Genomic DNA, 116,503 nt, shown 5'->3' with positions numbered 1-116,503 from the left:
CATCGACACAAGGAGGCTGTGTGATAGAAATTCTGTTTAGCTTCATGGAGCCGGTGGTCTTTTCCTCTGTTTAATCGGGTCATTCAGATGGTGGTTTTCACCCAGGAGCTGGGCCTGGGATGGCCTCCAGCAGGGGCCAGGGGACTTCCTATGATTCAGGCTAGGAACAATATTCTGTTTAAGATTAAAAAGCTGATTTGAAAGCGGTGGCCAGCAGAAGGGGGGAAAAAAGAGTTTGAATTTCACTCTGCAGGGCAATGTTTCTCACACTTTTTTGCCTGCAGTCCAGTTGATGATGAATTCTGGTAATTTCTGCTCTATTTTGTTCTGCTGGGGAAAGGCTGCGCTATTGTTGGCAAACGTTCATTGGACAAAAGGGGTTTCGATGGAAAGTAAACTACCCAGGTGATCTGACCATAACTTTCTAATTGGGTGGGTCGTCATGGCCCAGGCCTATAACTCTTCAGTAAAAGGCTTATCTTTTCCTTAAGAAGCCCTGCCCATTGTTTCTGTGCATCTAGGTTAACAAGCCTTTGAAATGCCCCTTTTCAGACCCTCCTTCTAAATCATGACCGACCACCCTCAAGAGAGCACTTAGTCTTGTTAAATATCCTATAATCGAATCTCCCACCTTCATGTGATCTTATGTTCTCTCCTTAATTCCAAATGCATAAAAGAAACTGTAAAACTATCATTTTCTGAAGCATTTGAGATATTGATTCTGGGCCAGTGTTGCCAATTTTGGCTCAAATAAACTAAAATATTCCTCTACAACTTTGGACTTCCGTTACATTGACAAATCTCTCCTCAACCAAACTATTTGGGCTTCCCTGGGCATTTTTTCAAGTACAACTGACTTTTGGGCTTCAATCTCTGCATTATCCAATTTTTGCAAGAATCCTAAGTCAGTTTAACAAGAAGACCCCCTCCCCCATATCTCTGATCAACCTGGATATCTGATCAGATTCCCCAGCCCGCACCCTCCCTCAGGTGATGTCTCCAGCAAGAATCCCCTTAGGTAAGGTAGATTTAACCAGAATCCTCCTTGCCTCTCATGTTTCATTTCAGTAATTTTCTATCCACTAATCCCCACCCTGCTCCTTGGTCATAAATTCCCACTATTCCTTGTAATCAGAGTTGAGGCTGACATCTCTCCCCCACTGCAAGCCCTCATTGCAGTGGTCCCTATACCATCCCAAATAGTACCCAGAATAAAGTCTGTCTTAGCATGCTCATCAAGTGTCATGGATAATTATTTTTCTTTTCTGTTGTGGGGGTTCAGAACCAGTCACCCCAAGATGTGCCTCTGTGCTATGCAGATTATTTTGAGCTAGAGGCCACTAACTCTGTGGGCTCAAGAGAACCTTCTGCCTTACTCAACTACCTAGAAAAACCTGAATTACGGGCCTTGCCCATAATAAAAGTGTCAGAGATGTTTTCTTTTGACCCATCTATAGGGCAGGGCAAACTTCTAGTTATTGAGTGTCTGCTCTTTTTATCATTCTTCAATGACCCTCTAAAGCCCCCCAGGCACCTTACATCATCCCTATCTCAGAGTATCTTACGTACCTCAATCGCCCTTTCTGTCTCTGACCCTCTCCTGCATGTGGAGTCTCTGACTCCTATGTACATGGGGTCCCCATACATATGTGTGTGTCGTGCGGGAGACCTTGCTCGCTGCGCCATTTGTCGTGCGCGGAGGCCTGCTCGCCACGCCATTTTTCAGGTGGGGCGGCCTGTGGGGTCTCTGCTCCCGCTCCCCACACTAGAACGCAGGATATGGTGAGGCCAAAAAGGAACACCCACGGAGCCATAGGTAGGGGAGTCATACCACTATGGTCTCACTGGAGGCTGGGTTCACCGGACGCGCGACCTGCCGTCGGCCTTTCCGCCAACCGACCAACCGATGACTTTCCTCCACTCTCTCGACTCTGTTCCTCTCCTCTCTTCCGCTCTCCTTGGCTCTGCTTGGCTCTTCGGCAATCCTCGGCAGTCCTCGGCTCTCCTCCGTAGCTGCAGCAGTTATACCAGCAGCCAATCGGCTAACCGGCCACAGCCGACAGCCAATCAGCCACAGCCGAGCCAGCACCTTTCCACGTGAGGCTGAGAGCCTGTAAACTACCCTCTGGGGCTCTGTCCCCACAGTGTGCATTAAATTTGGTTATTTCTCTTGCTGATCTGTCTCATGTCTATGTGATTATTAATCCGGCTGACAGAACCTTGGGGGAGAAGAGTTTCTTTCTCCCACACACTGTAATGGGTCTTTTAATATAGTGGAGTATTGATAAAGGGTTCTGTTATGCAGATGTCATGTGGGATTTCTGGTCCCGCTCCCCGCATAAGAACACAAAACATGGTAAGACCAAAAAGGAACACTCACGGAGCCACAGTATTGTGCGAGGCGGCCTGCGGGGTCTCTGGTCCTGCTCCCCACATACTAATGCAAGATATGGCAAGGCCAAAAAGGAACACCCATGGAGCCATAGGTAGGGAAGTCATACCACTGTGGTCTCACTGGAGGCCGGACCTGCTGTCCGCTTCTCTGCCTGCCAACCGATTGATTCCCCAACCAACGCAGCCACAGCAGTTATATCAGTGGCTAATGGCTAACCGGCTACAGCTGACACCCAACCAGCCACAGCTGATGGCCATCTACTACCTGAGCTAGCACCCCTCCACGTGAGGCCGAGAGCCTGGAAACTGCTCTCTGGGACTCTGTCCTCATACTCCACCTCTATAGGATCTTGCCTCACAATTTACATGACAAGCATCTTCCGCAAGGGTCCCTGTGTCATATTAGCCTATAGGCACCTACGGACAGAAAGAAACAGTAGTCTTGGGAACCAATAATGGCAAATCCCTTCCATCTGGGAGGATACATGCTAGCTTTTTGTCCTGGGAAAGGAGGGTTGCTGCCACTGGCACCTCTCCCGGTTTGTGGTACCAGACCTTTATGGCAGTGCTTGGGGTCCCTTGTGTAGTTTCAACATGTAACAGAATAGGGGACTCCATAATAGGTCATAGTGAGAGCACATAGGTTCCCCGCAAAATCATCCCGGTATCGGGACCTCCGTATACTACAGTTACTTGCTGTGGCCAGTCAGCCACCAACCCTGGCGTCACTTGCAAATCATGAGTCAAACCAGCCCCCCATGGGGCTATCAGGCCCAACCACCGACAGTGGGGGCTTTTGACCTGCCAGGGCCAAGTCCATTGCTGCCATTCCCCTACTTTCAAGCATGGGGTGCTGGCAGCAAAATGTTTCCATTTCTGCCATAGCCTGGCTTTAACAGAGTCTCACTAGTGGTAACCTGTAACTGAATCGGAGCAGCTGTTCGATGTAGCAGAGCTTCTACTGGTGCGGGCCCTCCCTTCCGTGGTCTCTCATTCAGGACTCTCAGGACGTCCCATAGACACGAGGCCCAGTCACGCTTCATGGGAGGGAATTTTGACACCCGGAGGCCTTGCTTCAAAAGGCTGTTGTAGCATTCAATCATGCTAGCTGCTTGTGGGTTATATGAGGTATGAAACAACCATTGTACGTCCATCCTGGCAGCCCAGCGCTGCACTTCTTGCCTGGTAAAATGGGTACCCCTGTCACTTTCAAAGACTTGGGGGCGCCCATAGAGGGCGCACAGCCGTGTAAGAGCGACCACTGCATGCCGCAACTGGACATGGCCAAGCAAACATCAACCCCGTAGCAGTATTCACTGCTGTGAACGCATACATAGCATTGCGGGCCTTAGGCAGAGGTCCAATGTAATCCACTTGCCAGTGAGTGAGGGGCACCCTCCCTTGCGTAATCTGCTGTGTTTCCCAGGGGAGCCTCCACCATTGGGAGCTGTCCTGGGCACAGACGGCACAGTCATAGCAGGCATCTGCTATCTCCTGCCATTTCAAAGGCAGACCCCAGAGTCTGCTCACCTACCACATGGTTCGGCTTCCAGCATGCTGCAATTTCCTATGCAACCAATGGGCCACATCAGTGGCAGGAGCCCGTTCTAACCATCGGACCCATGCTAGGGCATTTGCTTCATAATTACCTGGGGACACTAAGGGGGAGTGACCTGTGACATGCATTAGGGTCACCTCCTTTCTCTGCCCTAGGTCCCAGAGGTCCTGCCACATGGCTTGACCCCACAGTGGACGGTGTCCTACCAACCAGTTTTGGTGTTTCCACGTAGGGAGCCACAACGTTACGCCCCGGAACACCGCCCAGCTGTCAGTACAAATAACTAGGGGCCCAGGCTCGTGGCTGATTACCATCCACACAGCCCATAGCTCAGCCCACTGGCTACTCTGGCCCATCCCCATATCAAACCAAATGGTGTCTGTTTGGGGCTGCACACCAATAACCGTCCAAACGGCTGCAGCCCCTCGGCTAGAACCATCAGTAAACCAGGCATCCTCAGGTATTGAGGGTTGTCCTTCTTTGTAGGGCGAGGGCTCCAAGTCCTCCCCTCTAGGCATAGTGCTTGGCTCAGCCTGGGCCACAAGCTCCACAGGCCCCAGGAACTGTTGTAGCTCTGCGCTCAAAGGGCTTGAACTAAGGGTGCTATGTTGCTCCAAGTAGGCACCCCATTTGGCGAGGGTGGTGGTCTGTGCCACCCCCGTTTTGGGTCCCTGGGTCCACATACAGACCCACCCCTGGACGGGATAGGTTGTGCGAATCAACACCCGTGCCATTCCTGTGGTGGCTTCTGTGGTCACTAGGGCTGCATACACAGCAGCCAGCTGTTTCTCTATTAGAGAGTAGTGGACTTCCGCTCCTTTCCATAATTGGGACCAAAATCCCATTGGCGACTGGAGATGCTCCTGCCATTGCCAGAGGCCCCAACTGTACCCCTCTTGGGTTACACGAACATCAAGTTCAAATGGGTGGCCGGGGTCCACTACTTGCAGAGCCTGTGCCTGCTTCACTGCCTGTTTCGTGGCAACAAAGATTTGCTCTATAGCCTCTGTGCAATCCCATGAGGTCCCCTTTTCTATCGTGTTATACAAGGGCCTTGCCATTTGTGCTAAATGGGGTACAAACGCCCACCAATATCCTAGCAGACCCAAATACGTCTGCAGTTGGGAGACCTTGGTCAGCCGGGGAAAGGCTTGTGTTTTGTCAATAATCGCCTCATGTATGACCTTTGTCTTACCGGACCACACAACACCCAAAAACTTGACGGATAAGCCAGGGCCTTGGACCTTTTCCTCATTCATCACCCACCCACGTGACTTCAGATGGCGGAGAAGAGAGGGAATTGCCTGCTCTAAATCTGAAAGAGAATCAGATGTTAATAAAATATCATCGACATAATGAAACAAGGCCACAGAGGACGGGTGATCCCACTGTGCCAAATCCTGGGCCACGAGCCCATGGCAGAGAGTGGGACTGTGCAAGTATCCTTGCGGAAGGACTTGAAAAGTCCACTGCCACCCATCCCAAGTAAAAGCAGACTGCTGTTGACACTCGGATGCAATGTCAATGGAGAAAAAAGCATTGGCCAAGTCCACTACATAGTGATATGTTCCCAGGCGGAGAGTCAGACGATCCATCAAACCGTGTATTGAAGGTACTGCCATGTGCCAAGGTGGCGTCACCTTATTTAACTCCCTATAGTCCACAGTAATTTGCCAGGTCCCATCTGGCTTCTTGACAGGCCATACAGGGGAGTTAAAGGGACTGTGGGTTGTCCTCACAATCTGTGCCTTCTCCAATTCCAATATTGTATGACCAATCTCCTCCTGCCCTCCTGGCACATGGTACCGTCGCACTGTAACCACGTGCCAGGGCTGTGGCAACACTTGAGGAGGGTGGTGAGCATGCCTGTGTGTCACTGCTTTCACCACCCGGATCTGGAGACGGAACTCTCCTACCGACGTCTGTAAGCTGAGGCCATGTAGCACATCCACCCCTAGAATATACTCCGGAACGCGGGAGACATACACCTTGTAAGTACGAGGGGGAAGCCTTCCTATACCCAGTGGTAAGGAAACAGCTTTCACAGTCACAGTCTGTCCCCCGTAGCCATCAATGCAGACTGCTGGTCCGGGGAACAGTTCTGGATTCCCATAAACAAGACTGCAGTTGGCACCAGTGTCACCTAGGGCCAAAACCCTCTGCACATTGGAAGGGGAACAATGTATGGACAGTTCCACATAGGGCCTCCAGTCCCTGCTGTCCCCTCTGACCGGGTACCTTGGCCCCACCCCTAATTAAGCTGAAAGGAGTCGGCCTCAAGCGGCCGCATGGTCTTGAAGGGACACGGGTTGTGCTTTCCCAGACTTCTCCTTTAGGCTTCTCCGGAATTGCTGTTTCGGACGTAACTGTTTCCAAAGTTCCAACAAGAGTATTGGGTTATCGGTCTATTTTTTTCCCCGATCGACCCCTGCTGCCACGAGATCATGCCACATCTGTGTGCGTGTTTCTCTCTGAGGCCCGGGATCTCGCCCCTTTACTTTTGATTTGGGCTTCCAGGTCTCAATTGCTTGGACCTCCTGTCTTAACTTCCTTTGTTTCTGGCTTTCAACATCCCCTAGGGTGGCCATGGCAATTGTAACTTCATGGATCCGCCACCCCACATAGGGTGTAAGAATGGCAACCAAGGATCCAAAATCACTCACAGGTGCACTATCCAAAACCAGATCTTTCATGCTGGCTGTAAAAAGCTCGTCATCTGACTCCTGCATATTAGAGTTGAAAATATCACGTCTCATACCCATTTCATGGATGATTTGAGTAAGTTCCGTATATGACTGCCATTTACTCACAGTGTCTGGCAGCTCGCCAGCCTGTCCCCATACTGTGCGTACCACAGCAGTGAGCCACTCCATTAGAGAGTGGTTGCCCTGGTCATAGGCCAACCTATGGCAGTTCTGTAACCTTTGTCGCAGGGACGGATGCACTGTCACAAAAGCTAGCTTTTCCATCTCACCTGGGGAGCAGAGAATGTTGTCTGCTCCCTCATCCCATAAATGCAGTAGCCAAGTGGAGACTGGCTCTCCAGGGCACTGTCTGTACCGCCTCCCCAGCTCCTGCAACTCAGTGGGAGTGTAAGGGGTGTAGGTCGTGAACTCAGTCATAGCTGGGTTGCCAGCAGCAATGCCCCTGGGGCCCAAAGGTTGCTCACGTTTTACCCTTTGCTTCAAGGCTGGCCGGGCTTGGGGGTTGGGAGCTACATTGTCTCCACTCGCTTCCTCTGCCTCTGCCTCAGAGTCTCCACTGTGGGGCCCCTGTTCTAACAGGCGGACCCGGGCTTCCAGCGCTTCCAACCAGGACACCTGGTCCGGCACCTGTGCCATTTCATTAAGCGCATTTTCCGTGTTGAGACTCAAGGCCGTGAGGAACATCCAGCCCACATGGCTGGCCGTAGCCTTCGCCTCCTCTGGCAACCACTCAGCCAGAGCCTGCAGGGCCCTCTCCACGCTGGCCGGAGAGCCGTCCATGTCCTCCCACCCCTCCTTGGGGGTCCAACTCCTGAGAACAGTGGCCACTTGGCACCACACACTGTGTGGGGGCCACCTGTCCTCCTGCCCAGAGTCAGACGCCATTCCTACCTGGTCAGAATCCTGCTCACCGTGCCAGGTGTTTGAGTGGGTGGAGGCCTCGGTATAAGATGTCCACAACCCTCGGAGCCTAAGGCCGCAGCAGATCAACAAAAGGAAGGCAACGCCATCCATGGCCTAGAAGGTGGTGTGCCAGCTGGAGGCTTGAGTCTCCCAGGCAGACCGTGCCTCCCGTTCCCGGTGTCACTCCTCAAGGGCCTCCCGAAGCTGGGCTCTCACACGCACAAACCGCTCCACCATTGTGGGGACAGAGCCCTAGAAAGTAGTTTACAGGCTCTCGGCCTCAAGTGGAAAGGTGCTGGCTCGGTAGTGGATGGCCGTCAGTTGTGGCTGATTGGCCGTCGGCTGTGGCCAGTTGGCCAATTGGCCGCTAGTATAACTGCTGCGGCTACGGAGGAGAGCCGAGGAGAGCTGAGGAACAGAGTCGAGGAGAGTGGAGGAGAGTCGTCGGTCGGTTGGCGGAAAGGCTGACGGCAGGTCGTGCGTCCAGAGGGCCCAGCCTCCAGTGAGACCATAGTGGTGTGACTCCCCTACCTATGGCTCCGTGGGTGTTCCTTTTTGGCCTCACCATATCCTGCGTTCTTATGTGGGGAGTGGGACCAGAGACCCTGCAAGCTGCCCCGCACGACAAATGGCGCAGCGAGCAGGGTCTCCCGCACGACAACTATCCTTCGGTAAGTTTTGGCCAGCACCACACCCTACTCACTGCGCCATTTGTCGTGTGGGGCGGCCTGCGATGTCTCTGGTACTGCTCCCGACATAAGCACAGAGGATATGGCTAGGCCAAAAAGGAACACTCACGGAGCCATAGGTAGGGGAGTCACACCACTATAGTTTCACTGGAGGCTGGAGCCACACAACATGCGACCTGCTGTCCGCTTTTCTGCCTGCCAACCGACCAACTCCCCAACCAGCGCAGCTGCGGCAGCTGTATCAGTGGCCAACTGGCCAACCGGCTATAGCTGACAGCCAACTAGCCCCCGCTGACGGCCATCTACTACCTGCGCTAGCACCCCTCCAAGTGAGGCCGAGAGCCTGGAAACTGCTATCTGGTACTCTGTCCCTACACACAGATAGGGGAGTCATACCACTATATTCTCACTGGTGGCTGATTGGAGACACAGAAAGCAGGAGCCACACGATCTGCAACCTGCTGTCTACTTCTCTGCCACCCAATCTCATGTGCTTACTGCAATCCGCTCTTGCTAGTTCGGCCTCCATCTTCTTGCTAGCCCCCATTTTGCTGCTAGCAAAGCTATGGCAGTTATATTAGTGGCCAATGGCTCACTAGTTACAGCTGATGACCAACTAGCCACAGCTGATGGCCATCCAATCACAGTTCATGGCCATTTACTACCTGAGTGAGCACCTTTCCACAGGAGGGCGAAAGCCTGGAAACTGCACTCCTGGCTCTGTCCCCATAGGTTCTCATCAGGCTAAGGGGTGCCAGAGTTCAGTCAGCATTTTGGGAAGCCCAGGAGCAGTGTGAGCCACTGGCTCACTGACATGACAAGAAAATAGATAATTGTTTGTATGGATAAAAAAGGGGCCAAATACTAAGCATAACAAGTTCAGGGAAGGCCTGTATGGCAGGCCCTACAAACTCAGAGACCAAAAGTTACCACATAGGATGGTCTAAACATAAAATTCCTAACTAAAAGCTGGTCATGGCAGATAGTCACGTCCTAGGCATGTAGCTTCCTTGGCAAAGGTCCATCTTTATCTTAAGTGAGTTTGTCTATTGTCTTTTTGCATCTAAGATAACATACCCTTGGAATGTCAGAGTAATGTTCTTTTCCAGACCCCTCAGAGCTCATCCACTCACCAGAACAGGAGACCACAGAACCCCTCTGTTGTTATCTCGTTCCCCCTTTCGTCATACCATCTCAATGTGCTGTAAATGTTCATTGTTGACTATCCTGTGCCCTCCAATATGAAAGAAGCATGTGCCCCTCTGTGTCATTTTTTTAAAAAAATTAGTTTCAGGTGTACAAAAGAATGTAATAGACACTTACACCCCTCACAAAGTGATAAACTCCCTCCCCCAATCTACTAACCCTCTGACATCATATATAGCTGTTACAATTTCATTGAGTCTATTTCCTATGCTGTACTCCATATCCCGTGACTATATTGTGGGGACAGAGCCAGGAGTGCAGTTTCCAGGCTCTTGCCCTCACGTGGAAAGGTGCTCACTCGGGTAGTAAATGGCCATCAACCGTGATTGGATGGCCATCAGCTGTGGCTAGTTGGCCGTCAGCTGTAACCAGTGAGCCATTGGCCACTAATATAACTGCCATGGCTATGCTAGCAGAAAATGGGCTACTAAGAAGATGGTGGCTGAGCTAGCAAGAGCAGATTGCAGCCAGCACGGCGGATTGCAGATAGCAAGTGAGGTTGGTTGGCAGAGAGAAGTGGACGGCAGGTTGTGGATAGTGTGGCTCCTGCTTCCTGTGTCTCCAACCCAGCTGCCAGCGAGAATATAGTGGTATGACTCCCCTACCTATGGCTCCTTGGGTGTTCCTTTTTGGCCTCACCATATCCTGCGTTCTTGTGTGGGGAGCGGGAGCTGACACCCTGCATGACAATATATATATTAAATTATAGTTGACATTCAATATTACTCAGCGTCAGCTTCAGGTGTACAGTGCAAAGGTCACACATCTCCACTGTCCATGAAGTGGTCTTCCCAATAAGACAACTGCCCATCTGACACCCTACAAAATCTTTATGACATTATTGATTATATTTCCCAAACTATCTTTCATATCCCCATGGTAATATTGTGCTTTTTAATCCCCTCAACTTCTCCCTCATCCCTGCCCCCCTTCCATCTAGCAACCCTCAGTTTTTCCTCTGTATCTCTGAGACTTCTTCTGTTTAGTTTGCTTTTTTATTCTATTCTTTAGATTCCACATATAAGTGAGATCATATGGTGTTTGTCTTTGTCTGTCTGACTTATTTCACTCAGCATAATTTTCTCTAGGTCCATCCATATCGTTGCAAATGGTAAGATTTCATTCTTCTTTATGGCTGCATAATACTCCATTGTATAAATGTACCACAGTTTCTTAATCCAGTCGTCTACCGATGGGAATTTCTGTACTTTTTATCCAATCCCAGAGATTTTTCCCATTTTGCTTTCTCCTGCCCCTTTATCTACCAGCAATGGATTTCATGAAACCCTCCTTATATCTCCTCCTTTGATTCTAATATATGAAATAAGCTGCAAAACTGCCATTCTCTGGAGCATTTTCTTAATCTGTTGTGATCTTACTCTCTGGCAATTGTTGTTCGTTTTGGCTCAAATAAATTCATTAAACTTCTCTATAAGTTTGGACGTTTCTTATGTCGACAGTAGCACAGGAGTTGAAGGTGGAAAAATGCTGCCTCCTGACTTACTGACTCCAGCAGCCACAGAAGTGGCACTTGTGTGCCTCAGCCACCATTGGTGTGGAAAGACACTGTCAGATAAAAGTTCTTCCCAAGCTCTCATCCTGTATTAATTTGCAGATGTGGATGAAAAGGGATACTGTAATAAATCACAAATTCCTCACTGGGCAGGTCTTGGTGGGTAGTAATGCCCGGGCCTGTGACTTCCTTAGTGAAAGGTTTAAGCCAGCCCTGCCCGTTGTTGTGCATTTTGGTTATCGTGCCTTTGAAATGCCAGAAATAATCCCCCTGGAAGGCTTAACCACCCTCAGGAGAGCACATAGTCTTAAGTATCCCGTAATGTAACCCCTGCTGTGCTCTCTCCCACATCCAGTGTAATCTTCTTTATGTTCCCTCCTTAATTTCAAATGCATAAAAGAAACTGCAAAACTGTTATTCTCCAGAACATTTGAGATCTTGCTTCCTGACAATTGTCATCAATTTGGCTCAAATAAACTCTTACACAAATTGTCTGCAGGTTTGGACCTTATTAGGTTAACACAAAGAACGTCCGAAAGCCTGGGTTGTGGGCTTTGGAAATAAGAATGATCTGTCTCCTAAACCTCACCCCAAATGGTAAAAGCTAGAATTCTGCACCTGTAAGGTGGGCCCTGGATGTGGCTCATGGGGGTGGTCTTCCTGGGGATTCACATCTGTGCCAGGAGAGAGGCTCCCAGGACTTAAAAATGGGACAGAAGCCTCCTGTCTAACTAACTTGATGTGAACACAGCTGTCTTCCTGTATGTCTTCACTGATCCAGGTGTCGTAAGGAATGTCCAAACCTGTAGAAAATTTTTATGACTATTTGAGCCAAACTGACAACATGCTAGGGAGCAAGATTTAAAATACTCCAGAAAATGACAGTTTTGCAGCTTCTTTCATGCATTTGGAATTAAGGAGGGGACATAAGGAAGATCATGAAGGTGAGAGAAAGATGGGTGAGGGTTGGATTACAGGGTAGTTAAGACTGTGCTTTCTTGAGGGTGGTTGAAGGAGGGTTGAAAGGGTACATTTCAAAGGCTTGTGAACCTAGATGCACAGAAACAAAGGTGGGGGGGGGGCTGCTTAAAGCAAAGATAAGCCTTTCACTACATAAGTTATAGACCTGGGGCCCACCCTGCCCTGCCCAGGTAGGAAATTATGATCAGATTTTGTGTCCACAGATTTCCCACCCTAGGAAGAGATGGTTTAAATGTTACATTGTATACCCATTTCTTACTTTACATTACTTATTTTTAAGTGGAAGGTTACAATTTACTTGTATGCTTAGAGTCACACACACACATACAAAAAGTCTCACAATTACTTGGTAAGATTTCTTTTAAACTTTTTTTTTTAATTTGCTGCTTCTAACAGAGTTAATATCCTGATCAATTCTCAAATTATCCAGTATCAAACTCCTTTATGAGTTGAAATCAAGGCCCAGATAAGTGCACTGGAGGGATTTCGGGGAACACAACACGTACATCTGACCCCGATTTCCAGGCGCTTTTACAGGGAACACCGCCAGGCCTCAACAATTCCTGAGCCCTCTCCTGGCTGTGCCAGACACTGCAGGCCCTCCAGCCTTCCGTCTTCCCCCCGCCCCCCCCAGCTCTGTCCACTGGAACCTCTGGCCTTGCCAGCGCCTCCTTCTGCCTCCAGCCGGCGCCGGCTTGGCCCCGCCCGCTGTCGGGGAGTTTCTGGGGACCGCCGCACAGATCTTCCCCGGCCCCAGTGGAGAACGGAGGGGTGCGCTGGCTGCAGGGGAGGGTCTAGGGCGACAGCCACCGGTGAACCCGGGCTGGAGAGGCGAGGGTGGGAGGTGGGCACATACCGTGAAGTCCATGGGCGGGAATTTGTGAGAGTGGGAGCCTGTTCGGGGGCCCCAGACCCCGGAACCGCTCACCGTGAGTCACCACAGGTCACCAACTTTGGAGCGGACAGAAGGTGGCAAGAAGGGCTCTGAAGGCCCACCCACACTGGGAGGAGTGGAGCACGGTCTCAGGTAGCTCCTCCCTTCCCCATAAATAAATAGGAGGGACCTCGAAAAGAACATTTATTTCCAAACTACCATGTAGATATTTGAAATCAGAATTCAGAATTCAGCCTTCCATTTCTAGGGCAGAAGGTTTAAAGAAATTTAAAAAGCAAATAGTTTTCTTAGGGAATCTCCATTAAAAAAAAAGAAAGCAATGGCAAGGTATATAAATATAAAACCTGTGGAAGAAAAAGGAGCGGACCTGGGCAGGGCAGGGTGGGCCCCAGGCCTATAACTTCTGTAGTGAAAGGCTTATCTTTGCCTTAAGCAGCTCCGCCCTTTGTTTCTGTGCATTTAAGTTAACAAGCCTTTGAAGTGTCCCCTTTCAGCCCTCCTTCAACCACCCGCAAGAGAGCACAGGTTTAACTACCCTGTAATCCAACCCTCACCCTGCTTTCTCCCACCTCCATGATCTTCTTTACGTTCTCCCCTTAATTCCAAATGCATGAAAGAAGCTGCAAAACTGTCATTCTCCGGAGTGTTTTAAATCTTGCTCCCCAGCATGTTGTCAGTTTGGCTCAAATAAAGTCATAAATATTCTCTAGAGGTTTAGACATCTTTTACATGGACAAATCAATATGTTGTATACCTGAAACTCATAGAACATTGTAGGTCAATATTGTGTGTAATTGAAAATCAAATTTGAAATGAAGGAAACTACAGGAAACTACATGAAACTACCAAGTCTAAACCTCTTGACCTATCTGAGGTGTTGTTTTAGAGAGTAATTAAGGGAATGAGGGAGGGCTCAAGGAGTGGAACAGCTTGCGGGATGTGCCCCGCTGAGACACATCATTGACCCTCTCATTGGCCAGTGACAATGGCATCTCCCAGTGGGGCGGCCCGTTGCCCAGGGCCATGGGCCTCTAGGTCTGACCTTCTGAGCTCCCGTCTCTTTTATTTTATTTCATTTATTTTTTTTAAAGATTTTATTGGGGAAGGGGAACAGGGCTTTATTGGGGAACAATGTGTACTTCTGGGACTTTTTCCAAGTCAAGTTGTGGTCCTTTCAATCTTAGTTGTGGAGGGATGTAGCTCGGCTCCAGGTCCAGTTGCCATTGTTAGTTCCAGGGGGCGCAGCCCACCATCTGTTGCAGGAATTGAACCAGCAAACTTGTGGTTGAGAGCCAGTGCTCCAACCAACTGAGTCATCTGGCCACCTGGGAGCTGAGCAGCAAGCAGCTCATTGACTTCATTCTAGTTGCAGAGGGCGCAGGTCGCTGGCTCATGTGGGAATCGAACTGCAGCCCTGCTGCCCAGAGCTGGTGCTCTAACCAACTGAGCCACCGATCCGCCCCCTCCCGTCTCTTTCAAACTGTATCTCCTCACCAGGGCCTTGGGAATTTGGGGGCAGTGTCGTCTTCCCTCCCCTTTCTCCTCTTCCAGGAACGTCGCCAACCCCCAGTGCCGTCCTAAGACACTTGGCGCTCCTCTTTCCTATTTGGGGCTTATGGCAGGCTCCGCGAGTCATTTCTCTGGGTTGTCCGCAGCCCAAATCCACAGTGAGAATAACCAGGAGTCTTTCTTTAAACCTGGAACCTGGCAACAAACCCCCTTTCGCTATAGGTCCCTGAGTTGTGTGGGGCCAATGAAGCAGTTGGCCCAGCGGTGTTAACTGCAGTTTAATGGAACAGGCGGGTGGAGATCGGAGGGCGGCGCCCTTGTCCTATTTTGGGAAACGAGCCCAGGGACTCCTGGGTTTCCGAAGTAGGGCTTTTTTTCCCCTCAAGATGTGCAAGAAGGAAGGATACCGGACAATCCAGCAGCAGAGCCACAAGTCCCGCCTCCACAGTGTGACTGGTTCTTTTTGAGAGAACAAAAGGAGACGTCCCTCTCTAGAAATAATTTTGGTTTGAGTATCAACCTGGAGCACAGAAAGTCCTCAGAAGAAGAATACAACCTACGTTTGAAAAGCGCTTCAAGCACACGTTTTGATCCACCCTAAACCGTCGGTTAGGTGGAATATGCATTTGAAAAGCGATCCGAATATACATTCAAAAGAGGAGACAGAGGAGTGCAGGCTTTATTCAGAACCCGGAGAAGCATGGCCTCCCTGGAGGAAAATGTGAGGAATTTTTTGTTTTGTTTGTTTTTGGGTTTTTTATCTTTTGGAGCGGAAGACGAAGCTCTGCTTATAGAGGACCCTCATCACACCATGCCAGGGTAAGTATTACTGAAATTTCGTAAATATGTATGTACTAGATATGATGGTAAATGTATTTCTTTCCTTGGTTTTCAATGTAAAACGTGTGAAAGACAGTAACCGTGGTAGACCGTTGGTTCTTAATGCGCGTCTGTGGTGTGTCTGTGTTGTACTAAGACTACTGACCGCGGCAGCCTCCGCAGACCTTCCCAAAGGAGAGAACTAGGCGAGAGCCTCCGCAATCCACATTTCAGCACCACCAGCGGTCAATGAGTCTCACAATACAGGGGGAGAACCCGCATCACAACCCTCTGGGTTTCCGTAGCGCAGGCTTCCTGGGTCCTCGAATTGCTCGGAGCCAGGCCTAAGAAATCTTCCTTTTTCCTAAGTTCCTCAAATGACTTTCTTAAACACAAAAGTTGGAGGACCACTGCTTTAAGTGATTTTGGTATATACTGAAGTTCAGTCCCTGTGGACGCCATAGTAATTTTTTGTATTGACTTGTAACACTGCAGTAGTTTCAGGTGTTCAACATGATTTGATATATACACAGCCCTCCCTCGGTATTTGCCAATGATTGCTTCCAAGTCCCCTGGGAACACCAAAATCTGCAGATGCCCTAGGCATATAACCTATACAATCCTCCCTGTACATTAAATCATCTCTAGAGTACTTAGTATATCTGATATATGTAAATGTTATATAAATAGTTGTTATACTGTATTTAGGGAATAATCACTAGAAAAAAAGGCTTTATGTGTTCTGTACATATGCAACACAGGCCTAACTACATCGTGCACGTCAACAACAATGTAACTTTTTTCCGAATATTTTCCATCAGTTGGTTGAATCCTGGGATGCAGAACACTGGGATACAGAGGGCCACCTGTATATGTTGGGAAATAAGTTAACACAATAAGTTTTGTTAACATCCATAATGACACATAGTTACATTTATTTTTCTTGCGATGAGAGTGTTTAAGATCTGTCTTAGCAACTTTCAGAAGCACAATACAATATTTATTGTTCACTACAGTCACCACCCTGTACATTACATCCCAGGACTATTAACTTATAACTAGAAGTTAGTACCTTTTGACTCCCTTCACCCATCTCGGCCTCCCCCCCATTGTATTTTAACGTGGACCCAAAGGAAAGTAACCCTGCAAGGAGGGGCGATAGAGCCTGAAGCATCACTATCTGCCCAAACTCCCACTGTGGACTTCATGGGTTCTGGGGGCTCCCCGAGAATTGGAAGGAAAGACGCACGCGGTACCCGGTAGTTTTCAGTTATGAGCTCCCTGCACAATGTCCATGCTTACTGCTTATTAGGAATCGTATACTCATCTAAAATTAATTGTCTGGCTGACTCAAAGGCTGAAACACATTTTTTAAAAGTAGTGTACTGCGCGCCGCCTCTCTGGACAGATCCTGGAGAGCCGCTCTCACCTTCCTGGCCTGAGGGCGAGGAGGAATTGCTGTGCAGTCCTGGCCTCGGGTTTTCTTGAGTCCGGGGGCGGTAGGCCTGGAGTCTGTCAGGAACGCGCACCCAGAGGTCCCAGAAGACGGGAGAGAATACGGGGTGGCAAAGGCGCGACCCACTGTGCTGCGAGGTTCCAGGCCGCAGAGGAACTCAAGCTGCGCAGGTGCTGCGGAGACGTAGCACCCACAATGGGATCAGCTGGACATGCACATTTGGCAAAATGGTGACCGTGGAGAGCCACAAGTTCTGGACGTTTTTAATACAAATTTCAATGTTATGCATTATCCACCCGAGGAGTCATAAATCCATCCCTTGCACCCCCGAGTTTGGCGGAGGCGCTTTCCCACCAGTTTTATTTTGCTGTAACCACCAGAGGGCGGCAAGATGCTTCGGGCGCTGCCAGAGCTCGCGTTCGAAGTCGTCGGTGAATCCAGCCCTCAGCCATAGAACGATTTGGGAAGTATCACACCACGAAGCCCGGGCTCCTTCGCAGAGTCGCTCGTCTCCTCAATCTGCTGCTGGGACCGCGGGAGCGACTCACCGGGACATGCACGCCCAGCTCGCGTGCTCCCGGGTCCCCGGGTCCCTGCGTCCTGGATCTGTCGCGCCGAGCCCCGCCACGCCCGCGCTGTCCATCCGCTGCCGCACGTGCACATGCCTGGGGCCATGCAAAGCAGGGCCTGCGCCGGGCTTTTTATTTCTTTTGTCTTTTTTTGACTTAAGAATTACGCGACTGAAAAAAAAAAAAAAAAAGAATTTTACGCGGTTGATTTCGGCTGAGAAAGTCTAAGGCATCTTTCGCGCTCCCTCTTGTGGACACACGTTCGCTCTTTCGCACACCCACGTGAAACGGAGTCACCCGTGACCCTCCTCGGTGTGCCTTTGCTTTGCAGCAGCAAAGGAATGAAAAGGACATTTTCCCCTCTTTTTTTCTCTTCCCCTTACTTCTCCTCCCCCCCCCCCCCCCTTTCCTGTCTTCTGTCTTCCTTCTTTGTCCTGAATTGGGGATTGAAAAGTCCCTGGAGAGGAGTTCCCAAGGGAGGGTAGGAGGGTGGGCCTCAATCTTGTTGACTTTGGCCAGTATCATTGTTTTTGTTTAGAGTTGGTTGTGACAACGTTGTTAGAAGGAAATAAACCACAAAACTTTAGTACATAACTGCCGTTTTATATGTAATACACGCAAATGCAAATATTCCCTTATACCATTAGTCTCCTCTATAATTGAGGATGTATCTTTCTAGATACTACATCTTTATCTATTTTCAGATATTGTGGGCCATACTTTTTATCCAGGATGGCTGTGTATAGTCTTGCCAGTTGAGCTGTGAACAAGGCATACGGATTTCTTGTACTTTTGCAGTTGATGTGTGTATATTTGTGTGTGTACTACTTGCACAAAATTTAAAATATATAAAAATGCATATATTTGGCACTGAGTTTTCTTCACGTAGCAACACAGTCTGTTCACTGTGGATATGCTATGAAGTAATGATCCCGTCTTGTGGACATTTGTGTGTTTTTATTCTCTTTCTACAGCAAACACTTCTTCCCTGATCACCCTTGAAAACAAACCATATGAACATAAGTCTACTTCTTTCGGAGAGATACCTAAGAAGTGGAGTTGCTGCTTCAGAGGTGACTGCTTGTCCTTTCAATGTACACTTACAGGACAAGGTATAACCACACCTATTTGCCTATGTTGTGGTCAATGACAGATGCTATCAAACTTAAACTTTTGGCTAATCTGACAAGTGAGAACTATTTTTTATTTCAATAATTTGCATTTCCTAATCACTGGGGAGACAAATATCTTTCTATATGACTAGCCATTTTTATGTCAATGGCAGCCAGCATCCCAGGTTCGACTCTCCTGCCACTCAACAGCCTATGTGGCATCTCCCATGTGTGTGACCAACAGCAGATGGCAGAAGGGGTGGTAGGTCCCCTCCAAGATCAGGTTATAAAGGGGTGTGGCTCTCATCTTGTAGCTCCCATTCCCAAATTGTTCCCTCTCCCTCTGTCCCATTACTGCTCTGGGATGGGGACAGTCTTGTGGGACTGAGCCCTTAACCTGTGAGATTTGACACTAAGTCCAGGCAGATAGTATCAGAGTTGAGTTGTAGGACACCCAGTTGGTGTTCAGAGAATCAGAAAATTGGTTGTTGGGTGGAGAACAAACCCATACATTTGGTGTCAGAAGTATGAGTAAAAATAATTCAGGGTTAAATACGATGATGCCAGCAAAGTATTTTGCATTATCCTGTCACATGGTTTTTCATGACGGTTACTGTGATGTCACGTCCAGCGCAACACGGGCAGTGAGGGAACAAGAAGGGGCGGCGTTAGGTTAAGTTTTAAGAAAGAAAGAGACAGAGAATGCAGTTAAATCTCAGAAGGCTAAGGGTCTCACAGTCTAGCAAGAGACTGGAGCACAGAATCAGGCCAACTGGTGGCTTTTGATAATCATACAAGGAAGTGGTATTGTTTTTTACACAGTCTGTGAGACTCGTCCATCATGTCACAAAAGTGAATCAAACCAATTATCTTTGTCCCCAAGCAGCCGGAGCAGAAAGGCTCCGTGATGATTTAGGTGAGATATGCGTAAGAGACTGTTAGCATAAGGACTGTCACTTTACGGTTAAGATAGGGTTAACAGCCCTGGCAGCCCTGGGCTCAAGTTAGCATGAGAACTGTTACTTTAAAGTCAGAGTAAGATTAACAGCCTTGAGCTTAAAACAACCTAATGGCCTAATTGTTAGTTCCAGGATGTGGGCATAGAGACCAGATGTTTTATCTCCTGATATGGAAGCTTTTGAAGCGTATCTATTGTAAACTCTTTGAAGCATAGCACAATCTGCACTCCCTAAGACTTTAGAAATTACAGAATGTCTTAGTTATGTGAGAATTAAAGTTCATATTGTACTCCCTAAGACTTTAGTAATTACTAAGTGCCTTAGAACTGCTATAAAAACCCTTAGCTTTGTAGGCTAGGGGTCCTTGTTAAAACCCGCTGCGTCGGGCAGAGACGGGGACCCCAGCTAGCTGGAAATAAACCTCGCTGTGTGACTTGCATTATCGTGTGTGTGTCTGTCTTTCTGAGGGGTGAAAGATTCCCGGACTTAACAGTATGCACCTCCCTGGGGGACAAATCTCATGTTGGAACAGTTCCGTTGAGCTAAGCGGAGAGAGCTGATCTTTATCACCCTCATGACTTCTCTCACAATCAGGTGAGAGAGGAAAGCCAGAGTCAGCAGTGGCTTTTCCCAGGCAGGGGGAAGGGGAGGCAAGGCCCCTTCCCAGATCTTCCAAGGCAGCTCATTGGGCGTCCCCACACGGTTCTGCCTGGCTTGAGTTGTCCCCCCTGTGGGGAATCTTACTCGTCATTGGCTGCAAACCGTCTTTTGGGGACCAGACAGAGAGACATGAGGTGTAAACATCATGATAAAACAAAGTCCCAAAAAGGCACATTCTCTCAGACTCTTCTTTCCTCAAGGAAAGACACGGGGGGTGGGGTGGGGGGGCTAGGCTGCTGTGTGACAACACTGAAATTACTAAGGAAAAGGAATTGAGTGCTTTTGAACTAATTGTATAACCCAGCAGACACTGTGCACTGATTCTTCAAAGCATGATGCTGACTCCTGCGAGAGGCGGGCAGGGAGGCAACTGTGTGTGAGGGGGACTGTGATTCTACTTTAATGGTTAGGAATAAATGGACATAGAGAAACCTGGAGAGAGAGACAGTCTCTGGGTCATCGGCTTCCCCCCCTTCTCCTCACTTCCAGAAGTGGGTATCCAAGGGCCAATATGAGGTATGCCACCAAAAGTGTGTTTGTCATAGGTGAAAACTGGGGAGTACTGGAGGGAGGGGGTTTAGGAGCCCTGGAGACACATGCTATGCATGCGAAGCCTTGCCTCAGACAGCTTGGGCTGCTGTAACAAAATATTGCAGACTGCTTGCCTTTGACAACAGTTCTGGAGGTGGCAAGTGTGAAAGCAGGGTGCTGACAAGGTGGGTTCATTCTGAGGCCTCTTCTCTTGGCTTGCAGGTGGCTGCCATCTCGGGGAATGCTCCCATGGCCTCTTCCTGCTATAGAGAGGCATCTTTCATGCCTCATCTTCCTATGACGGCATTAACTCCAACATGAGGGCTGCAATCTCAGGAACTTATCTAACTCTAATTACCTCCCAAAGGACCTACCTCCTCGTGACATCACATTAGGGGTTAGGGCTTCAACACATAAGTTTGGCGGGCTGGGAGGATGGGGGCAGAATACAATCATTCAGTCCAACTCATCTGAGTCTCGACACACCTTTTGTGACCCCACTGGAATGTGAAACCATGGGAGCCTGTGGAGAGCTGCTCTGAGGCTACGTCCCACTCAGGTCCCTGTCTCCCTGGGAGGTTGTCATCATCATTTTCTCAGGACTTTTGAGGTTCTAGGGAGTTGTGGGACCTTCTGGCCCGCCCTGCTGGAAGTACAGCTGTAGGATATAAAGCCACTGAGCTGCAGTCTGGGGTGGGCTCATCCACTGGGGCAACCCACAACTTGTGCCATTTGTTGGGGTGTTGTGTTTTTGGTGTGTGGGAGGAGGGCCACCGGGAGCAGGTACTTTTGACTACTCTTCCTTTTGCCATGTAAGTAATCCAGCATCTGGACCTACAAGTGGCTCCTTGTGTCTTTACCAGCGGAATCAGTCAGGCCTTGCCTTGTCTTGTGTGTGTTTCACACACATCCAAAAGAGGACCTCTGATGCATGTTGGGCAGTGTGAGTGGGTGTTTCCAATTGTCACAAGGACTGAGGAACATGACGAGCATTTAGTAGGCAGGGGCCAGGGTCTGCCTCAAATATTGTTCCTCTTAAAATGCGAGTACTACCTTCCATTAGGAGCACTGGGGTCGTGTAGGAAAAAGGTGTGGGGATGGCAGAGTGTTAGTTTGCTGGAGCTGCCACAACAAAATACCACAGATGGGTGGCTGAAGCAATAGAAGTTTGTTTTCTCACAATCCTGGAGGCTGGAAATCTGAAATCAGTGTGTCAGAGGGCTGGTTTCTCCACAGGCCATCTCCTCCCTGTGTCCGTCTCTCTGTGTGTCTGTGTCCTGATCTCCCTATAAGGACACCATAGCCCACCCTAATAAGCTCATTTTTACCTTAATCACCCCTTAAAGGCCCCATAATGCATAGTAGTGTCATAGCATGTCAAGGTAGCACGCGGAGATTTGGGAGCCGGGGATTCTAGACGTGTACCCACTGTTCACCAAACGTGGTCAGGGAATGCTCATGTAATCCTGGCAACCTTTCAGGGGATTTGCAAGGTTAAGACTATTTTTGAAGTAATATTGAGATGTTATCTTTTCCACTCTCACAAGGGGACTGTGGAACTCTTCACAGGCTACGTGACAAATGATATCACAACAAACTGGATGCAGAAAGTTGATGTGAGAGTCCAGCTGCTTTCCACTAGATCAGATGTTGACATGTGCAAAGTGTAAACATGTCCCCCCCCCCCCCCACTGGACTTCTTTGTTCTGGGGAACAGTCATTTTCATGATAAATGTGTTCCTTAGGTTCACATGTTTATTATTATTTTAAAATACATTGATAATTATTTAACAATTTTTCTCAATTTAAATTTCGATATAGTACATACCCACCGATGTGATCCGCACATGAAAACCCTGGGGTGCTCATTTTGGAGACCAGATTTGTTGCTGTAGCCCAGAGAGGGTTTCAAGCCTCAGGCAAGCTGGCCTTCCGGAGTTTCAGTGTATCAGTGTAGAAAGGAAGGAGGACCTCTAGTACTCCTTCATTTCTAGACAGTTGAAGGTGGCTTAGCTTGCATGCAGTTTCCAGAGCCTCTTTCTTTCCTTTTCTTCCTTCCTTCCTTCCTTCCTTCCTTCCTTCCTTCCTTCCTTCCTTCCTTCCTTCCTTCCTTTCTTTCTTTCTTTCTTATTGCGGAATATTGGGGAACAGTGTGTTTTTCCAGGACACATCAGCTCCATGTCAAGTTGTTTTCATTCTAGTTGTGGGGGGACGCAGCTCAGCTCCAAGTCAAGTCGTGTTTTTTTCCCCCCAATCTAGTTGTGGAGGGCACAGCTCACTGGCCCATGTGGGAATCAAACTGGTGACCTTGGTGTTATGAGCACTGTGCTCCAACCACTGAGCCAACCAGCCACCCCTCCAGAGCCTTTCTTGTGAGTGGGTTTTGGTGAGGGTGGAAGTCAGTGGTCCACAGGGTGGGGCTCTGGGTTCTGAAGAGAGGAGGTGGCTGCTTGCCTGTTTTGCCCAGGGTTTGACTGTTCAGATACAAGAACCAGAGCACAGGGCCAGATTAAAGCACTGCTTTTATAATCTTATTAGCCAATGTCACCCCAATAAATTCAATAAAGTTACTACTGGAGGTGGGCATCTGCCAGAGTATAGTGTTACAGGGTCCCTGTCCTCCCAGGACAGAACCCGACACAGGAGACTGGGAGATCACAGGTGCCCACATCCTTAGACCTTTGGGTCCTACTTCTCAACAAAGGGGGGCTGGCTACCACACCTGCAGCTTCCAGGACGGAGCAGTATCTGTCGCTGGGCCAACCAGCAGGAATGGGGACAGGTCGTATTCCTTCTCTTCTGGAAACATAAAGACCTCTAGAAAAGGGAATTGGGCCCCCAGACCTGGAGTCAGATTTCAGGATTGACTTCTTTTGTGACCAAATGATTTTTTTCCTCACAGAACTTCAAAATAATAACAGTATACAAGACTCACTCCCACCTCTTTCCTCCACCCCTTTCTCTTCCACCCCCTGCAAAGAACTATGTTAGTATTCATTCAGAAAAAAACGTCGTTGGTCCCCAGTGCCCGGTCCTGCCCCTGTCTCCTGGAATGCCAACGCCTGGTGACTCTCCCCTTGGTGACTGATGCCTTTCTCTCCCTGGTGGTCTGTTTACATCCTTTTTTGCTCCTTGCTTTTCTTTCCTATTCTCCTTCACCTGGGGGCCCACGCGCAGGGTTGATTGTTACTGACACCGACGACCAGCAGAGTGCAGCAGAGAGTAGCTGGAGCAAAGTGGCGCGTGCGTGTGTACGTGCGTGCGTGCGTGCATGCCTGTGTGTGTGTGTGTGTGTGTGTGTGTGTGTGTGTGTGTGTGTGTGTTTGGGGGAGGGGCTCTTCGCCCCTAGTTTAGCACGAGGTCAGCTTTGGGGACTGCAGCCCAGGCGAGGGAGGCCAGGCTACCTGGTATGCTTAGAGTTCTAAAGGGGCAGAGAAAGAGGCCAGGTGGAGGTGTTGAGACCACCACCTCAAGATGAGGCTGGAGCCAGGTTCTGGAAAGGAGAAGTGCCCAGAATGTGGGCAGAAAAAGTGTGTGACAACAATTCCTGGCCACTCATCTATTTCTTTCCTTTTTCTTTTGGCTTGAGCAACCTAGTGCATATTTAAGAAAATAAGAAATGATAAACAGGATTACGAAACTGGTGTGTTTTAAATGTTTAGCTTCAATAAACCTCCATTTACAGAAAACTCAAGGTCCAGTGCAATAAATTTATTTCTATGTCCACAAAGAAAGACAGTGATAGGAATATCTGACCGGATCTCAAAGTTTTTTTCTTTTTTTCTTTTTTTTTTAAAGATTTTATTGGGGAAGGGGAACAGGACTTTATTGGGGAACAGTGTGTACTTCCAAGCCTTTTTTCCAAGTCAACTTGTTGTCCTTTCAATCTTAGTTGCGGAGGGTGTCATTCAGCTTCAAATTGTTGTCCTTTCAGTCTTAGTTGTGGAGGGCGCAGCTCAGCTTCAGGTCCAGTTGCCTTTTTCTAGTTGCAGGGGGCACAGCCCACCATCCCTTGCAGGAGTTGAACTGGCAACCTTGTGGTTGAGAGGATGCGCTCCAACCAACTGAGCCATCCAGGAGCTCAGCGGCAGCTCAGCTCAAGGTGCTGTGTTCAATCTTAGTTGCAGGGGGCGCTGCCCACCATCCATCCCTTGCGGGACTCGAGGAATTGAACCAGCAACCTTGTGGTTGAGAGCCCACTGGCTCATGTGGGAAAGGAACCGTCAGCCTTCGGAGTTAGGAGCATGGAGCTCTAACCGCCTGAGCCACTGGGCTGGCCCCAGTGTTCTTTTTTTTGTGTATTTATTTATTTATGGACAATAATCTCACTCTGGGACTCGAGATGTACTAGGGTGTATTATACCATCAGAAGATGGAGCAACAGTTGTTAAAGAAAAAAAAAATACTGACACTTGTTAAAATGGTCAGGAAGACTTTACACAGGACTATTGTAACAGAGGTATTGCAATAAGGGAGGGAGACCTGCTCAAGTCCAAACACAGTAAAAACAGCAGGGGATTTATAGCCAGTGAGAAGAGTAGGGGGTCAATGCATGGAAAATTTCAAAGACGACACCTCCAGGTCAGACTGGCCGGGTGGAAGCTCTACCCTCTGAGTGAGCTGGTGCAAAGGCATTTGGTGCAAGTGCTCTTAGCTTGCTAGGCCAGGGCTGGAGCCAGAATTTGTCCTCTGCCACTTGGGGTTGGAAGGAGTAGGGCTATTAGCTTCCTGTCCTTTCTGGTGAGATACCGTACCTGTTAGTAGTTCAGAGATGAGGGTAGAGTGGAGCTGGCCTCATGCCCCCAGAGTGGAGCTGTCCTCCCACTGAGCAGGGTGGAGATGGCCAGGAGGGGAAGGACAGGAGGGGAAGGATGAACTGGTTGAGCTCCAGGGCCACAGATTCACACTGTTTCTGTGCAGATTTTGCAGATTTTCTTGAGTAAATGCTTCTTCATTTGCTGTCTATCTTTAGGGCAATTTCCAGAAACTTTAAAGGGTTGTTATTTTTCCAGTTTTCACCGGTTGTGTTTGTTTTGCTTGGGATGGGTTCATGGGCTCCTCCCACTGCCATTCCAGAAGTGAAACTCTTATGTAAGAGTTTTCTAGAAAGGGTACCTCAGTGACTTATGTGGGTGCCTCACTGGCCGGCTTGTGCCTCTGCCCCTGTCTGTGAGGGGCTAGCTTAACTAAACACACTGGCACCCCACACACGGACGGGGGAATTGGGGTTCAACTAGCACCAGTATTTCGATAAAAGTTAATTTTTAAAATGTGAAAACAATTTCAGTTCCCAACATTATTTTACAATATCTTCTCCTTTCATTACGAGATTGGATTAAGTTTCTACTCTAGTACTTTTTTCTTTTTTTCCAGAAAGTAGGCATGGGATCAATATTTTTATATTTATTTTTATTTATTTATTTATTAAAAGATTTTATTGGGGAAGGGGAACAGGACTTTAATGGGGAACAGTGTGTACTTCCAGGCCTTTTTTCCCAAGTCAAGTTGTTGTCCTTTCAATCTTAGTTGTGGAGGGTGCCATTCAGCTTCAATTTGTTGTCCTGTTTCAGTCTTAGTTGTGGAGGGCGCAGCTCAGCTCCAGGTCCAGTTGCCGTTTTCTAGTTGCAGGAAGTACAGTACAGCCCACCATCCCTTGCGGGAGTCGAACCGGCAACCTTGTGGTTGAGAGGATGCGCTCCAACCAACTGAGCCCTCTGGGAGCTCAGTGGCAGCTCAGCTCAAGGTGCTGTGTTCAATCTTAGTTGCCGGGGGCGGAGCCCACCATCCCTTGCGGGACTCGAGGGATTGAACTGGCAACCTTGTGGTTGAGAGCCCACTGGCCCATGTGGGAATCGAACCAGCAGCCTTCGGTGTTAGGAGCATGGAGCTCTAACCACCTGAGCCACTGTTCCGGCCCCATAACTGCTTTCTGGTTGTCTTTGGGACACAGTGTTGCTCTAGGTCCACCCTAAAGGTTATTTGTCCTCGTTTTCTTTCCAAAGGTTTGAGGCATAATATGTGACAGGCTGTTCTTCTAGTATGGCTGCTCCCCTCCATTTTACAGTGGCTCTGTTTATATCTTTGTTTATACTCAGACCCTTACACCCACTGTAGTTTTTGTGACACCTCAGCTTGGGGCTTGGGCTGTAGGTGTGGGGTGGAGCTCTGCGTCTTTACTCAGGGACTGTGTTACTTGGGGTTGTCCAGAGCAAAGGAGCCAATGAGACATACATATATGTATAGAAATGAATATTGATGTGGATTATAGACTGAATATTTCTGTACCCCCAAATTCATCTGTTGAAACATAATCTCCAGTGTGCTGGTATTGGAGGCAGTGCCTTTGGGAAGCAATCACTACTCTTAAAAAGATCCCAGAGATACCCCTCACTCCTTCTGCCATATGAGGACAGAGTGAAGTGATGGCCGTCTGTGAATGAGCAAGCGGGTGCTCATCAGACACTGAATCTGCCGGGACTTGATTTTGGACTTCCAGCCTCCAGAAATGTGAGAAATACATGTTTGTTGTTTCAGCCACCCATTTGATGGTGTGATATTTTTGTTATAGCAGCCTGAACAGACTAAGACAATATATATGTATACATTGCATATTATATATCTAACTCTATATCTATAATCTATATATAGAAAGGTGCTTTAAATAACTGGCTCATGCAATTGTGGGGCTGGCCAGTCTGAAATCACAGGAGGCTGGAGACACAGAGAAGAGGTGACGTTGCAGCCCTGAGTCTGAAGGCAGACTGCAGGCATAATCCCCTCTTCCTCAGCGACCTCAGTCTTCTCTCTTAAGATGTTCAACTGACGGGATGAAGCCCACCCACATTATGGAGGGCAACCTGCTTTACTCAAAATCGACTGATTTAAATGTCGACCTCATCTAAAACATACCTTTGCAGCAACATGCAGACTGGTGTTTGACTGCATGCCTGGGCACTGTGGCGGGGCCAAACTGATGCATAAAATTTCACCACAACAGCCACTCCCAGTATGCACTCTCCATTTCTCTGACTCAGTCTCCTGTTGAAACTTTTAGGTTCTTTAAAAGAACTTTCAGGTACTTACGTCACCTCACAGTCTTCCCTCTGCTATAGTTTATAAGATAAAATTTATTTTCTGAGTTCGTGAATGCTCACATTATTTGGAAAGCAATAAAGCCTCTGTCCTGCAGAGTCCACTTTATCATAAAAGTCCTTTGTTCAAGACCATTGTTCTAATTTGAAAATCAGAGCTGGTTAATATTATTTTGTGGCCATGTTTGGGCAAATGCTGAGGAATGGCAGTGGCTTACTGCAGGGGTCTTTATAGAAATACCAGTCTTCAGGGCACATATTCTTAGCCGTTAGTGGAGGTACCAGTCATCCACCCAGCTGTACCTGGAGTAGCATTGTTGGGACGGTTTTTCCCAACAGCTCAATCTCCCCCTTATTGGAGCTATCTCCGGCAAGCTTCCCCTAAGAGCTCTGTCCCCCCCTTCCTCCTCCCATACCTCATCAGAGATGACTCTTGCAGGCACCATAGTTAGAGGCCTCCCTGTCAAAACAAAGTTGAGGGATCACAGCTGCTAGGGACGGACCTCCCTGGCACCCTGCCTAGACTTCCACCCCCCAACCCGGAGGCCTAAACATATAAAATAAAACACCTGACCCCAGTCCGTGCTCAGTTCTTTGGGAAAAATCCCACTGGGCCCACTAGTGTAATAAAGCTGAGTTCTCCTTGCCCTCTGGGAGTGCGTCTTGTGTTTCTCGGTCCTTGCCGCTTTTTCCGCAACAGCATCAGCACAGTATCTACACAGAGAAATGCAAACTCCCAGAGAACAGTCAATCATACCTCAAAAGTAGGACCTACCTGCAGAAATGCCATTTTAAATTGCTTTAACAACAAGGCATTTCATTGTTGGGCTATGTTGTATGGGAGACCCTGCTCGCTCCACCATTTGTCGGGCGGGGAGGCCTGCGGGGTCTCTGGTCCCTCTCCCCACATAAGAACGCAGGATATGGTGAGGCTAAAAAGGAACACCCACGGAGCCATAGGTAGGGGAGTCATACCACTATGGGCTCACTGGAGGCTGGGCCCACTGGACACCGACCTGCCGTCTGCCTTTCCACCAACTGACCGACCGATGACTCTCCTCCCCTCTCCTCGACCCTCTTCCGCTCTCTCGGCTCTCCTCTTCCGCTCTCCTTGGCCCTCCTCTTCCGCTCTCTTCGGCTCTGCTCGGCTCTGCTCGGCTCCTCGGCAATCCTTCGTAGCCGCAGCAGTTATACCAGCGGCCAATCGGCTAACCGGCCACAGCCGACAGCCAATCAGCCACAGCCGACGGCCATCCACCACCCGAGCCAGCACCTTTCCACGTGAGGCCGAGAGCCTGTAAACTACTCTCTGGGGCTCTGTCCCCACAGCTGGTTACCTCAGTGGGCTGATCCTTCCATCTCTGGCTCTTCCATCCTCAGAGTGCCTAACACTTCCCCATAGTTACAAAATGGCCACAGCAGTCCTGGGCACTGATGTGACCACATCTATTGGCAGCAAAGGACCAGATGTTACCGGGAAAATGACATTAATAACCTTGGCTCTTGTCTTCTTGAAGGAACGACTTCAATCAAAAGACAGAGGTTTGTACAGCACGAACAACAGAAGTTTATTAGGAAAAGAAAGTATGCTCTGAGACATGGAGCCGGCTGACCCAAGGGAGGGAAGAAGCCACGCCTCACATTGTGTGAAGGCTTTTATTTCTAGGGGTAGAATTGCCTCCCCTTTTCCATTCTCTTATCTCTCTTTCTCCCCCCTGAGGTGCTTAGTCCTCTGTGTCGACAAAAAACAAACAACAACAACAAAACACTAAACAAAACAAACAAACAAACAAAATCCCATCCAGCCTAAGAGAAAGCTTATAGGAGTTTATTTGAGCCAAACTGACGACAATTGCCAGGAAGCAAAGTCTCAACGGATTGAGAAAATACTCCAGAAAATGGCCGTTTTACAAATTATTTTATACATTAGAATCCAAGGAGGAAGGTTACATGAAATTCACTGGTGGTAGATTAAGGGGGTGGGAGAAAGCAAAGCGGGGAAATCTCTGGGAATGGATAAAGGTAAATTCTTTCACATAGGTGGGTACACGATAATTAATAGTTCACTTTTTACAGCATATGGAGATGGTAATCAGGAGACAAGAATAATAAGGGATTCTGTAGTTTCCTGCTCTGGTCTGGAAAAAAGGGATTACTGAGTTTCCAAGGGCATGTTATTCTAGAAGCAAAAGAGCAAAAGACTCACTTACGGTAGAGATTGATCTTTGTCAAGGAAGCTACAGGCTAAAGATATGACTTCCCGCCATGGCCCACCTTAGCTAGGAATTTTTATGTTCATGCCATCCTATGTGGTTATTTTCAGTCTCCTGAGCTTGTCAGGTTTAACATGTGGCTCCTTTTCTGTCCTCATCGCATTTAGCAGTGCATTTCTTTGATTTAGGGGCATGAGTAAACACAACCCTTTGGGGTGTGTGAAAACCTGGAGTTCTGTTGGGCTAGTAAGATATTGATGGTCCTGACAAACAGGATGGGTATCCCCTTCTCTGACTTCTAACAACACATCTCTTTGATCGAGAGGTATGTGTGAACCTGGAGTCCTGCCGGGCAGCTGCCAGGGGTCTTGACCCAAGTAGGAGCTGCAGCAAGGGGCTTTCTAATGGGGCTAAATTTCCCCATCTCCTGCTCATTTCTATCTGTTTACTTACCCTATCACAAATGTTATAAAAATTCTTTCTTAGGAGCATGGACTTTTTTTCTGTGAAGTTCTGGGTTTGTAACCAGAATTTCCTCACCAGTCTACTTCTTATACAATCATCACTGGGAAAACAGGATCCTATGATTGGCTTGTAAAACCAGAATACTCCCCTGGAGTTGGAGGAAAGGGTTAACTTTCCTAGAGTCCTGTGGGAGAAGAGGTGGACACTTGCACAGCATTTGAGTCTTTTTTAGCAAGGAAGAAGGCAGCCAGTGGATGCTGATCTGACTGCCTATGACATCTGCTCCACTCCTGTGAAATTCTATGCTCATCATAGGACAGAGTAAATGCCTAGCATTTTGCAGTGTGTGACTTGACATGGATTAGAAGGCACGGAGAGGATTAGCACCTACTGAGGGAAGATATGAAAATAAGAAAAGGAGCATTGTTAACAGACTGATGGAGGCTGGAAAAAAAAGTGGGATGTCCAGCTGTCAGGAACATCCTGTTTCAAGGCCACCAAATCCCACCAACTTGATACATGTGCTAGGTAACGCTTCCTTTTTCCCCATTTTAATCACAGTTATATGTGCTTGTTGTTTTTCCAAGCAATAAAAAAGTATAGTGTAGAACATAAAAATCCTCTGTATATTCCCGCTTCATATTTCTAGTTTCAAATATCGTTCTTCCGGATTTGTCTACACAGTACCAATAAGTGGATATGCATATATTAAAAGTAAGTAATACTATATATACACCTTCAAAACTTGCCTAATGTCAGATAGAACAATATTCTGCAGGAATCTTTTTGAGATTTCTAAGCATGAGGAATTAAGGTCCAGAAAGCCCTGCCAGGGACAGGAGTCAGACCAGAGCTGATAAATAAAACTGCAGTGATGTAGTATCCTGTTTTGTGCCGCTGTCCCCACATGTGACCACCGAGTCCTTAAGATGCCACCAGTACAGCTAGCATTGAATTGCTGATTTTGATTGATTTGCATTTGAATTTCAGTAGCCACCTGTAGCTAGCGGCCACTGTGTTGATCAGGGTAGGGTTGACAAATGGAAAGTGGCAGCAATGGCAGCAGCCTGAGTGTCTCTGCCAGGGAAGCAATGTGCCTTCTCATGCACAGAGGAGAAGTGAAACCGCCTCCCCCAGCCCAGAGTGGTAATCACCACCCGGAGTTGGGGTTGAGGGACAGCGTAGCTGGGTAAGGATTTGGAGGCACTTGGACCCAGAGATACATGCAGGATTTGAGGTGTCCAGCTTGGATATCACTGTTTTCCTTTGGGCTTTCCAATAGAACCTTGTCTTTAAATGTTTTGAGTGTTTGGCCCCACACCTATATTTTCATGCCCAGTGTCTAGATTTTTGGATTTAGAAAACCCCTATGGCATTTCCTTATTCAGCTCCCACCCACAAAACCAGGGCTTGTCTCAGTCACATAGACTTGGAGGTGGGCGGGGAAGCATATCTGTCTGGCCCTATTTCTCTGTAGCTTGCATCAGTCATTGACTTCCCAATGTGGATTTTTTTTTCTTTTTTCTTTCGGTTTCTTGTAGTTTATCCAATTAGAAAGGATTTGTGGCAAATTTGGGTTTGGAATCCAGTGCCCTGAGTTCCAGTCCACTTTGCTTTACCGAAGTGAACTTCAGGTATTTAAGGGTGTAATTTTTTTTCTTCAGTGCACAATATTAAATCATTATTGTCTACTTTTTTTTTTTGAATGTGGCATGAATGACATATGAAGGGTAATCATTATGCTCTACTTTTGTGACCTTCTTTATTTATTATTTGTGTTGATTGTGATATTCCCATTATCTGGAACACAATTTTTTTCAGAATGCAGAGTAACACACAAAACATAGTGACTTTTTTTCTGGACTAGTTTTCATACATGATTAAAGTATCCTTTCAAAATTCTGGAATGATCCTTGAACAGTGCTTTCACTTTCCATTTCCCTCTTAGGCATGGTTTGATTTGAGCTCACAGCAAAGGGGACAGACTGTGAGAAGGCAGCGTGCAGCCATCCACCAAGGTGAAGTCTGGAAGACACGTCTGCTCTCCCTGAGCCTGCCAGTGACTAGTGTCCTTAAGGAAGTGCAACAAGTTCCACAGCATGCATTAAAAAAATTCCTTAGTTAAATGCCCTAGTTCATTACAAACTGTCAACTGAAGGTCATAGCCAATTCAACACCAATAGGGGTTTCTAGTTTGGGGTACAGTGAGTGGGGAGACTTTATTCAATGCAGACAGCTCAAGAGTGAAATAGCTAAGCTGTGATACAGCTTAAATGTGATGCAGCTCAATAATGATACAGCTCAAGCATGATATGCTCAAGTGTGATATAGCTCAAGTGTGATACAGCATGGCTGTGAAACAGCTTACTTGAGCTGACATGGGTGAGGTGGCCCTGGTGTTACAGCTCTGGTGAGACACCGCCAGGTTTGGTCCAGCAAAACAGCTTTGCTCTATTGAGACAGTTCCAGCTCTGGTGTTACAATTCCAGCAGGGATAAGACAACCTTCCAACAGAAACTGAAAAGTGCTGTCTGGTGAGGTACAGATGAAGCTCACTTATATAGAGAATAGTACCCACCCCACACCCTGATTGGTTCACTTTCATGCAAATGAGGACTCCAAATCCTCACAGTTTGATTGGTCCAGAAAAATACTGTCCTGATTGGTCAGAGTGGAGCTCATTTGATTGGTCAGTGAAGATATATGTGAGGATATAGCTGCACAGTTCTGATTGGATGGGGAAAGCCTCAGTCCTATTGGTCAAAATAGGATCCTAGGAGCTTCTTATAAAGGTATACTTGGAACAGGAAGACAGTTCAGGAGGTAAGCAGTTCAGTGCAACTTTTCCCTGAAGTGCAGAAAGTGTGAGAGGCCCATATGTAGCAATGATTGCTAGGTTCTGTCTATGAATTTGAGCCCAGTCAGCCACCAGGGGTCCTTCTTAACAGGCACATTCACTCTCGGGGTCAACAAAACCTATTAGAATGGCTTAAACAAGTAAAACACAACTAATTCTACCAAGTGCCGACAAGGAGGTGAAGGGTCTAGGGCCCTCATGTATTGCTGGTGGGGATGCAAAATGTCACGGCCACTTTGGAAGATAGTTTGGAAGTTCTTATGAAGTTAACATACTCTTCCCATACGATCCAGCTCTTCCACTACTAGGTATTTAGCCAGGAGAAATAAAAACTAATATTCACACAAAAATCTGTATGCAAGTGTTTGTAGTGGCTTTACTGACAATTGCCAAAAACTGGAAACAACAGAAATGTGCCTTGTGTGGGGAGTGGATAAACATGTGTGGTGCACATAGACCATGGAAGACATCCAGCAAAAAGCAGGAATGGAGCATGATAGACACAACAACAGGGTCAGTCACACATGTGTCACGATGAGTGAAGGGCCTCTTTAAAAGGCTGCACACTGTAGTATTCTGTTTTTGACACTCTGAAAAAGGCACAACTTTAGCTGCAGAAGCCAAGCCTGTGGATGCTAGGGTCTGTGGTGGGGACAGAGGTTGATTATGAAGTGGCACGAGATGAAATTTGAGGGTCATGGAAGTGTTCTGTAGCTCAATTGTGGTGGCAGTTATGTGACCATATGTGCTTGTGAGAGCTCATGGACTTGTGCATGAAAAAGGTGTGGATTTTTACTGCATGTCCAGTAAACTGACTTACTCAGTTTATCTAAATAAAAACAAAAATCCCTAGTCAACAGATGTAAAGGATAAACTACAATTCAATAGAGCTAACCATTTGCTATATTAGAATATATATATATATGTATATGTACATATATATATGTATATACATATACATATATATATATCAAAAATACATAATTATTCTAGGAGAGAAAAAACAATTCACAATTAGTTGTTTTGATCATTCAAAAATGAAAAATTAAATCTTGTCCTAGAAGCCAGAACCCTTAAGTTTAAGTATCAATTGCATCACTAACGACTTATTTATCTCCTTAAAAAGGCCTAAATCCAGGGCGGCTGTTTGACTCAGTGGTTAGAGCGCAGTGTTCATAACACCAAAGTCGCTGGTTCGATTCCTACATGGACAAGTGAGCTGCGACGCCCACAACTAGATTGAAAACAATGACTTGCCTTGGAGCTGATGGGTCCTGGAAAAAACACACTGTTTTCTCCCCAACTCCCACTCAAAAAAAAAAAAAAAAAAAAAAAAAAAAAAAAGCCTAAATCCACCCAATTCTTATTTCCTCATTTGGAAAACTACGTTTCACACTGCCTATGTCCTTCACAGGCAGGTTCTGGTTGTCATTTAAATGGGAGGATTTCTTTTAGGGGCTACTCCGAAGAAGTGATCTTAGTTAATGTCACTTATTGTTCAGCTATGAGTAATGCATGTTCATGGCCACAAAATAAAGACTCCAATAGTACAGAAAGGTATGAAGGAGAAAGGAAAGTGCCCTCATCCTTTAAAAAATCCCTGCTTCTCGGTTTGGCCAGTGAGCCGTTTTCCCTTTTGAACTTGAGGGACCTGCTGTCTCTGGAGCCTCAGCGTCTGAGGTCCCTGGTGCTCCCGCCCCCTGGCCCGCGACATGCAGAGCTTGGGACTAGGGCTTTCCTATAAGATGGGGCCTCTCTCATCTCCGAGCACGGACACACCATTCTATGATGACAACTGGACCAGGAGCTACCCATTGATGCCAGCTTGTGTGACTCAGGCTCTGCTCACAAGGCCTCATCCATTGGCTCAATCCTTATGACAGCTACTGCTGTGCCACTTTACAGATGAGGCAACCGAGGCACAGACAAAGTCACTGCCAATGCCCCTCTGCTGGACTTGGACACCTGTCTTTCTTGCTCCAGGGTTCCTGCACCCATCTGTGTGCTGAGTGCTTCTCATTCACCACGCTGTTGTCAGACAGTGGTCCTGCAGCTACTGCGAGAGCCGGACAGAAGGCCTGCCCATTTCTCTCCCTTCCAGCTCTTCTGGGGGTAAGGCACAGTGCTTCCCAGCTTTGTGTTCATGCCTGGCACACAGCAGGTGCTCCATAAATGGTAGTTAAACAAGTGAGTCAATGAGTCAGGCAGTAGAGTTTATGCCTATCCACAAAAATCGAAATCAGGATTTGGCGAGATATCTGCACACCCATGTTCACTGCAGCATTATTCACAACAGCCAAACTGTGGAAACAACCCAAGCATCCACTGGTGAAAGAATGGATAAAAAAGAAATGGTACACATATGAAATGGAATGTTATTGGTCCATGAGAAAGAAGGAAATCCTGCCATTTGTGACAACGTGGATAGACGAGAGGGTATTATGCTGAGTGAAATAAGTCAGACAGAGAAAAACAAATACTATATGATCTCACTTATATGTGGGATCTAAAATAGTCAAACTCACAGCATCAGAATAGAAGGGCAGTTGCCAGGGGCTGGGGGGTGGCCACGGTTTTAGTCACAGAGCACAGTTTCTGTTGTGCAAGATAAGTATGCCCTGGAGGTCTACCGCACAGCATACTGCCTGCCGCTGGTAACACTGTGTCTTTGGGCAGAGATAAATGCATTTATGGCTTTGATTGGATGGGTGCATTGGTGTGTACTTACCTCAATAAAATGGTTAAACAAGTAACGGGTGATGGGGTCAACCTGCCGGCTGGCCGCTGCCATGCGACATCTTGAGAGAGCACGTATCTGTGTGTCACGCTCTCGACCCCCTGCTCACCAGCTCTGGGGGGATCCCCACCCCACTCCCCTCCTGTCGTCACAATTGTGAGAGTGAGAGGACACATCCATTGAGCATCACTGGGTCCCCCCACTTCCCACTCAGGCGGCCTCCGAGAAAGGCTTGGCTCGGCTTTGAGACCACTGTTCGCTTTGGAAAACCCAGCGATGTGAGTAACCGTTAGTCTCTGCCTTTGCCTGTAGCGCAATCTTGTTCACGCCCCACTGAGACCACATCCTTCCTGCTGCTGCTGGGCTGTTACAACTATAAAGTCAGAACACTTCCTTTCAAGCTGTTCCTGAGGCTGGCATCTGGGTGAGTCCAGCTCCGGGGAGCACGGGGACCGAATAGGTCTGGGGAAGAATGGGGAGAATGTTTCCAGGGCGAGAACTCAGCTAGAGATTTCTTCTGCCAGCCTCCAAGTTTGTCCTTCAACAACATTTCTGGAATGTTCTTTCATATTTATCATTATTTGGGCTCTGTGTGTGCAAGTGCATGTGGGTGATGACAGGGACAGTGATCTCAGCTTACACCCTGGACTCCAGCAACTTTGCCTAGCACCCTCAGAGTGGGTGAGTGGGGTGCATCTGAGGAAATGAGCATCCTTAGAAACCAAGAAACAGGAGGCAAAAGTCAGGGCCGAGTGCTTAAGGTCAGGCCTGGGGAGCACAGAGGAGAGTTAGACTCCTGATGTGCATGGAAGGATGGGTGGGATGGGACCTTGGGGTCTCTCTGGGGGTGACCCCTCACCACATGCTTAAGAAGGTAGACATGGGTGAGCACATGTGGCCAAAAGTGGAGGCAGGAGGAGTGACCAACACCTCATGTCTGAGGGACTTGAATAGCAAACCGTGAATTATGAATCATAATTCAGAGACTTCCACTACTTCGCATGGCCTCCCCATCCTGTTAGCATCACTTATGGCTTTGGGCTGATGTAATGATTTTCCCAGTTCAATAATAAAAAGGGATTAATCCCCAATAGAGACAACCTGTTCATTCATCCACAACCTAGGCGGTGTGTAAGGCGAGAGATACAGCAGCTGACTTCTGGTCTTTGTGGAGCTTGAAGTCTAATTAGGAGAACTCAGTCGGTGAACATGATAATGAAAGGCTGTGTATGATAAATATCAGGACACTACCTTTGCCTTTTAACCATCTACTTTACTGTCGGATCATTTTTGTTCTTGTCTGACTGAGATATCTAGTTAAGTGAGGGAATAAGTGGTCTCACAGCTTTTCAGGCTTTGAAAAGTTCAGCGTAGGGCACGGGCTCAAAAATTGACGAACTTGGTCTAAATCTTGGCTTTGTCTCTTCTTGGCTTCGAAACTTTGGGCAAATCACTTAACCTCGCTAAGACTTGGTCTCTAGTTGCATCAAATGGCGGTGGGGGTGGGGGGCATGCATGCACCTCACAGGCCTTTGTGCCAACAAGCATCATTGCTGTGCCCAGCCTGTAATCTGCTCTCAATTAATGTGAGTTAGACTGGTTATTGTACTCGTAATCACAAATTTTACAGGAGTCATCGTTCCCCGATGCATCCCAAGTTCCCTCTCGCTGCAGTATTGAAGGGCAGTCGCGGACCATCTCCTCCTCCTACGCCCCTGACCTCTGTCCTGGCTCCAGCCATCTCCATAATTACTCATTTCCTGGTCTCCTTCTTTTGTCCCTTATCCATCTCTCCTTAGGTCAAACAGAAACAAGGAAACAGTGTCTTTCATGTGGAAGGAACTTAAAAACAAAATTTTCACTCTGTCAATTTATAGATGAGGACACTGAAGTTGCAGGGTAGTGATGCATTTGCCCAAGGTCATAGCCCAGTCATCAATGGGGCCCATGCTCCCTGGGGTGGCACGGAGGTGGCGCCGGGACCTGCTGTGGTTGTGGGCATCTGGTGCCTGCTGGTGCTCCTGTGCGAGTGGGTTGAATTACTGCGTCTCTCCACAGGGACGCCTTTCTTCCACAGTTCAGGACACTCTCCTGGGTGGAGCCAAGAGGAAAACTGTGTGGTAAGTAGTTGGCTCACTTTCAGAACTGTGGCTGGAACTCCTACAGTCGGATAATATTTTTTCCTTTCAGTCTTCTGACTTTTTGATCATTTAGCTCTCTCTGAGGCTGGACTTTTAACCCACCTGCTGTCCCACCACCCACCTTGCAGCGTGGCCTATGCCCCAGGACCCTGACCTGCCACCGTGAGCATGGCCAGCGTCCGCTGCAAGCTGGCCCACTACCTGGAGGACCTGGAGGATGTGGACATGAAGAAATTCAAGATGCACTTAGAAGACTACCCTCCTCAGAAGGGCTGCATGGCCCTCCCTCGAGGTCAGACGGAAAAAGCAGATCATGTGGACCTAGCCACCCTGATGATTGACTTCAATGGGGAGGAGAACGCATGGGCCATGGCAGTGTGGATTTTTGCTGCAATCAACAGGAGAGACCTTTACGAGAAAGCTAAGAGGGATGAGCCAGAGTGGGGTGAGTGGAAGGAAAACAATATTTTTTGAAAGTTGTGATAAGATACACATAACAGAATTTACCACTTTAACCACTTTTAAGTGTATATTTCAGCAGTGTTAAGCACATTCATGTTGTGCAATCCATCTCCAGAACTCTTTGTCATCTTGCAAAACTCAGTTCCATTAAATAACAATTCCTCATTTCCCTCCCCCAGCCCTGGAAACCACCACTTTCTGTCTCTATGAACTTGACCACTGTAGGTACCTCTTACAGGTGGAATCATACAGGATTTGCCTTTTAGTGGTGACTGACTCATTTCACTTAGTATAATGTCCTTCAGTTTCATCCATGTTGTCACATATGACTGGATTTCATTCCTTTTTAAGGCATAATAATGTTCCATGGTGTGTATAGACCACATTTTGTTTATCCATTCATTCATCAATTGACATTCAGATTGCTTCTAGCTTTGCATTATAGTGAATAATGATGCTATGAACATGGGTGTACAAATCTCTTCGAGATCCTGCTTTCAGTTCTTTTGGGGATATGTTCAGAAGTGGAACTGCTATGTTATATGGCAATTCTTTGCTTAATTTTTTGAGGAAATGTCACGCCGTTTTACATAGTGGCCGTACCATTTTACCCTCCCACCAACAGTGCACAAGTGTTCTACTTTCTCCACATTGCCAAGAGTTATTTTATTTTTTTAATAAGTGGTGAAAGAATAGTTTATTAGAAGAGAAAGTACACTCCAAAGGGATTGAAGTGGACCCGAGCAGTAGAGAGTGGCTCAAGGGCCACTATTAGAAGAGAAAGTGCACTCCAAAGAGTTTGGAACTGGCCAAACAAACAAATGGGCTCAAAAGGCTCAAAGCCTCAAGGGCTCATTATTAGAAGAAAACGTACACTTCAAAGCGTTTGGAGCAGGCCCCTGAGCAAAAGCAAGGCTCAAAAAGCAGACTGGCCTTGTTTTCTTTTTATAGAGCCATCCTAATAGATTTGAGATGGGATCTCATTGTGGTTTTTATTTGCATTTCCCTACTGACTGGAGATATTGAGTGTCTTTTCATGTGCTTGTTGGTTGTTTGTTTATCTTTGAAGAAATGTCTATTCAAGTCCTTTTCCCACGTTTTATTTGAGTTTTTTGTTTTTTGTTGTTGACTTGTAGAAGCTCTTTATATATCCTGGATATTAACCCTCTAGCAAATATATGATTTGCAAGCATTTTCTCCCATTCCATGAGTTGCCATTTTTCTCTGTTAATGGTATCCTTTGATGCTTCATAGTTGGTATGTTTGTTTTTTAATTATTTATTTCATTATCTTGGCCTCTTCCTCTTCTTCCTCTCATGATAGTGCTATAAGAAGATGGAAGAAAACAGTTTGCTTTTTTCTAACTCCTTTAGGAACCCAAGACAGGGCTTATGCAACCCTAGAAACCTTCCGTAATCAGTTCCACTTTATCCAAATCTCTCTTGTGCCTGAAGCTTTCTCTAGGTCTCCATCCTGCATGGTTAACAAGCTCGAGACTTGATAAGTCTCTTTGCTATGACTCATGGGGCAATCTCTGTCCTGGTAGAACTGTATGGTGTCTCCGGAAAGCATCTCCTATGGCCATTGCTTTGGGCATGGGGATGGTAAGAGACATTGTCTTCATTCCTGTGGACATGGTAGAGATGAGGTCCTTCCTTCTGGTTGGTGTTCTGAGCAAGGCAAGGGCACAGGAGGGGGTCAGAGGAATGTAGAAAACCATGGGTGATGATGATGAGCTGGAGGAAAGGAGGAATAGAAATGAACCAGCCGACTGGGAGAAGCACAGTGGGGTGGGGCAGCAATGAGGGTGTGACAAGGAAGAGAAAATGATGCAGGGCCACGAGGAGGGGAGCACAGCAGTACGTGTTCTATAAAAATTGCATGAAAGAATGCAGTTATAATTGTATCAGTACTTACACACTTAGTAACTAACTTAAAGTATCATAATCATAGTTGCAGAAGTAGTTTGCTAAGCACTTTTTGTGGATTTTGTTTATTCCTCACAAGAAGCCCACGAGGTTACCACTTTCAAACGTACTTTCAATTTCATTGTACTAAGAGTAATAAGCCAGTCACAGAAAGAAAAATGCTGTATGGTTCCATTTATAAGCGGTCCCTCAAGTAGTCAAATTTGCAGAGACAGAAAGTGATGGCTGCCAGGGGCTACAGAGAGAGAGAGAGAGAGAGAGAGAGAGAGAGAGAGAGAGAGAGAGAGAGAGAGAAATGGGTAATTGTAATTTAACGCATATAGTGTTTCAGTTTTACAAGATGAAAAAGAATTGTGGAGGTTGGTTGCCCAAAATTTTGAAGTGAGCCTGGAAGTCCTGCTTGCCTGTGGCTGCGTCCTCATTAGAGCCAAGGGCAGGACCCAGTGCCAGGAGTGCCTTTGGCCGAAGCCTGATTGTTAACCACAGGGACATCTTGGTTTCCACAGCTGGGTTTTGAGGTAAAAGGATTATAACCAGGGTTAGAAGCTTTTTTGTTTGTTTGTTTTTGTTTTTTGGGGTGGGGTGTGGCACTGGTCAAGGTTAGGCTTTAGGTAAAAATTAAGTTGTGGTTTTGATTTGAGTTAATGTTTGGATTTTGTTTTGTGATTGGGTTATCCATAGCATTTGCATTCAGATGAGGAAGATGCCTATTCGGAATCCTTCATCTCACTCTCGGGTCCCTGCTTAACCTAAGTTATCTGCACCATGTATTTCCCCTGATACCTCGCTCTTGTTCTACTGTGTCTAAATTTCTCGTAGGAAATGCCTCTTTGGGCATTTAGTGACTGTGTAGATCTGTGATTCTCAAGTGTGGATGCAGATTGGAGTTTTTAAAATATAATGGTGCCTGGGCCCCCCCTCAGATGGGTTGAAAAAGAATAACAAAGGAGGAATCCTGGAATCGGTGTTTTTAAAGCTTTGTAGGTGAATCTAACATCAGCCAGGATTCAGCATCACCGACTTAGACATAAACCAGATTGGTAATTCTCACTCTTGAAGACACAGAATATGGCTAAGGAGAATTCCAGGTGTTTGGGATTGGGGGAATGATCCTGATGGCCATGGCCATCATGGGGGTACTGGGGAGCACTGGCATGGCCTCAACGCCAGAGCATGGTGGAGACTGACAGACATACAGGAGAAGACAAACACACCCGTCACATGTTTGCTGGTTGATTTCTGGGTTTGGGAGAGAGATTCTGAGACTGCATTCGGTGGGGACACAATGCTCAGAGGGTGGATCAACGCCACTGCTTTGAAATTAGGACACAGGAACACCCCCGAAGGGACGTGCACCTTCCCACCTGGCATCCGCGTCTCTGAGCCGTGTTTTGGTTTGGGAGATGTCCAAGAAGATGCCTTTGACCTGTGCCAGGTGTTAGGTGTCAATTATACCCCCTTAGTTAAGAGTCCTGAATTCTGACACTTTGTATTATTTTCCTGTTATTTTCAGATAATGCACATCTTTCTGTGGAATGCCGGGAAGAAAGCCTCGAAGAGGAGTGGATGGGTTTATTGGGGTACCTTTCCAGAATCTCTATTTGTAAAAAAAAGGAAGGTAAGCATGGGGGTTGTGCTTTCAATTGGGTTTGGAGGCACTGGCAGGCTGGGGGGCTGGCCCTTCTACGTGCTCCTGCTCCTTGGATACAAAGGTCTGTCTCAGGAAATCCACCACCGCTGAAGCCACGGGCACATGAGCACCTGGCTCCTTGCAGTCCCCAGACTGAGGGTAGGCCATGGAATGTTTCAGGTTTTAAAAGGCGTGGACTGCAGACTACTTAGAGGAGTAAGAGTGAATAAGAAGGATTTTATGGTTGGGGCAGTGCATAGGCGCTGCTGTTCTTCTGCTCAACTATCTCTAGGAAGATTTTGACACCCCAAATTTTCTGGAGCCCTCTATACCCAAGTAGTGGAGAGGAGCTGTACCCATTTCCTAGTTCCAGTCACTACTCCCTATGGCCCCTACTGATAGCTCAACCAGGGGGGTGCGCTCGGGCTTCTCTCAAAGTCAAACTTTCTGTCTATGCTACAGATTACTGTAAGAAATACAGAAAACACGTGAGAAGCAGATTCCAGTGTATCAAAGACAGGAATGCCCGTCTGGGTGAGACTGTGAACCTCAACAAGCGCTACACCAGGCTGCGTCTCATCAAGGAACACCAGAGCCAGCAGGAGAGAGAGCACGAGCTCCTGGCCATCAGCAGGACTTCTGCCAAGACGCAGGACAGCCCTACGAGTTCCATGAACTTGGACTTGCTGTTTGAGCCCGAGGACCCACACTCTGAGCCCGCGCACACGGTGGTGCTCCAGGGGTCAGCGGGCATTGGGAAAACGATACTGGCCAGGAAGATCATGTTGGACTGGGCATCGGAGAAGCTTTACAAGGACAGGTTCGACTATTTGTTCTATATCCACTGTCGGGAGGTGAGCCTCGGGACGCGCAGGAGCCTGGGGGACCTGATGATCAGCTGCTGCCCTGACCCAAAGCCACCCATATGCAAGATTGTGAGAAAGCCTTCCAGGGTCCTCTTCCTCATGGACGGCTTTGATGAGCTGCAAGGCACCTTCGATGAGCACACGGAGGCACTCTGCACCAACTGGCGGAAGGTGGAGCGGGGAGATATTCTCCTGAGCAGCCTCATCAGAAAAAAGCTGCTTCCAGAGGCCTCCCTGCTCATCACCACAAGACCCGTGGCCCTGGAGAAGCTGCAGCACTTGCTGGACCGTCCGCGACATGTGGAAGTCCTGGGTTTCTCAGAGGCCAAGAAGAAGGAATATTTTTTTAAGTATTTCTCAGATGAGCAGCAAGCCAGGGAAGCCTTCAGGCTGACTCAGGAGAATGAGGTCCTCTTCACCATGTGCTTCATCCCCCTGGTCTGCTGGATCGTGTGTACTGGGCTCAAACAGCAGATGGACAGTGGCAAGAGTCTTGCTCAGACATCCAAGACCACCACTGAGGTGTACATCTTCTTCCTCTCCAGTTTGCTGCAATCCCAGGGAGGGAGCCAGAAGTACCATGTCTCTGCCAACCTCCGGGGTCTCTGCTCGTTGGCCGCAGATGGAATCTGGAACCAGAAAATCCTGTTTGAGGAAGGTGACCTCAGGAACCACGGCCTGCAGAAGGCGGATGTGTCTGCTTTCCTGAGGGTGAACCTATTTCAAAAGGAAGTGGACTGCGAGACATTCTACAGCTTCATCCACATGACTTTCCAGGAGTTCTTTGCTGCCATGTACTACTTGCTGGAAGAGGAGGAACAGCAGGGGGAGAAGACCATGCCAGGGAGTCGTTTGGAGCTTCCCAAACGAGATGTGACGGTCCTTCTTGAAAACTACGGCAAATTTGAAAAGGGGTATCTGATTTTTGTTGTTCGTTTCCTTTTTGGCCTTATAAACCAGGAGAGGACTTCCTACTTGGAGAAAAAACTGAGTTGTAAGATCTCTCAGCAAATCAGGCTGGAACTGTTGAAATGGATAGAAGCCAAGGCCAAAGCCAAGACACTGCAGACCCAGCCCAGCCAGCTGGAGCTGTTCTACTGCTTGTACGAGATGCAGGAGGAGGACTTTGTGCAAAGGGCAATGGGCCACTTCCCCAAAATCAAGATCAATCTCTCCACCAGAATGGACCATGTGGTCTCTTCTTTTTGTATCAAGAACTATCGCAGTGTGGAGTCACTTTCCCTGAGGCTGCTCCTGTACTCACCGAAGGAGGAGGAGGAGGAGGAGGAGGAGGAGGAGGAGGAGGAGGAGGAGGAGGAGGAGGAGGAGGAGGAGGACGTTGGACATTGTCTTGTGGACCAGTGTGACCTCCCAGGTCCTCACACTGCCCCTTTTCATCGGTAAGGAGGTCGGCCTCAGGTGGGTGGTAGCACATCTCTCCACCCCAACCCCCCCAGCCACCTTTCTCTTGGCACTTGCTCCCTCTCCCCTCTTCTCAACTGTCTTTCAAATGTAGTTGCCATGGTTATGCAGTAATGCCACACCCCCCATTTATAGCAGACCCCCTCACTGACAGATATTGACTAGTAGAAGATGGGTAGGTAAACAAGTGGGACAAGAAGAAAGCTAACAAAGCAATAAGCAAATGTCTGATAGATGCCAACTCAGCATAAGGTCTTCTGTGGGGTGGACAACTGAGTAAACACATTTGTAAACTCAAATTGCTTGTAATCTATTTGGGTCTCTAGTGAGTAATAGGCAGTTAATCCCTAAGGGGCAAAACGACTCCAGTGACTCTGTCCCAGGAACAGAGGATGGAGGGCCCTAGTGCTGAGCGCTGGGGGGAGGTTTGTTAGAGGAATGAAGTGGGAGCTGCCTCATGGGACTGGTGGGATGTGGTGAACGCAGAAGCGAAAGGACTTGGGCAGTGAGGTTGGGTAAAAACAAATCATGAATGTGGTCTGAGGAAGAGTGTATGTAGCAGATGGCAGGAGGGACAGGAGGAGCAACCGTAATGAGGGGAAACTGAGGAAAAGAAGGCTGGAAAGGAGAGCACATTCCTGGGCCCCATGTTGTGTTTGCAATCAGTCTGTCGCCAGGAGCACCCTGGTCGGTCGGGGTCTGTTCACACACTTGCTGGGGGCTGGGAGCCAGCTGCCACGTCAGGGCAGTGCAGCGATCAAGTTCCCTGACTTCTGAAGTCCCTTCATGGAAACTGCCACAGCTCCAGAAGCTGTGGGAAGGCGACTGCTCTGTGAATGCTTGGGTCTAACCTCTGTAGAAGACACTCGACATGGGACAGAAATTAGGAGAAAGGAGGCCGGCCCTTCCATGGACAGTGATGAGTTCTAACTCCATCTCTGCCTCGACACCAGCACCAGCACAACTTTCTGTTTATTGTTTGGTCATCAAGAGCCATCCGATGGGGCTTCAGTGCTGGCTGCCACCCAGGTCCTGCCCACAGTGACTTGGGGACAGCTGGGAAGCACAGGCACACGGGGAGGATGGGCTACACTAGCAGACTGAACCTGAGACACATGGATGGAAGTCACTGGTCAGCCAGGGCCTGCAGGTGGGGCTGGGAACAGCCAGACCAGAAGCAGCCAGTACAGAGGGCAGGGGTGGAAAAGCAGGACAAATATCCATGATGGCAGAACAGCTAGAAAGAAGATGGGAGAGAGGGCGTGAGAGAAGGAGGAAGAAATGCTTATTGGAGACCTAAAAGCGTGGCTGACAAATGAGAGGCCCCACTGAGACCCCACCACTGTGAGGGAGGCTCACAGAGACTGAGACAGACTATAGATGGCAGCTCCCTTTCTCTAAGGGAGGGCACTTGGTTGTGTGCTCTAGAAGCTTCTCAGGACCAGTGGTGTGGGTATCCACCCAATACCTATTAGAAGTGCAGAATCACCCCTAGACCTGCGAGGTCAGAATCTGTTTTCACAAGAGCTGCACACTGAAATCACCTGGAATTGTTAGAAATATCCATCTGCCTGGTCCCCCCTCAGAGTGACATTATTCCCAGGCTGTGGCCTGACCTAAGGATTTTTGAGAGCAATGTGAGAACTGGTCTCTGGACCACTTAGCAGAGTGTCCTGGCCATGGGAGGGACAGCTGACCAATGGCGGAGGGAGGGGCCAGTCACAGGCTCACACTACTTCCATCTGCGGTGTGCAGTGTCTTCCCAAGGCTCCCCAGCCCTTTTCATTCCTCTGTGGACAATCTTCAGTTCAGTGACTCTTGTTCATCCTTGGGAGGCCTTTGTCTCAACTGGTGCCAGCCATGCCTGGCCCCTGCCTTCAGTTCATTGTTCTGACAGACTGACTTTCTTCTCTCCTTCTTCCTTCTATCCACTTCTAGATTGGTGAACTGCGATCTCACTGCCAGCTTCTGCCGGGGTCTCCTCTCTGTCCTGAGCACTAACCAGAGTCTCACTGAATTGAACCTCAGTGACAATAATCTGGGGGATGCAGGGATGGAGGTATTATGTGAAATGCTCCAGAGTCCTGGCTGTAACATTCAGAGATTGTGGTAAGAACTGAGAGAAAGAGTGTGTGTGTGTGTGTGTGTGTGTGTGTGTGTGTGTGTGAGAGAGAGAGAGAGAGAGAGAGAGAGAGAGAGCTAGCACTGGAGGAAGATCTCAGGGACCAGATCAGTGGTTTATGAGTTTCCCAGGGTGGCCATAACAAACACCACAGACTGGGGGGCTTAGACAACAGACAGTTATTTTATCACAATCCTGGAGGCTGGAAGTCCAAAAAAATGAAGGTATCTGCGAAGCTGGTTTCTCCACAGGCCATCTTGTTCCTGTGTCCTCACGTAGTCATCTTTCTGTGTGTCTGTGTCCTGATCTCTTCTTCTAATAAGGACACCAGTCATATTGGACTAGGGCCCACCCTAATGACCTCATGTTATTTTACTCACCTCTTTAAAGGCCCCATCTCCAAATACAGCCACATTCTGAGGTCCTAGCAGTTAAGACCTCAACCTATGAATTTTTTGTGTGGAGAACACAGTTCTGCCCATAGCAAGTGGGAAGGCAGAATGGAACAGAGGCCAGTTGCTTGGGAATATCAGGTGGGAAGACTGAAGAGGGTCTGAAAATAAGTTATTTGTGGATGGTGTGACAAAAAGGGCATGACCTTCAATATCTTCCATTTCCTCATCGGCCATGTTCATAGAATCTGAGAGTTTCAGATATACAACAATGGCTACTTGGGCTGGAACATTTTGTATAGATTGAATTGTCACAGGGAAACTCCTGTAGCTTTATTATAGAAGTGCTTGCTCTGAGCCCACATGTGAATGAGTGTCACATGCCCTGAGTTGAGTACACGGTTGTCTGAGCCATCCCTCCAGCCCTCTTCCATCACATGTCTGCATTTTTGACAAGCTACATAGCCAGTGTTAAAGCCCACCGCTCTAGGAGGTTTTCCTACCTCTGTCTTGCTCATCATACCCACCCCTATCACTTTTACCTACTGCACAAGTCATTGTCCACTTTCCTCATCATTACTCCACCAGCCCAGGTCCGACAACCACAGTCACTTGCCTGGATATTGCGATGGCCTCCAAGACCATCAGCTTTCCAGAACAGGATTTGTGTTTGTCTTGCCATTCTCTCTACACTGCCTGGATAAGTGTCAAAAATATATACCATGTTTCCCTGAAAATAAGACCTAGCCAGACAATTAGCTCTAATGCATCTTTTGGAGCAAAAATTAATATAAGACCTGGTCTTATTTTACTATAAGACCTGGTCTTATTTTACTATAAGACCCGGTCTTTAATATAATATACTGTAATATAATATAATACCGGGTATAATATAATATAATATAATATAATATAATATAATATAATATAATATAATATAATATAATACTGGGTCTTATATTAATTTTTGCTCCAAAAGATGCATTAGAGCTGATTGTCCGGCTAGGTTTTATTTTCGGGGACACAGCGTATTGAAGGAATATTGGCTGTTTGGTCTCCCTGCACCCACCCACTTTTGCTGCTCACCAACCCATTCTCCATATGGAAGTCAGAGGGCTATTTAGAAAATTCTTTGATCGTTGCATTTCATGTGCATAAATGCTTTATCTTTGCTCTTTTGATAAATTACGAATCCTCTTCTTGCCTTCAAGGTTTTGGCTGGTTTTGGCACTTCAACTGCCTTCCACCTTTGTTCCATACCACTTTCCCCATCATCTCATGTGATTCCAGAGAGTAAGACACAAACAGGGAGACATGGATGATGATCCGTTGCTTGGCAGATAAACAGAGAGTTGTCCATTGCTTCTAGTTGGTGTGGCGGTGGGACAGAAAGGAAGGTGGTCCCAAAAGCTCTAGGACACATGAACTATTGGCCTGGAAAGGAGCTGGGATGTTGTTCTTGTTCCTATGGCAGTGACAAATTGTTGTTAATGGCGTGTGTGTGTGTGTGTGTGTGTGTAAAACAAATCAAGAATCAGATGATTATTATGCTGAGTGAAATAAGTTAGACAGAAAAAGTTGAGAACCATATGATTTCACTGATATGTGGGATATAAAACTGAAAACAACAGAGGAACAAGACAAACAAACAAAAACTCATAGACACAGACAACAGTTTAGTGGTTACCAGAGGGGAAGGGGAGAAGGGAGTAGTAGATGAGGGTAAAGGGGATCAAGTATATGGTGATGGAAGGAAAACTGACACTGGGTGGTGAACACACACAATGTGATTTATAGATGATGTAATATAGAATTGTACACTTGAAACCTATGTAACTTTACTAACAATTGTCACCCCAATAAACTTTAATTAAAAAAAAAATGGTGCTGATAATACCAAGGTTGCCAGTTCGATCCCCACATGGGCCACTGTTAGCTGTGCCCTCCTTAAAAAAAAAAAGAAAAAAAAAAAGGAAGAAAACCAGATGGAGGTCTGGGGTTGAATCATTAAGTGGAACAGCAGGGATGAGGTTGGCAAAGAGAAGGAGATGGGTCCAAGTGCAGAGAGCACAGCGTCCATCTGAGGGATTCTCAGCTGTTAGGGACGTGTGGCAAAGAGGTGGAAGTCATAGTTTCAATACCCTTTTCATTTGCAGAACAGGAGTGTGCTGTTTACACATTTGTGAATTGACCTCTGTTTATGGAGGATGTTCACTGACTGGAGCTCAGCAGTTGTGGTCCTTGTGTGTCCTGGGCTGTATTGAGGAATTCTGATGACACTTTCACAAAAACTTCGTGATTTTCCTTTCGTAACTTGAGAACAAGCGCCCCTGTTCAGGCTGAAACCCAGCACAGACAGGAAGGAAGACAGTCCCAGAAGGCAGCGTGTTCTGATGCTTTCTGCTTCTGCTTGGCATGAAGGTTGAGGCACTGTTTCCTTTCCCATCACTGCTGCTTCATCGTCTCCTCGGCCCTGAGCAGCAACCAGATGCTAGTGGAACTGGACCTGAGCCACAATGCCTTGGCGGACAGTGGAGTCAGACTTCTGTGTGTGGGACTGAAGCATGCGTGCTGCAACCTGCAGAAGCTCTGGTGAGTCAGAAATAATGTCCTTTGGGAAGCATGAGCTGTGGCTGCAGTGGGCCCCGATGGCCTGGAGTGTGAGTGTGAGGATGGCCAGGGCCGCTCAGACATTCCCCGTGTTACCTCCAGGTGTTTGTCAGTAATCCACTCAGTCAGTGTTTGCTGTGGGAAAAGCCACATACTAAGCTCTGGAGGGGGACTCAGTCAAAGGAATAGTGTTGCCTTTAAGGCAGTCACAGCCTAGCTGGAAACGCAAACCCAGTGCAATGCGGTGCCCAGAAGAGTCTTGGGGCTTCACCACAAGTCCCGCTCGCCACGCTGAATAGGAAAATGGTGCTAAAGTAATACAGACACAGTATTCTGTGTACCCCTTCACTGAATGCTTTTGAGACACTTGAATTCTGAAGAAGAGAAGAAACTTGAAAATGATAGGGCTGATTTACATCCATTAGGATGGTTATTATAAAACAAAACAAAACAGACAACAACAAGTGTTGTTGAGAATGTAGAGAAAATGAAACCATCATGCATTGCTGGTGGCAATGTAAAATGGAAGGTTTGTCAGTTTCTCAAAAAATGTTAAACATAGAACTACCATATGATCCAGCAATTCCACTTCTGGGTATATACACAAGAGTTGAAATCAAGCACTCAAGCACTCAAACATGTTCATAGCAGCGTGACTCATAATAACCAAAAGCTGGAAACAACCCAAGTATCTATTGATGGAGGAGTGGATTTAAAAATGTGGTATATGCCCACATACAGCCTTAAAAGGAATTCTAACACACGTGACAACATGGGTGAACCTTGAGGACATTATACCAAGTAAAATAAGCCAGACACAAAAGAACAAATTGTGCCTGACCCACTTATATGAATGAAGTTGCTAGAATAGTCAAGTTCATAGAGACAGAAAGTAGAAGAGTGGTCCTGGGGGCTGAGGGATGGGAATGGGGAGTTAGTATTTAATGGGGATAGAGTTTCAGTTTGGGATGCTGAGAAAGTTCTGGAAATGGATGGTAGTGATGGTTGCACAGCAATGTGAATGTGATTCATGCCACTGAATTATACACCTAAAAATGGCTTCAACGTAAATTTTATGCTGTGTTTTCACCACAGTAAAAATAAATGAGCTGGGAGGCATGGGTTTAGAAGGTGTTTGCATGCTGTTACACAAACAGAAAAGGAAATAGAAAGTTAATATAGAACTTGGATGCACTATTCCCATGTGGGGACTGGCCTTGAGGCAGTGACAGGACAAGTGCTTCCTTGATTCACCCCAGAGAACGTGAGAGAACTGTGGTGACATTCTGCTATCTCTGTGGAAGGTTGGTCAATTGTGGTCTCACGTCAGTGTGCTGTGTGGATCTTGCATCTGTCTTGAGCACCAACCAGTCCCTGACCAGACTCTACTTGGGAGAAAATGCCCTGGGAGACTCTGGAGTTGGAATTTTATGTGAAAAAGCAAAGCATCCGCAATGTAACCTGCAGAAACTGGGGTAAGTCCTCATGGGTGTCTCAATGGAAAAGAAACTTGTCTTCAGGGATGCGTTATTAGAAAAATGTCGGTGGGGGCTACTCCAAAAAAGATTAATCAGATGGAGTTGAGGGTGGAGAACAAAGGAGATGATATCTGAAGGGGTTTGCAGCTACCACCTACTACTGGCAACGCATTTTTGACTACAGAGTTGGAGCTTCTGAGTCGAAAGAAACAGGAGAGACTCTTCCTCCCAAGTTCTCATTGAACAAAACACTTGCTTCTAAGACATTCACGCAGAGAGTCACCCGTTTTATGTGTGAATACTTCTGAGTCGGTCATTGCTGTACGATGTGGCCACTGCAGTGGGAGAGAGTTCTTATCCCAACATGGCATCTTCTCTGGTTTCTGTGCATTGGTCCTTGTCCTGCTCCTGAGAGCTCCACGGAGGAACACTGATCTCAGTCTCCAGAGAAAATACACACCCTCGCTCTTTTCATCTCCTACCTAGGTGTCGCTAAGTCCTCAGTTAGGACTGGCTTAGCTCCTTCATCTATTTAACCACGTTGTCCTAGGGAATGGCTGATCTGTCAATGTCCCCACTTGACGTGCAGTGCCCAGACTAGAACCCCACTCTCCTAAAGATGTGTGCTGGTGCTGCCACCTTCTGTGGCGGGCGTTCTATTATCGCCGTTGAAGCCTGTGACTTTCTTACGTTTTTGGCAGTCACATCATATCATGAGTTCATGTTGGAATTTTGCAGTAAATAATAATAAAATTTCCAGGTGTCTTCTAACCCCAACAACCAATTCTCTTCAGACATGAGCTGGATGTTTTACAAGTCAATTCAGTTTTGACACCATCTACCCAGAGTTAGCACAGACCACACATGTTAAAGGCTCAGTCTCCCAAGACTGCCCTCTCCCTACAGATATCAGATGCTAATTGTAAATGGTGGGTCCCCAGGTTATTCACATTTCTTTCTGACTTGGCTATAAATGGGGGTTCCCCACAACCCCCTGCTCCTTCTTCAGGTTTGAAAATTTGCTAAAATGGCTCATAGCAATCGGAGAAATTGTTATTACATTTATGCTTATTATAAAGGATATTATAAAGAACACAAACAAACAGCCAAATGAAGAGACACATAGGATGATATCCAGTAGGTCCAGAGCAGAGGAATTTCTGTCTGCATGGAGCTGGGATGCTCCTCCCTGTGGCCACCATCCCAGAAAGTCTCCAAATCTTTGTTCAGGAGATTTTATAGTGCTTGATCTTTAGCCTTCCTCCCTGCACCTTCCTGGGGGTTTAGGGTGGGGCTGAAAATTCTAACCCTCTGATCACTTGGACTTCCTGCTGACCAGCCCCATGCTGAGACTATGTCGGGGCTATCTAAATCACTAGCATAGCACGAACTCAGGTGTGATCAAAGGGGCTCCTTCAAATAGCAAAGTGTGCTCCTATCACTCAGGAAATTCCAGGGATTTTAGGAACACTATGCCTCCTGAGCTGACAGTCCAATGGGAGCTCCCTTGTAGGTAACTAACTGCTTTTCTCTTGCTGCTTTTAACATTCTTTTTGTCTTTAACCTTTGGCATTGGTGTGGTCTTGGTGTGGGTCTGTTTGGGTTCATCTCGTTTGGGCCTCTCTGTGCTTCCTGGGCTTGTATGTCTATTTCCTTTACCAGTTTTAGGGAAATTTTTTTGGTCATTATTTCTTCAACTAGGTTTTCAATCCCTTGATCTCTCTCTTCTCCTTCTGGTACCCCTATGATGCAAATGTTGTTACATTTGATATTGTTCCAGAGGCCCCTTACATTGTCCTCACTTTTTTGGATTTTTTTTTTTTTCTTTTTGCTGTTCTGGTTGGATGTTTTCTGCTACCTTATTTTCCAAATTGCTGATTCATGCCTTTGCTTCATCTAATCTATTGTGATTCCCTCTAACGTGTTCTTCATTTTAGTTATTGTATTTTTCATTTCTGACTGGTTCTTTTGTATGTTTTCTATCTCCATTTTTATGTTTCCTATCTCTTTGTTGAAGTTCTCCCTAAGATGACTGAGCATCCTTATAACTAGTGTTTGGAACTCTGTGTCTGATATATTGCTTGTCTCCATTTTGTCTAGCTCTTTTTTGGAGCTTTGTTCTGTTCTTTCATTTGGGACAAGTTTCTTTGTCTTCCCATTTTGGCTGCCTCCCTGTATTTGCTTCTATTTGTTAGGTAGGGTTGCTATGTCCTCTGGTCTTATGTGGTAGATGTTCCATGGGGCCAAGTGGCACAGTCTCCCTAGTCACCTGAGCCTGGTGCTCCATGTGTGTCTCTTGTGTGGGTTGGATGTGCCCTCCTCTTGTAGTTGAGACTGTTTGCTGTTAGCACATCAATGGGAGGGACTGACCCTCAGGCTGATTGGTTGGGAGGACTGGCCTTGCCTACAGTGAAGGAGCTGTTGTGTAGGGGCTGACCCCACAAAGCAGGACTCACTTTATTGATGCTCTGGTGCCAGCCAAGTCTACCCTTTGGGTGTGTCATTTGTGGAAGTGGTTATGTGTGCTCTGGTGTGGTCTGAAGCTGGTCAACTGGTGTGTTGATTCTTAGGCTTGTTCGGAGAGGCTCTGTTTCAGGCCCAGGTCAGTCATTGCCTGTGCCTGGGGGCACTTTGTATGAGTTACAAAGTGATCTGCAAATGGTTGCCACCTGTGCTGGGTTTGGAGGTTCCTGGAGGAGGCGAAGCTGTGAACTGAGGTTGGCTGTTGCTGTTTCTGGGTTTGGGACTGCTTAGCATGAGGTATGAGGCATGCTGAGGCCAGAAGCTGCTTGTTTGGTGTTTGTACACCTTTGAGAGATTTTAGGAAAGTCCATAGCATAAGCTGAGAGAGGCTGTTTGCATGGAAAAGCCACTTGAAGTGGCTTGGTTGGGCTTGTAATGTGGGTGGAGCAGGGTCTCAGGGAATCAACAGGGTAGGGCAAACAGTGTTAGCCAGGTTGATGGAGACTCAGATACGGTGTTGCCTATTTCTGCACTCTGGGTGGGAGGGTTCAGTAAAGGAACAATGGCTTATGCCAGCAGTTCTGTCTGAGAGAAAGCTGCCCCTCCAGCCCTCACCCTGAGCCAGACAATTCAGTTCCTCCCTGTATGTCCCTGGTGCCTTTCAAGCTGCTGCTCCAGTACTGGAGCTCAGAGCAAGTGAGTCTGCCAGTGAGTAAGTCCGTGCGTGGGCCCTTTAAGAAGAATGCCTGGGACTCCAGCAGCCCTATGTCTCACTCAGCCACAATCTCTTCTGGTTTTTCACAGCCCATAACTTATAGGGATTTCTCTATCTGGCACTGGAACCCTGCGCTGGGGAGCCCAGTGTGGGCCTGAAACCCCTTGCTCCTCAGGAGGGATGTCTGCAGCCAAGATTCCCACCCCACCCCCCAATTTTTAAGCCACATGTGAGTGTGGGACCAGCCATTCTATGTCTCCACCCATCTTACCAATTTTGAAGTGGCTTCTTCTGTATGTCTTTAGTTATAGCGCTTCTGTTCAGCTAGACTTCAGGCAGTTCTCAAAGAGAGTTGTTCTGTAATTTAGTTGTAATTTTGATATGGTCATGGGAGGAGGCGAGGTCAGCATTTACCTACTCTGCCATCTTGACTGAAACTCATGTACGATCTTTTTAATTGCTGAATTTGGTTTGCTAATATTTTGTTGAGGATTTTTGCATCTATGTTAATCAGGGATATTGGCCTATAATTTTCTTTTTTTTAATGTCTTTAGTTTTCGAATCAGGGTAATGGTGGCCTTGTAAAATGAGCCTTGTAAAATGAGCTGGGAGCATTCCTTCCTCTTGAATTTTTTGGAGTAGTTTGAGAAGGATAGCATTTAAATTGTTTTTAGTTAATTTTTTTATAATTATTTTTTATGAATGGTATAAGATCAGTATCTAGATCTTTTCTCCTCCTCCTCCTCCTCCTCCTCCTCCTCCTCCTCCTCCTCCTCCTCTTTCTTCTTCTTGCATGTGGATGTTGTTACAACATAATTTGTTGAGCAGACTGTCATTGTTCCATTGTATTGCCCTTACTCCTTTCTTAAAGATCAGTTGACTATATTTATGTGGATCTATTTTGGGGCTCTCTATTCTGTTCCATTAGTGAATTTGTCTATTCTTTTCCAATCCTACACTGTCCTCATTACTGTTGCTTTACAGCAAATCTTGGAGTTGAGTAGTGTCAGTCCTGCAACTTCATTCTTCTCCTTTAATATTGTGTTGGCTATTCTGTGTCTTTTACCTCTTCATATAAACCTTTGAATGAATTTGTCAACGCATACACAGACACCAAACACACACACACACACACACACACACACACACACACACACACACAACTTGCTGGGATTTTGATTGGGATTTGGCATTGAATCTGTAAAGCAAGTTGGACAGAACTGGCATCTTAACAGTATTGTCTTTCTATCTATGAACATGACACATCTGTCCATTTATTTAGTTCTTCTTTGATTTCTTTCACCAGAATTTTGTAATTTTCCTCATGTGGATATAGTACATATTTTGTTAGAGTTATACCTAAGTATTTTTTTTGGAGGGGGTGCTAATATAAATGGCATTGTGTTCTATTTAAAATTCTACTTGTTTATTGCTAGTATATAAGAAAGTGATTGATCTTTTTTCTACCTTGCTATAATGACGTTTTCATTTAAGGAGTTTTTTTTTTTTTTTTTTTTTTTTTTGTCAATTCTTTCAAATTTTCTACATAGGAGATCATATCATCTGCAACAAAACAAAACAAACAAACAAAACCCCCAAAATGTCACAACAAAACCCCCCCAAAACAAACAAGCAAACAAACCCCTAAGATACAGAAGATTTCTTCTGTATCAATCTTTATACCTTTTAGTATTTTTCCTTTTCTTGTCTTATTGCATTAGATAGGACTTCCAGTATGATGAAGAAAAGGAGTGGTGAGAGCTGACATCTTTCTTTTTTCCTGATTTTTGAGGGAAAGTTTCGATTTTCTCATCATTAAATATGCTCTTAGCAGTAGGTTTTTTTTGTTGATATACTTTATCAAGTTGAGGAAGTTTTCTATTTTCAGTTTGCTAAGTACTTTTATCATAAATGGGTGTTGGATTTTGTCAAAGGCTTTTTCTGCATCTATTGATTTGACCATGTGATTATTTTCCTATAGTCCATTGATATGATGGATTATATTTATTGATTTTCAAATGTTAATTTATTTTTATTTAAAAAAGATTTTTATTAAAATATAGCTAACATACAATATTATATTATTTTCAGGTATACACAATAATTATTCAACATTTATAAACCTAAAGAAGTGATCACCATGATAAATCCAGTAACCACCTGACACCATACTATGCTGTCACAATATTATTGACATTACATCCCCATGACTTATTTGTTTTATAACTGGAAATTTGAACCTCTTATTGCCCTTCACCTTTTTCTCCCCTTTAAAAATTTTTTCAGTTATAGAGTTGACATTCAATATTATTTTATATTAGTTTCAAATGTATAGCATAGTGGTTAGACATTTATATAATTTAGGCAGTGATCTCCCTGACAAGTACCCACCTGGCACTATACTTTGTTATTACCATATTATCGATTATATTCCCTATACTTTAATCCCTATGACTATTTTGTAACTACCAATTTGTATTTCTTAATCCCTTCACCTTTTTCACCCTGCCCCCAATTCCTCTCCTATCTATCACCCCGATTGATCTAATACCTCTCTGACACCATACATAGTTATTGCAATATTATTGACTATATTCCTTATGCTATACCCTACATCCCCATGACTACTGTGTAACAACCAATTTATACTTCTTAATCCTTTCCCCTTTTCACCACCCATCTGGCAACCAACGACCAAAGTGTTTTCTGTATCTATGAGTTTGTTTCTCTTTTGTTTGTTTGTTTATTTTGTTCTTTAGATTCCAATTATAAATGAAATCATTTGTCAGTTGTCTGACTTATTATACTGAGTACAGTACCTTGTAGGTCCATTCATGTTGTTGCAGACAGCAAGGTTTCCTTCCTTTTTGCAGCTGAGTAATATTCCATTGTATATATGTACCACTTTGTCTTATTCACTCATCCATTCAAGGACATCCAGGTTGCCTTGGCTTATGTAAATAACGCTGCAATGAACATATGGATGAGCACATTCCCCTTGAAGTAGCATTTTGGGTTTCTTCAGCTAAATATCCAGGAGTGGGGTTACTAGTTCCTTCTTTGTCTCTTGTTATAGTCTTTGTTTTAAAGTCTATTTTGTCTGGCATAAGTATTGCTACCCCAGCTTTTATTTGTTGTTTGTTTCCATTTTCATGAAATATCTTAGTCCTTTACTTTTGTCTGTGTGTGTCTTTTGATCTAAAGTGTGTCTCTTGTAGGCAGCATATGTAAGAGTCTTGCTTTTCTATCCATTCACTCACCCTATCTTTTTTTTTTTTTTATAGAAATTCCTTCCTTCTCTCTCTCTTTCTCTCTCTCTCTCTTTTTTTAAAGATTTTATTGGGGAAGGGGAACAGAACTTTATTGGGGAACAGTGTGTACTTCCAGGCCTTTTTTTTCCAAGTCAAGTTGTTGTCCTTTCAATCTTAGTTGTGGAGGGTGCCGTTCAGCTTCAAGTTATTGTCCCTTCAGTCTTAGTTGTGGAGGGCGCAGCTCAGCTCCAGGTCCAGTTGCCGTTTTCTAGTTGCAGGGGGCGGAGCCCACCATCCCTTGCGGGACTTGAGGAATTGAACTGGCAACCTTGTGGTTGAGAGCCCAGTGGCCTATGTGGGAATCAAAACAGCAGCCTTCGGAGTTAGGAGCATGGAGCTCTAACCGCCTGAGCCACCAGGCCGGCCCACTCACCCTATCTTTTGAATGGAACATTTAATCCATTTACATTGAAAGTAATTGTTGATAGGTATGTAGTTACTGCTATTTTATTATTCATATATATTTATTATTATTATTTATCATCTTAAAGAAGTCCCTCTAAGATTCCTTGTAATACTGATTTGGTGGTGATGAACTCATTTAGCCTTTTCTTGTCTGGGAAGCTCTTTATCTATCCTTTGATTCTAAATGATAGCTTTGCTGGGTACAATAATATTGGTTGTAGGTCCTTGCTTTTCATCATTTTGAATATTTCCTGCCAATTCCTTCTGGCCTGTAAAGTTTCTGTTAAGAAATCAGCTGACAGTCTTATGGGTGCTCCCTTGTAGGTAACTAACTGCTTTTCTCTTGCTGTTTTTAAGATTCTCTCCTTGTCTTTAACTTTTGGCATTTTAATTATGATGTGTCTTGGTGTTGGCTTCTTTGGGTTCATCTTGTTTGGGACTCTCTGTGCTTCCTGGGCTTGTAATTTATTTCCTTTGCCAGATTAGCAAAATTTTCTGTCATTATTTTTTTCAAATACGTTTTCAATTCCTTGCTCTCACTCTTCTTCTTCTGGTAGCCCTATAATAATTGTTAGCATGCTTGATGTTGTCCCAGATGTTGCCCCTTAAACTCGCCTTAATTTTTTGGATTCTTTCTTCTTTTTGCTGCTCTGATTGGGTATTTTCTGCTACCTTATCTTCTACATCTCTGGTTCAATCCTCTGCTTCATCTAATCTACAGTTGATTCCCTGTAACGTATTCTTTATTTCCATTACTATATTTTTTATTTGTGACTGGTTCTTTTGTATGTTTTCTTTCTCCATTTTTCTATTTCCTATCTCTTTGTTGAAGTTCTCCCTGAGATCGCTGAACATTCTTATAACCAGTGTTTGGAACTCTGAGTCTGGTAGATTGCTTGTCTCCAATTTGTTTAGTTATTTGTCTAGAGCTTTGTTCTGTTCTTTATTTGGTATAAGTTTCTTTGTCTCCCCATTTTGGGTGTCTCCCTGTGTTTGTTTCTATGTAATAGGTAGGGCTGCTATGTCTCCTGGTCTTAGTAGAGTAGCCTTACGTAGTAGGTGTTCTATGAGGGCCAGTGGTGTAGTCTTCCTGGTCACCTGAGCCACATACTCCAGGTGTGTCCCTTGTGGGTTTTGTGTGCCCTCCTCTTGTAGTTGAGCCTTGGTTGCATATCAGTGGGAGGGACTGACCCTCAGGCTCATTGGTTATGAGGACAGGCTGTGACTACAGTGGAAGTGTTGTTGTGCAGGGGCTGATCCTACAGAGCAGGATCTGCCTCAGCAGGACTCTGGTCCTGCCCAACACTCTCCTACCCCTTGGGTGTGTCATTCTTGGATGCTCCAGCTCATTTTGAAGCCCCAGGACCACCTTGGAGAGCATCTGCTGAAGGTCAAGTGTACTGCAGCCCATGCCCACAAGGGGCCACCTGGCAGGAGCCACAAAGAAATCCGCAGATGGCTGCCACCTGTGGTGTGCTTGGAAGTGCCTCGAGAGGCCAAGCTGAGAACCGAGGCCGGCTGCCACTAATGCCAGCTTCAGGCTGCTTAGCCAGATGTACAGGACATGCTCAAGCCAGATGTCTGGGTTCCATGAACCTTTGAGACATGCTAGGAAAGTCTGCAGCTTGAGCTAAGGCAGCCAGCTTTTTTTTATATGAAAAAGCTCCTGGAAGTGGCTTCGGTGTGCCCAAAAGTTGGATGGGGCAGGGTCTCGAATCACCAGGGCATGGTGAAGGAAGGCATTAGCCAGCTTGATGGAGACTCAGAGAAGGCAGCCACGTGAGTCAGCATGCTGGGAAGAGGGAGGGTTCAATGAAGAAACAATGGCCTCCACGAGCTCCTCTGTTCAAGAGAAAGCCACCTCTCCAGCTCTTATCCCAAGCCAGACAACTCAGTTCTTTGCCATATGGCCCTGCCAACTTTCTAGCAGCTGCCCCAGTGCTGGAGCTCAGAGTGAGTGATTCTGTCAGTGAGTAAGTCTGTGCATGGTCCCTTTAAGAGGAGCCGCTGGGACTTCAGCCTTTCCCTATCTCACTCAGTCACAATCTCCACTGCTTTTCATAACCAGAAATCATGGGGACTTCTCTCTCCAGCACTGGGCTGGGGTGGGGCTCGGATATCTTGCTTCTCTGGAGGGACGGGAAGGGGAGCCTCCACAGCCGAGATATCTCTCCCAATTTTTAATGATCACATGCGGGTGTGGGACAGTGCCTGTTCTGTGTCTCTTACCCTCCTACCAGTCTTGAGGTGGCTTTTTCTGCATGTCCTTAATTGATTTTTAAATGTTGATTTAGGTTTGTATACCTGGGATAAATCCCACGTGGTATTGGTATATAGTTCTTTTTAGACATTGTTAGATTTAATTTGGTAATACTTTGTTGAGGATTTTTGCATCTAGGTTTGTAAGAAATACTTGTAATTTTATTGTAGTGTGTTTGTCTGGCTTTGATATTAGGGTAACGCTGACCTCAGAATGTGTTTGGAACTGTTCTCTTTATTTCTCTTTTCTGGAAGAAACTGTAGAGAATTGGTAACATTTCTTCTTTAAGTATTTGTTAGAATTCACCAGAGAAACTATCTGTGTCTGGTGCTTTCTTTTTTGGAAGTTTGTCAATTTTTCATTCAATATCTTTAATAAATAAAGGCCTATCCAGATTGTCTATTTTTTCTTGTGTGAGTTTTGGCAGATTTTGTCATTCAAGCATTTTTCTATTTTGTCTAGGTTATAAAATTTGTGGGCACAGAATTGTTTCTAGGATTTCTCTATTATCCTTTTAATGTTCTTGGTACCAATAGAGATTTTCCTTCTTTCATTTCTGATATTAGTAATTTGTGTTCTCTCTCTCTCTCTCTCTCTTTTTCTTTGTTAGCCTGGCTAGAGGTTTATCAATTTATTGATCTTTTTCAGTAAACCAGCTTTTGTATTCGTTGATTTTCTCTATTAATTTCCTGTTTTCAATTTCATTGATTTATGCTCTATTTTTCATTTTTCCCTATCTTCTCCTTACTTTGGATTTAATCTGCTCTTCTTTTTCTAATTTTCTAAGGTGGAAGCTTAGATGATTGACTTTAGGCCTTTATTCTTTTCTAATTTATGCATTCCATGCTATAAGTTTCCATCTAAGCACTGCTTTTCCTGCAGTCTACAAATTTTAATAAGTTGTGTGTTCATTTTCATTTAGTTCAAAATATCTTTAAATTTCTTTTGAGATTTCTTCTTTGATGCATATTTTATTTAGAAATGTGTTGTTTAGTGGCCACATACTTTGGAATTTTCCAGCTATCTTTCTGTTATTTATTTTTAGTGTCATTTCATTGTGGTCTGATTTCTATTTTTTCAAATTTTAAGGTATTATTTATGACCCAGAATGTGGTCTGTCTTGGTGAATGTTACATGTGAGCTTGATAAGAATGTGTATTCTTCTGTTGTTGGATGAAGCAGTCGATAGATATTAATGATAACCAATTGATTGATAATGTTATTGAGTTCAACTGTGTCCTTACTGATGTTCTGCCAGCTAGATCTGTCCATTTTTGATAGAGGGGTGTTGAAGTCTCCAACAATAATAAATCCATCCATTTCTCCTTCCAGTCCTATCAGTTTTTGCCTCACATATTTTGACTGCTTTTAGGCACATACACATTAAAGATTGTGCAATATTGTGATTTATAAAAAATATATATTTGGTCATTCAGATGACCAAAAGATATTTCTCATATATATTTGGTCTTTGTCTACAGTTCTTGGCTCACAGCTCCCCAAACCCTTGGAATTTCGTAAGTGTTGAGAGAGATAAATGCATCTTTTGTTATGTTAATGAAGCAACTTTTGGAAAGCACCTACTATGTTTCCCTGAAAATAAGACCTAGCCGGACAATCAGTTCTAATGCGTTCTTTGGAGCAAAAATTAATATAAGACCTGGTATTACATATTATATTATATTATATTATATTATATTATATTATATTATATTATATTATATTATATTATATTATAATATTATATTATACCCAGTCTTACATTATATTAAAATAAGACCAGGTCTTATATTAATGTTTGCTCCAAAAGATGCATTAGAGCTGATGGTCCGGCTAGGTCTTATTTTCGGGGAAACACGGTAAGGATGGGGACTGGTTGGCAGTGGAGCCAACAACCAGTGATGGAAGTTTCATTCTTTCTCCCTGGCCTCTGGGGAGGGAAGTGGGTCTGGTGATGGAGTTCAATCACCAATGGCCAATGATTTAATCAAGCATGCCCGTGTAATGGAACCTTCATATAAATCAGGGTTCAGGGAGCTGCTGGGGTTGGTGAACACATGGAGATGCAGGGACAGTGTTGCACCTGGAGAGGGATGAAAACCCCTCGCTCCTTCCAACATGCCTTGCCCTGTGCATCTCTTCCGTTTGGCTGTTCCTGATCCCTTCAAAATGAAGTAGTGACCTACTGAGTAACGTGTTTCTCTGAGTTCTGTGAGCTGCTGTAGCAAATTAATGGAAACTGAGGAGGCGGTTGTGGGAATCACTGATTTATAACTGGTCAGTCAGAAGCATAGGTGACAACCTGGACTTGTGACTGTCTGAAGTTGGGGAGTTGGGGGTGCAGGCTTGCAGGACTCAGCCTGTGGAATCTGATGTTTTTGGGTGGATAGTATCAGAATTGATTGAATTATTGGACATCCTGCTGGTGTCTGAGAATTGTTTGTTTATGTGGAGACCACCTTCCCCATGTTGGAAATTCGATCTCAGAACACCTAAAACAGATTGTTATGTTTCTTGGAGAATTGACCCCTTTTATCATTTTGTAATGTCCCTCTTTATCCCTGATAACTTTTGTTGCTGTGTAGGTTGCTTTGCCTGAAATTAATATAGCTATTCCTGCATTACTTTTTATTCTTTAAATTTTAAATATTTTTCAAGCTTTACTGAGATATGATTGGCCAATAGAAATCATACATTTCATATGTACATGATGTTTTGATATGTGTATACATTCTGAATTTCCACAAACAATACATCACCTCACATTATTACTTTTCTTTTTTTTGAGATGAGAACACTTGAGATCTACTTTCTTAGCAAATATCAAGTATACAGTGTATTATCACTAACTATGATCATTGTGATGTACATAGGTCTCCAGAACTTATTCATGTTATAAACTGAAAGTTTGTGACTTTGGATCAACACCTTCCCTTTCCCTTCAGCCTCTGGTAACCATTGTTCTACTGTTACTATGAGTTTGACTTCTTTTTTTTAGATTCCACATATAGGTGAGATCATATAGTATTTGTCTTTCTCTGTCTGACTTAACTTCATTTAGCGTAATGTCCTCCAGGTTCATACAGGTTGTCACAAATGGCAGGATTTCCTTTTTTATTTAAGGCTGAATAATTTCTCATTATATATGTATTTGTATACCACATAGTCTCTGCTTTCTTTTGGTTAGTCTTGGCATGGTATACCTTTCTCCATCCTTTTATTTTTTTTCTATCCGTTTACTTTTAATCTGTATGTGTCTTTACGTTTAAAGTGGGTTTCTTGTAGATAACATATAATTGGCTTTTATTTTTGGTCCACTTTATAATATTTGTCTTTTATCTGTTCATATTTTTGTAGTTTTATTTCTGGGTTCTCAATTCTATTCCATTGGTCTACATGTCTATTTTTCTGCCAGTACCATGCTGTTTTGATTATTGTTGCCCTATAGTACAAGCTAAAGTCAGGGAGTGTGATACCTCCATTATTGTTCTTTTTTCTTAAGATTGCTTTGGCTATTCGGGGTCTTTTGTGGTTCCAAACAAATCTGATGATTTTTTGTTCTATTTCTTTAAAAAATGCCATTGGGATTTTGATGGGGATCGCATTAAATCTGTATATTGCTTTGGGTAATACAGCCTTTTTAACTATGTTGATTCTTCAAATCCATGAGCACCAAATGTCTTTCCTTTTTTTTGTGTCTTCTTTAATTTCTTTCAAAAATGTCTTATAGTTTTCAGCATATAGGTCTTTCACATCCTTGTTTAAGTTTATTCCTAGGTATTTTATTCTTTTTGCTGCAATTGCAAAAGGAATTGTTTTTTTTTAATTTCTTTTTCTGAGATTTCATTGTTAGTGTATAGGAAAGCAATGGACTTTTGTACATTGATTTTATAGTTGGTAACTTTACTGTATTCATTGATTGTTTCTAATAGCTTTTTGGTGGAGTCTTTAGGGTTTTCTATATATAGCATCATGTCATCTGCAAAGAGTGACAATTTAACTTCTTCATTCCCAATTTGGATGCCTTTTATTTCTTTCTCTTGCCTTTTATTTCTTTCTCTTGCCTGATTGCTCTGGCGAGGACTTCCAACACTATGTTGAAAAGCAGAGGTGATAGGAGACAATCCTGCCGTGTTCCTGAATGTAGAGCAAAGGGCTTCAGTTTTTCACCATTAATTATGAGATTAGCTGAGGGTTTGTCATATATGGCCTTTATTATGTTAAGTTATTTTCCTTCTATACCTATTTTATTAAGTGTTTTAATCACAAATGGATATTGTATCTTGTCAAATGCTTTTTCTGCATCAATTGATATAATCAATATTTGTCTTTTAATTGGTTTATTTAGACCATTGACATTCAAAGTAATTATTGATATATTTGCATTAATATCTATCATATTTGTTCCTGTTTTCTACAGACAATGTATACACAGACATGTATACACATGCCAAGACAATGTATACACATTTTAAGAAAGGAAAAAACTGTATTAAAATTATGCTGATGGTAACCACTTTGAACACCTATTGTAATTGCAGAAGTCAAAGATGACTTGTATTCATCTTTTGTTATTGGTGTATGCTGAGTATGACAATTTTAACACAGGTTTTCCTTTCTTAAAATGTGTATATATTTTTTTGGTACCCTCTGTATGTGTTTCCCTTGTTCTTTGATCCTATGTTTGTCTTCTTCTCTTTTTCTTCCTTTTGTTATTTTTTTTTTAATGTTAATTTTTTTTTCTTTTTTTTTTTTAAGATTTTATTGGGGAAGGGGAACAGGATTTTATTGGGGAACAGTGTATACTTCCAGGCCTTTTTTCCAAGTCAAGTTGTTGTCCTTTCAATCTTAGTTGTGGAGGGTGCCGTTCAGCTTCAGGTTGTTGTCCTTTCAGTTATTTATTTATTTATTTTTTTAGTTGTGGAGGGCGCAGCTCAGCTCCAGGTCTAGTTACCGTGAGCCCGTGCTCCAACCAACTGAACCACCCGGGAGGCAGCTCTGCTCAAGGTGCTGTGTTCAATCTTAGTTGCAGGGGGCGGAGCCCACCATCTCTTGCCAGACTCCAGGAATCGAACTGGCAACCTTGTGGTTGAGAGCCTACTGGCCCATGTGGGAACCTTGTGGTTGAGAGCCTACTGGCCCATGTGGGAATCAAACCGGCAGCCTTCGGAGTTAGGAGCATGGAGCTCTAACCGCCTGAGCCACTGGGCCGGCCCCCTCCTTTTGTCATTTTAATTGTGTATTTCATACGATTTTATTTTCTCTCTTTTCTTGGCAACAAATTACATTAAAAAAAAATACTTTGTTAGTTGCCCTAGCATTTTTAATACACATTTACAACTAATTCAAGTCTGCTTTCAAATAACCTTATACTGCTTCACAGGTAGTGTGAGGACCTTATAATAACAAAATAATTCGAACTCCTCCCTCCTGTCCCTTGTATCATTGCTGTCATTTATTTCGCTTTTTTGTAAGTATACACGTAATATACACATCAACAAATGATCGAATACATTGTTTCTATTATTATTTCGAGCATGGTGCTGTTTGATTAATTAAGAATAAGACAAATAAAAGTTTTTATTTCAACTTCCCTTATTTTTTTCCTGATGTTCTTCCTTTTTTCTGTACATTAGACCTATATTATTTTCCTTCTCTCTAAAAAACTTTTTAAAATATCTCTTGTAATGTGAGTTTATTGGCAACAATTTTTCTCAATTTTTATTTGTCTGAGAAAGTCTATATTCTTCTTTCATTTCTGATGGATAATTTCACAGGGTAGGTGTTTTTTTCTTCTTCTTCTTAACACTAAATATTTCACTCCATTCTCTTGTTTGCATGATTTCTGAGGAGAAGTCAGATGTAATTCTTATATTTGCTCCTCAATAGATGAAGTCTTATTTTTCTTCTCTGGCTTCTCTCAGGATTTTTCTTTTATATATGATTCTCTGTATTCTAAAAATGATATGCCTAGCTATAGCGTTGGTTCCTCCACACCCCCTACCCATTTTGGTCTCTGAGCTTCCTGGATCTGTGGTTTGGAGTCTAACATTAATTAATTTGGGGGAAATTCTTGTCATTATTGTTTCACATATTTCCTCTGTTCCATTCTCTCTTTCTTTTTCTTCTGGAATTCCCATTATGTATATACTATACTCATACAACAACTTTTACAGTTATTCCACAGTTCTTGGATATTCTGTTCTTTTTTTTCTTTTCCTGTTCACTTTTCAATTGTGGAGGTTTCAACTGAAATCCTCAAGCACAGAGATTTTCCCCCCCGTTCATTTCTAGTCTACTAATAACCCCATAAAAGGCATTTTTTATCTCAGTTACAGTGATTTTGATCTCTAGCATTTGTTTTGTTTTTTTCTTAGAATTTCCATCTCTGTTTACATTGTCCATCTGTTCTTGCATGTTGTCTACTTTATGCATTAGAGCTCATAGTGTATTAATAATAGTTGTTTTTAATTACTGGTCTGATAGTTTTAACATTCCTGCAATATCTGAGCCTGGTGTTGATGTTTTCTTTGTCTCCTCAAACTCTGATTTTTGCCTTTTAAAATGTCTTATAATTTTTCTTGGTAGCTGGATATGCTTTACTTGGCAAAGACGATGGCTGTAACCAGGCCTTTGGTAATGTCAAGGTGAGGTGTGGGGGTGGGAGGCATTCTATAATCTTATGATTAAGTCTCAGTCCTTAGTGCGCCTGTGCCTCTGGACTGTGTTTTCCTTTCGCCTTACGTGAAACAGGATGCTTAAGTGGGCTGGAGTTGAGTATTTCCCTTTCCTAAGGTCAGTTAAGCACTGATAATGTCCCACCAGGTAAGGCTTTGGATATAATGTCCCCCTCTGACTGGGTCCCCCTGGTGTTTTAACTCTCTGACTTGTCATCAGTCACAGTTCAGTTTTCCCCATCTGGGCTCTGGTTCCCACAGCAGGTTCAGCCTTGGGCTTCTGATCTACGAAGTTGTGATTCTCCATATTCGTCTCTCTGTCTCTCCAACTTGTGGGCAGTAGATTGCCCTGGGACCATACTTTCCTTATGGATCAAAGAATAGTTGCTGATTTGTCAGATTGTTCAGCTTTTAACTTGTTAAAAACAGGTGGTGATTTTCTTTTTTTTAAATTACAGTTTATTGGGGTGACCATTGTTAGTAAAGTTACATAGGTTTCAGGTGTACAATTCTGTATTACATCATCTATAAATCCCATTGTGTGTTCTGGGTGGTGATTTTTAAGCTTCCTATGTGTTGGACTGAAAACTGAAAGTCCTCCTTGTGAGGTTTTTATGATAAAAGTAAGACACTCAGTGTGAAAATATCAAGTAACATAGATACACGAAGTAAGACATATGACAACTGCTTCTCAGCCCACTTCTGAGAGAACCATTCACAATAGGCTGATGAGCAAACTTCCAGACAGTTTGTTATACATACCCATCTAAACATCCATCTGTCTGTCTGTCTGTCAACCACGCTCTTGATATACTGTGTTTTGATTTTCTGGGGCTGCTGTAACCAAGTACCACAAAAGGTGTGGCTTAAATAACAGACATTTATTTTTATAATTTTTAGTTTTATTGAGAAATAATTCACATACAGTGCTGTATAAGTTTAAGGTGAACAGCATAATGACTTGACTTAGATATATTGTGAAATGATTACCACAATAAATTTAGTTAACATCCATCACCTCATATAGTTACAAAAAATGTTTTTTCCTTTAGTGAGAACTTTTAGGATTTATTTTCTCAACTTTCAAATATATCATACAGCAGTGTAAGCTATAGTCATCACGGTGTACATCATGCCTTTAATACTTATTTATCTTATAACTGGAGGTTTGTGACTGACCACTTTCATTCAATTTCCCCACTCCCCCCGCACCCCCACATCTCTGTTAATCACAAATTTGATCTTTTTTTTATTCTACACGTTTGGTTTAAGTTCTTTTTCTTTTTTTAAATCCCACATATCAGTAAGATCAAAAGTATTTGTCTTTCTCTATCTGACTTATTTCACTTAGCATAATACCCTCACGGTCCATCCCTGTTGTCACCAATGGCAGGGTTTTCTTCTTCTTCTTTTTTATGGCTGAGTAGTATTCCATTGTGTGTGTGTGTGTGTGTGTGTGTGTGTGTGTGTGTGTGCATGTGTGTGTATCACATAATCTTCATCCATTCATCTATTGATGGAAACTTAGGTTGTTTCTAGGCCTTGGCTATTGTAAAAAATTTGGCAATGAGCTTGGGGTACAGATATCTGTTCTATATAGTAGTTTTGTTTCATTCAGATAAATACCGAGAAGTGGAATTACTAAATCATATGGTCGTTTTATTTTTAATTTTTTGAAGAAACTTTATACTGTTTTCCACAGCGGCTGCACCAATTTGCAGTCCCACCAACAGTGTACGAAGGTTCCCTTTTCTTCACATCCTCACCAGCACTTGCTTTCTCTTTCTGACGGCAGTTTATTTTAACAGGTGTGAGGTGATATCTCATTGTGGTTTTAGTTTGCATTTCCCTAATAATTAGTGATGTTGAGCACCTTTTCATGTACCTGTTGGCTATTTGAATACCCTCTTTGGAAAAAATGTCTATTTAGGTTCTTTGCCCATTTTTAAATGGAATTATCTGTTACTTTTTGATATTGAGTTGTATGAATTCTTTATGTATTTTGGATATTAATTCCTTATCAGATATGGTTTGCAAATATGTTTTTCTTCATTCTGTAGGTTGTCTTTTTACATTGCTGATGGTTTCTTTTGCTGTGCAGAAGTTTTTTCAGTTTGATGTAGCCCACACTTGATTATTTTTTATTTTGTTGCTTGTGCTTTAGGTGCCATAGTAAAAAAAAAAAATCACTGCTAAAACTCATTTCAAGAAGTTTCTTCCCTGTGTTTCTTTTCTAGGGGCTTTATGGTTTGAGGTCTTACATTTAAGTCTTTAATCCATTTTGAGTTAATTTTTGTGAATCGTGTAAGATAGGGGTCCAGTTTCAATTTTTCACATGTGAATATACAATTTTGTAAATGGGATAGTTTATTTTATTTTCAGATAATTTATCATTAGTATATAGAAATGCTACTATTGTTAGTATATATAAATGTTTATTTTATGTCCTGTAGATTTACTGAATTCATTGACTAAATCTAACAGGTTTTTCTTTGGTTGAGTCTTTAGGATTTTCTCTATATAAAGTCATGTCATCTACTAATAGAGACAATTTTACTTCTTTCTCTACAAATTTGATGCCTTTTATTTCGTTTTCTTGTCTAATTGCTCTCACTAGGATTTTCAGTACTATGTTGAATAGGAGTGGTGAAAGTGGATACATTTATGTTGTTACTGATCATAGAGGAAAAGCTTTTGACCTTTCACCCTGATTGTGGTGTTCACTGTGGGCTTGTCATACATGACCTTTATTATGTTGAGGTACATTCCTTCTATACCTAATTTGTTAAGAGTTTTTATCATGAATGAATGTTGAATTTTTCTCTGCATCTGTTGAGATGATCACATTATCTTTCATTCTATTAATGTGATGTGTCGTATTTATTTATTTGCATATTTTTAACCATCCTTGTACCTGAGGGATAAATTCCACTTAATTATAGTGAATGATCCTTTTTTACGTGCTGCTGAATTTGATTTACTAGTATTTTGTTGAGAATTTTTGCATCTATATTCATCAAGGTACTGACCTGTAGTTTTCTTTTCTTGTATTGTCTTTGTCTGATTTTGGTATCAGGATAATGCTGGCTTCATAAAATGAGTTTTGGAGTGTTCCTTCCTCTCTGATTTTTTTTTTTTGACAGAGTTTGAGAAAGATTTACATTAATTCTTCTTTAAATGTTTGATGAAATTTATTAATGAAGTCATCTTGTCCTGGACCTTTCTTTGTTGGGAGTTTTTAAATTACTGATTCAATCTTTTTACCAGGAATTGGTCTGTTCAGATTTTCTATTTCTTCTTGATTCAGTCTTGGTGGGTAGTATGTTTCTAAGAATTTTTCTGTTTCTTCTAGGTTGTTTAGTTGTTGATTATAGTTATTCATGGTAGCCTCTTATGATCCTTTATATTTTTGTGGCATCAATTGTAATGTCTCTTTCATTTATAATTTTGTTGATTTCGGTCTAATCTCTTTACTTACTGGTTTGTCTAGCTAAAGGTTTGCCAATTTTGTTTTTTATCTTTTAAAAGGAACTATTCTTAGTTTGTTAATCTTTTTTTATTGTTTTCTTATTCTCTTATTTATTCTTGTTCTAATCTATTTTTTTAAAATGTCCTTCCTTTTGGTAATTTTGGGCTTAGTTTGTTGTTATTCTCTTTCCTTGAGGTATAAAGTTAGGTTGTTTATTTAAGATCTCTCTATTGTCTTGATGTATGTGATTATAGGTAGAACTTTTCCTACTAGAACTAATTTTTCTGCATCCCATAATTTTGGCATATTATGTTTACTTTTTGTTGTTTGTGTCAAGATACTCTTTTATTTTCCCTATAATTTCTTCTTTGACTCATTGGTTGTTTATGTGAGAGTTGTTTAATTTTTGAGTTTTCCAGTTTTCTTTCTGTTATTGGTTTCTAGTTTCATACCATTGTGGACAGAGAAGATACTTGGTATGATTTATTTTCTTGAATTCGCTAAAACCTGTTATGTGGCCTAACATATAATCTACCCTAGCAAATGTCCCATGTGTACTTGAGAAAAATGTGTATTTTGCTGTTGTTGGATGGAATGTTCCAACTGAAATTTATTGTCTCTCATTAGTGGAGCCTAAAAGTCCAAGATCAAGGTTTTGGCAGTTGGTTTCTTCTGGTGGCTATGAGGAAAAATCTGCTTCATGCTCTGGTGGCTTACCAGCAATCATTGGGATTCCATGGTTTGTAAATGCATTACCTCAATCTTAGCCTTTATCTCTACATGGTGTTGTCCCTGAGTTGGTATGTATCTGTTTTTGTGTCCAAGTTCCCCTTTTTATAAAAACACCAATTATATTGGATTATCGCTCACCTTAATGACCGTATGTTAACTAATTACATCTTCAATGACCTCATTTCTAAATAAAGTCACGTTTGGAAGTATTGGGGGCTAGGACTTCAAAATACGAAGTTTTGGAGAACACAGTTCAATCCATAACATTCTATCTCTTTGTCAAAACTAGATTCATAATGTGAATACTTTCCTATGATTTGCTTTTGTAATTTATTGTAAGTACATTGCCATGCTGGTATATATACAGATCTACGAATTTGGGCATAATATTCCATAGTTTGCATTATGGTAATTTATTTAGCTACTCTTTGAATGATGAACCTTTGGATGAGCTTCTACTTTTTATTATTACAAACAACTCTGAAAAAAGTGTATTTGTATATATTTGTAACTTTATATTTGTAACTATATATTTATAACTTTATGTATGTATATTTCTCTTGAGATGGATACATATAAGTGAAATTAATGAGGCAAAACTTTTAGGCATTTTATATTTTGTTAGGCATAGATAAATTTTCTTTTCTAGAACTTTAGGGCTTTATCTCTTTACCCCAATATTACACAAGCACCACATTACAAAATTCTTTAGTTCTTATAACTTATGCCCCACCCTGATTCTTTGCCCTGTTCTTGCCCTTTCCTTACTGCCTTGTTGAATAGTGGGACTTTCCAGGAGGCTGATTAACCAATAAAAAGGGGACAATCCTAATTTTAAAAATAACTTTCAGTTTCCTCTACCTTTAATTTTTTTTTTTTTAACATAACACCGGAGGGAGATTTGAAATGCAAATTTGATAATATTGACACCTTCAAAACACCTTCAAAAGTTCTTCTTTGAAGTTAAAGTTGTTATATCTTATCTTGGCACATAAGGCTATCCCTGACCAGACATAGATCACTGCATCTGCCCTCTTGCCTATCACTTCACTCTATTTTGAGTTATATTGAACTAGTTTTGAGTTCTAAGAACCTGGCCTGCTCTTTTATCCTTCCTCACCTCTGCATACCATTTTCCTTTTGCCTGGAGAGTTATCCTTACTCTCCTATCCCCACCATCTGTCTAAGAAGCAGCTTCTTCCTTTTCAAGTAATTTCTTTCATTTTCCATTTAAAATGCTGATAGAAAAAACACTTGCATCTTGGTTTTGTAATACCTCAATGAGATAATCCTGTTTAAAGTTATCATCACACAGCTAAGTAGATAGTAAATACTCAAAAAATGTAAAATCTTCTTCCTCAATTTTCTTCATGAGACATTTTTGTGACATAAAGTATATCATCAGCAAAATAAAAAACACACACAATAATTTAACTTAATACAGTACATGACAAGATATCTGTGCTCAGTAAATGTGGAACTGAGTTGAATGGATTGGTTGAAACCACGATATATATGTTGGTGACATTCTTTTAATCTGGTAGATTGGTGGGTAAGATTTGCTTGTTTGATTTCTAAGTATTTCATTACATGTTCCAGGTACCCATTACTTAGTCTCAGTGGTTACCAACATTTTGATGATTCAGACAAAATCTCTCCATTTGCTTGTAACTGCTCTCACTTCACTGTGTTCCTTACACATCTAGTCCTTTTCTGGAAATAGTGGTAATGCTTGCCATTCTGTAACTTCCAAAATATTATTTTCTTTCCTTTTTGATGTCTGTCTGCAGTCTTCTGGAATGTTCTTTATCTTTGCCAGTGTCTTAGTCTGTTTGAGCTGCCATAACAAAATTACCACAGACTGGGTGGCTTAAACAACAAATATTTATTTCTCACAGTTCTGGAGTCTGGAAGTCCAAGATCAAGTCTCCTACTGATGATCTGGTTCCTGGTAAGGACCCTCTTCCTGGCTCGCAGGCAGTCATTTTCTTGCTGTGTCCTCATGTGGTGATTGGGATGAGGGGGTCTCTATTATAAGGGCACTAATCCCATCCTGAGGGCTCCACCCTCAAGACCTACTTAAGACCTCCCAAAGGTCCCACATCCTAATACCATCACACTGGGGGTTAATATTTTAACATTTGAATTTGGGGGACATAAATGTTAGGTCCATAGCAGCCAGTAATCCTGCAAATCCCTTCTGCATGTTCACTCAGAACCCTCTGATAAAATTCTTCTTAGCTGGAGACAAAGACTTCCCAGCAGTCCCTCAGAACTTGCTTTATTTTTGTTCTTCCCTCTTGGTCTTGCTTACTCTATGCTTTTCATTCTGATTCAGGCTTGACCGGGAAGGTGGAGACTGGTGCGTAGAAATGTGCTTCTGTTTCCTTTAGAGCATTTCTTCATGTTACACAGTCTGAACGACTTCTTTCTCTGTTTCTGTTTATCCTGATTCTAAGACACTTTATAGCTTAAAAACATGTGATTGCTACGGATTCTGGCAGGAAGAAATGTGATTGCATGAGGTGTTCTTAAGTCAAGGCCTGTGTAAGGCCTAGCACATGTGCCTTTGTGGGGACAGAACCAGGAGTGCAGTTTCCAGGCTCTCACCCTCACATGGAAAGGTGCTCACTCAGGTAGTAAATGGCCATCAATTGTGATTGGATGGCCATCAGCTGTGGCTAGTTGGCCATCAGCTGTAACCAGTGAGCCATTTGCCACTAATATAACTGTTGTGGCTACGCTAGCAGCAAAATGGGGACCAGCAAGAAGATGGTGGCTGAGCCAGCAAGCAGCAGAGTGAGGGTTGTGGATCGTGTGGCTCCGGTTTCCTGTGTCTCCAACCCAGCCGCCAGCGAGACTATAGTGGTGCGACTCCCCTATCTATGGCTCCGTGGGTGTTCCTTTTTGGCCTCACCATATCCTGCGTTCTTGTGTGGGGAGTGGGAGAAGAGACCCCACAGGCTGCCCTGCATGACAGCCTTTCTGTACAATGTATATATACCAGCCTCTGAAATTCGATGCAGGAGTGACACAGCTATCTGTTTCAGGGCCCTCATGCTCTTATTGGGTGAGAGAATGTGCTCAACTTGATCCAAGAGTAGTACATCAAAAACCTTATTTCCATTGAGTATAATGTATAGCTAGGACTTTATACTCTGTGAGGAGTCTTACAGTGTAGAGGGAGTGTGACAAGGACAGAAGGGGCAACAGAGGTGGGGGGATGACCCTAGCAGGCTCTTTGACTTTAGAAAAACACATAATGTGAGATTTCTAATCTGTAAAAGATATACTATAGTTACAGCTGCACTGCGTCTTCCCTGGTTGGTGTAAGAATCAAATCAGGCAGCTCTCTGTGACATTGTGGGAATTATTAGTCAGGAACAGCCTAGGATGTCTTCCTGGAAGAGGTGCTCGTGAGTAGCATGCATGGCCAGAGGGAACGCATGTAAGAAGGCGGAGGACTGGGGAGGAAATTTGGAGCAGTTTGTTTTTCACTCTGTCCCTTCTGATCGCAGCAAAGCATCTGCTGAGACCATCATTTGTTCCTCTTATGGGACCAAATTCAGGGATTCATGCTCCCCTCAGGTTATATCCCAGATGATGGCTCCTGACCTTGAAGTTGAAGGATGCTGCTTTTTTTGTGGTGAGATAGCTGTGCAGTGTCCAAGGGAGGCTGTCCACTGAGGACTCTTGTCCCTGTTCCTTCTGCAGGTTGGTGAACTCTGGCCTTACACCGGCTTGCTGTCCAGCTCTGTCCTCGGTGCTCAGTGCTAACCAGAATCTCACACACTTGTACCTGCGGGGCAATGCTCTTGGAGACATGGGTGTCAAGCTGCTCTGTAAGGGCCTCTTGCACTCCAACTGCAAGCTTCAGTTGTTGGAGTAAGTCTCTTAGCTTGTTATGGTGATGGGAACACAGGGTACCTGAGGGTGGGGCAGTGGTGGCATCTGGGGGAGGGATGATGAGATAGTCTGTATCTAAGAAGTAATGGCGTCCTCTGCAGGTTGATTACAGAATCATGGGACTGGGAGGAGTTCTAGTTCTAGATGGTGTGAAGGTAAATACTAGAGTTCCTCTCTCCACAAATCTCTCTACTACAAAAGGGTTGGGGTGGTATGGCTCTTGTTTTTTAAGGAAATTTAGAGGGAGACATAGAATTTGGGAAAATTCAGTTCACAAACTGCGATTACTAATTTGATCTGCATAATCCAGTAGACTGGAAAAAATACTCTTACCTGAAAAGAAGAGAAGAATAACCATGGGCCATATGGTTGTTCCAAGCTTATTAAGCCTTTTCTTTTTCTGTGTTTGAAACATTACAGGCTAAGATCTGGGAGACCTGGGGGATGGTAAGGGGACATTTTATTTAAGTCATCCTCTTTCTTGCAGACTAGACAACTGCAGTCTCACCTCGCACTGCTGCTGGGATCTGTCCACACTTCTGACCTCCAATCGGAGCCTGCGGCAGCTGAGCCTAGGCAACAATGACCTGGATGATCTGGGGGTCATGCTGGTCTGCGAGGTGCTGAGACAACAGGGTTGCTTCCTGAGATGCTTGCAGTAAGTGCTCTGCAGATGCCAGCTGCAGGGCCCAGGGTCCTGAGGAGAAGCTGGCCAGCTGGTGACCGGAATTCGAAAGGTTCATTTGTGCTCAGGCTGAGGTCAGGTGTTGCAGATTTTTTTATAGGGTTGATGAGTCATGAACTGCATATTCAACTTCATCCAGACACTTAGGATATTCAAGGTTCAGTTACGTGTGAAAAGACTTTCCATCCATAGTCTTAAAAGAAGCATTAGTCCCCAATGAAAGGAGCCAAATAGATTTATGGTTCTACATAGAACTAGACCAGGTTCATCCTTATTGCAAAGGTTTGAGCTTGGCGGTGTATGTGGGGGTGTTGTTGGTTTTTGTTTTTGATGATTTCTAAATGAAAAGGTAGTGCGCTAGAAACGTGAAGATGAGAAATTCCATAAAATTTAGCCAATGCAGTATGTTGGGACCACTGGCTCCCTCCCGTCATGGGGACATGGCTGAGACACTCACTACCTCTCTAGTAAGAGCTTCCTGGTAGTCTCGTGACTTTAGCCAGCCCAGAGGACCACACTCCCCTCTGAAGAAACCCTTGTTTCCTTCACTTGGCTTCAGGGGTGACACGCTCTCCTTTGGCTTTTCTCCTCCTTTAGCTATTTCTGCTCAGTCTCCTTTTTGGCTTCTCACCATCCTGACTTTTACACGCTGAGCCTTCGGGACTTGAATGTTGGTAATTTTTCTTCTCTAAACTTTCTCTTTCATTTATATCGTCTAGTCTTCTGGCTTTACCACATATGTGCTGTACCCCCCACTTTATACCTCCATGGATTCTGTGTCCAAATGCTTATCTGACCTTTCCCCTTGGATGTCTAAGAAGCCTCCCAAACTTCATGTGTCCAAACCCAAGCCCGCGCTGTTCCCCTCTGACACCTGTTCCTTCCCCTTCTCAGTCAGCGGCAACTGTCTCAATTGCTCAGGCCAAAAACTCCTGATCTCACGTCTGATGCTCTTCTTCTTGATGTGCACATCCCATAGCTCAGCTGTCACAGCACACCTATCAGTGACCACTTCTTGCCTTTTCATGGCTCATACCCTGGTTCAAGCCACTGTCACCTCTTGTCTGGATTGTTATGGTGGAATTCTGCCAGGCTACTCTGCATCTATTTTTCTTACTGTAGCAGATGGAGAGTGGGGCTAAAACATGAGTAAGTGGCTTCCTATCACATCCAGTTAGAGCAATAATATTCATGGCAGAATCTCCAACCCCACGTGCTCTAGCCCATGCTGCTCCTGAAAATCCATCTTCTCCTAACCTGTTCCTTCTGCTCTGCTCACGTTGGTCTATTTGTTGTTTCACAAAAACACTGTCATCTCTAGAACTTTTCACTTGCTGTTTCCTCTGCCCAGACCCTCTCCCTTTGATATCTGCAAGCCTTGTTCCTCACACCCTTAAATTATCTGCTTAAAGATCTGTTGCTGTGTGAGTGTCTTACCATTCTACTGAAAACCACGTGCTCTTTCTTCTTCTCTTCTTATTTTCCTCCATAGTGTCACCACCATCATAGATGCTATGTTATTGTCTTGTTCATTTATTATCTGTATCCCACCCCAAGAATGTAAAGTCTATGAGCCCAGGCACTTCTGTTCTTGTCCATGACCCCAAGGCTACACACCAACTGGAATGCAGGTTTGAATAAATACAAGTTTGAATCAGCGCTATGTTCTTGTGCAGACATAGTGGAGCACATTTGCTGCAGGAAAACCCCAAATTCCCAGAGCTAAGAGAATTAGAGGAACAAAGGAAGGCAGTGGTCAGGATGAAGCTGGGGACATTGCCGCCCATGGATGCGATGATCCTGTCTTGTCAGCTTGGCTGCCATAACAAAACAGCACAGACTAGGGACCTTAAACAACAGACATCTATTTCTCACAGTTCTGGAGGGTGGAAAGTCTGAGATCATGGTGCCAGCTGTTTCGGTTCCTGGTGAAAGCTCTCTTCTGGGCTGGCAGATGGTGCCCTCTTCCTGTGTTCTTGCATGTCAGAGAGAGAGAGAGAGAGAGAGAGAGAGAGAGAGAGAGAGAGAGAGAGAGAGAATAGTCTGGTATCTCTTCTTATGAGGGCACTAATCCCACATTAGGACCGACCTCTATGACCTCACCTAACCTTAATTACATCCCCAAACCATCTCCAAATACCATCACATTGAGGGTTAAGACTTCAACATAGGAATTTTGGAGGAACATAGATTTTCAGTTCATAGCACAATAAAACCAAGATTGTTAGAAATTATATAGGACAAATGGTATGATTTCTATGCTGCAGGGGAAATAAAAAAAAAAGAGAAGGAGGAAGAACTTATATTGAAGACTTGAGAGGCATACCAAGGAGTTGCAAAGTGTGGACTTTATATGGCTCTTGATTAAATGAACATAATATAAAAAAATTATCAGACAGTTGAAGAAATTTAAACACTGACTGGACATGTGTTGATATTAAGGAATTATTGTTAACTTTTAAAAAGCTGTGATAATGGTATTATGGCTATGTTTATGAAAGTCTTCTTCATTTAGTGTCGTACAGTGAAATATTTAAGGATGTGCAACATGCCGTATTTAAAATAATCCATTGATGTGGGGAGTGGGTGGACGGCAAATGAAACAAGGTTGGCCATGAGCTGTTGACTGTCATACCTGGATTGTGGGAGCCTGGGGATTCATTACACTACTCTCTCTATATTTACATATGTTTAAACATTTTCAAACTTGAAGGTTACAAATGTGACAGAAACCACAGTAGGTCTGAAGGGTAGCACTGGAGAACTTAGAAGCGTGTGAGGATAAGGGAAGTGAAATGAGATTTTTAAAGCCAAATACTCAGAGATTGTTCATTTGAAGTGTTATCTAAGGCCCTCTATTTGCTTTTACAGGTTGTGTAAAATGTATTTTAATTATGCTACAATCTGCGCATTACAGACACTTCAAGAAGAAAAGCCCGAGTTGACCATTGTCTTTGAACCTTCTCAGTGATGACGCAGGCAGGGCTGCCAGACACCAGTGTCCTGCGGCCCCGCCATCCAAGTGTGGACAAGAGGCCGTGAGCGCTCCTCCGTTGGGGTTAGGACCATGCTCCTCAAGTCTTCTGGTCCAGCATGGGAGAGCACAGCTCGCGCAGATGGTACCTTTGCAGAGAGTCCATGAACATCTCCTTTACCCCAGGTTAAAGCACCAGGGCGATGAAATCACCCACGTGATGCCGGTCTCCTCATAGCGGTTTAGTTTGCGGGTGTGTTCCTCTTGGTGACCTCATATAACTAATTCATTCACTAAAGCACTTTATTTTTCTCATTTTACTCTTTCTAAATCTCTTTTCCTTCATATATTTTCCCCTTCTTTGTCTGTTTACTTCTGCCATCTTTCTCTTAACTGACCATAACAGAACGAGTTACCTATGTATTATGTTGCAATTTTGTGGCAGCAACTTATTTATTTTTAATTTTTGTAACAGTTATATTTTCTAATAAAATAATGCATGTTTATTGAAGCTGGTTGAAAATTCATAGACTATAGAAACTTTGTGGTATTTATTGAGTTAAATTGTTTTCTTTCTTTAATTTTAAAAAAGGGTGCCTGGAGATCTTTTTACTTATTTATCTAAATTACTGAAGATAAATTAAATTGCTTTATACATTTAAAAAATATCTTTGTCAGATGATTCAGTTGTAAAGAATGGGGGAAAAAATCACCTTACCATAACTCTGAGGGTTGAAATGTCAGCTCTGGTAGGACAGGAGGTTGAAAGTCATGCAAACGAAGGTTTTAGAGTAGGCAGAGCCTACACTCATAAATAGACGTATTGTGTACAAAATGCATTTTGCTTTCAGTTACAACAGATTATCTTGAATGTATCTCCTCCCAGGATTTATCTCATCTACCACACTTCACATAGCATTAAATCATTAATAAATATTGATTAATTGCTTCTCTACACATGGGGAAACGTCTTGAACCCATGGAATCGCTCAGGATAGAAATACTACTTTTGCTGTCAAATGAACCATCCAGACTCTGCTAATCAAATTGTGGCCATACGGACTGTTAATATAAAGAGCTTGTGCAAGAATGTATTAATAAATCAATCACATTGCTAAGTATGCTTTTGAGATAAGCTGACTTTTCTTCATGTCAAGGCTTTCTCAATAAGGTAGCAGTATGTGATTTATGTTCTACTTCAAACTTTGTCTTGTATTTTGAGTAACAAGTATTTTGAGTAACTCTGATCTAGATATTGTTTTCTGCATCTTGGTGAAGTGAGGTATTGCAGACTACCTTTACATGTAAACACCTTTACACGTAGGATAAAATATAATTAGAAACACATAGCTATGCTGGAAGGAGAGAAAGAAAAACTTCTGGGCACTAGGAACTTAAAACTGGATTGAGTTTGCCCCTCAGTGACCCAGAGGAATAGCTGTATAGATAAAGACCCCACAATGTAATTATTAATATGGAAAATTCATGAAGTTTTACATACTAGTAGAACTAAAAAATAAGTAAAGTTGCTTGATATAAGACCGATGTACAAATGTCAAAGGAATGCAGTTAGAAAAGAAATCATGCTTTTCAGGCATCATAATAAAGCTTGGGTCACTCATGAAGCAGCAATGGACGCTAAAATCTAAAGTGAAATTTAAATCATGAGCAGAATACTTGTCTGGTCTGAAAGTATCTCTCCGCAGTTGGATAACCAGCAAAAGAAAAATAGTAACTATATAAAGAGAAGAAATTGGACAGTACCCTGAATATCTAATATAAAATGTCAGTGGGGGCAGATGGATATCTACTTTTAGGTGAGATAACATAAGAAGGAAACAATACCACCTATGTAGGATTGTGGCTGAGAATGCATACCCAGAATCTAATTACCAGGAAATGCCAGACAAACTCCAAATGAGGAAATTCTATTAAAAAGGAGAAGGGGACTGCATTCCTCAAGAATGTCAGTGTTGACAATGGGTAAATCTTGGGGGTGGGAGATGTTATAAGATTGTTCTTTATACTGTTCTTGTTTTTACATCTTGTCTGTATGTATGGTTTTATTTCCAAATGAAAAGTTAAAAAATCAAAATAGTTAACAGCATTCCTAAGCACCTGCAATTTGAAATGTAATAAATATTCTATTAATCATAGCAATACAATTTATCAGATACCTGAAATCAATCTATCAACAATTGTACAAAACCCATACAAAAGAAGACCTAATGGAGAGGTGTGTCATGTTCATGGATGGGAAGCTTCCATAGCCTGCCAAGACCATGCCCCCTCTCACCCCAGTAAACTAGAATTAAATTCAATTGCAATGAACATGCTAATGGGGATTCCCATAGACCTGAGCTGTGGCCTCCATTGTCTGCACATACACGTTGGGTGTTGCTGCTGTTGTAATGGGTGTTAAGAATCTTTCTGTGCTTGAACTATGCCATGTTCTCTATAGCTCTGTGTTATGGATTGAATTCTATTTCTACCCCCCAATTCATATGTTGAAGCCCTAACCTCCAGTACTTCAGAACATGACTGTATTTGAAGATAGTCTTCAAAAAGGTAATTAAGTTAAAATGATGTCATTAGGATGGACTCTAATCTTACTGGTGTCTTTTTAAGACAAGATTAGGACACACTTGTATAGAGGGAAGACCATGTGAAGACACAGGGAGGAGATGGCTTGGCCTCCAGAACTGTGAAAAAACAACTATCCATTGTTTAAGCCCCCACACTGTGGCACTTTGTTATGGCTGCCCCAGCAAATGGTTGTGCTCTATGAGCTCAATAGCAGTGTTAGTGGGCAAAATGCATGCCCTTCAGCACTGATACTGATATCTAAATTATATACAGATACCCAAGTGAGCCTGGGGCAAATGGATGCCCTTAATGACCAAATAAATGATAACAAAATTTTAGTATCAAGCATATAAAGTAAATACTTGTAATTGGGGATATAGGACTCAAGTAAACTGAAGCCGTTCTTCCACTTCCTCAAGGCAACCTTCAGTTGAATTAGATTTAAGGTCGAACACAGGAAGGGGCTGAGTCCAATGAACTTGGGTCCACTGGGGGAAGCCTGAGGCACATTGTAACCATGACCCCAAGTCTGCTGATCATGTGGTAGGGTGGCATTTCCCAAGGTACTCTGCACACAACGCCCGGGAATTGGCGAAAGTGCAGATTCAGGCTCACTGGGTCTGGGGCGGGAGCTGCAATGCTGCATTTCTTACATGCTCCAGGTGACACTGACTACTTTCCTCATGCTTGAGTGGCAAGGCTTCAGGACCAGGAGAGAGATGTGTTTGTATGTGAAGTCGAATAAGAATGGCACTTTATTCAGGTGAGTGTGGTTGTTCCTTTTACTGCTGGGCAGAGGAGGCTACATTAGCAGCTCATACTTTAGTTGATTTCTCGTTACTTCGACGTAGCTTAAACAAATTGTGTAGAATACCACTTCTGTGAAGATGGATCTCCTTCTCCAATTGAAAAGTATACATGTTGTGTATAAAACAAACACAAGAAGACTCAATGTAGAGAAGAAGGCAGACCAGCTGGGGACCTCAGGACCCAAGGAACAGTGTGGTGGTGAGGTCTCACTGGATTTGTTTGTTTGCTTGTTATTTTTGACTCGTATATCCCAGACATGGAGCTGAAGAAGCTCTTTTGAGCAAATGGTGCTAGAGAAATTGGACAGCCATAGGCTAAATAAATAAACACATAAATACACCTAACCTAAACCTTACACTTTGTGCAAAAATTAACTCAGAATGGATCGTGGAGTTAAACGTAAAATGTAAAACAATAAAACTTTACAAAACAACATGGGATAAAATTTTTACAGATATATATTATAATAAATGTATACATATATTTATTATATACAAATATATACACATATAATAAATGTGGTATAATATGTATATATAGGTTTCAAAAACCCTTGGAATTTGAGTGATAGGAGTGTCTTTTGTCATTCATAAAAAGCTCCTTTCAACCATAACTGGGTTTATGCTAACGTGACTCATGGTGGATGCTTGGATAGTTCTGGTCACAGCAGAAAGATCAAATGTGATGAGAGGTTTGGAACTTTCAGCTCCACACCCCTAGCTTTGGGGAGGAGGGAGGGCCTGGAGACTGAGCCAGTCACATGGCAAATGGTTGAATCAATCATGTCCATGTAATGACACCGCCATAAGAACTCTGGACACGGAATCTTGGCACGGCTTCCCGGTTGGTGTATACACTGATGTGCTGGGAGGGTGACACACCCTGACCCCACAGGGAGAGGGGCACAGAAGTACTGCACCCTCCTCCCCTCCCAAAGCAGACCTTGCTCTGTGCATCTCTCCTATTTGGCTGTTTCTTTCTAATAAAACGGTAATCATAAGTATAGAGCTTTCAGTGAGTTATATGTGTCCTTCTAGCAAATTGTTGAATGTGAAGTGTGGGCTGTAGGAAACCCCACATTTACATCCAAATCAGTCAGAAGTGTGAGTGGTCCCTGAGATTGCAACACGCATCCGAGTGGGGAAAGTCTTGTGGTATAGAGCCCCTTAAACCTGTGGGACCTGGGCTAACTCAAGAGTTAGTGCCAAAATTGGATTGAATTTTTGGACATCTGGTTAGAAATGGAGAACTCGTGTTTGCGCATAGGGTCCCAAATCCTCCACTCACCTTACTACCTTGGACAAGTCACTCCACTTGCCTTTCTGTGTAAAAATGCATACAATGGTTACATCCACTTTGTTTTGTTGCTTTCAGATTTAAAAGGGTACCGATGCACACAGAACAGTGCCCAGAATACACTGAAATCTATTTACCTCTCTTTCCTCGCTCACTATCCCTAAGGGTTAAATATTACGATAAGGTCACAGGTTAAACGTTTAATTTCATTTCTGTTGGGGGGGGGGCAGCATTCTTAGTGGATTGGAAGACATACTTTGAATGAGGTCTCTGGTTTCTGATCCAGGAAAGATGGAGAGGTTTGTTCTTGTGACCATGAAAAAGCAAAAGGTGTCTGTTTTTAAGCCCTGTGATATGATGTTTAGCTGTATCCAGGATTGCCTTAACAGACATGTAAGCTAAATTTTAAGGATTATTGCTATTAATGCCTCAAATACAGGAATATATCTGTTATTGTTAACTCCTTTTTATTAACCATGTTTCTGTGCCGTGAACCATGCTACATATTCTAAATAAGGACTTGTCAGGTAAGAGTCATACTTTGGTATGTCAAAACAGTGCTATCATGTCTAAATAATGTACAGGTGTATCCCTCAGAGTACCATCACATGACAGAAACCAGACTAGTTGTTTTAATAGAGGAAATTGAACAAAAAAAGATTGTTAATAAAAGTAAGCCTAATTGCATGGATCACGAAAGCCACGGGCTGCTCTGAAAGAACTGGGCGGCCTCAGCACTTGGTCATCCTGAAGAGTGACCTGTATTGTGGACAGGAAGCCACTGTCAGGACAGAAAATGGAGACAGAATGTTTTCTATAAACAAAGGTGTCAGACAAGGGTCTCTCATTTTATTTCCCTATTTGTTTAATCTGCATGCAGAAAAGATCATGTGAAAAATTAGACCCAGAATCAGAGGAAGGAGGAATGAAATTTGATGGAAGAAATATCAGTAACTTAAGACATGCAGATGACACCATATGAGTGGTAGAAGCTAGCAATGATTTGAAATGACTTCTGATGAAAGTGAAAAAGAAAGTGACAATGCAGGACTGCATCTGAATATGAAGAAGACAAAAATCATGACTACAGAAGAAATACACAACTCTAACAAAGACAATGAAGGTACCTAAATGAATATATGGTGATGGAAGGAGAACTGACTCTGGGTGATGAACACACAATGGGATTTATAGATGATGTAATACAGAATTGTACACCTGAAATCTATGTAATTTTACTAACAATTGTCACCCCAATAAATTTCATAATAAAAAGATTGTGCTTTCTTTGGCTCAGTCATCCATTCAGATGGAGACTGCAGCTAAGAAATCAAGAGAAGTGTGAGACTCAAAAGGTAGCAATGGAAGAATCAGGAAAGATCACTGAAAACAAAGACGAGTCATTAGAGACCGAGGCTGAGATCGCCCCCACACTCATATTCCCAACTACTATATATGAATGTGAAAGTTTGAGAATTAAGAAAGCTGATAGGAAAAATAAAAAAGATTTATTTGTAACATGGTGCTGGAGGAGAACTCTACAGATACCCTGGACCGCCAGAAAGATGAACAGGTGGGTCCTAGAGCAAGTTAAACCTGAACCATTGCTGGAGGCAAAAATGACAAAATTGAAGCTGTCCTACTGCGGGTCCATCATGAGAAGGCAGGGTTCTTCAGGAAAGAAAAGAATTCTGGGAAAAACAGAAGGCCGCAGGAAAAGAGGAAGACCAAATATGAGATGGGTTGACTATAAAAGAAGCCATAGGCTGAGTCTACAGAAGCTGAGCAGGGGTGTTGAGGACAGGACATGTGATGTCACTCATTCACAGGGTCGCCAGGAATCAGAGCCAACTCAAGGACACATAATTAGAACAATTTTTAATTTTCTCCCCTGAAAAGAAGAGAAAAACACAAAAGTTTCATGGAGGGAGTGACTCCAGAAAGCAGGGAGGTTGGATTTATTAGAACTTGGACATTTGGAGAAGGGTCTCAAGAAGCTGAGCCCCAGCCGCTGAGAAGGGAGAGCTTCTGACCGGGGTCGGCATCCCTGAGGAGTGTGAAGGGCTGGTTCTGCAGCTGTTGCAGACTGGAGTCAGCTGCTGCTGCTGGAATGAGCTGCTTCCACCAGGGTGAAGCAGCATTGCTGAGGCGGCATGGAGAGACAAAGGAAAACAGGCTGGAGTAAGTCCTCTGTCCTCCAGCCTGGTGGACTGATGGCCCTGCCTCCAACCAGAGTAGTTTCTGGGAAGCAACCAACCAGCAAAAGTCTTTTTTTTCTCAGAGTTCCACGTCTGCATTACAAAGACGAGCACTTGGTATTGAGACAATTGCTTTCCAGCTGGTTCAGATGATGTAGAATGGAATGTGGAGGTAAACAAACATGAGAATCCAGTGTGTGTGTCAAGGGTAATTAAGAGAGGTCTCAGGAGCTGGGAGTGAGGAAAAGGGAGCAGGAGAATTTTTGACACTTAGTTCGTCAAGAAAGCTTCATGTAGCAGATGGGATTGTAGGTTGAGAGGAAGAAAGTGACAAATTTCATAAGCTTGAGGTTAAGATCATGATTCTGCTTTTCTTTCTTTTTAAATTAATTTTTACTAAATTTATTGGGGTGACATTTGTTAGTAAAATTATATAGGTTTCAAGTGTACAACTCTATAATACAGCATCTATGTATCACATTGTGTGTTCACCATCACATATATTTGACCCCATTTTCCCTCTTCTACCTCCCTCCTCCCCCCCTTACCCTCTAGTAACCACTAAACTGTTGTCTGTGTCTATGAATTTTTGTTTCTTTGTCTAGTTCCTTAGTTGCTTTCAGTTGTATATCCCACATATGAATGAAATCATGTGGTTCTCAACTTTCTCTGTCTGACTTATTTCACTTAGCATATTAATCTAAGGTCCATCCATGTCGCAAATGGCACTATTTCATCTTTTCTTACGGCAGAGTAGTATTCCATTGTGTGTATATACCACATCTTCTTTATCCAATCACCCATCAAAGGACACTTCGGTTTTTTCCATGTCTTGGCCACTGTGAATAGTGCTGCAATAAACATAGGGGTATATATGTCTTTTTATTTTATTTTATTTTATTTTATTAGTTTCAGGTGCACAAGACAAAGCACTACTTAGACGTTTATCATTTACATCCCTTACACTGTGTGAACCCCCTTTCCCCCATCCACTATCCCTCTGACATCACACAGAGCCATTACATTTCCACTGTCTCATATATGTCTTTATGGATAAATGTTTTCAGATTTTTTTTGGTAGATACCCAGGAGAGGGTTTGCTGGGTCATATGGTAATTCTATTTGTAATTTTTTGAGGAACCTCTGTACTGTTTTCCATAGTGGTTATAACAATTTGCATTCCCACCCAGGAGTGTATAAGGGTTCCTTTTTCTCCACAGCCTCTCCAACACTTATTATTTGTCTTGTTGATAATATCCATTCTAACTGGTGTGAGGTGATATCTCATTGTGGTTTTGATTTGCATTTTCCTTATAGCTGGTAAAGTGAAGCCTTTTTCATACATCTGTTGGCCGTTTGTGTGTCTTTTTGGGAGAAATATCTGTTCAAGTTGTCTTTAAAAGCAAAAATAAATGAATGGGACTGTATCAAACTAAAACACTTATGCACAACAAAAGAAGCTTTCAGTAAAACAAAGAGGCAACCAACTGAATGGGAAAAGATATTTGCAAACAACACCTCAGATAAGGGGCCAATATTCAAAATATGTAAAGAATCATACAACTCAACAATAACAACAAAATCCAATTTAGAAATGGGCAGAGGACCTGATTCTGCTTTTCTTCCTGTGTGTTTCACATGTTAGGTAGTGAACAGATGTACTTGGGGTAATGTTCAGGAATGAAAGAAGGAATTCTTATGATGCACTGGCAGAAACTCAATGTTAATCAATGCCATTGGTTGTTGCTATATTCTCGAGATGGTCAAATGTGATGACGTAAACACTCCCACCTGAACCATGCTGTAGAATTGTACTGTAGAATTGAATTATAAAGTGTCAGTCTTGACACTGTGGATAAAACACGCACTTAGAAAAACACTATGAAGACTTACCAAGTCTCCATTCCAGAATAAATTGAGGGTAACAAGACTTACATGTTTACGTGAAGAAGCATAAGATGGCTTAATTTAGCCAAAATAATTTGGCTAGACTGTATGTAAAATGAAAAATGCAGTTTTCTCATTAACTGGGAGAAGGAGGCTGCATTAGAATGTTATGTTTGGAATTAATCCTTCGTTTACATGAACATAACTTCAATGTGGCTGGAGACCAGGATGAGCAGAGGGAGAACTGGGCACCTGGTGGATGGGAGAGATCTCAGGAGACGAGAACAGGGAAAGGAAAAGGATAAGCATGACTTTTTTTTAGGAATTTGGATTTTGCCTTGAAGATAATGGACTAAAAGGCATGAAAACTTCAAAAGCACAAGAGAGAGATGGCCAAATTGGTGTGCTTAACTGATCACATTATTTTTGAAAAGCATCTGATGACTGCTAATAAGGAAAAATTAAAGAATGTGGTAATTCTTTTAAAAATAAATAATCGAAGCACACAATTTTCTTTACTGTCATGAGCTAGGAATGGCCTAAATAGGCCTTGGGCTCTGATAAATGATTGTTATCAGAAAGAAGAGCCACAGAAAGCCTCGAGTAAATGTGACTCTCTTTTCTATACAAGTTCCAATAAGTAATGACTCTATTATAAGGCAATCTGCTTACTTAACTAACTGGATATTTTGCAAACCCTGTATTTATTGATCAAAGGCAGACCTTCTGCTTACATTTTAAGAGCACATATTACCTCCAGTTTTCTTGAGGGAAGATCATGGCTTTTCTTTGGCTCACTTTCATGTTTAATTGAAGAGGCTGTCAACTTTGGTTACACTCCTCACCTCTGAAAGGTGGATGCCACCCCATTTTGACTAGAGCATTAGATAAGTGACTGTTAAAGATCACGGCTTTGCTCTTAGCAGACAACATATAATACCTACGTTCAAGAATTTCTTATAAAGTCTCACTATGTTCACAGTACAGGCCAACACGTTTCGAAAGCTTTCTTGGTAAAAATGCAATTTTTGAAAGAGTGCCTGAAGAGCACATATTATATCCATTCCTCTTCATGTGTGTTTTTCACACTTTTCCACAAAGTACTTTTCAGAAGAAAGTGAATTTTAGGGCCTTACCGTAATACAGAGCAGAGCACCAAAAGCATACATAATATTTGAAGTCTTGGGTTTCATTATAAAAATGTATCCACATTTTTCTATCTATGATGTCAGTTTATTATCATGGAAACATATGTTAGTTTAATTATCTGTTTAGTTATTTAAATATTTCCCCCTAAAATGTTGAATATTATTGATGCTTCTGGAAAATTCACCATTTTTACCTTGTTTTACATGACTCTGATATTAAATATTCTGGAGTTTCTGGTATCCCACCTGTATATTGCTGCCTGCCAAACCACTCCGAAACTTAGTGGCTTAGAATAACCACCATTTTATTACAGTTCCCTGTTTTGTGGGTTAGGAATTTAGGCGGGAATCAGCTCAGAGGCTCTTCTGCTCCATGCTGTGTTTACTGAGGTCACTGGGTGGTATTTAACTGGTGGGTGGGCTGGTCAGGAGGGTCCAGGCTGGCTCCAGGTGGGACTGTGGAAGACAGCTTCTACTTGAAGTCTCTGTAGCATGGCTGTCTTAGGGTAGGTGGACTCCTCCCTTGGTGACCCAGGGACCCAGAAAGAGTGTGACTAGCAGGAAGCTGACAGATTTCTTATGATCTTGCCTTGGAAGATCTAGAATATTACTTTCACTTCATTCTAATGGTCTCCACCTGTCTCTGCAAGGAGTAAAAGAGACTTCGAAGTCATCTTTAATTTAGAACATCTATTTTGAGAAACGTTGTCCTCAGCACTCTCACATGTGTCCTAGAATTAGGCCAGATCACTATATAGCTAGATTGGCTTTCTTTGGATCCATGCCACTTGCTTTCATTGAGTTGTGTCTTGGACCTCTGCTATTTGGAACAGTTAGAAGAAAAAGCTCACATACCTCACTATGTTCACTAAGCTAGTTCTAAAGGGCTTTTAGCTGTTTTCAGGGGTTGTTCTACGGGCAGCCCAGGGGAAATTTTTTTTTTTTTTGTACCAAGAACAGTTATGTTTCTTTCATGTTTCATAAATCAAATCCTGCAGCTTTATGATTCATATTTTCTTTTTGCCTTTACTGTTAGAAAAACTTCTTCAATTTTCCCTTTTGTCCTGTCACATATTTATGATTATAATGATATTTTATTTTCTATGCTTGATTAATATTTGACATATGTGGCAGGGAGGTAAAAACAAATAAATTAAATGTAAATAAATCTAAAACATGAAAAAAATGCAAACATATTGTCCTGGGCTTATGGCTTTCTTCTACTAAAGGAGATAGCCATACAGACTGTAGTACTTGTCTCAGCTCCTTCAGTCACCAGAGGGACCTTGGCCAAGTCCCTGCAACCTCTCTAGTCATCCAATTCTTATATGACAATGGAATATCATAAAAGTGATTACATACATCGTGAAGTTACTTGAGGTTTAAACCAGATGATGTATATACTTAATCTAATATCTGTATCTTGGAAGCCTTGTGCAAATAATAGCTGTTAAAATGACTTGAACTTGTTATTTAAATTTGCATTATCCTTAACTGATTGTGTTTATATTTTGTGTTCTCAACTAAGAATGTATTCTTTTTTTAGATAAGAGACTGCTGCTGTTTTGATTTGTACCCATAGAATCTAATACAGACTCTTATATATCCATGATAAATATGCTTGTCCTAGTACTCAGTCAATGGTGGGGAAACTTTCTATAGAAGAAAAAATTGGAAGTACAGAAAAAGAAATCACCATCTTGGGTCACAGGAAGAAGAAAGTCATCTACTTTTTAAAAATTTTTTAAAAGATTTTATTGGGAAAGGGGAACAGGACTTTATTGGGGAACAGTGTGTACTTCCAGGCCTTTTTTTTTTTCCAAGTCAAGTTGTTGTCCTTTCAATCTTAGTTGTGGAGGGTGCTGTTCAGCTTCAAGTTGTTGTCCTTTCAGTCTTAGTTGTGGAGGGCGCAGCTCAGCTCTAGGTCCAGTTGCCGTTGCTAGTTGCAGGGGGCACAGCCCACCATCCCTTGCGGGACTCGAGGAGTTGAACTGGCAACCTTGTGGTTGAGAGCCCACTGGCCCATGTGGGAACCTTGTGGTTGAGAGCCTACTGGCCCATGTGGGAATCAAACCGTCAGCCTTCGGAGTTAGGAGCATGGAGCTCTAACCGCCTGAGCCACCAGGCCCTCATCTACTTTTTTTTGCAAGTTATTTCAAAGTCACATAAAATTTATGGAGAGCTAAATATATGGAAATGAACATAAATTTATTGCAAGTAACACAAGATTATATTTCAGTTGTACATTATATATACTTGGGAGTAATGGGAAAGGAAGACAGAGATTAGAAAGAGGCAAATAGGAGAAAAATAGAAGCAAAAATAGAAAGATTAAAAAGAACAAGAATCAGGAAATTAGAAATAAAATAAAAATTTTTTTAATGATTTTATTGGGGAATGGGAGCAGGACTTTATTGGGGAACAGTGTGTACTTCCAAGACTTTTTTCCAAGTCAAGTTGCTGTTCTTTCAATCTTAGTTGTGGAGGGCGCAGCTCAGCTCCAGGTCCAGTTGCCGTTGCTAGTTGCAGGGGGCACAACCCACCATCCCTTGCAGGAATCGAACCGGCAACCTTGTGTTTGAGAGAACATACTCCAACCAACTGAGCCATCTGGGAGTCAGCGGCAGCTCACCTCAAGGTGCCATGTTCAATTTTAGTTGCAGGGGGCGGAGCCCACCATCCCTTGCGGGACTCGAAGAATTGAACTGGCAACCTTGTGGTTGAGAGCCCACTGGCCCATGTGGGAATCGAACCAGCAGCCTTCGGAGTTAGGTGCATGGAGCTCTAACCGCCTGAGCCACCGGGCCAGCCCAGAAATTAAACAATTTGACAAATACTTATTGAATGTCAATTCTCTTTAAACAATTCCTAAAAATATATAGCCTCTTAGAATTAAAGACTATTGGGAGAGGTGGGATTTTAGGCACTGTGACCACACGGGATGTGAGATGTTTTGGACAGGGGATTTGGGGGGATCCTGAACTCTCTCAAAACATTTACACTGTTTGGTTATTGGCTCCTGAAGTGAAAGGTGCTTTCAGCACACAATATACCTGCTTGGTGTTCTGTAACCAATGGAGATCATCACATCTCAGGTCTTTGTCTTCTGCAAAGCCTCCAGACCCTTGCCAGGAATCTTCTCAGAGCTCCCTTCATATCCTTATTCCTCAGGGTGTAGATGAAGGGATTGAGGGTGGGGGTGATTATGGAGTAGAAGAGGGAGATGAACTTGCCCTGCTCTTGGGAGTAGCTGGAAGGGGGCTGCAGGTACATGTAGATGGCAGGAAGGTAGAAGAGGGAGACCACCACCAGGTGGGAGGAACAGGTCCCAAAGGCCTTGTGCCGTCCCTTGGAGGACTGGATCCTGAGCACTGCACGGGCAATGAAGCCATAGGAGAGCAGGATGAGAGCTAGGGGGACCAGCACGAAGAAGGCCACCAGCACAGCCAATGTGGTGTCATTTATGGCTGTATCTGCACACGACAACTTGATCATAGCTGGCACCTCACAGAAGAAGTTGTTTAGCACCTGCTGCCCACAGAAAGGCAACTGCACCGTCAAGACTACCTGAACTAGGGAGTTCCCAAAGCCACTGAGCCAGGCCACGAGCACGAGCTGCTGGCAGAGAGGCCCGTGCATGACAAGGGTGTACCGCAGGGGCTCACAGATGGCCACGTAGCGGTCCAGGGCCATGGCGGCCAAAACGACACACTCAGTACAGCCCAACCAATGGAAAATTGCGTACTGCACTGTGCAGCCGCTGTAGCTGATGGTCTTTCTGGAGCCTCCCATGTTGGCCAGCATCTGAGGGACCGTGGTGGTGGTGTAGCAGAGGTCCAGGAAGGACAGGTGCCTGAGGAAGGTGTACATGGGGCTCTGGAGCTGGGGGTCCAGCCGGGATACCAGGATGATGGTGATGTTCCCCAACATGGCAAGGGTGTAGGACCCCAGAAGGACCACAAAGAGAGGGAGTTCCAGCCATGGCCTGTCAGAAACACCTAGAAGGATGAAGTCCCTTGGGGGGTCCCACAGGAAGCTCTGGTTGTCAGTTCTCATGCTGAGGCATTTTCTGGTACCTGTGATGAATCAAGAAAGTTGGACAGAATAAAATCTGAGAAGAGGAATCACTTGCCTTCCTCAGTCTGGGCATGCTTTCCCACACAGGCCCCACCCTGTCCTCTGTGGAGACACTGACATGTGGGGAGTCAGAACCAGGCTGCGGAGCAGCTGCACATGTGTCCTGCTCTGTGAACTTGTGAAAGCATAGCGCATGGACAGTTTCCTTCCAGCTTGGTCAAAGTCTGTGCTAGCTCCTCCCATCACCATCAGAATGTTTGACTTCTTCCTACAAACTCATTGACAGGGAGTGGACCACTTTCTTAGGCTTTCTTATTCTGCATTTTGGAGGTGGAGGTGGGAGGGAAGTGAGAGGTGGCATAGAGCAAGTGTAGGGCTTTGCAAGCAGCTGGGCAGTTTACTAATATGAACACAGCCTATCACCTCCCAAGGCTCTCTGCACCACGGTGCTCCTCCAGCCCTGTGGCCACTCACACACAGGCAGTGCTGTCAGGAGCACAGTCTAGCACTCTCTGTGTCCCTGGGGTGGGGACCTAAGTCACTGCCACCTCTGACTTGATCATGGCATCTAATGTGACCCGAGAGCACAGGATTTGAGCATGGGGAGAAAATCCTTGACCCAAGTAAGAAACAGAGCCCTTCGTGTTGTGGACTGAAGGGTCAGATTGCCTCCGGTGCTAACATTTATCGGGCAGTTTGAAAGACATTTGAATTCTCTATACAACTTTGCTGGACAGCTGTTTCCTGTAGGGGTTGGAAAATGCAGCAATCTGATTTCTGGATTCCACTGCTGTAAAAAGGCAACTGGGTTAACTGGGTTGCCATCTGCTGATTTCCAGGGCCTTTCCTCTGAGCTCCAACCTCCTACCTTCTCCCCAGCATTGGACACCCTCACGTTCCTGATGGGGTGATATAGTCCAATACAGGATTGAAATAAATTAAATCCGGTGTGCAGTCATTGATGAAGGATTCATTTTTCATTTCTTATGTGGTGCTTTATGCATAAATAAAGAGTTCATCTGCTGAGGTTAGATGCTGCAATAAACAAGCACCCCCCCCCACCCCACATTCTGAAGTACTCTAGTATTATTGAAAACAACTCAAACTCTGCGGGTCAAATGGGTAAATGAGAGCAAATCTCCTTCTTTCCTCTGTTGTTTCAGAGCTACATTCTATTCGCTCTAAAGTCCCCAATATTCTTGTGGAACACTCAATTATTGACTCCTTCCCACTATTGTATAAAACTACTTCTAGGATAAATCTTATAGAATCTGATTATTTTATCTCTAATGGAAGCTCAGGCCCCGGTTTTGATGCAGGGAGCAGGACAGGGAAAAATCAGTCTAGCCCACATTTAAGATATAAAAGTAAATCGTCCATTTTTCTTTCTTAGGTTCCTTATTCTAAGGTTTCTTCTTAGAGTGTAAACTGGACAAGAAAGGGAGCATTTGCGGGAAAGATAAAACAGATGAAGGAATTAAGAATGATAGAGGGGGTAGATATAGGCCACACTTAATAAACACAAATTCCTCAGCCCTTCCTATGAGTCAGGTGCTATGATAACAACTTTATATGATATCTTACTCAGTGCTTTAATGACATGGTAAAGTAGATGATTTTACCCCATTACACTGTTGAGCAGAGTGTTGGGGGGAGGATACCTTAGATTATCTACAGATAGCCACAAGTAGCAAAGCAAGACTGAAATCTAAGGTCCTGCTCTTGGCCATTATTTTCTCCAGCACTTTGCTTTTGAAAAAGGAGTCGGTGACTTGGAAAGCAGTAAAGCATTAGTGCAAATGACTGAGACAGAAGAGAATGCCTGAAAAAAGGCAGTAATTTCAGAGGGCAGGGGACAAGGGAATTGAGGAGGAGAGGCTGGACAGGCTTTTTGTAATTTCCAGTTCAGTGTGTTCAGTGCACTGGGGTGTACACCCCCCCCCCCCAACACACACACACACTGCACGCCATCCTGGCCCGACCATCTTAGCTGAGTTGGATCCCTTGCCGTCCAGCCCTTTCCACAGGGAGCTTTGCTTTGAATCCGGCCTCTGCATTTCCTCGACCCTCCTCTGCCTTCCTACTCCCCTGATAGAGGTGTTCCCCAAGACCCTGCCTTGCTTTTCTGGGTGAACACAGAAATTTCCAAGTCTGCCACCATGACCCTTACCAGAGTCCTTCCAGACCTGAGCCTCCAACTGCCAATTCTTCACTGCCATCCGGCCTTCCTTTTGACATTAGCTGAAGCATCCGCTCATTTAACTTGTCAGCCACTCTTCTATCCAACCAGCCCCTTCCTTCTAATTTCTGGCTGCCTCTGCATCACTTACCCTGACACAACGTATTCAGGTGGCTTTGATAATGTCCTATTTCTCACTCACCACATTCTGTCAGTGACCTTGTCCTATCGGTTCCACCAACACAATGTCATAGGCACAAACTGTCTCTATCCTTGTCACTGCCGTCCTGGGCCAGCATGGCCATCTGGACCCCTTTTAGAGCCCGCTAACTGTCTTCCTGTAAGCAGTGCCTTCCTTTTCCAACCCATCACTCACATTCTCAATGGAGTCAACTTTCTAAGACTCATCTTAAGAGCAAAGATGTCTTTAGGGCTTCCAGTTACCTGAAAAATAAGAACACATGTCCTTAAATGGTTATGTAGAGATTGTATTCTCACACTGAATCCCAGCAGTGTGTTCTCACCACCGTCACATCCCATGGGGTAACCTAACGGTGGTCTTCACTCCATGCTCCTGGCAGGCTAGGCAGTGAGCATGTGCATGCGCCTAGGATGTGTCAGTCGCTGTGTGACATACAGCCCTTATGATGCAGGCAGACATGGCGTCGTCATGCCTGACACTGCTCCGAAATTTCTCCTGGGAGCTGACAGAGTGTGTTATCTGCTCCAACAAGCAAGAGAGGAAATCTGGAAATAAGCTTAGGAGGTAGGAAAACAAGGACTAGGCCATGGGCTTTTACTGCTGGTTAGCCCCAAAGACCTCTTCCTTCAACCTAAAATTCAGCCCATGTGACAGGTGTAGGCCCAGCTTCACTGCCAAGGCCATAAGTGGGATTGACAGGGGAGGTGGAGTCCTGGGGACAACACTATCCTTCACAGATGTTAACAGGGGCTTTTTCATCAGGAAAAGAAAAGGAGGCTTTTCTCATGTTTGTGTGTATCTCCAGTCTTGTCCAGGTGATGCTTTTTCGTGGATGGAAGTTGTGATCAGAGTAAAACCAAGAAGTAAACTGGCCCGGGGGAGTCTGAGAGCACGTCGGACTCCGCTCCTTGCCGCTGTCTGGCTCAGGCCCGCCCCGGCCGGGCTGTGCTGCTTTGTTCTCCTGCCCGAGGCCGCCAGCCTGCACGTGCGCCTGGGGTCTCACTGCAGCTCTGCCTGCTTCATGAAACGCCCTTGCCGGTTCCCCACCATGGACGTCCCCCATCAGCTCCATGGACGAAGGGCTTGAGGAGCACAAGGGGCTGAGGTAGAATTTTTCAAAGTGCTTTAATTTTAGAGACTAAAACAATATTTCCTAACACATAGTGAGAGAAGGGAAGTAACTCGGCGTTGAGTGGGCACCATCATTCTGAGTTTGTGTAGCAGGCCCTCGCGTCCCATCGCTGTCCTCCACTAACGCCCGCCTGACAGGTTCATAGGGTGGACACTTACTGCTTCAGCTCCACACTAGCATGTGACTCCCTGGGGTGCGCCGTGCAAGCCCCCACTGCGATCCACACCTCCTTGCAGCCCGCCGACCACCCCCCCACCCCATGCCATAACCCCTGACGCAGGACACGCTGCCTCCCAAGTATCCACAGTCCGGTTTTACATGCACGACTGTGTTAAGCACCCTGTAAAACTGAACAGTACTTAGGACCTTGCCTCATGGAAAAGTTAATGTGCTGTATCGTTTGCTACTAATTTTTAATGTGTTCATTTTTACTTTTTGTGGAGATTGTAGATTGTACTTTCTTTAAAAACAAGAACCTGTTTTACAGTCCGTCATTCATAGCACGTAGAATACATGAATAACGAGGTTAATTCATGAATAACGAGGTTAATTCATGAAATGATCACGGATTTTGTTAACAGATCTAAGGGTCTCATCCCTCAAAAAGCTCCTTCCTCTGTATGGCATGTGGAGTCTTGGGCCCATCTGATTATTTCTAGTGGTGGTGGGAGGGGAAAAGGAGGGAGAAGGAGCTGGAACACAGGAGGGATGGGCCTCTGGGACCACAGAGAGGACACAAACCCATGCAGGGAGGATGCCAGCCCCTGTAAGCACCCGTCTGTCACAGACAGGGACAGTCCCCTCCTGCACAGGCCTGCTCCCCACACATACTCCACTGCCTTCTTTTACGCTGTAAATATTTCAGTTTGCCTTGCTAAAATGTAGCTCAAAGCTTGCTTTCTTTGGAGACTGGTACTATTTGCTTTACTGGCTCTGTTCCTTTCTTTCCATAACCATACTGGGCTCAGTATTGTTTTTGTGACTGTGACTCACCATTGTAAAAAATACTGAGGAACAGCAGAAATGAGGCTCAGAGTCCTCACACACCGTGGGGAGCACCCTCCCTCCTGGTGGGGATTAAATAGCTGGTCCACCAGGAGGCAGGAAGCCTGTTCTGTTCCTGGCTATCTTTTCTAGCTTGAACTACATACACAATTTTACACGAGCTGCTTCATGTAGGGCCACTATTCCTGACCCCCCTGTCTTCTGTTCCACGTCCCCTTGGTCTCCAGCATAGACCAGTGTTCACACTGCTACAGCCTGACCAACCTCTACTGCATTAGGCAGACTGTAGCTTGTTTGGAGGTCAGGACTCACCACTAACCTCCATGGTTCCCTGGCTTCTACAGAGGGCTTGGTGAAAGAAGGGAGGCTTTACTAGCAGACTGTGGTGGTCTTGGCGGGTGGGACCCTTAGGGATGGGGTCATCACAAATACTCTTTGTATTCTAGGAAGGAACAACCTGTTGGCTCTGATGAGGCTGCTGGGACCCTGCCCTTACCTGAGTCTTGTCTTCCAAGTAGGTGTGGAGAGATTATTCTCAGTCTAGAAGAATCTACTTTCCATCATAACACACTCACTGGGGAGACTGAGTGCTGTCTGGACTTTGTCCGGGTGACAGGCGAGCTCTGCAGACCTGCTCTGGCCTTGGTCCTGGGGTTCCTGCAGACATTCAGATAGGTCAGAGCGAGCTTAAATGCTTATGCTGTGAGATTACTTCTGAGCTAAGTTTCTTAGGTGAACAGCTATCCTCGTGTCATGCTCCTTGTTCCTTTCAAGTTTATCCCTCAGATTAAACTCGATCTCATTCTCTCCATTCATTTCTATAAAGGCTCTGCTTTTTGTCCCTAGATACTGAAAATAAAACCTTGCTCTCCTCTGGCTGGGAAGTTATCCCTGATGTTTTGTTTAATTAGTGTCTGAGGGTTAGCTGGTAATTGATGTAGTGTGTGAACTTGGAATACTTGCAATTAATGGTAAATCCTAAAAGACCAGAGGAAATGGACCAGTAATGGGGAATGAGGACTCTGTACATTTAACTCTTTAGGGAAGGTGGGGGTTGCCGTCAAGTCAGAGTAGAAGAGTGACTTCTAAGCATGTAATTCAGCCAGAGCATGGGCACGTACAGGCAGTACCTGTTACTCCAGACACTAAGCTCAGTGGCTCATGGTCTGTGTGTCTTTGAGCAGGTTACCTAACCTCTCTATGCCTCACTCGCCCCCTTTATCTCAAGCATAGACAAAGGAGACCAGAGGTCTCCAGCATAGACAAGAAATGTACAGGAAGCACTAGCATTGCCCTTAACAGTCAATGACAAGTGCAAAATGAGTTGGTTTTTGTAAAGCACTCAGAACAGTTTCTGGTACAAATTCATAATGAATAATCCCTCTGATATCAAAAAAAGTTAGCAACATCATTACAACAAGTTCACGAATTTAATTGTCAGACCTTGTATTACCGACTCTATTCCCCATACTGTACTTTACATCCCCATGATTATCTTGCAACTACCAATTTGTACTTCTTAATCCCTTCATCTTTTTCACCCGCCCCTCAATCCCCCTCCAATTTGGCAACCTCAATTTGTTTTCTGTATCTATGAGTCTATTTCTGTTTTTTGTGTTCATTCACTCTGTTCATTAGATTCCACATATAAGTGAGATCATATGGTATTTGTCTTTCTCTGTCTGACTTACAAAGTGTGATAAAAAAATACAGTGAATGTTTACATTAAAAATAAATTATTATAGTAAAAGACACAATGCCATTAACCCCCCTCAAAAGTGTGCTTCAAGCACACTTATCCTGTCATTCTTGCCACTTTCTGAAGCAATTCTGGAAGTCCCGTTTCATGAATGTCTTCACTTCATCCTCCATCATGACAAAGCACTGTGTCACACATCGCTTCTGGTATGGCCATTTCTGTCAAATAAAAACATTATGGTGTGGTCCTCATCCACCTTATTCATCGGATTTGGCACTGTGTAACTTCTCACTCTTCCCGAAAGCCAAAATGATTCAGGACATCGAGCCAGCCATAAGAGTACAACTAGACACTCACGAGAGAGGACTTCCAGAACTGCTTTGGAAAGTGGCAAGAATGAAGGGATAAGTGTGTTTGAAGAGAGGGGGAGTATAGTTAGGGAGATTAATGGCAATGTGTCTTTTACTGTAATACATTTAAAAAATTTAAATATTTATCATATATTTTGATCACACCTTGTATTTCACTTAGCATAATACTTTTTAGGTTCATCCATGTTTTTATAAATGGTAACATTTTCTTTTTTACGGCTGAGTAATACTCCACTGTATATATGTACAACAGTTTCTTTATTCAATCATCAATTGATGAGCATTTCTGTTGTTTCCGTATCTTGGCTATTGTGAATAGTGCTGTAGTAAACATAGGTGTTCATATATCTTTTCAAATTAGTGTTTTGGATTTCTTTGGATGTATATTCAAAAGTGGAATTGCTGGGTCATAAGGTAGTTGTATTTTTAATTTTTGAGGACCCTCCATACTGATTTCCATAGTGGCTGCACCAATCTGTAACACCACCAACGGTGCACAAAGGTTCCCTTTTCTCACATCCTCACCAATACTTGTTTACTTGTTTGTTTGTTTATTTTTAATTAAAGTTTTTTTGGGTCACAATTGTTAGTAAAGTTACATAGGTTTCAGGTGTACAATTCTATACATCATCTATAAATCTCATTGTGTGTTCACCAACCAAATTCATTTCTCTTTCCATTACTATATATCTGATCCTCTTTACCTTCATCTACCACCCCACTCCCACCTGACCCTCTGGTAACCACTAAACTATTGTCTGTGTCTATGAATTTTTGTTTCTTCATTTGTTTGTCTTGTTCTTTTGTTGTTTTCAGTTTTATATACCACATATCAGTGAAATCATATGGTTGTCTACTTTTTCTGTCTGACTTCGCTTAGCATAATAATCTCAGGATCCATCCAGGTTGTCACAAGTGGCAGTATTTTACCTTTTTTAATGGCAGAATAGGATTCCATTGTGCCTATGTGCCTCATCTTCTTTATCCATTCTTCTATCAAAGGACACTTTGGTTGTTTCCATGTCTTGGCCACCGTAAATAAAGCTCCAATGAACACCAGTGCACATATATCTTTAATGATAAATGTTTTCAGATTTTTTTGATAGATACCCAGGAGAGGGATTGCTGGGTCATATGGTAATTCTATTCTTAATTTTTTCAGGAACCTCCACACAGCAAATTAGCGGTTGTACCAATTTGCATTCCCACCAACAGTGTATGAGCGTTCCTTTTTCTCCACAGCCTCTGCAACACTTGTTACTATTTGTCTAACAGGTGTGAGGCGATATCTCATTGTGGTTATTTGCATTTCTCTGATGATTAGTGATGTTGAGCTTCTTTTCATATCTCTATTGGCTGTCTGTATGTCCCCTTGGGAGAAATGTCTATTCAGGTCCTCTGATCATTTTAAAAATTGGATTGTTTGTTTTTTTGTTGTTGAGTTGTATGAGTTCCTTATATATTTTGGATATTAGCCCCTTAGCGGAGGCGTTGCTTGCAAAAATCTTCTCCCATTCGGTTGGTTGCCTCTTTATTTTGTCGATGGTTTCTTTTGCTGTGCAGAAGCTTTTTAGTTTGATATAGTCCCATTCATTTCTTTTAGCTTTTGCTTCCCTTGCCTTTGGAGTCAAATCCATAAAATGCTCTTTGAATGCAAGATCCATAAGTTTAGTACCTATGTTTTCTTCTATGCAGTTTATTGTTTCAAGTCTTGTGTTTAGGTCTTTGATCCATTTTGAGTTAAGTTTGGTATGCAGTGACACATATCACTCTAGTTTCATTCTTTTGCACATGGCTTTCCAATTCTGCCAGCACCATTTATTGAAGAGGCTGTCTTTTCTCCATTGTATGTTTTTGGATTCTTTGTCAAAAATTATCTTTCCGTATTTATGTGGGTTTATTTCTGGGTTATCAATTCTATTCCATTGGTCTGTGTGTTTGTTTTTCTGCCAATACCATACCGTTTTGATTATTGTGGCCCTGTAGTACAAGCTGAAGTCAGGGAGTGTGATACCTCCAGCATTGTTCTTTTTTCTTAGGCTTGCTTTGACTATTTGGGGTCTTTTTTTGGTTCCAAAGAAATCTGATGATTTTTTGTTATATTGCTTTACAAAATTCCATTGGGATTTTGATGGGGATTGCATTAAACTTGTATATTGCTTTGGGAAATATGACCATTTTTAACTATGTTGATTCTTCCAATCCATGAACATGGAATGTCTTTCCATTTCTTTGCATCTTTTTCAATTTCTTTCAGTGTATAGCACTTTCACATCCCTGGTTAAGTTTATTGCTATGTATTTTATTCTTTTTGTTGCAATTGCAAAATGAATTTTTTAAAATTTCTTTTCTTTTTTTAAAATTTATTGTGGTGACAATTGTTAGTAAAATTACATAGATTTCAGGTGTACAAATCAGTATTACATCATCTGTAAATCCCATTGTGTGTTCACCACCCAGAATCAGTTCTCCTTCCATCACCATATATTTGATCCCCCTTACCTTCATCTCCCACCTCCCACCCCCCTTACCATCTGGTAACCCACTAAACTACTGTCTCTGTCTATGAGTTTTTGTTTCTCATTTGTTTACCTTGATCTATTAAAGTTTTTTGGTTTATATACCACATATCAGTGAAATCACATGGTTCTCTGCTTTTCCTGTCTGACTTATTTCGCTTAGCATTACACTCTCAAGATCCATCCATGTTGTCACAAATGTTCTTATATCATATTTTCCTACCGCCGAATAGTATTCCATTGTGTATATATACCACAACTTCTTTATCCATTCATCTATCGAAGGACATTTTGGTTGCTTCCATGTCTTGGCCACCGTAAACAAAGCTGCAATGAACATTGGAGGACACGTGTCTTTATCTACAAATGTTTATTTTAGTTTTTACTTCCATTGCCTTTGGAGTCAAATTCATAAAATGCTCTTTGAACCCAAGGTCCATAAGTTTAGTACCTATGTTTTCTTCTATGCAGTTTATTGTGTCATGTCTTATGCTTAAGTCTTTGATCCGTTTTGAATTAATTTTGGTACATGGTGACAAATAGCAGTCCAGTTTCATTCTTTTGCACGTGTCTATCCAATTCTCCCAGCACCATTTATTGAAGAGGTGTCTTTCCTCCGTTGTATGTTTTTAGCTTCTTTGTCAAAAATTATCTGTCCATATTTATGCGGTTTTATTTCTGGGTTCTCAATTCTATTCCATTGGTCTATGTGTCTGTTTTCTGCCAATACCATGCTGTTTTGATTATTGTAGCCCTGTAGTACAAGCTAAAGTCAGGAAGTGTGATACCTCCATTACTGTTCTTTTTTCTTAAGATTGCTTTGACTATTTGGGGTCTTTTTTGGTTCCAAACAAATCTGATGATTTTTTGTTCTATTTCTTTAAAAAATGCCATTGGGATTTTGATGGGGATTACGTTAAATCTGTATATTGCTTTGGGTAATATGGCCATTTTAATTATGTTGATTCTTCCAATCCATGAACATGGAATGTCTTTCCATTTCTTTGTGTCTTCTTCAATTTCTTTCAAATTGTCTTATAGCTTGCAGCATATAGGTACTTCACATCCTTGGTTAAGTTTATTCCTAGGTATTTTATTCTTTTGGCTGCAATTACAAAAGGAATTGTTTTTTGTATTTCTTTTTCTGAGATTTCATTGTTAGTATATAGGAATGCAATGGACTTTTGCACGTTGATTTTGTAGCCAGCAACTTTACTGTATTCGTTGATTGTTTCTAATAGCTTTTTGGTGGAGTCTTTAGGGTTTTCTATATACAGCATCATGTCATCTGCAAAGAGTGATAATTTAACTTCTTCATTTCCAAATTGGATGCCTTTTATTTCTTTCTCTTGCCTGATTACTCTGGCAAGGACTTCCAACACTATGTTGAAAAGCAGAGGTGATAGAGGACAGCCCTGTCGTGTTCCTGAATATAGAGCAAAGGGCTTCAGTTTTTTACCATTGGTTATGAGATTAGCTGAGGGCTTGTCATATATGGCCTTTATTATGTTAAGGTATTTTCCTTCTATACCTATTTTATTAAGTGTTTTAATCACAAATGGATATTGTATCTTGTCAAATGCTTTTTCTGCATCAATTGATACAATTATATGATTTTTGTCCTTTATTTTGTTTATGTGATGTATCACATTGATGGATTTGAGGATGTTGAACCATCTTTGTGCCCGGGGATGAACCCCACTTGGTCGTGATGAATAATCTTTTTAATGCATTGTTGTATTCGATTTGCTAGAATTTTGTTTAGGATTTTTGCATCTGTATTCATCAGAGGTATTGGTCTGTAGTTTTCTTTTTTTGTGCTGTCCTTACCAGGTTTTGGTATCAGGGTAATGTTGGCCTCATAAAATGAGTTAGGGAGAACTGTCTCTCCTTCAATTTTTTGGAAGAGTTTGAGCAGGATTGGTATTAGATCCTCTTTGAAGGTTTGGTAGAATTCACTAGTGAAGCCATCTGATCCCGGTCTTTTGCTTTTGGGAAGGTTTTGGATGACTGATTCGATTTCGTTACTGGTGATCGGTCTGTTTAGATTTTCCAGTTCTTCATGGTTCAGCCTTGGAAGGCTATATGTTTCTAAGAACTTGTCCATTTCTTCTAGGTTATTGAATTTGGTGGCATATAGTCCTTCGTAGTATTCTTGGATGATCCTTTGTATTTCTGTGGTGTCCGTGATAACTTCCCCTTTTTCATTCTGATTTTGTTAATTAGTGTCTTCTCTCTTTTTATCTTAATGAGTCTAGCCAAGGGTTTGTCAATTTTGTTAATCTTTTCAATGAACCAGCTCTTTGTCACATTAACTTTTTCTATTGTCTTTTTGTTCTCTATTTCATTTAGTTCTGCTCTGATTTTTGTTATTTCCTTTCTTCTGCTGACCTTGGGTTTCACTTGTTCTTCTTTTTCTAGTTCTTTAAGGTGTAACATGAGGTTATTTATTTGGGATTTTTCTTGTTTCTTGAGATAGGCCTGTAATGACATAAATTTCCCCCTTAAAACTGCTTTCGCTACATCCCCCAAATTTTGTTGGGATGTATTTTCATTGTCATTTGTTTCTATGTATCTTTTGATCTCTCCTCTATTTTCTTCTTTGACCCAGTCGTTCTTTAAAAGTATGTTGTTTAATCTCCACGTATTTGTGTTTTTTCCTGCTTTCTTTTTGCAGTTGATATCCAATTTCAAAGCCTTGTGATCAGAGAATATGCCTGCTATGATATCAATCTTCTTAAATTTGCTGAGGGTGATTTTATGTCCCAATATATGGTCTATTTTTGAGAATGTTCCATGTACACTAGAAAAGAATGTATAGTCTGATGTTTTAGGATGAAGTGCTCTATAAATGTTAATTATGTCCATTTCGTCTAATGTGTCATTTAGGGCTGCTCTTTTTAAATTTATTTTCTGTTTGGATGATCTATCCATAGCTGTCAATGTTGTATTTAAGTCCCCTAGTATAATTGTGTTTTGGTCAATTTCTCCCTTTAGTTCTGTTAGTAGCTGCTTCGTATATTTTGGTGCTCCCTGATTGGGGGCATAAATATTGATGACTGTTATGTCTTCTTGTTGTATAGTCCCCTTCACCATTATGAAATGTCTGTCTTTGTCTCTTGTTATCTTTTTCACCTTGAAGTCTGTTTCATCTGATATCATTATGGCTACACCTGATTTTCTATGGGTACCATTTGCTTGGAGTGTCAATTTCCACCCTTTCACTTTGAGTCTATGCTTGTCCTTGTATCTGAGATGTGTCTCTTGGAGACAGCATATGGTTGGGTTTAGTTTTTTTATCCAATCTGCTACTCTGTGCCTTTTTTATTGGTGAGTTCAGTCCATTTACAGTTAGGGTGATTATTGATATGTGAGGATATCCTGTCATTCTATCTTTAGTTTTCTGGTAAGACTGTGTCTCCATTGTTTCTTTGCCTTTTGTTTTTGTCTATTATTTCTGTGTGGTATTCTATGAGATTTCCCTCTGTTTCTTCTTTTATTACAGTATATATTTAAGTTCTGGATTTTTTTTGAGTGGTTACCCTTAAGTTTATGTAAAAGAAAGTTTGATATTTAGAGTATTCCGTTTTCTTCAGCACACTTACTTTCTCCATTCCCATATTCCAGTTCAGGCCTTTACTCTCCCCTTTTTTATGTTTTGGTTGCCACAAATTGTCCTTGTTGATGGTGGTCGAATAGCCTCCTTTAGTATTTCTTGTAGTGCAGGTCATGTATTAGAGAATTCCCTCAGCTTCTGTATGTCTGGAAAGGTCTTTATTCCTCCTTCATATCTAAAGGATATCTTTGCTGGATATATTATTCTTGGCTCATAATTTCTCTCTTTCAATAGTTTGAATATTTGGTTCCACTCCCTCCTGGCTTGTAGAGTTTCTGCTGAAAAATCTGATGATAATCTAATGGGCTTTCCTTTGTAAGTTACCGTCTTCTTTTCCCTGGCTGCTTTGAGGTTTCTTTCTTTGTCGTTGATTTTAGACAGCTTCAATGCAATGTGCCTTGGAGAAGGCCTGTTGGGATTGAGGTAATTAGGTGTTCTATTTGCTTCTTGGATTCGAGGGTCCAGTTCTGTCCACAAGTTTGGGAAGTTCTCATCGACAATTTGTTTGAATATATTCTCTGTTCCCTTCTCTCTTTCTTCTCCTTCTGGTATGCCCATTATTCTTATATTGGTCTTTCTGATGGAGTCAGAAAGTTCTTGTAGAGTTCTTTCATTTCTTTTAAGTCTCAAGTCTCTTTCTTCTTCCATCTGTGTCATTTCCAGGTTTTTTATCTTCGATGTCACTGATTCTTTCCTCCATCTGGTGAACTCTACTACCTAAGCTGGTTATTTCGTTCTTAATTTCTTCTATTGAATTCTTAATCTCCAGAAATTCTATTTGGTTCTTTTTAAAAATTTCAATCTCTTTCAAAAATGCTCATGCTGTTCTTTGATTGTGTTTCTGAGTTCATTTAACTGCCTATCTGTGCTTTCTTGCATCTCATTGAGCTTTTTCAGAACTGCAATCTTGAATTCTCTGTCATTTAAGTCACATTTTTCCATATTTTTAAGGTCCTTTTCTGGAGACTTTTCACTTTTTTTCTAAGCTGTCTTGTTGCCTTGGTTATTCATGGCAATTAGTGATTTATTATTTCTCTTCCTAGACATCTACAGGAGTGGTTTCTGCGACAGGTTGATAGGAAGAGGTCTTTGTTTTGTTTTCCAGTGCTTGTTGGTACAATGTTTTATTTTCTCTCCGACTGCTGCCTTTTTTTTCTCTCTCAGGTGCTATGTTTTCTCTGCACTATTCCAGTTTCTCACACAATGGGGGGGGTTCCCTGGGAGACGGGCTTCTCTTGTGTTAATAGTTTGTCTAGGTCACAGGGCGCAGTGTCCCAGTGGGTATCCGGAGAGCTTTTGATGTTCCAAAGCTCTTCCAGCTCCAGATACAGAGCCCATGTTTCAGCAGCTCTGTTTACTCCTGCTGGGATCTGCCCAGATAGGTGGGGTCAGGGGCGCGGTTGTGAGAGGTGGCCCAGAGCAATGGCGGTGACCACCGCTACAGCCGGTTCTGCTTCCACAGCTCCCTCCCCTTTGCCGGAACTTGTTGGGCTGCGAATTTGTGTCTGCGGTCCACAGTTCTCAGAACAGCAAATATTCTGTTATTTTGATCTGATACTGCTACTGTTCTGTTTCTAGCACCAGCAGGTCGGGGCAGGGCGAGCTCTGGGAGGGTAGGGAGGGAGCGGCTAATCTCAGTGCCTAAGGCTTCCGTTCTCTGCTCGGCAGTGAGGGCTTAAACCACCTTTTTCAGCCTTCTTCCCTCAGTCTTTTTTCCGAGGTCTCTGCCCTGAGGTTGAGTTCAGTCGTGTGATATGCTGCCCCCTCAGCCCTGTGGGCCACAAACGGAGCCCTAGCAGTCCGAGGTCTTCCCTCTCTCGCTGCTGTGGTAGTTCCAGGAAGCAGCGAGCTCGGAGCACTGAGCTAGGTCTGCGTCTTGCACACTCGTGGCTCCGTCTCTGCACTTCTCCCTTCCCTCCTCCCCCCGATCATGCGATTCGCCCACCTGTAGGTGAATTCAGTAGTGGGCCTCTTCGTCTTGCCTGTCTGCTGTGCAGGGAGTCCTTTGTGGAGTTATTGTTGTTCAATTAGTTGTAAATTCCAGGGGAGCTTTACAGAGACTCGCCTCATGCCGCCATTTTGATGACGTCCCTCTAATTTTTTCTTTGAGATTTCATTATTGGTATATAGGAATGCAATGGATTTTGTACATTGATTTTGTAGCCGGCAACTTTACTGTATTCATTTATTGTTTCTAATAGTTTTTTGGTGGAGTCCTTAGGGTTTTCTATATACAGTATCATGTCATCTGCAAAGAGTGACAATTTAACTTCTTCATTTCCAATTTGGATGCCTTTTATTTCTTTCTCTTGCCTGATTGCTCTGGCGAGGACTTCCAACACTATTTTGAAAAGCAAAGGTGATAGGGGACAGGCCTGTCATGTTCCTGAACGTAGAGCAAAGGCCTTCAGTTTTTCACCATTGGTTATGAGATTAGCTAAGGGTTTGTCATATACGGCCTTTATTATGTTAAGGTATTTTCCTTGTATACCTATTTTATTAAGTGTTTTAATCATAAATGGATGTTGTATCTTGTCAAATGCTTTTTCTGTATCAATTGATATAATTATATGATTTTTGTCCTTTATTTTGTTTTTGTGGTGTATCACATTGATGGATTTGCATATGTTGAACCATGCTTGTGCCCCTGGGATGAACCCCACTTGGTCGTGATGAATAATATTTTGAAAGCATTGTTGCATTTGATTTGCTGGTATTTTGTTTAGCATTTTTGCAGCTGTATTTATCAGAGATATTGGCCTGCAATTTTTTTAGTGTGTGTTACCCTTACCAGGTTTTGGTATCAGGGAAATGTTGGCCTCATAAAATGAATTAGGGAATATTGCCTCTTCTTCAATTTTTTGGACGAGTTTGAGCAGGATTGATATTAGATCCTCTTCGAAGGTTTGGTAGAATTCACTAGTGAAGCCATCTGGTCCCGGACTTTTGCTTTTGGGAAAGTTTTGGATGATTCATTCAATTTCCTTACTGGTGATCAGTCTATTTAGATTTTCCAATTCTTCGTGACTCAGCCTTGGAAGGCTATATGTTTCTAAGAACTTGTCCATTTCTTCTAGGTTATTGAATTTGGTGGCATAGTATTCTTGGATGATCCTTTGTAATTCTGTGGCATCCATGTAACTTACCCTCTTTCATTTCTGATTTTGTTTATTGCTTTTCTCTGTCTATCTTTTCTAGGCAAGGGTTTGTCAATTTTATTAATCTTTTCAAAGAACCAGCTCTTTGTTGCGTTAATTTTTTTCCATGGTCTTTTTGTTCTCTATTTCATTTAGTTCTGCTCTGATTTTTATGATTTCCTTCCTTCTGCTGATTTTGGGTTTCATTTGTCCTTCTTTTTCTAGTTCTTTAAGATGTAACAGGAGGTTATTTATCTGAGGTGTTTCTTCTTTCTTGAGAAAGGCCTGTAATGGTATAAATTTCCCTCTCAAAATTGCTTTTGCTGCATCTCCAAAATTTTGGTAAGATGTATTTTCATTCTCACTTATTTCTATGTATCCTTTGATGTCTCCTCTTATTTCTTCTTTGACCCGGTTGTTCTTTAAAAGTATGTTGTTTAATCTCCATGTATTTGTGGTTTTTCCTGCTGTCTTTTTGAAGTTGATATCCAATTTCAAAGCCTTGTGATCAGAGAATATGCTTGGTATGATTTCAATCTTCTTAAATGTGCTGAGGCTAGTTTTATGTCCCAATTTATGATTTATCCTTGAGAATGTTCCATGTACACTAGAAAAAATTGTATAATCTGATGTTTTAGGATGAAGTGCTCTATAAATGTCAATTATGTCCATTTCATCTAATGTGTCATTTAGGGCTAATCTTTTTAAATTTATTTTCTGTTTGGATGATCTATCCATAGCTGTGAATGATGTATTTAGGTCGCCTACTAAAATTGTGTTTTGGTCAATTTCTCCCTTTAGTTCTGTTAGTAGTTGTTTTGTATATTTTGGTGCTCCCTGATTGGGGGCATACATATTGATAACTGTTATGTCTTCTTGTTTTAATGTCCCCTTTATCATTATGAAATGTCCGTCTTTGTCTCTTGTTACCTTTTTTATCCTGAAGTCTGTTTCATGTGATATCAGTATAGCTGCATCAGATTTTCTCTGGATACCATTTGCTTGGAGTGTCAATTTCCACTCTTTCAGTTTGAGTCTGTATTTGTCCTTGTAGCTGAGATGTGTCTCTTTGAGACAGCATATGGTTGGGTTTATTTTTTTGATTCAATCTGCTACTCTGTGCCTTTTCATTGGTGAGTTCAGTCCATTTACATTTATGGTGAATATTAATATATGAGGATTTCTTATTCTATCTCTGGTTTTCTGGTAGGACAGTGTCTCCATTGTCTCACTTTTTGTTGCTGTCTATTATTTCAGTATGGTGGTATTCTATGATTTTTACCCCGTTTCTTCTTTTATTTTATATGTTTCAGTTCTGGATTTTTCTCTGTGGTTACCATTAAGTTTATTTAAAACAAAGTTTCATATTTAGAGTCTTCCATTTTCTTCACCATGCTTCCTTTCTTTATTCCCCTTCACCAGTTCAGACTTTTACTCTCTCCCATTTTATGTTTTTGTTTTCACAAATTATTCCTAGTTATGCTGTGACTTGATTTCTGTGCTGAAGTAGCAAGTTGTCTTTTTCTTCTCTCTCTCTCTCTCTCTCTCTCTCTCTCTCTCTCTCTCTCTCTCTCAAGTGTTTTTTGTCTGCTTTATCTTGTGTGTTATTTTTAAGTATAGTGCCCAATTTGGTGTAGGGGTTGCCATTTCCTGTTTCTGTCTGTCTGTTCATAATACTACTGATGGTTTTGTATTCTTTTGCTTTTTTTGTTTCAGGTTGAATAGCCTCCTTCAGTATTTTTTGTGGTGCAGGTCGTGTGCTAGAAAATTCCCTCAGCTTCTATATGTCTGGAAAGGTCTTTATTCCTACTTCTTATCTAAAGGATATCTTTACTGGATGTATTATTCTTGGCTCAAAATTTCTCTCTCAATAGTTTGAATATTTGATTCCACTCCTTACTGGCTTGTAGAGTTCCTGTTGAAAAATCTGGTGATAATCTACAGGTTACCATCTGCTTTTCCATGACTGAGTTGAGGACTCTTTCTTTGTCATTAATTTTTGACAGCTTCAATAATACAGGGTGCCTTGGAGAAGGCTTGTGGGGATTGAGGTAATTAGGTGTTCTATTTGCTTCTTGGATGGGAAGATTCAGTTCTTTCCTCAAGTTGGGGAAGTTCTCGTCGACTGTTTGAATATACTCTCTGTTCCCTTCTCTCTTTCTTCTCCTTCTGGTATGCCCATTATGCTTATATTGCTCTTTCTGATGGAATCAGAAAGTTTTTGTAGAGTTCTTTCATTTCTTTTTACTCTCAAGTCTCTTTCTTCTTCCATCTGTGTAATTTCCAGGTTTCTATCTTCTATGTCAATGATTCTTTCCTCCATCTGGTCAGCTCTACTACCTAAGCTGACTATTTCATTTTTTTTATTGAGTTCTTAATCTCCAGAAATTCTATTTGGTTCTTTTTGAAAATTTTAGTTTCTTTGGTAAAATGTTAATTTTGCTTTTTGATTGTGTGTCTGAGTTCCTTAAACCTCCTGTCTGTTTTTTCTTCCATCTCATTGAGTGTTTTCAGAACTGCAATCTTGAATTCTGTGTCATTTAAGGCACATATTTCCATGTCTTTAAGTTCATTTTCTGGAGACTTCATTTTCGTTCTGAGCTGCCTTGTAACCTTGGTTATTCATGGCAATTAATGAATTATTATTTCTCTTCCTAGGCATCTACAGGAGTGGGTTCTGCAACAGGTTGATAGGAAGAGGGCTTTGTTTTACTTTCCAGTAGGTGTTGGTAAAATGTTTTATTTTCTCTCCAACTTCAGCCTTTTATTCTCTCTCATGCTGTTGTGCTATATTTTCTCTGCACTGTTTTGGTTTATCACACATGGAGGGGGGTTTCCCTGGAATGTTGGCTTCTTTTCTGTGAGCAGGTCACCTGGGTCTCAGGGCACTGCTTCCATGGGGAGGATGTGGAGAGCTTCTGAAGTTTGAAAGCTCTTCCTGCACCAGTTTCAGGGTCTGTGTGTTTCAGTGGCTGTGTTTACCCCTGAAGGGATCTGCCTAGATAGGTGGAGGCAGGGGCAGGATGGGTTGTGAAAGGTGGCTCTGAGCAATGGCAGCGACCACCAGCACAACTTGTGGTGCATCCAAGGCTCCCTCCCCTTCATCGGAACTAGTTGGACTGTGAGCCAGTGGCTGTGGGCCACAGTTCTCAGAACTGCAACTATTCTGTTCTTTTAATCTGACAATGCTACCCTGTCACTTCTAGTACTGGGCAGGTGGGGGTGTGGTGAGCTCTGGGAGGGTAGAGAGGGGTTGCCTAGGCTCTGTGCCTATGCCTTCTTTCCTCTGCTTGGCACTGAGGACTTAAATTGCCATTTTCACCCTTCTTCCCTGAGTCTTTGCTCTGAGGTCTCCACCATGAGTGCTGGGTTCAGCTGTGTTATATCCTTTTCTATCAGGTGGGACTGTGGGCTATAAGGGGAGCGCTAGCAGCCTGAATTCTTCCCTCTTCTGTGACTACAGTAGCTCTGGAATGCAGGGAGCTCGGAGCTCTGGTCTGTGTCTTGTGGGCCCACAGTATGGCACATGTCTCTACACTTCCTCCTTCCTTTCTCCCCCGCTCACCCAATTTGCCCACCTTTAGATGATTTCAATTGTGTGTCTCTTAGTCTTGCCTGTCTGCTGTGCAGGGCGTCCTCTGTGGAATTATAGCCGGTTCAATTTGTTGTAAATTCCAGGGGAGATTTCAAGAGCCTCACCTTACGATGCCATTTCTATGATGTAATCTGTTTGTTGATTTATTGATGATAGCCCTTCTGACAATTTTGAGGTGCTATGTCCTTGTGGTTTTATTGCATTTCTCTGATGATTAGTGACATTGAGCATCTTTTCATACGTTTATTGGCCATCTGTAAGTCCTCTTTGGAGAAACATCTATTTAAGTCCTCGGCCTATTTTTCAATTGGATTTTTTATTTTTTTATTGAGTTGTATGAGTTCTTTATAAATTTTGGATGTTAACCCCTTATCAGATGTATCACTGGCAAATGGCTTCTTCCATTCAGTAGGGGGTCTTTTGTTTGTTTGTTTGTTTTTTTGATGGTTTCCTTTGCTGTGCAAAGCTTTTTAGTTTGATGTAGTCCTATTTGTTTATTTTTTCTTTTGTTTCCCTTGCCCAAGGGGATATATCAATAAAAGTATTGCTAAGGATAATGTCTGAGAGTTTACTTCCTATATTTTCTTCTAGGAGTTTTGTGTTTTTGGGTCTTTTAATTATATCTTTAATCTATTTTAAATTTATTCTTGTATTTGATGGGAGAAAGTGGTCCAGTTTCATTTTTTGCATGTATCTGTCCAGTTTTCTCAGCACTATTTATTGAATAGACTGTCTTTACCCCATTGTAAATTGCTGCTTTCTTTGTCACAGATCAACTCAGTATACTGTATATTAAAATGGGTGAATTTTGTTGAGTGTGAATTATGCCTCAATAAAACTAAAAATTTATGTGGGTCTGTATGATGCTACCAGAATTTTGTAGGAAATAGATATTAAGCAAATAATTGCATAACTATAAAAATACAATTTTTAGAAGGACTTGGAAGGAAGAAAAAGGGCAATGAGAGAATGCTTCAAAAAGTGCTGAACACTGACTGGGCAGAAAACAGTTCTAGATGTGATTGTCAACCTGCTCATCATTATCCTCATCAAGTTTTAAGCCTCTGGGATGCCCTTTGGCTAACATTGATCAGGATGATACATGGCCACACATCTGAGCTATACCTGTCTTAAACCGATGATGGTGGTAGTTAACATTGGCCTATCTTCATCAGGACCTGCAATCCATGTGACACAGTGATTGAGTTTTGTTGCCCTTTGGTGCTCTTGACCTGACCTCTTGAGTGGTAATGCTCATAGTGCCCATTTGATATGATTTGTGATGGATATAAGGAGACTTTTACTAGATTTATGGTTAGTACCTCTGTTTAGGAATAAATAGAAGATGATTAGATTGTAATTCACTAGCATCTATAATTTAGTCCCTTCGGCCTCTCTTCTAATCAATAAAAATAAAACTAATGAAGTTTTCCTTTTCAGCTCACCAAATTTGATGTGTGTCTTAATTAAAACAACACAATTAGCAAGGTCATCAGATATTGTGCATAATCATTTTCAGGATATTTCATGCCAGTTACTTGGGCATGATCAGTGGCTATGCTTTCATTTCTGCAAGGCATCGCAAACATAAAAAAAAGTGGTTAGCTACTACTGAAAGAAAAATGAAGAATTGCTTCAGTGGGAAAATTTTTCAAAAATTTAATTTGATTTATAAGACCTGTATTTTCAGATTAACCAAACAGGGAAAACTAGATAAGAAAAAACAAATGACAAAAAAATAAAAGTTTATAATGTAAAATTTGGGAATTAAAAATATTTTAAAAAGGTAAATACTCAGATTTAAAAAGAAAAGGAGAAAGAACTGATAAAGAAGGAACTAGGATAATTAAATAGTACACTTTATGAGAGATAAAGCATGAAAGATAGCTTAATTAGAACTGATTTTAGGTTAGGGAAACATTATACTTTTAAAAGGATTTTCAGATTATTGGAAAGTATCACTCTGAATTATAACACTTTGTTTGCTGATGGATTATATTTACTAGAAGTTTTTCTAGAACAACTCATTTATAATTGCTTCCATATATTTGCTGTGATTATTCAATAAATTTAACAAAGTTCTGAGCTAACAGGATGTGTAGAGATAGTCAAATGCTTCATGGGAGTCCAGGAGAAGAAAAATACAAATAATGATTATCTTACTGGCTTTAGGATGCAGTAACATTGAACCAGATGGCATGTCACTTTTCCTGCTTAGAATCAAATTAAACAGAGCATTGAATTAAAATAAAAATATCACCCAGATAGGTGAAAAGGCCTTTAAATAAGAGGCCTTATTTTTATGATGTGTCTGTTCAGGTTTTGATGAGATGTGAGAGGCAAGAAACTGATGAGAGGTGCTATCTGGGGGCTAAAAAAGGAGCAGGAAGAGCTTTGAGCAAAATAAGAGGCTCTGCAGACCTCCAGACTTGCCTTCCTCCATCCCTGCTCACCCTCAATGGCTCCAGAACATTTTGCCCTTTGTAGCCCTGACAACCTGTGTGTGCTGGCATGTTCTTCAACATAGCTCTCTGTGCTTATAGAATTCTAGACATATGCATATGTAAAATGTATGCTTATTTACATGATAAATTATATTACATATTATAAATATAAATTATATAATTCATTTACAGTACACAAATTATATATGTTTATATAAAGGTTTACCAGTTCTCTATTTCTTATCTCTTTGCAATATCTATTTCAGGATTAGAATCCAGTCTTGAGAAGGATGTCACAGGGATGTATATTTAACACATGTATTCAGTCAAAGAGAAACTAAGTACACTTTTCAAATAAAAGGTAAATTATGTAATTATGTAAATTATATCGTTAGTATATGTCACACATGAGGAACCAGTAGTCACTGTGGATGCATATTGCTGGCTTCACAAAGGAGCTGTCAACAAGACAAGTAATAACAAGTGTTGGAGAGGCTGTGGAGAAAAAGGAACCCTCATACACTGCTGGTGGGAATGTAAATTGGTACAGCTGCTATGGAAAACAGTATGGACGTCCCTCAAAAAATTAAGAATAGAATTACCATACAACCCAGCAATCCGTATTCTGGGTATATACCCTCAAAATCGGAAAACACTTATCTGTAAAGATATATGCACCCCTATGTTCACTGCAGCTTTATTCACTGTAGCCAAGACATAGAAAGGTTGACATCCCCATCCCATGATTCTTTTTGAGAAATCTGTGAGAGGGAAGACAAGGCAGCCTTCGTCCCTGGAAAGATATATCACGGTGAATGTGAAGAAGGCTGGGGCATAGACACTGCCTGGTCACTTGAATTGAACAGACAGACTGAACACCAGACTCATGGTGTGGCACCATCCATGTAGGAAGTGTAAAAATATTGGGTGCAGTAGAGGGAAGAAGTTACTCTTGACTTCTCAGTATGGCATTTCAGTTTAGAGTTTTCTATATCTGTATCTCACTTAGCCCATTTTTTCCCATGTTGTCAAATGCTTTTTCTGAATCTATTGATATGATTTTTTTAAAAGATTTTTTATTGGGGAAGGGGAACAGGACTTTATTGGGGTACAGAGTGCACTTCCAGGACTTTTTTTCTTTCTTTCCCCAAGTCAAGTTGTTGTCCTTTCAATCCCAATTGTGGAGGGTGCTGTTCAGCTTCAAGTTGTTGTCATTTCAGTCTTAGTTGTGGAGGGCGCAGCTCAGCTCCAGGTCCAGTTGCTGCTGCCAGTTGCAGGGGGTGCTGCCCACCATCCCTTGCGGGAGTTGAACTGGAAACCTTGTGGTTGAGAGGACGCGCTCCAACCAACTGAGCCATCTGGGAGGCAGCTCAGCTCAAGGTGCCGTGTTCAATCTTAGTTGCAGGGGGCTGAGCCCACCATCCCTTGCGGGATTCGAGGAGTTGAACCGGCAAACTTGTGGTTGAGAGCCCACTGGCCCAAGTGGGAATCGAACTGGCAGCCTTCGGAGTTAGGAACACGGAGTTCCAACTGCCTGAGCCACTGGGCCGGCCCTGATCATATGATTTTAATCTTTCATTTTGTTTATGTGGTATTAGACTAATTGATTTCGGGATATTGAACCAATGTTGCATCCCAGGAATAAATCCCACTTGTTCATGGTGTATGATCTTTTTAATATGTTGCTAAATTTGGCTTACTAATATTTTGTTGAGGATTTTTGTATCTGTGTTCATCAGGGATATCAGCCTACAATTTTCATTTTAAAAAAATTTTTATTAAATTGATTTGGGTGATATTGGTTAGTAAAATTATGTAGGTTTCAAGTGTACAATTCCATAATACATCATCTATATATTGCATTGTGTGTTTACCACCCCAAATCAATTCTCCTTCCATCACCATGTCTCTGACCCCTTTACCCTCTTTTACCTCTCCCTTCCCCTTTTACCTTCTGGTAACCACTAAACTGTTCTCTGCGTCTATGAATTTTTGTGTGGTGTTTGTTTGTCTTTTTGTCTTGTTTGCTTGTTCCTTTCAGTTTTAATTTCCCACATATGAGTGAAATCATATGGTTCTTGACTTTTTCTGTCTGATTTATTTCACTTAGTATGATAATATCAAGATCCATC

General features: G+C 43.1%; 2 protein-coding genes and 1 long non-coding RNA gene across 3 annotated transcripts; 2 read left to right on the top strand and 1 right to left on the bottom strand.

Moving 5' to 3' along the window:
* The first annotated feature begins 14,717 nt into the window (after positions 1 to 14,717).
* Positions 14,718 to 19,707, top strand: LOC148758262 (uncharacterized). Its single transcript, XR_016021422.1, has 2 exons — positions 14,718 to 15,172; positions 18,172 to 19,707. It is a non-coding gene; the product is annotated as an uncharacterized LOC148758262 (long non-coding RNA).
* Positions 19,708 to 34,705: 14,998 nt separating this feature from the next.
* On the top strand, positions 34,706 to 79,664 carry NLRP3 (NLR family pyrin domain containing 3). The gene is made up of 12 exons (XM_019719199.3): positions 34,706 to 35,197; positions 36,135 to 36,246; positions 37,881 to 37,942; positions 38,037 to 38,408; positions 41,867 to 41,971; positions 42,446 to 44,249; positions 46,210 to 46,380; positions 49,207 to 49,377; positions 50,700 to 50,870; positions 74,620 to 74,790; positions 75,299 to 75,469; positions 78,368 to 79,664. The coding sequence occupies exons 4-12, from the start codon at positions 38,132 to 38,134 to the stop codon at positions 78,465 to 78,467; spliced, it is 3,141 nt and encodes a 1,046-aa protein (XP_019574758.3). The 5' UTR covers positions 34,706 to 35,197; positions 36,135 to 36,246; positions 37,881 to 37,942; positions 38,037 to 38,131; the 3' UTR covers positions 78,468 to 79,664.
* Positions 79,665 to 91,479: 11,815 nt separating this feature from the next.
* On the bottom strand, positions 91,480 to 92,451 carry OR2B11 (olfactory receptor family 2 subfamily B member 11). Its single transcript, XM_019719202.2, has one exon. It carries the CDS (start codon positions 92,449 to 92,451, stop codon positions 91,480 to 91,482), a length of 972 nt encoding a protein of 323 aa, XP_019574761.2.
* Positions 92,452 to 116,503: the final 24,052 nt, after the last annotated feature.

This window comes from Rhinolophus sinicus, chromosome 5 (genome assembly GCF_057876585.1).
Source record: "Rhinolophus sinicus isolate RSI-liver-muscle chromosome 5, RSI-T2T, whole genome shotgun sequence".
NCBI classification, from domain to species: Eukaryota; Metazoa; Chordata; class Mammalia; order Chiroptera; family Rhinolophidae; genus Rhinolophus; species Rhinolophus sinicus.
Note: the sequence above shows the minus strand (reverse complement) of the source record. Positions and strands in the feature narration are given on the sequence as shown.

Bases quoted from the DNA above. Each gene is read 5' to 3' on its own strand.
- NLRP3 (XM_019719199.3), top strand. From the start codon at position 38,132: ATGGCCAGCGTCCGCTGCAAGCTGGCCCACTACCTGGAGGACCTGGAG. The intron at 41,972-42,445 runs GTAAGCATGGGG...TCTATGCTACAG, and splicing joins TATTTGTAAAAAAAAGGAAG to ATTACTGTAAGAAATACAGA. The intron at 44,250-46,209 runs GTAAGGAGGTCG...ATCCACTTCTAG, and splicing joins CACACTGCCCCTTTTCATCG to ATTGGTGAACTGCGATCTCA.
- OR2B11 (XM_019719202.2), bottom strand. From the start codon at position 92,451: ATGAGAACTGACAACCAGAGCTTCCTGTGGGACCCCCCAAGGGACTTC.